This window comes from Capricornis sumatraensis, chromosome X (genome assembly GCF_032405125.1).
Source record: "Capricornis sumatraensis isolate serow.1 chromosome X, serow.2, whole genome shotgun sequence".
Classification (NCBI taxonomy): Eukaryota; Metazoa; Chordata; class Mammalia; order Artiodactyla; family Bovidae; genus Capricornis; species Capricornis sumatraensis.
Window position 1 is genome coordinate 26,027,661 of NC_091092.1, and position 132,728 is coordinate 26,160,388.

Genomic DNA, 132,728 nt, shown 5'->3' on the forward strand with positions numbered 1-132,728 from the left:
TTGCCTCTTCTGGATGTGTGATAAAAAAGATGAATGCAAGATGTGACCTTTTGTGTCTGGCTTCTTTTACTTAGCATAATATTTAGAGATTCATTCAAGTTGTAACTTAGATCAGAACTTCATTCCTTTTTCATGGCTGAATGATATTCCATGGTATGGCTATGCCAAAATTTGTTTGTATGTTTGGGTTGTTTCCACATTTTGGCTCTTACAAACAGAGCTGTTCTAAACAGTTATGAGTAATTTTCTGTGTGGGCATGTTTTCGTTTATCTTGGAGAAATACCTAAGAGGGGAATTGCTGAGTCACAGAGTAATTCTGTTAACTTTTGAGAAACCAGCGAATTGTTATCCCTTTTACCTTCCCACCAGCAGATCTGATTGGTACTTTGTGTTTGAGGCCTCTTCTTAGAACCTAGTGAATGTGAAATGGTGTCACATTGTGGTTTTGCTTTCTATTTCCTTAATGACTCACGATTTTGAACAGCTTTTCATGTCTTTGTTGGCCGTTTTCATATAGTCTCTGGAGAGATATCTTTCAGGTCCTTTGCTCACTTTTAAATTGGGTTGTTTGTCATTGATGTTGAACTATGAGAGTTCCTTATATTTTTTGGATAAGAAAACATCAGATATGTGATTTGCAAACATTTTCTCCTGGTCTGTATGGTGTCTTTTCACATTCGAGATAATGTTCTTTGCAGAGTACATTCCCTTTTCTGGGTGTGTAGAAGAATATATTTTTTGGAAGTGTCTGTGAATTTGTTATAAAAGCATTCCCCACTCAGGCTTTTGCTGTTATTTTTGTGTCTGCGTTTTACTTTCCTCTCCTAAAGTGTTTGCATGATTGTTTATTCGCATCTTTCCACCTTAGGGCTCAAGCAAAGCATTTTGCTTCTTTTTCAGTTACAACAATTCAGACACAAAGAAAAAAGTAGTCAATAACGCAGTGCTTTTAATGTATATGCTGCCATTGAGATATGAATGACATGAAGCATGATATTTAGAATTACAGTGTTATTTGACCATTTTAAGCTCTACCCTCTCACCTAAATTTGTTAAGGCATTTTTTCTGTGACCATGGGCGAAGGGAGTGCGAGTGACCCACCAAAACCATTTTGAAAAGGAAATGGGGTTGCTTTTTTCCCCTTATGCATTTATTGTAGACATTTCATAACTAACCAAAAACTAAAGCTAATTTGTTAAATCTCATATTTTCGGAAACTTAAGTTTATAGAACTCTTCATGGAGCTTACACAAAAATTTTGGAGGTTATGCACGCAAAGAAAAGACTTTTAGGCACCTTCTTCAGAGTTGCCTTTTATGGCCCAGTAAGTATACTGTAGTTCATCAAGTTGCTTTCCTTTTTAAACATTCACCTTTGAATTATTAGGTTACCATAGCAGCAGTTACTGGTTCTAGGGTTCTGTCTGGGTAAAGCACCTGTCCCAACAGCAGGTGTGACACTTTTCTCTTGTAATGTTCACTTTGGTTTCCATATTTAGTCCACGAGGACAGAGCACAGCATATAAGATTTGAACGTTTCCTTCAGTTTCAATTTCAATCAAGCTTCTTAAATGTTTCTTTAATACCTAGTACTGAAAGTTTTCAAATAAAAATCAGGTAAGTATGCAAGAGATGAAAAATCGAGTGTAAAATCCTTCAGGCCAATGACATGCTCATATGACGGTTAGTTTGAACGTTCTCATTTATTTCAGCTACAATATATGCATGTGGCTTTTAGAAGTATTATTTAAAATCTAGCAAATACATTATTTCTGATTACTTAGTAGATGTTCTCTAAATGCTGCATTTGCTCATAATGTTTATAAAGTTATCTATGTTTAATTGTAGAATAGTCTTTTTTGAAGAAGAGGACTGAAAGGAGTACATCTATAAAGAGCCAAAGCTCATCAGCCTCTCAGAGATTTCCCTGAGACTTGTTAAACTTTATGGTGAAAAATTTGGTACAGAGAATGTCAAAATAATTCAGGATTCAGACAAGGTCACTTGCCCTGCATTTTGAAATCATTATTAGTTCCAGATATGGCACATTGTTTCTGACTTTTTCCTTTTTTAGCTGGTGGAGGAGAAGAAGGGGAAATAGAGTCTTTCCAGATCCTAAAAGAAAGGACAGGGGCTTTGGAATCAGAGAGAAGGATTCAGATCTCCATTCTCTGCCACTTACTAGCTGTGTGACCATGGGGAATATACTTAACCTCCCTGGGCCTCATTGTTCTCATTAGTAAAATGAACTGAATAATAGTGCCTTCCTCATAAAGTTGTTGCATGAATTCAGTTCAGTTCAGTCGTGTCCTACTCTTTGCAACCCCATGGACTGCACCATACCAGACTTCCCTGTTCCTCACCAACTCCCAGAGCTTGCTCAAAATCATGTCCATTGAGTCAGTGATGCCATCCAACCATCTCATCCTTTGTCAACCCTTCTGCTCTTGCCTTCAAGCATTCCCAGCATCAGGGCCTTTTCCAATGAGTCAGTTCTTTGCATCAGGTGGCCAAAGTATTGGAGTTTCAGCTTCAGCATCAGTCCTTCCAAAGAATATTCAGGGTTGATTTCCATTAGCATGGACTGGTTCGATCTCCTTCCAGTCCAAGGGACTCTCAAGAGTCTTCTCCAGCACCACAGTTCAAAAGCATCAGCTTTCTTTATAGTCCAACTCTCACATCCATACATGACTACTGGATAAACCGTAGCTTTGACTAGATGGACCTTAGTCGGCAAAGTAATGTCTCTGCTTTTTAATATGCTGTCTAGATTGGTCATAGCTTTTCTTCCAGTGAGCAAGCATCTTTCAATTTCATGGCTGCAGTCACCATCTGCAGTGCTTTTGGAGCCCAGGAAAATAAAGCCTGTCACTGTTTCCATTGTTTTCCCATCAATCTGCCATGAAGTAGTGGGACAGGATGCCATGATCTTCATTATTTGAATATTGAGTTTTAAGCCAACTTTATCACTTTCCTCTTTCACTTTCATCAAGAGCTCTTTAGTTCCTCTTCACTGTCTGTCATAAGGGTGGTGTCCTCTGCATATCTGAGGTTACTGATATTTCTCCTGGCAATCTTCATTCCAGCTTGTGCTTCATCCAGTCTGACATTTTGCATGATGTACTCTGCATATAAGTTAAATAAGCAGGGTGACAGTGTACATCCTTGATAGCTGTAGGGATTAAATTATTCAATGTATGGAAAGTGATTAGAGTTCCTGATATATAGGAAGGCATTTGATACTAACATAGAAACTAGCATGCTCAATAGAAGTTAGCCATTATTGTTAATGTTGTTGTGCCACATGAGTGTCAATTTCATACTTTATGATTAAAATCATCTTAGGTGGGACTTCTCTGGTGGTCCAGTGGGCAAGAGTTTGCCTGCCAATGACGGAGACACAGGTTTGATCTCTGGTCCAGGAGGATTCCACATGCTGTGGGGAACCTAAACCTGTGCGCCAAGCTACTGTGCCTGCGCTCTGGATCCCGGACACCACAACTAGAGAGTACTCCCAGCTCACGACAATGAGAGAAAGCCCACACACCACAGCAAAGAAGATCAAATGCAGCCAAAAATAAAAATAAATAAATGCGATTTTTAAAAGAAATATCATTTTATGACACACCTTTCACTCTTAAGGTAGCCTTAGTTCAGTAGTTATATTTGCAATGATGTAGGTTTAGGAGAGATGCCTTGATCTAAAGATGATCCATCCCACTAGACCCTGCCAAGGCAAGGATGAGAAAGGTTCCAGCAAGAGAGGCTGTTTCTTAGAAACGCATAGTTCCAGATAGACAGAATTGTGGAAGAGCACAATGGGAATGACTGATTGTCCTTAGTCACCATGGGCATGTTCAGGATGAGAGGTGATTTTTAAGGTAGGAAAGACCTTTAATACAGTGCAAGATCTGCAGGCCCCAGAAATACGTACGGAGTGACTGTGATGTGCATGGTGCTCTGCAAAACACTTGCAGCATTGCCAGAGTGAAAAGCCCTTGGCGATGGTAAAGACACTTCATTTTCTACCATGGAAATGATCTCTTCACTTTGTAAATTTAGCTGTGTCTTATGGAGATGATTTTACCTTGAACATATGCCTTGGACGTTTAAAAGTAGGTATACTGACAGGCCCAGAATTCACTAATATTTGGCAAAACCTCTCTGCTTCTTATCAGTTTCCGCCTTCTGTGTTGTTTTATTGAATTAATACCATAGAGAAATTTCTCTTTTGTAGCCAGCAAGTTTTAGGCTTGCTACCACACTACCGATAGTATAAGTGGAAAGTTATTAGAAAGCCAGGCTTGCAGAAAAACATGCAGTTTTGTACATTATGCTGCCTCTGAAAACCTGGCCAACAGGCACTGATGAGAAACCACCATCAGGCAGCTGGACTCCTGACCCTCTTTGTAAACACAATATTTCAGTCACTCTTCATAGGCAACAGAGAAAAGAAGCAGTTGCTACTTTTAAAATCCTTCTTCTTTGTTAATATGTGAAGTTAAAAATTTAAAACACTCTTTTACTTGCCAAAGAACAAAATCTGCTTAAGGGCACAAACAATTTAAACACAGTGGGCAATATTTTCCAGTATTTTAAACGTATGTTTTGTTGGACCCAATAATTTTGCATTTAAGATTTTATCTTGTAAATGTACACAAAGATGTACATTTAAGATGTTTATTGCTATAAAGTTTATATAACAAAAACCTGGAAACAATCTGTGTCCATACTGTTAAGGAAATGGTACTACCCTCACGATGGATATAGGTAAACTACTTAAAAAATGTATAAGTATTGATACGAACCAACCAAGATACATTCTTGAGAGAAAAAGGTAAGATGCAGACATATGGGCAGGATGATTACATTTGTGAAAACTGATATTTACATACACTGACTTGTGTCTGCTTAGAAAATTTCTGGAATGATACAAAGTTGTTTTTTAATTTACTTATTTTAATAGGAGGATAATTACTTTACAATATTGTGGGTTTTTTTTTTGCTATACCTCAGTATAAATCAGCCATAGATGGAATGATACGAAAGTGTTAATAGTTATCCCTAAGGAGATAGACTAGAGTCTTATGGAGAAGAAAAACATTTATTTTTCAAGTGTACCCTCATGTACTGCTTGAATGTTTTACCATATACTTTATTTTTATAAGGTTAAAATCAGTCTTGACCTCTTTTTTATTTCTTTTCTATGTTTTGTCTTAGGCAGATAATTAACTTCAACTATTTCCTTAGGTTTCTCTGGAGAAATCTAGATATTTAATGGGAAAGAAAAGAAAGAATTTTTGAATATAAGCTTTTTGGAGAAGTTTTAAAAGCTGCTAAGACAATTTCTATCCCTTGTCACAAGATTGAATACAGTGTTTGCTATGGGTTTTCCACAGTGGCCCTTGGTCAGATTGTAGTCATTTCCTTGTATTCCTAGTTTGTTGAGTGTTTTCATTATGAAAAGGTGTTAATTTTGTCAAATGCATTTTCTGCATTGTTTGAGATGATCGTGTTTTTCTTTTCCTTCATTCTGTTAATGCAGTGTATTGCTTCTTTTGTTGCAGAGCGTGGGCTCTAGAGTACATGGGTTCAGTAGTTGTGGTACAGGGGCTTTTTTAGTTGTGGTGCCCTGGCTTAGTCGTCCTGCAGCGAGATCTTAGTTCCCCTAGCGGTGATTGAACCCACGTCCCCTGCAATGGATGGAGGATTCTTAACAACTGGACCACCAGGAAAGTTCTGTAGACTAACAATATTTTAATGTAAAGTCTCTTAAATCATGTGGCAATCAAAAAAGAGAAATATGTTGCTATTGTTATGATAATACTAGATTTTATTATTGCCCATGGATTTACCTTTACCAAGACCTTCATACAGGTTTGAATTACTGTCTGATGTTCTTTCATTGTGACCAGCAGGACTCCCTTTGGTGTTTCATATGGGGCAAGCCTAGTGGTGTAAAAGCTGGCTTAAAACTCAACATTCAAAGAATGAAGATCATGGCATCCCATCCCACTATTTCATGGCAAATTGATGGGGAAACATTGGAAACAGTGACAAGCTTTATTTTCTTGGGCTCCAAAATCACTTCAGATGGTGACTGCAGCCATGCAATTCAAAGACGGTTGCTTGTTGGAAGAAAAGCTATGACCAACCTAGACAGCATATTAAAAAGCAGAGACATTACTTTGCTGACAAAGGTCCATCTAGTCAAAGCTATGGTTTTTCCAGTTGTCATGTATGGATGTAAGAGTTGGACTATAAAGAAAACTGAGCACAGAACAATTGATGCTTTTGAACTGTGGTGCTGGGGAAGATGCTTGAGAGTCCCTTGGACTGCAAGGAGATCCAACCAGTCCATCCTAATGGAAATCAACCCTGAATATTCATTGGAAGGACTGATGCTGAAGCTGAAACTCCAATACTTTGGCCACCTAATGTGAAGAACTGACTCGTTGGCAAAGGCCCTGATGCTGGGAAAGATTGAAGGCAGGAGGAGAAGGGATGACAAAGGATGAGATGGTTGGATGGCATCACCGACTCAATGGACATGATTTTGAGCAAGCTCTGGGAGTTGGTGAGGAACAGGGAAGCCTGGCGTGGTGCAGTTCATGGGGTCGCAAAGAGCAGGACTCGATGAGTAACTGAAGTAAACTGAGTGCTAATGACCTCCTTCAGCTTTTCTTTATCTGGGAATGTCTTAATTTCTCCCTCACTATTAAGAACAGTTTTGCAAGATATAGAATTCTTGTTTAATAGATTTGTTTTCTCTTTAAAGTCCACTGCCTTCTGACCTCCAAAGTTTTGATGAGAAATCTGACCCTCTTACTCAGGATCCCTTGTATGTGACAAGTCTTCGTCTCTCGCTTCTTGCAAAGTTCTCTCTTTGCCATAGTAAAGTAATTAGCCTTCAATTAAAAAACATTAATTTTTTTAAAAAGAAAAAATTCTCTCTCTGGCTTTGACTTTTGACATTTGATTTTAATAAGTCTCAGCATGGATCTGTTTGAGTTACCCTGCTTGGAGTTTGTTGAGTTTTGTGTCTTTCATAAGATTTGAGTTTTCACCCATTATTTCTTCAGATAGTCTCCCTGCCCCTTTCTCTCTCTGTTCTCCTTCAAAGACTCCCATAGTGTGCATGTTCACCTGCTGGATGATATTCCTCAGGTTCCATAGCCTCTGTCCCTCTTCAGTTTTTTTCCTTTGTGTTCCTCTGATCCATCATTGACATTGTCTTATCTTCACATTGGCTACACTGCTGAAATGTGTCTTTGAATCCCTCTGGTGATGTTTCATTTCAGTTATTGTATTTTTCAGCTCTGAAAGAAAAAGGTTTTGGTTTCCTTTTCGATTTTCTTAGCTATTTATTGATATCAGCATTTTGTTGATAGATAATTTCCTTGACTTTTCCTACCACTTCTTTTAGTTCTTTGATCATGAATACTGTTGTTTTAATGTCTTTTTCTAGGAGATCAGTGATACTGTCTATTGGTTTATTTTTCTGTTTGAAAGGGCCATACTTTCCTATTTCATTCAATATTTATTACTGCCTGCTGCTGCTGCTGCTGCTGCTAAGTCGCTTCAGTCGTGTCCGACTCTGTGTAACCCTGTAGACGGCAGCCCAGCTGGCTCCCCCTTCACTGGGATTCTCCAGGCAAGAACACTGGAGTGGTTTGCCATTTCCTTCTCCAGTGCATGAAAGTGAAAGTGAAGTCACTCAGTCATGTCTGACTCTTAGCCACCCCATGGACTTCAGCCCACCAGGCTCCTCCATCCATGGGATTTTCCAGGCAAGAGCACTGGAGTAGGGTGCCATCGCCTTCTCCGTATTAACGCCTGGCATGTACGAAAAGATTCTACTAGTTGCTGTCATAGGGGTACAGAACAAATGGTCAGTGAGGTACTTTGTCCCCCAAGTTTTGCATTCTAATTGTGGACATTAAACATAAACATATGAAATAATGGAAAAATATTCTTATGATAAGTCATCAACTCCCTGTCGCCACTCTTACCAACCCAGGGCAGATACTTCATGCCTATAACACTGTACTGGGTACATAGCCCCAAATTAGCTATTTTTGAATAAATGACATTATCTACAGAGATAAACTACTGTGAGCACAACCATAGCTGATATCATATCAAGTAAATGACTAAGCAGGTAGGCTTCCTAGAGGTTATATATTTTGAGCTAGGTTTTGAAAGAGATAAGAAACCAGAAGCAAAGATGGAAAAGAACGGACATTTCAGACTTGGGAGATGGCATTAGAAAAAACACACTGAGAAAATACAGGATTCTAATCTTCCTTCTAGGCAAGCCGTGGTGAAAGTAAATATAAATGATCAGTGAGACTTTTGAGTAATAAGTAACCAACACTTTATTTTTGCTCTTCATCTGCAGGAAGTTCATCCAAGCATGCAGCATTGCACTGGAACTAAATGAGTGGTTAATGAAAGAGGATCAGATTGAATACCATGAAGAGCTCACATCAAATTTCGAAGACATGGTGAAAGAATTGTCTGACGTTATTTATGAACAGGCAAGTATTAGAGTGAATGAAAATGAAAACATGATCTGGGTCCCTAAAGTGTTACTTAGCAAACCTGTTAGTTTGAAATGGTGTTACATTGAAATCAAGTCTGTTCTTTTAGTTTGTTTGTATATTCTTTAACCATTAAATGATGTAATGAAAATTAGAGTTTTTAAATTTATTTATTTTTTATAGAAAGGTAATTGCTTACAGAATTTTGTTGTTTTGTGTCAAACATCAACATGAATCAACCATAGCTATACATAATTCCTCCCTCTTGAACCTCCCTCCCCATCCTGCCCCTGTAGATTGATACAGAGCCCCTTTTTGAGTTTCCTGAGAGATATAGCAAATTTCCTTGGTTATCTATTTTACATATGGTAATGTAAGTTTCCATGTTACTCTCTCCATACATCTTCCCTCTGCTCCCCTCTCCCCTCTCCCCATGTCCATAAGTCTATTCTTTATGTCTGTTTCTCCATTGCTGCCTTGCAAATAAAGTCTTCCATACTAACTTTTAGATTCGGTGTATATGCATCAGTACATGATATTTAACTTTCTCTTTCTGACTTACTTCACTCTGTATAATAGGCTCTAGGTTCATCCACCTCATCAGAACTGACTGAAATGTGTTCCTTTTTATGGCTGTGTATCTGTATGACAACTTCTTTATCCATTCATCTGTCGATGGACATCTAGGTTGCTTCCATGTTCTAGCTATTGTAAACAGTGCTGCAATGAACAATGGGATACATGTGTCTTTTTCAATTTTGGTTTCCTCAGGGTATATGCCTAAGAGTGGGATTGCTGGGTCATATGTTGGTTTTATTCCTAGGTTTTGAAGGAACCTCCATACCATCTTCCATAGTGGCTGTATCAATTGACATTTCCACCAACAGTGCCAGAGCGTTCCCTTTTCTCCACACCCTCTCCCGCATTTATTGTTTGTAGACTTTTTGACAGAGGCCATTCTGAGTGGAGTGAGATGATAGCGCGTTGTAGTTTTGATTTTCATTTCTCTAATAATGAGCGACGTTGAGCTCATTTTCATGTGTTTGTTAGCCATCTGTATGTCTTCTTTGGAGAAATGTCTGTTTAGGTCTTTTTGCCACCTTTTGATTGGATTGTTTGATTTTCCTGGTATTGAGTTGTATGAGCTACTTGTATATTTTGGAAATTAATCCTTTGTCAGTTGTTTCATTTGCTATTGTTTCCTCCCATTCTGAGGGTTGTCTTTTCACCTTGCTTAAAGTATCCTTTGCTGTGATAAAGCTATGAAGTTTAATCAGGTCCCACTTGTTTATGTTTGTTTCTATTTCTGTTGCTCTAGGAGGTGGGTCATAGAAGATGTTGCTTTGATTTATGTCATTGAGTGTTCTGCCTATATTTTCCTCTAAGAGTTTTATAGTTTCTGGTCTTACATTTAGAGATCTTTAAGCCATTTTGAGTTTATCTGTGTATGGTCTTAGGAAGTGTTCTAATTTGATTCTTTTACATGTAGCTGTCCAGTTTTCCCCAGACCATTTATTGAAGAGGCTCTCTTTGCCCCATTGTATATTCTTGCCTCCTTTGTCAAAGCTAAGGTACACACAGGTGCGTGAGTTGATTTCTGGGCTTTCTATCTTGTTCCATAGGTGTATATTTCTGTTTTTGTGCCAGTACCATACTATCTTGATGACTGTAGCTTAGTAGTATAATCTGAAATCAGGAAAGTTGATTCCTCCAGCTCCAGTCTTCTTTCTCAAGACTGCTTTGGCTATTCAAGGTCTTTTGTGTTTCCATATGAGTTGTGAAATTTTTTGTTTTAGTTCTGTGAAAAATGCCATTGGTAATTTGATGGGGATCACATTGAATCTGTAGCTTACATTTGGTAGTATAGTATTGATTACATTTTGTGAAGAGTTTTAATCATAATGGGTGCTGGATTTTGTCAAATGATATTTCTGCACCTATTGAGATTATCATATGGATTTTTATCTTTCCGTTTTTTAATATGGTGTATCGCATTGATTGATTTGTGTATATTGATGAATCCTTGCATCCCTGGAACAAACTCAACTTGATTATGGTGTATGAGCTTTTTAATGTGTTGTTGAATTCTGTTTGCTAAAATTTTGTTGAGGATATTTGCATCTGTGTTCATCAGTGATATTGACCTGTAGTTTTCTTTTTTGTGTTGTCTCTATCTGGTTTTGGTATCAGGGTGATGGTGGTCTCATAGAATGTGTTTGGAAGTTTTTCTTCCTTGAATTTTTCTTAGAGTTTTAGAAGGATAGCCATTAGCTCTTCTCTCAATGTTTGATAGAATTCTCCTGTGAAGCCATCTGGTCCTGGGCTTTTGTTTTTTGGGAGAAATTTGATCACAGCTTCAATTTCAGTGCTTGTAATTGGGTTGTTCATAATTTCTATTCCTTATCCACTCTTTGAAGACTAAACTTTTCTAAGAATCTGTCCATTTCTTCCAGGTTATCCATTTTCTTGCTATATAATTGTTCACAATACTCTCTTATAATCCTTTGTATTTCTGGATTATCTGTTGTAGCCTGTCCTTTTTTATTTCTAGCTTTGTTGATTTGATTCTTCTCTCTTTTTTTCTTGATGAGTCTGCCTAATGGTTTGTCAATTTTATCTTCTCAAAGAACCGCCTTTTCATTTTATTAATCTTTACTATTGTTTCTTTCATTTCTTTTTCATTTATTTCTGCTCAGATCTTGATGATTTCTTTCCTTCTACTAACTGTGGTTTTTCTGTTCTTCTTTTTACATTTTAGGTGTAAAGTTAGGTTGTCTATTCGATGTTTTTCTTGTTTCTTGAGGTAGGTTGTATTACTATAAGCTTTCCTCTTAGAACTGCATTTGCTGCATCCCATAGGTTTTGAGTTGTCGTGTTTTCATTGTCACTTGTTTCTAGGAATTTTCTGATATCCCTTTTTATTTGTTCAATAATCTGTTTGTTATTTTAAAATGTACTATTTAATCTCCTTGTGTTTGTGCTTTTTACATTTTTTTCCTCATAATTGATATCTAGTCTCATAGCATTGTGGTTGGAAAAGATGCTTGATGTGATTTCAATTTTCTTAAATTTACTGAGGCTTCATTTGTGACCCAAGATGTGGTCTATCCTGGAGAATGTTGCAAGGGTACTTGAGAAGAAGGTGTATGCTTCTGCAGGTGGCTGGAATGTCCTGAAGATGTCAATGAGATCCATCTCATCTAATGAATCATTTACGACTAGTGTTTCTTTATTAATTTTCTCTTTTGATGATCTTTCCATTGGTGCGAGTGGGGTGTTAAAGTCACCTACTTATTGTGTTACTGTCAAATTCTCCTTTTTGTCTGTTAGTGCTTGTCTTATGTATTGAGGTGCTCCTATGTTGGGTGCATAGATATTTACAATTGTTACGTCTTCCTCTTGGATTGATCCCTTGATCATTATGTAGAGTCTTTCCTTATCTCTTATAATATTCTTTATTTTAAGGTCTACTTTTTCTGATACGAGGATTGCTACCCCAGCTTTCTTTTGCTTTCCATTTGCATCGAATATACTTTTCCATCCTCTCACTTTGGTCTATATGTATCTTTCGGTCTGAAATGGGTTTCTTGTAGACAGCATATACACGGGTCTTGTTTTTGTATCCATTCAGCCAGTCTGTGTCTTTTGGTTGGAGCAATTAATCCGTTTGCACTTAAAGGAATTATTGATATATGCCTAATGCCATTGTCTTAATTGTTTGGGGTTTGTTTTTGTAGAACTTTTTCTTCTCTTGTATTTCCTGACTATATAGTCCCTGTAACATTTGTTGTAAAGCTGGTTTGGTGGTACTGAATTCTCCTAACTTTTGCTTGTTTGAAAAGTTTTTGATTTCTCCATCAAATTTGAATGAGATCCTTGCTAGGTAATCTTGGTTGTAGATTTTTCCATTTCAGTACTTTAAAAATATCCTGCCAGTCTCTTGTGGCCCCCAGAGTTTCTGCTGAATGATCAGCTCTTAAACATATGGGGTTTCCCTGTATGTTACTTGTTGCTTTTCCCTTGTTGCTTTTAATATTCTTTCTTTCTGTTTAGTCTTTGTTAGTTTGATTAGTATGTGTCTTGGTGTGTTTCTCCTTGGGTTTATGCTGTATGGGACTCTTTGCAACTCTTGGACTTGATTGACCATTTCCTTTTTCATGTTGGGGAAATATTCAAATATAATCTCCAAGAATTTTCTTATACCCTTTCTTATTCTCTTCTTCTAGGGCCACTATAATTCGAATATTGGTGTGTTTAATATTGTCCCAGAGGTCTCTCAGACTTCCTCAGTTCTTTTAATTCTTTTTACTTTATTGTGCTTTCAGCAGTTATTTACACCATTTTATCTTCCAGGTCACTCGTTCATTCTTTTGCTTCAGATATTCTGCTATTGATTCCTTCTAGAGTATTTTTAATTTCAGTAATTGTATTCTTGTCTCTGTATATTTATTCTTTAACTCTTCTAGGTGTTTGTTAATTGACTCTTGCATTTTCTATATTCTGTTTTCAAGGTTTTTGATCATCTTTACTGTCATCATTCTGAATTCTTTTTCAGGTAGTTTGCCTATTTCTTCTTCATTTATTTGGACTTCTGTTAAGATCAAACTAACTAAAGCACAAACTAAAAAACGAAACTAAAGCAATGTGCCATGTGGGGAGTAAAGCAATGAAAACAAAACTAATAAACATGTTGAGAGGAAAGGAAATAAAGAAAAGAAAGAATAGATATGCAAAGTTAAATAAAGGTAGATAAGGAAAGTATATATTCATTAAAGATTAACTGCAAGAGGAAAAGTAAAGTAGGAAATGCAAGCAAATTAATAAATATAGAAAAAATATAATAATGTTTAATTTTTTTAATTAAAATTTTAAAAAGGGATTATAAAAAAGAATGGAAAACTCCACAAAACTGCAGAAGGCCAATGTATAGGTAGAGATTTATAGCAATAATAAAAAGTGTGATTGAAAAAAAAAAAACCTTAAAAACTTAATTGTATTTCATAGAGCTAATAAAATCGACAACTACAGTAGAGGGGGAAAAAAGAAAAAGAAAAATTCCAAAAGAAACTGCAGAACAAGGCAAAATATAAGAAGAGTAAATATTTTTCCTGAGTCACTGCTGTCAGTGTCCTTTCCATCGCTGGGAGTCACAGTCCACCTCGCCCTCCTGGGGTGCCTTCCAACACTGTGCTGGTCTCTGGGCCTGCTGTGGGGGCAACTCAGACTCTAATCTGGTCCTACTTCTGTGTGTTCTTGCCTCCAATGTACACAGCTATAAGAAATAGTGCATTTTTTTTTGGTGGGAGCGCTCAGTGTCCTTTTATATCTCCCATAGACACAGAGTCTGCCTAGTTGATCGTGTGGATTTAATCTGCAGCTTATACAGCTAGTGGGAAGGCTTTGGGTCTTCTTTTTTAGCCACACTGCCCCTGGGTTTCAGTTGTGGTTTATTTCCACCTTTGTACATGGGTCGTCCACTTGGGTTTGTTCCTGAGGCTGTCCTGGAGGTCTTGGGTCTGCCCCAGTGAGGGCCAGCTGTGGAGGTGGCACAGCTGCTTGTGTCACAGGGTTTCTGGCAGCACCGAGTACTCAGGATAGTTGGAAGCTAGGGCAGCAATAAATACAGTGCTCTAGAAGGGTATGGCAACCAATATTTGCCAATACACTCCAATATTCTTGCCTGGAGAACCCCCCTGACAAAGATGCCTGGCAATCCACAGTCCACAGGGTCACAGAGTTGGACACGACTGAAGCAACGCCATGTCAATAGATGCAAAATTTTTTTTTTTTTTTTTTGCCTGTGGCAGCTCTGCCCCAGTGAGGGTTGAGCATGAAGGTGGCGCAGCTACTTGGGTCACAGGAGCCATGGCGGCACCAAGTGTTCAGGGATATGGACTGCCTCCGCTGTAGGAGTTACTGCCCTATCGGAATCTTTTTTGAGCCTCTGGTAGCTGGCGATCAGAAGATCTCTTTGACTTGTGTTTCTCTGTAGCTCCACACATTCAGGCACTTAGCGATCTCCCTTGCCTGGGGTCCTTCACTGTTGTTCAGCGTGTCAGGCACATAGAGAGGCTCCGCTAGCTGGAGGTCCTACTCTGTCTTTCAGCACATCAGTCACTTCGAGGAACACCCTGGATGGGGTCCTGCTCTGTAGTTCAGTGCAGTCAGGGGTTTGATGGGTCAGCCTCTCTATTGTTCAGCTGCCAGTGCTGGGCTGTGGGGAGAGAGAGGCTATGGTGATGGCTCCAGCAGTATCGTCTTGCTTCCATGGCTGCCTGGCTTTCTGCCACAGGCACTTTCCAACACAATTACCTCCCTCACGTCTCCTAGGTCGTTCTTGCCACAGTCAACAGCAGCCCTCACCCTGGAATTGCTCCACAATCCCAGTGCTCCAGCTTCCAGCTGCTGTGCCTTGCAGGGGACCTGCTTCCCTGTCCGGGGTATGTATGGCTGTGGCAAGGACTGTCTGATTCTCACTCCATTTAGGCTGCCACAGATCAGCTGTTTCACTCTCAGCCTCAAATGTTTCTCCTCTGACCCAGACGATTGCCCCAGTGTGGGGACTGGACCCCTGCTTCAGTTCCAGCACCCACCGAGGGCAGGTCCAGTCCTAGTAACACTCCTGCTTTTCCCCCTAGTTTCTTTGTCCTACCGAGTGTTTGCATGGTTCTGTATACTCTTTTCCAGTGGTCGGGTGCTCCCGTCTGCTCTCAGCTGGTGTTCGGCAAGCACTTCTGTGTCTGAATGGGTAGTCCTGATGTATCCATGGAGAGAGATGTACTCCACGTCCACCTACTCCTCTGCCATCTTGTTCTACACCCCAAATCAGGTTTGAAGCAATTACTGACAGTTGCTTTAGCAGTTGTTCAGGTAGTAAACTATTTTGTTCTTTGCACTACTGTGCCATTAGAAGTGAGTAGCTGTGCAAGTCTGAGTTCATCTACTGTGAGCATGGCTGAGAGTCCCTCAAGAAGAGTCCTAGAGAAGTGAAATGATTGGCTCAGTAGCCAGATCCCTAAATGAATATCCCTGTTTTAGCTGTAAGAAACTAGTTACAGTTGCCCTTCCATATTTGCAGCTTCCACATCCAGGGATTCAACCAACTGCAGATTGAAAATATTTGAAAAAAATTTCCAGAAAGTTCCAAAAAAGCAAAACTTGAATTTCCTGCATGTAGGCAGCTATTTACATAACATTTAAATTGTATTAGCTCTTAATACCCATATAGCCTGCAAAACTCTTGTTTCATAATACCTAGCATTCTAATGTTTGACTGACTGTTAATGTCAGTTATAACTAACTAAGTTATATAGTCCACAATGTGAAACATATAGAAGCAAAGATCTGCTCACCACTGACAGCCAAATTCTGTCATAATTAAGTAGTTAAGACTTTTATACATCTATTTACCTTAAAACCAGAGTACTCCTGAATTATCCTGGTAAATGTCATTCCTATATTAGGCTCCTGAAATCTGTGTTTACAACCACTCTGTACATGGATTGTCACTTGACTGTTTTAACATCTTCACCACAGATGTAAAAGTCATGGCCTGATGGTCTGGTCCCTCAGTGCATGAGCCCTATTGAGCTTACCTAATGTCTCTTTGCTTTCCTTAAAAAGGAAAACATCCAATAAGATCAATATTTGCTTCAGAAACTCTTCAGACTCTCAATTTTTTATGAAATTCAGACCCCTTAAAAGAAACAAGGATCACTACAGCCCTTTAGAGACACATTCTTATTGCTGGTTCCAGAAAGCAGAGCCTCCTCTGTCCTGGTATGAGCATTTCACTGCTTGCCTGAAGACACTCCCCTGGGTGAGACCATCACATGGAGGGTGTCCTTACAAATAGACTGACCATGGTTAGTGCCAAAGGACTGCAGTGTAATGGTGGGCAGGGCAGAAGAGAGATTTCAGGGAAAACAAGAGCTAGTTGACTCCAAGCTCTCTTTCTCGTGGTATCTTGTATGCTTTCTGTTAGAAAGGACTATGGGAAATCTACTACAGTTAGTCCAAAGTTGCACTGCGTGACCAGGAGTCCCATTCTCTGACCATGGTCATCTTCTCAGCATGGAGAAGCCAGGCAGCTAGACTCTCATCATCCCATCTTTCAGTGAGTGAGTCATCCCAGTCTCCTCTCCTGTTCTCGTGACAGGGACTCTCACCGGCCTGAGGAGTCTGGACTCCGTGGTCTGTTTCCTCTTTTTGTCATCTTGACTTCTGTTAGCCCAATTAGGCATGAGGGTAAACCGTCCAAGGCATACCTTTGCAGCTCAGTTTTCCGAGTTCTGTTTTTGTCTCCTTGCCAAAGCAGCCCGGTGATCAGGACTAGGCAGGCAGGGAATCATTCCACTTCGTTTATTGTCTGTAGCTCAGGTTCAGCCCCTGAGTCCAGTGGGGACATGCCTCTGTTCACCCTCACTCTTCTGGGGTATGTTAAAGTGTTAGTCATTCAGTCATGTCCGACCCTTTGTGACCCCATGGACTGAACCTCACCAGGCTCTTTTGTCTGTGGAATTCTCCAGGCAAGAATACTGGAGTGGGTTGCCATTTCCTTCTCCAGGGGATCTTCTGAACCCAGGGATCAAACTCAGGTCTCCTGCATTGTAGGTGAATTCCTCACTATCTGAGCCATCTGGGGAGTACTTTAATCAGATAGACGACATAATTTGTTCCTAGAAACTGTCCAGTTTACGGGGTTCTGTTCTCCATTGTCCATAGGAGAAAACAGCAAAACTCCTCCTTTACAAAAATATAAAACAATTACAGCATTTTAAGGCAATATATTTTACAGTTATAGAAATTGCATGCAAGTGTATCACCTAGCCTTGAACTCTAAATTATTCAAATTGAAAGCAAATTATTCAATTTACTGCTATTATGATGATCAAGTTATTTAGAGCTTTCTATACAGTTCTTTTTTCCTTGTTAAAAAACAAAATTCAACTGTGGTTGTTCAGTTGCTCAGTCATGTCCAACTCTTTGGAACCCCATGGACTGCAACACACCAGGCTTCCCTGTCGTTCACCATCTCCTGGAGTTTGCTCAAACACATGTCCACATATTCAGTGATGCTATCCAACCATTTCATCCTCTCTTGTCCCCTTCTCCTCCTGCCTTCACTCTTTCCTAGCATCAGGGCGTTTTCCCAGTGAGTCAGTTCTTTGAGTCCGATGGCCAAAATATTGGAGTTTCAGCTTCAGAATCAGTCCTTCCAGTGAATATTCAGGACTGATTTCCTTTAGGATGGACTGGTTGGATCTCCTTGCAGTCCGAGAGACTCTCAAGAGTCGTCTCCAACACCACAGTTTGAAAGTGTCCATTCTTGGGCACTTAGCCTTCTTTTTGGTCCAAGGCTGGAAAAACCATAGCTTTGACTATATGGACCTTTGTCAGCAAAGTAATATCTCTGCTTTTTATTCAGAGTCAGGTGAGTCAGTTTTAAAGCTTTTGGCTTTATTCAGTGATTCACGAGTCCAGCAGGATCCCATGTAGCAGACTGAAAGGAGCTCTGAGAGCCATAGAAAATGGAAGCCTTGTACAGGTAGAAGGAGTCAGGTCAAGGAAGGTATTCTAAAAGAGACCTGATTGTTTCAGACAAGGTCACCTTCCTCTGGAGCACAGCAAGTGTCTGTCAGTTGGATTACCTCACTAGTGCTGACCAGGAAATTCCAGACTTGAAAATAATATATGTACATTTTTGACTAGTTAAGTTTACCTACCTGAAAAAGGCCAAAACTACAATTAGGCTATATATTATAACTCAGGTGATGTGGGTTTAGCACAAGTGACTCCATTTTGGGCCTCTTATCTCTCTCTCTCTCTTTTTAAAAATGTATTTGGCTGCACCATGTCTTAGCTGTGGCACATGGGATCCAGCTCCCTGAGCAGAGGCTGATCCCACTACTCCCCTGAGCAGAGTCCCATCCTCTGGACCACCAGGGAAGTTCCTTGTCTCTTTTTTAACACCCCAAAACTTGGGTTTTATGAATCTGCTGTCATATGTCCCACCTATCTTTCTCATTTAATTTCTATAAACCATGACTATTATATTTAGTTCTAGAGACCAAATTTTAAACCCTTGGCATTATATATTATACATTATATGTTATGCATTCTTCTATCATATATTATATATAATATATTTATAGCTAACCAAGAAAATCTTGCTTTCTATTGGTTTATATTTATGAAAGCTGTATGGTTGTGCTGCATCATATTTAGGTATACCTTAGTTTAGGCAAATGCTGAGTTTTTAGTGAAGTTTTATAAATCAATATTTCCAAATACATATATATATACAAATATATATATAAAATAATCCAAATATATATATATATAATAACTATTTTTAGTCACAAAATTTGAAATTTATTATTTCTCAAAGGTAAATATAATCATATAAAATAAGATAAAATATAGCTGTGCATTGAAATTTCAATTATCTGTTTAGCTCCATAAATGATGACTTGAGAAAAAGATATGGCCTGGATATTCCTCAGCCCTTTTTAATGTTATCTGTTACACTATATCAAAATACGAAGTCCTTTTAAAACTTCTTCACGCTTTTATAAGAGGAAATTCTTCTATTATGGACTTTATAATAGAGATGTGATTTGTAGCAATACAGATGATATGACCCATTACTGCCACCAGAAGCCGTTTGCAGGCTTCCTACTGAAGTTTCAAAGCTAACTTGAGAACCTAGTCTTGAAAGCTGGGAAGCTGAGTTGGGATTGTTCAGTAAAGAGTTTGGTATGCTATTCTTTCATCTAATCCATGCATGAGATATCTGTTGCCTTTGATCACACAAAACGGATGATTTTTAAAATGTCTATACTATTGTGAATATATGTGTTTCTATGCTTATAGGTTATAAAATTGTTAATACATTTGTGAAGTTCTTCATTAAAAAACTTTTTACATCAATTAATTTACATAATTATGGTGTATATTTGGAAATATTGACTTATTTTCTCTTCACTTAAAATTATTTCCCAAGTCTCCAGGAAAGGGGCATGGGTATCTGCATATTGAATAGCCCCCAAGTGAACTTGAGAACCACTCTTAGAAGATGATCTATAAACTCATATCAAAAAGTTCACTGTTGAGGCTCTTTTCTGACCATCTGTTAAAAAAAAATTTAAACATTTTATTACCTCTCATTTTCTGTTGAATTTTGCATTTTTACAACCTTTCATTTTTCTTAATGAGTAACCAGATCTTTTCTGCTTTTTTGATACGCTGCCTTTGTAATACAGCTTTGAAGACTTGAGTCGGTAATGTTTTTCTTTGCTCTTTCTGCTTTACATCATTTTAAATAGCTAAATGTCACTGATAAATTGGAATATGCCTGTGATTTTGTATACACATACTTTTTTTTGGCCGTGGCTATTTTGCTTTGTGATAAACATGCCATTTCTTTCGTTTTAGATAATACAAGAAGACCCAATGCATTCTCCCTGGGTGAGCAACACATTACGTGTATTTTGTGCAATTAGTGGTACGTCAAGGGACCGAAACTATGGTTCCCCAAGATACACTGCTGAAATATGAGGACGTGCAGATGTCAAGTGACAACAAGACTGAACATCTCAGGAATATTTGGAGCTGTGCAAATGTTTAAAATTTAAAGATTTGTTATACACGGAGTGTTTCCTCCTGACACCAAAACTTTCATGCTTTCATACAGGGTGCTTACATATTTGTAAATATTTAAGCAACTTGAAAGTGCCTGGAAAATTGCACCACTGTGCTTAGTTTGTACTTTTTCAGGTAGATCTATATACTGAGGAGTAGAGCTCAAAAACTTTCATTTGATTTGCTTAATTGTTACTTAAAATATTAATGGCACTGTGTAAAATTGTATAATGGCACTCAATTAAAGTAAAACTTCTTTGTAATTAGAAGTGAAGGAAATAATGCTTTGAACTTAGCATTTTTCTTGACAGGAAGCTAAATTCATTATTATACTAGTCCTGAGGAAAAAAAAAATGAAAAATTTTTTGTGAAACATGGATACTTCCAACTGAGATCATTTGAAACCTTGCCTACCAATGGTCTAGACTGAGCTAAAGGAAACAAAACCATTATGTAAACAAGGAAATTTTCCCAAAGAAAGGACAAATATATACAAATACCAGGCTTCCCAATCCTTCAAGTTTTGATCCGATTATGCTAGGTATTCCAGTCAGTGATCTCTCTAACATACTAGGCAAGGGATTCCTTTCTGGCCTCTGTTTGCCTAGCAAGCAGCATTTGTTGCCGAAGCTTCATCAGTTGAGGCTGTCCATAAAGCTAAACAAACATCTCTGAGATTTGCGGTTACTTCAAAGTTTTAGCAGCAGAATCTGAGGGTAGGGATTTTGTAATAATGATTTCTTCAGTTTACAAGGTTAGTAAGTATTTTGATAGAACTTGATGATCACAGCATTCCTTGGGTCAGTATACAACACGTATTTAGCAGTTTCTGGCTAAGGATTACATCTCTAACTATGAAGAAACTTCAGATTAACTAAATAATTCAGGAGAAACCAAGATGTGAAGGACATTTTTACCTTGAACTATCCATAAAATTTTGGCTGCCTTTCTTGTAAACATTAAGTCCTAGATTTATTGTTCATATGTAGTTTAGCCTATTTTATTGACAAAAAAGGAAAAAACAGACACTGAAATATAAGTGGATTGCATGGAGCTTTGGCTTTTTTAATACTCTGTGATTAAATCTTAGAGCTTATTATGCACCTGGCTTGGCCATTCTTTACATGTCATTTGTAAGCTTTCAGGGGAACATTAAATTACTTATGAAAGGTTAATTTTGTATTTTAATAAGGGATTCAGAAGTTCCAGAGGCAGTTGGTAATTCCTTAATATCTTGGAGTAACGTGAAAAGTTAGTTTCACCTTTAAAACTACTGTATTTGGCACATATGTGTAAAAAATCATCACCCAGAGAGAGTGCTGCCTTCTGAGAATGAGGCGTCTTAGGGAAACGTGAGTGCTCTTTTGTCAATGACCAGTCCCTATCTTATCCCCCAGCATGGCATTGTGCCCTGTGGGTCATTTTAAAAAGTAGAACAAATGGCCCCTGCCCTCAAGGAAGTTGCAGTCTAGTTGAGGAGGCAAGATAGACACAAAAATAAATAATACAAGAATTAACAATATAAGACAAGGTAAGTTGTCTCTGAGGACTGCCAGATGAATGACGCTGTCCAAAACTCATATCACATTCAAGGGGTGAGAAGCTGCTGTGAGTGTTAATGTTCAGGGATGACTTCATGGGGAAAAGAAAGCCTTGAACAGGCTTTCAAAGATGAGAAGCTATTCTAGGCAGGAGGACCGTCACAAGCAAAGGTGCAGAAATAATGTGTCAAAGTTCAGGGGATGGTGAAGAGGCCAGTTTTGTTGAAGGGAGTAATGGATTCTGAATCTAGAAAGAAAATTCACACCTAGATTTTGGAAGGCCTTCAATACCAGGATAATAGCATTTGGCGGAGAAGGCAGTGGCACCCCACTCCAGTACTCTTGCCTGGAAAATCCCATGGACAGAGGAGGCTGCAGTCCATGGGGTCGCTACTAGTCGGACATGACTGAGCGACTTCACTTTCACTTTTCACTTGTATGCATTGGAGAAGGAAATGGCAACCCACTCCAGTGTTCTTGCCTGGAGAATCCCAGGGACGGGGGAGCCTGGTGGGCCGCCGTCTATGGAGTCGCACAGAGTCAGACACGACTGAAGCGACTTAGCATTAGCAGCAGTAGCATTTGGATGTTACTCAATAAACAGAAGGAAACCAGTCAAGGTTTGTGAATGGAGAGATTACTTGACTAAACGTTACTTTTATGAATGTAATCTTTTATACGGCTGCCAGAAGCTTTTGAGTCCAAGAGAGATGGATATATGGAAACCAGTTAGATAGTTATTGTAGTAATCTAATTATGAGTCCATAAGCCCATAGATGTGAACAAGAATGGAGAAGAAAGGACAAGTGCAAGAGATACTATGTGGAAAGATTGGACGTGATTCATTGATGGCCAAGGAGAGAAAAGGAAAAAGTAAAGAGAATTTTGTGTCCTGTGGCCACAGGCCTCCAGGTCATGGCACAATTTCCCTAGGATTTTTTCACCAGCTTCCAAACTGAGGGCAGAAATGTATATAGAGAGAACAAGGTGGGTTAGACTAGAGAAAGCCAGCTAAGTAGGCCTTGAAACACTGTATGTTAGCTATTACTGTTTATAAAGTTTAAAGATTTCATGGCTGGTGCACTGGGATGACCCAGATGGATGGGATGGGCAGGGAGGTGGGAAGAGGGTTCAGGGTGGGGAACACATTGTAAACCCATGGCTGATTCATATCAATGTATGGCAAAAACCACTACAATATTGTAAAGTAAGTAACCTCCAACTAAAATAAATAAATTTTAAAAAAAATAAAGATTTCATGAATTGATTTGGCCTCTACAGATGAATTCATATCAAAGAATACATTTCTGCTATACTGATTATTTTTGCAATTAAGCTTGACTCCAGGTTTCCCTGGAAACTACTGTTTTGATAGTCTTTGAACAGCTTGTAAAATGTGAATAAAGTCACCATTAGTAGTATTAGTTTATCACGACAATGAGAACCCATAGAGAAAGTAAGCAATTCCATGCAGATTTTCTGAGTAACCAATGCACCAATGGCATCAAGTCTATAGCTGCTTTGTTATTGTTACCATATTTATATGAATTGATTGCATATATAAATACTGTACCTTTTAATGGAAATTTCTAGGGAAATCTACTAGACCATTCAGGTATGATCTAAATCAAATCCCTTACAATTATACAGTGGAAGTGCCAGACAGATTCAAGGGATTAGATCTGATAGAGTGCCTGAAGAACTACGGACAGAGGTTTGTGACATTGTACAGGAGGCAGTGGGCAAGACCATCCCCAAGAAAAAGAAATGCAAAAAGGCAAAATGGTCCTCTGAGGAGGCCTCAGAAATAGCTGAGAAAAGAAGAGACGCTGACGGCAAAGGAGAAGCAGAAGATACTAAGGAGAGGTGGCAGAAATATACAGAAGAACTATACAAAAAAGATCTTCATGACCCAGATAACCATGGTGGTGCGATAACTCACCTACAGCAAGACATCTTGGAGTGCAAAGTCAAGTGGGCTTTAGGAAGCATCACTAAGACAAAGCTAGTGGAGGTGATGGAATTCCAGTTGAGCTATTTCAAGTCCTAAAAGAGGATGCTATGAAAGCGCTTCACTCTATATGCCAGCAAATTTGGAAAACTCAGCAGTGGCCACAGGACTGGAAAAGGTCAGTTTTCATTCCAATCCCAAAGACAGGCAATGCCAAAGAAAGTTCAAAGTACCGCACAATTGCACTCCTCTCACATGCTAGCAAAGTAATGAGCAAAATTCTCCAATCCAGGCCTCAACAGCATGTGAACTGTGAACTTCCAGATGTTCATGCTGGATTTAGAAAAGGCAGAGGAACCAGAGATCAAACTGCCAACATCCATTGGATCATAGAAAAAGCAAGAGAATTCCAGGAAAACATACTTCTTTTTATTGATTATGTCAAAGCCTTTGTGTGGATCACAACAAGCTGTGGAAAATTCTTCAAGGGATGGGAATACCAGACCACCTGAATTGCCTCCTGGGAAATCTTTATGCAGGTCAAGAAGCAACAGTTTGAACTGGACATGGAACAACAGACTGGTTCCAAATCGGGAAAGGAGTACGTGAAGGCTATATTGTCACCCTGCTTATTTAACTTATATGTAGAGTACATCATGTGAAACGCCAGACTGGATAGAGCACAATCTGGAATCAAGGTTGCTGGGGAATTATCAATAACCTCAGATATGCAGATGTACCACCTTTTATGGCAGAAATCAAAGAAGAACTAAAGAGCCTCTTGATGAAAGTGAAAGAGGAGACTGAAAATGTTTGCTTAAAAATCAACATTCAGAAAACTAAGATCATGGCATGTGGTCCCATCACTTCATGGCAAATAGATGGGGAAACAATGGAAACTGTGACAGAGTTTATTTTCTTGGGTTCCAAAATCACTGCAGATGGTGACTGCAGCCATGAAATTAAAAGATGCTTGCTCCTTGAAAGAAAAGCTATGACCAACCTAGACAGCATATTCAAAAGCAGAGACATTACTTTGCCATCAAAGGTCTATTTAGTCAAATCTATGGTTTTTCCAGTAGTCGTATATGGATGTGAGAGTTGAACTATAAAGAAAGCTGAGCACCGAAGAATTGATGTTTTTGAACCGTGGTGTTAGAGAAGACTATTGAGAGTCCCTTGGACTGCAAGGAGATCCAACCAGTCCATCCTACAGGAAATGAATATTCATTGGAAAGACTGATTCTGAAGCTGAAACTCCAATAATTTGGCCATCTGATGCGAAGAACTGACTCATTGGAAAAGACCCTGATGCTGAGAAAGACTGAGGGCAGGAGGAGAAGGAGATGACAGAGGGTGACATGGTTGGATGGATCACTGATCTGCTATGGACATGAGTTTGAGCACACTCCGGGAGTTGGTGATGGACAGGGAAGCCTGGCGGGCTGCAATCCATGGGGTCGCAAAGCATTGAACACAAACTGAGTGACTGAACTGAACTGAAACATCTTTTTAAAAATGAAACAAAAAACAGCAGTAGTAGCAACAGCCTTGGAACCATGACCAACATATCCTCGAACTAGAGATGACTCACTGGTTAACAAACTAAATAGGTCAGCATCATAAAGACCTAAGCCTGTGATTATAAATACTAGTTTATCTGTAATGCAGAACCCGAGCAATGTATTGAAATCTTAGGAATTTCCTAACTCTTGAAAATCTTAATAATGAGATACATATTTCAGGCTTCTCATACACACAATGGTGGGCCACCTTCAGTCTTCTACTAACAGTACACTACTTCAGCTATCAAAACACAGGGAGAGGAGTAGAATAAAAGACGATTCGGGGTGGGGATGGGTCTGTACCACAGGCCTATTCCCCTGTCCTGGGAAGTGGCCAGTAAGAGTGCTCTGTTCATCTTGTTCCAGTGACAATGCTTTCTTTCTAGTCCCTAGCCACATAATGGTTCCTCTAAGAAAAGTGTATATGTACATTTATCCAAGTCTGGATTGACGTTGCAACTAAATTCTTCAAAGATTGTGCCTCTATGTATGGCATCTTAAGACTTTTTCCAACATACTTTCTTGTCTTCTCTTTTCCTCTTTGTTAAGCTGTAATTTGTACACCATACTACTCACCCCTTTAAAATGCACAATTCAGTGTGTTTTAGTATATTCACAGTTGTGTGACCATCACCACAATTCATTTTAGAATATTTTCATCACTTCCAAAGACAATCCCATACTCATAAGCAGTGACTCTCTGTTGCCCACCAACCAGCCCTCAGCCCCTCCCAATCAGTAATCAACTTTCTGTATCTATAGATTAGTATTTTAGACATTTCATGCCAGGGTCCAGCCCCAGCACGATCCAGGGGTACCCTCAGGATGGAAGGCGTTGGCGAGGGGGGAGGGGAGAGAAGAAAGAATAAGGGCTAATATTCCTTGGTTTACACAGAAAGCCAATTAAGCCCCAGACAAGAGACTTGTTCTGTTCACGGAGGCCGCAGGCACCCTCTCCCCAGAATGAAGACGCAGAGTGCCTTCTAGCCGGAATGAAGATACAGAGCGCCTTCTGGATCGGTCTTAGAAGCCCAGGCAGGAAAGTGAACACAGAGAGCCTCTGTGCTCCAAGGGATCAGCCTGAAAAAGAGAGGGAGGGAGAGGGAGAAAGGGAGAAAGAGAGAGAAAGAAAGAATGACTGACACGGGGAGACCAAGCTTCAGTAAGCGAGGCCTGTAACTTTATTTTCAAAAGGAACTTTTATACCTTGACTTGTACATAGAGGGAAATGAAAGATGCAAAGTCATGCAGAGTCAGCCCAAACATTACATCTGTTTTGTCTTTATGGAAACCAGGATTTTTTTCTGCATACCTTTCCCATAAACAATGTTGTGTACAGTATCTTCTGGCCCTGGAGGCCTGTGGACATTTTATGACCCTCTTTTGATAAAGGCTGCTCAACCAGAAAACTTATTTTCCCTTGAAATGTTTTTTCTTTATATTTCTAATCTGTGTCAGCCTCAGAAAGTATGAAACAGAGTTACATTCTCACGGAGCAAAGGTGCAGTGAGTTACAACAAAGAAAGAACCAATTAGCTCAAAGGTCTGATGTGGTTAATTCCAAGGCTATTCCTTGTTTTTCTTATATTCCAACTACATTAACTATTGCACTCCCAGGTGCACAGTGGATAAGAGATATGGGAACTTGGCAGCAAGCATTGGCTCAGCAATGAAATCCTACACCAGGACTACTCTAATAGTGTTTAACTCTTCCACAGGCTCTATATTTTTAGAATGTTTTAGGCTTCCCGTGCCTCTCACAGTTGGGAGGCTGTGAATAATCACATGCATAGCTGCAAGAGTCTGGATATATCTGTCAGACAAGCTAGAAAGCCATCAGAGTGGTTTGGTTTAAAATACTCCTTTCATGTCCAGGAGACTTATTAGCTAGAGCCATAAGTTGATTGTCTCCAGAAAAAAGGTGGTCGGGGATAGCCCCCTGTTAATGTCAGAAGAGTTGATGAAAGGCATAAAATAGTAAGACAGACAGATTCTGGTTTTGGGGTAGATGCTCTAGCAGGTCCAGGTGGTCCCACGAGTCCTGATCCACCTTGCTCGTCAGGTCTCTTCCACATGACCTTGTCATGGGTGGGATCTCCTGTGCTGGCTCCCCGCAATTTCATATAAATGGAATCACATACTGTGTGACCTTTTGTGACTAGCTTCTTTCATTTAGCATGTTTTCAAGGTCCATCCATGTTCTAACTTGTATCAGAATTTCACTCCTTCTTATGACTGGATAATAACTCCTTTTGTATGAATATGTCATATTTTGTCTGTTCATCAGTTAATGAACATTTGGGTTATTTTTGTTTTCTGGCCATTGTTGATAATGTTGCTATGAACACTTGCATACAAGTTTTTCTATGGATATGTTTTCATTTGTCTTGGGCATATACCTAGGAGTTGAATGACTGGGTCATATGGTAACGATGTTTAACCTTTTGAAGAACTGCCAGACTGTTTTCCACAGTAATTGCACTATGAAGAGGAGAGTGAAAAAGTTGGCTTAAAGCTCAGCATTCAGAAAACTAAGATCATGGCATCCGGTCCCATCACTTCATGGAAAGTAGACGGGGAAACTGTGGAAACAGTGGCTGACTTTATTTTTTGGGGCTCCAAAATCACTGCAGATGGTGACTGCAGCCATGAATGTAAAAGACGCTTGCTCCTTGGAAGGGAAGTTATGACCAACCTAGGCAGGATATACAAAAGCAGGGACATCACTTTGCCAACAAAGGTCTGTCTACTCAAGGCTATGGTTTTTCCAGTAGTCATGTATGGATGTGAGAGTTGGACTCTAAAGAAAGCTGAGCATTGAAGAATTGATGCTTTGGAACTGTGGTGTTGGAGAAGACTCTTGAGAGTCCCTTGGACAGCAAGGAGATCCAACCAGTCCATCCTAAAGGAAATCAGTCCTGGGTGTTCACTGGAGGGACTGATGTTGAAGCTGAAATTTCAATACTTTGGCCCCCTGAATCAAAGAGCTGGCTCATTGGAAAAGACTCTGATGCTGGGAAAGATTGAGGGCAGGAGGAGAAGGGGACGACAGAGGATAAGATGGTTGGATGGCATCACTGACTCAATGGACATGGGTTTGGGGGGACTCTGGGAGTTGATGATGGACAGGGAGGCCTGGCTTGCTGCGGTTCATGGTGTCGCAAAAGAGTCGGACACGACTGAGCGGCTGAACTGAACTGAACAGTCCCAGCAGCACTAAATAAGCGTTCCAATTTCCCCATATTCTCAACAACACTTGTTATTTCTGCCTCTTTGATTATACCTTCCTAGTAGGTGTGAAGTGGTATCTCATTGGGGTTTTTGTTTGCATTTCTCAAAAGGTTAATGAAGTTGAGCATTGTTTTATGTGTTTGTTGACCATTCTTATCCGTTCTTTGGAAATACGTCTATTCAGATTCTTTACCCATTTTTAAACACTGGTTTGTCTTTTGATCGTTGAGTTAAAAAGTTCTTTATATGTTCTAGGTGCAAGTTTCTTATCAGCTATATGATTTCCATACATTTCTGTGGTTAACTGTTTACTTTTGTAATGGTGTTCATTGAAACAAAAGTTTTTAATTTTGTTGCAGTCTAATTTCTCTATGTTTTCTTGTCATTTGTGCTTTGATGCTATACCTAAGAAGACATTGCCTAATCCAAGGTCATGGAGATTTATACCTAATTTTCTTTGAGTTTAAATTAATTTTGTATTTGACTACCTACCCACACTTTATTTACAAATTGCAAGTCTTATGGTACATAAAAGTTGATCTCAGCTTTGTTCACACTGAAGAGAGTTGTTTCCTATGCTCAGTTGCTGCTGCTGCCACTGATTTGTTTTCTTTCAGGATCAAGATGGGCACTTTCATATATAATCTTATTTTTAATTCCTTCTCTTGCAAGTCTTTCCTGGATTCTTAGCTTTGCATAATTATACCTACAATGGAACCAGCATCCTATGCAGATGTACCACCCTTTATGGCAGAAATCAAAGAAGAACTAAAGAGCCTCTTGATGAAAGTGAAAGAGGAGACTGAAAAAGCTGGCCTAAAAGTCAACATTCAGAAGACTAAGATCATGGCATCTGGTCCCATCACTTCATGGCAAATAGATGCAGAAACAGCACCCGAAAACTTTCTACTCTTCCACTTTTTTACTAAGAAGGTAAGCCCCTTAAAGGTAGAGTCTCTTCTGATTTTTTGTCTCTGTTTCCCTGAAACATAAAAGCACCTGCCAAAGAATAAGCACTTGAGCAGTCTCAAGAAAGCCAGTTTAGATAAGCAGATCCTTCTAGAGCTTTTAGTATGGGCAAGGCAGTGTGAAAAATCCCCCAGCCCACAAAGAGCTTGTGGTTGAGGAAGATAAGACATAGTCACATAAGGAGATAAGAGAAGGTCTGATAATAGCAAATCAGTGGTCATGACAAGTGCTTGAACAGGCAGAGCTTTTTTAGATGTAGAACAAAACAGGCTTCATGAAAGACGACAGCCTTGAGGGATGGGTAACCAGCATGTGTGTGTTAAGGAAGGACCTTAGGCAGGGTAGTTAAAAACTTCATTGTAACTATGAAATGAACACTGACCCTTAGAACCGATCACTATAATAAGAGCCGTGCAAAGGACAAATAATAATAGATAAATAATAAATAATAAAAATAAATGATATGTTACCTGCATATAAAAGCAGGTAACATTATCTTGTTCTTCTGACCTCCTTATCCTTTTGCCTTAGACTCAAACTCAGGAAAGCAGCTTTTTTTTTTTTTTCTGTCAGTACATTTGCACTCTAGTTGCTTGGTCCCCATGTTAGAAAAATTTTGAAGCCAACCTCGGTCAAATTCTGACCAACAAGTCTTGTTCTTTGTGTATTGCAGCATTTTGTATTCTTTGTGTATTGCAGCATTTTGTAAGAATCACTGATTCTGTAGATCACCTAGGGCTGAGAGTCTTACAGGCTCTGGACTCCTCATCCGGCATGCTGAGTGTGTGCCTCTAATAGGAAACGAAGGGAAGCTATCATATGAACTGTTGAGGGCTGTAATCTGGGAATTGTCGACCATCTGTCACCATTTTTTGATCTTCCATTGTAAGCCAGCTATACAGACGATCAAGGCTGTATTCAGCGGGTAGATACACAGGTGCGTGCTAAGTCACTTCAGTGGTGTCCAACTCTGCGACCCCTGAACTGTAGCCTGCTAGGCTCCTGTGTCCATGGGATTCTCCAGGCAAGAAGACTGGAGTGGATTGCCATCCCTTCCTCCAGGGGATCTTCCCACCCCAGGGATCCAACCCAAGACTCTTGTGTCTCCTGCATTGCAGGCAGATTCTTTACCTACTGAGCCACCTGGGATACACAGGTAAGACATTATAATCTAGTAGCTGTTCCAAGGGTGGCCTTTCTCTGTCATTAACTGGACTGGGTCTTCTCGATTCTGTGTCCGTTTGAGAGATGTAAGTAATAGTGGCTAGCACTGTTATATTTGGATGTTTGATACTGAGAAGCAAAAGCAGAGCTAATATAGACGTGGAGTTCTGTTCAGTGCAAAGCTGACCAGGTCCTATAGTGCTCCTGCACTGAATTATTTCATAATTCTTCCTTGCCATAGTCAAGATCTGTGATGCTTCCAGAGGCACTGTGTCATGGAGATAGTACTAGATCTTCCCTCCATAGCCCAAACTAAATCTAAATAGACAAACACACAAAATGAAAGAGGTTGAGTGAAGGGAAAGGGCTGATCTGACAGAATTATCCCTACCAGCACAAGTACAGTGAAAGTGAAAGGCTTCTGGGAGGAAACTAGGCTGCACTTGTTCCACCGGAACCCCAAGTAGGTACAGGGTCAGCTGAATACAATTCAGGTCACATGCAAGAGAAATTATGTTCAAAGAGGTAATCTGGGGTATTTACACAGAATGTTTTGGTTTTGAAAATAAGGTAATCCCACCACCACCACCACCACATCCTCCTTTGTTATGGAAAGTGAAAGTCACTCAGTCATGTCTGACTCTTTGCGACCCGATGGACTGTAGCGTGCCAGGCTCCTCTGTCCATAGGATTTTCAAGGCAAGAAGACTGGAGTGGGTTGCCATGCCCTCCTCCAGGGGACATTCCCTACCCAGGGATCGAATCGGGCTCTCCTGCATTGCAAGCAGATTCTTTACCTATCTGAGCCACCACGGAAGCCACCAGCAAAATATACAAAGCTGCCGGCTGATAGCAATCAACGCTGCCATATTGGCACATGCTGACTGCATACGAACCCTGCCCTGTGTCTGTCTTCCTGAACAGTAGCCAGTTATTGATCTTTGTAGCTTCCACACACATCTGAGCATCGACCATCCGTCCCTTATGCCCCTAAACTCTTGGGCCCCTCGGCTTACCTCCTCTGGCTTCCTTCCACTATCAGAATTACACAGAAGTGGTTTTCGGTTAGTGATTGAACTGATAGGAGTTACTCCCTCGGTATTTCCTCTCTAGAGAGTCTCTAAAGCCATAGCCTCCTTCAGTTGAATTTAATGTATGTTTCTCATTTGGATTTCTTCTATCTACGTTCACAGATCACCAGCTCTCTTAAAATAGATGAAAAAGTTTTCAGTTTCTGTCCCCATTTCTTACCCATTTCTCTGCAGCTATAGAAATCCTGTAGGGGAAAATTTGCCCAGCCAATCTTGTTTAAAGACATTTCGTCCTCACTTTGGGTGATGGGACCTGGAGTGAGGTCTGCAGTCTCTGTGTCTAGCAGGCGAGTGCCGGCCCCTCCCTCCCAGGGCCTCCTGGGTCCTGTCCTCCTCTGCTCAGTCTCTTCTTCTCGCCAAGAGCTCCCCACCCCCCTGTGCTGTGTGCTCTTCTCACACTAGCTGCTCAGTGCTCGCTGTCTGGATGAACCAGTTCCCACACCGTGACCCATAACTCCAGCTCATCTCACTGAAGGGCATTTCAGCAAGTTTCTGCAGCCACTGCAACTTGGGGGAAACTGACATTTAGTTAGTCAGGATCTGAGAAGCCTGCACTAGGGAAATGTCTTGAGATGGAACTGGCTGTAGTTTCTCTCTCTTTACCCCAAATCTGAAATTTATCTCGCAGATGGATACCTCTCTACCCTCAGGCTCCCTCCCGGCCAGGTATTCTGCAGCACGGATTTCTTCCTTTGCATGGCTCTCAGCAAATCAGCCCTGGCCCTGCTCTGCTTCCTCCCCCTGATCCGATGTTGGGACATCCCTAGGAAGTCAGCTACCTCATCATCCCACCCCCTCTTCCAGGAGGGAGCAGAGTGGGGTGGGTATCTTGCACTTCCTCTTTCCAGGAGCCCAGCGAGCCACCACATCTTTGTAATTGTGACAAGGTACACACATGCACCTCCAATGATTCAGGACTTTATTTTTATGTCTTTCAGTAGATAGTCTTCTCCAGCTAATGCTTTTTTCCTTCAGGGCTAATATCTTAGACGTCTTGGGTCTTCTTAGAGGAATGAAACTGCTTTATAGTTGGCAGCAGTGATAGAACTGAAATTGTTTGTCCAAGTGAACAAGTTGGAGGGTCACTAGTAGTGAGAAAGGCTTCACCAGGAAGTGGAAAGGACAGCTACAGGGATGGTGAGGCAGACCTTGAGCATCCTCAGATTCCAAACATAGCCTGCCTGTAGACCAACTGCCAGGTTAGAAATGAGGGTGAGGCTGCCCGCTCCTGCTTGTGGTATGCAGGTATGAGTGTATAGACCCTGAGCTTCCCCACCATCACCTGCTGGCCGACCTCACACATGCTCACTTCTTTGGTTATTCCTTTGTTCCCTGGTCCCTTACATCTTAGAACTGTGGTTCTTAATTGGGATTGATCATTGGGCAGGATCAATGCCAAGACATCTGGCAATGACTGGAGACATTTTGGGAAGTGGGCTAGAGACCTGGGGTGCTGCGCAACACCCTACTGTGCCCAGGCAGCCACCCACAACAAAAATGTATCTGGCCTCTAAGGTCAGGAGTGCAGAGTACCCCTACCACGTGCCTCACTGAACTCCCTGAAAGCTGCCCCACCAGCTGGTTCGTCCTCAAGGACCCTTTTGCTGGTCATCCCATCAGTAAATTCACTGGGAGATCTCTTTCCTACTAGGGACTTTTTTACCCTCAGCCACAACTGTTACCCTCTTGTGTCCTTGCATACCGGGCTTCCCAGGATGGTAGTGGTAAAGAACCTGCCTGCCAATGCAGGATACGTAAGAGTCGCGGCTTCCATTCCTGGGCCGGGAAGATTCCTTGGAGGAGGGCAAGGAATCCATGGCAACCCACTCCAGTTTCCTTGCCTGTACCATCCTGTGGACAGAGGAGCCTGGCAGGCTACAGTCCATAGGTTCACAAAGAGTTAGACACAACTGAAGCGACTTAGCAGGCGCACACATATGTACCTGCATACCACAAGTGGGAGTGGGCCTCCTGACCCTCATTTCTAATCTGGCACTTGGTCTACAGGTGAGCTTTGCATACACGAGCTCATTTTATACTCACTGCAACTTTGTGAGGCAATTACTAATATCACCCACCTCCTTATGACTGGGGAAGCTGAGGCACAGTGAAGCTAGATAAGTTGTTTGAGATCACACCATCGATAAGTAGTCAGCTAGAATCTGAACCCAGGGAATCTAGTGTAGAAATTCACACTCTGAACCACCACATGGAGATGAATCAAGGAAAAAAGAGGACAGAGGCAGGAGAATAAAATGATGAGGAAGCAAGGAAGGAGGAGGAAAGCTTCAGTTCCCTGACATCGGAAGGCAATTGCTAGACGGTACCCAGCCTCTTTTTCCAGGCCCTTGGATCACCCACTTCTGTCTCTGTTACCAAAGCTTCCTAAGTACATCGGACTTAGGCAACAGTTCAAATCAATGAAATAAGTGGTGTCCAGAGGAATCGACATTTTTTTTCATTAAAAATTTTTTTATTGGAGTACAGTTGCTTTATAATGCTTTGTCAATTTCTGGTGTACAGCAAAGTGGATCAGCTATATGTATACATATATGCCTTCTCTTTTGGATTTCCTTCCCATTTAGGTCATCACAGAGCATTGAGTAGAGTTCCCTGTTGCTATACAGTAGGTTCTCATTAGTTATACATATACATATACATAGTAGTCTATACGTGTCAATCCTAATGTTCGAAATGTATCCCTCCCTAACACCAGTTTCCACCCTAGTAACCAGAAATCTGTTTTCTACACCTATGACTCTATTTCTTTTTTTTTACCCTTTTAAAATTATAAATTTATTTATTTTAATCAGAGGCTAATTACTTTACAATATTGTATTGGTTTTGCCATACATCATCATGAATCTGCCACGGGTATACACGTGTTTCCCATCCTGAACCTACCTCCCTCCCCTTACCATCCCTTTGGGTCTTCCCAGTGCACCAGCCTTAAGCACCCTGTATCATGCATCGAACCTGGACTGGTGATTCATTTCACATATGATATTATACATGTTTCAATGCCATTCTCCCAAATCATCCCACCCTTTCCCTGTCCCACAGAGTCCAACAGACTGTTCTATACATCTGTGTCTCTTTTGCTATGTGACTCTATTTCTGTTTTGCAAATGAATTCATTTGTACCATTTTTTTTTAGATTTCACATATAAGCAGTATCATATGATGTTTGTCTTCCTTACTTCACTCAATATGACAATCTCTAAGTCCATTCATGTTCCTGCAAATGGCATTAATTTCTTCTTGTTTATGGCTGAGTAATGGCAACCCACTCCAGTATTCTTGCCTGGAGAATCCCATGGGCGGAGGAGCCTGGTGGGCTACAGTCCACGGGGTCGCAAAGAGTCGGACACGACTGGGTGACTTCACTTTCACTTTCACTAATATTCTAATGTTATTTTTATATAGTAAAAATGCAGTGGTTTTCCGAAGGAATCTGAATTCAGGAATAGAAAAATGCTACATTTTGGTTTGCTTTTCCCCTCTCTGCCAAAGTACAACCTAGGACAACAAACTCAAAAGATCCACCTATGTCCTCCCTCATCATGCAGCTGTAATTTCGACAAGTGTGTGCATGTGTGCTCACCAGGTATCATCAGTCGTGTCAGATACTTTGCGACCCCATGGACTGTAGCCCACCAGGCTCCTCTGTCCATGGGCTTCTCCAGGCAAGAATACTGGAATGGGGTGCCACGCCCTCCTCCAGGAATCAAACCTGAGTCTCTTGTGTCTCCTGCATTGCAGGTCAATTCTTTACCCACCAAGCCATCCAGGAAGCCCACTTTAAACAAGAACAGGCCTTAAAATCCTAGGAAGACTGGAGACTAAACCGAAGATCATTCCAATTCTCAAATAAATTCTCAAAAGCCATCTCACCTTCACCTGCACCTTGCCACATCTTTAGGGTTCTAAAAGAAATGTCAGCTTTATGGCTAAACCAAACACTGGCCCTGAGAACAAACCTGGAACTCTCAGCTCCTTACCCAGAGTGGGAAGAAGACTATGGGGTTTCGCATGTTTACTTCGGTAGGTAGAACCGGAAGGGTGTCAAGATTCCCTGGCTTGGCGTCCAGCTGCAGCCTCTCTCCTAAGCTCTAGAATCTATACCCAGCTGCTTGCTGGGCTTCTCCCCTTGGAGACCCATGGGTACTTCAGGATCACCATGCCCCCACCTGACCTCCTGCTCTTCCCTGAACACCTGCTCTTCTTCCTGTGTTTCCCGTCTCAGTGATGACAATATCTCCCATCCAGTTACCCAGGCCAGGAACCCACGAGTCACCTAGGTCAGTGTACATTTTCCGTATAAAGCCAAATGGGAACTGTTTGGGGCTTGGCCAGCCATACGGCCTCTGTTGCAACTAGTCAGCCCTGCCGTTGCAGAATGAAAGCAGTCATTAGACAGCATGTAGCAAGTGGGTGGGGCTGTGTTCCAATCAATCTTCAATTAGGTGCACTAAAAAGTTTTCACATAATTTTCATAGGTTCCACAATGATAGGTTCCTTTTGATTTTTTCCCAGCTATTGAAAAATGTAAAATCCATTTTTAGGTCGTGGGTCATACAGAAATAAATGGGCTGGATTTGGTTGGTCTAGAATCCTCACGGTCCTTCCTTCCCACGACTAACTGGGCAAGTCCTACAGGACTCACTTCCTGAACGCATCTTGGATCTGTCCCACTTCTTCTTCGATACGTACACCATGTGAGATCTTTGTCCATATTTACACCACTTGACCACGTGGCTTCCTGACATGGACAGTTAAACAAAATTGAAGACTGCAAAGAAAGATCCTCTATGACTATGGTAAGCAGAAGTACATGTCCCTCCCAGGTTACGTTCCTCACAGTGTGAAGGATATGCTAAAGAAGCATTTGCTTCTTCCTACAGCTGGCACTGCAGAAAAAATCTGTTAATGACTGCCAGTGTTTCATGAGGTGGCCTGGGAGGAGAGGGGAAATGATGCTCTGTAATCTAGTGCATGTGAAACGGAATATGAAGCAGAGAATGGGAGAGAGCTCCTGAGTACAAGATGGCTCTGTCTAACCTCAGGGACTGCCTGGCCAAGGTCGGGCCCTTATCTCCAGGGATCTCCAGACTGAGACACTCAGATCTGCCTTGGTTAGGGGCCACGACATCTTCAGGTGGCTCAGTTCAGTTCACTTCAGTCGCTCAGTCGTGTCCGACTCTTTGCGACCCCATGAATCACAGCACGCCAGGCCTCCCTGTCCATCACCAACTCCCGGAGTTCCCTCAGACTCACGTCCATCGAGTCCGTGATGCCATCCAGCCATCTCATCCTCTGTCGTCCTCTTCTTCTCCTGCCCCCAATTCCTCCCAGCATCAGAGTCTTTTCCAATGAGTAAGTTCTTCGCATGAGGTGGCCAAAGTACTGGAGTTTCAGCTTTAGCATCATTTCTTCCAAAGAAATCCCAGAGCTGATCTTCAGAATGGACTGATTGGATCTCCTTGCAGTCCAAGGGACTCTCAAGAGTCTACTCCAGCACCACAGTTCAAAAGCATCAATTCTTCAGCGCTCAGCCTTCTTCACAGTCCAACTCTCACATCCATACATGACTACTGGAAGAAACCATAGCCTTGACTAGATGGACCTTAGTTGGCAAAGTAATGTCTCTGCTTTTGCATATGCTATCTAGGTTGCCCATAACTTTTCTTCCAAGGAGTAAGTGTCTTTTCATTTCATGGCTGCAGTCACCATCTGCAGTGATTTTGGAGCCCCCCAAAAATAAAGTCTGACACTGTTTCCACTGTTTCCCCATCTATTTCCCATGAAGTGATGGGACCAGATGCCATGATCTTCGTTTTCTGAATGTTGAGCTTTAAGCCAAATTTTTCACTCTTCCCTTTCACTTTCATCAAGAGGCTTCTTAGTTCCTCTTCACTTTCTGCTATAAGGGTGGTGTCATCCGCATATTTATATTTCTCCCGACACTCTTGATTCCAGCTTGTGCTTCTTCCAGTCCAGCGCTTCTCATGATGTACTCTGCGTATAAGTTAAATAAGCAGGGTGACAATATACAGCCTTGACGTACTCCTTTTCCTATTTGGACCAGTCTGTTGTTCCATGTCCAGTTCTAACTGTTGCTTCCTGACCTGCATACAGATTTCTCAAGAGGCAGGTCAGGTGGTCTGGTATTCCCATCTCTTTCAAAATTTTTCCACAGTTTATTGTGATTCACACAGAAAAGGCTTTGGCATAGTCAATAAAGCAGAAATAGATGTTTTTCTGGAACTCTCTCTAGAACTCAGGTAATCTGCCCAAGACAGCTGAGGCATTGCTTCTCAGTTTCTAGTCCTCTGTCCTGTCTACAGTTTCAGTGCTTCATTGTACAGCAGCAGCATTCTTCCCTGGAAAGCGGACCAGTGGCCAAACATCCCTGGAGTTCACCCCGTCTGTAGCATGACAGTCACCTTGTCCTGGTGGGAGCAAGAGACATTAGGCAAATCACTCTTTGATGTCATGCCTCCCTTGTAAAGAAAGGGGAAAGCCAATCCCATTTTGATTTTATTCATTTGCTGGAATTTAAGAAGTATTTTAGATTTTTTAAAATATTATTGAAATGTGATTGATTTCCAATGTTGTGTTAATTTCTGCTGTATAGTAAAGTGATTCAGTATACACACACACATATATTTTTTCATATTCTTTACCACACAGTTTATTATGGGATGCTGAAAATGGCTTTTTGTGCTATGCAGTAGGACCTTGTTATGTATTCATGGTATATATAATAGTTTGCATTTGCTAATCCCAAACTCCCAATACTTCCCTCCCCCACCCCACTTCCTCATGGCAACTGGAAACCTGTAAGAAACATTTTTTATTTCTGATTGTTTCTTTTTTCTATGTTGCCAAGGATAGGATGATTAGAAGTAACTACATGTCTTTTAAAATGATCTTTTCCTAGGGAACCTTCTTACAGTGTTGGTGGGAATGCAAACCATTACAGCCACTATGGAGAACAGTGTGGAGATTCTTTAAAAACTGGAAACAGAACTGCCTTATGACCCAGCAATCCCACTGCTGGGCACACACACTGAGGAAACCAGAATTGAAAGAGACATGTGTACCCCAGTGTTCATCGCAGCACTGTTTATAATAGCCAGGACATGGAAGCAACCTAGATGTCCATCAGCAGATGAATGGATAAGAAAGCGGTGGTACATATACACAATGGAGTATTACTCAGCCATTAAAAAGGAAACTTTTGAATCAGTTCTAATGAGGTGGATGAAACTGGATCTGATTATACAGAGTGAAGTAAGCCAGAAAGAAAAATACCAATACAGTATACTAACGCATATATATGGAATTTAGAAAGATGATAACGATAACCCTGTATGCGAGACAGCAAAAGAGACACAGATGTATAGAACAGTCTTTTGGACTCTGTGGGAGAGGGCGAGGGTGGGATGATTTGGGAGAATGGCATTGAAACATGTAAAATATCATATATGAAATGAATCACCAGTCCAGGTTCGATGCATGATACAGGATGCTTGGTGCTGGTGCACTGGGATGACCCAGAAGGATGGTACGGGGTTGGGGGGGAGGAGGGAGGTGATTCAGGATGAGGAACACGTGTACACCCGTGGTGGATTCATGTTGATGTATGACAAAACCAATACAATATTGTAAAGTAATTAGCCTCCAATTAAAATAAATAAATTTAACTAAAACAAATGGGATATTGTCAGCAGAAAGGAGAACAGAAGCGGAACCGCAAGATACAAGGGAACACTAAAGATGAAAGAGTACTCGGACTTCTAATAACAGTTCCCATTTAGGAGGGCTTACTCTGTGTTAGGCACTGGATAAGCATTTCATGTCACTTTGTTCATCTCATTCAATACTGACAACAAACCCTGTGGTATGCATATTTTACAAAAAAATAAAACATGCTCTTGCAATGAAGAGCCCCCCAGCCACACACACAACATTTAAAGAAATCGAAAGAGGAGGTGATAAAAAGAAACAGAAAAAATGGGACGAACAAAAAGCACAAAACCAGATGGTAGAAATAAATTGAAACATACTAGAGCCCCAGCCACACACACAACATTTAAAGAAATCGAAAGAGGAGGTGAGAAAAAGAAACAGAAAAAATGGGACGAACAAAAAGCACAAAACCAGATGGTAGAAATAAGTTGAAACATACTAGAGCTAACCTCTACAGTTAGAAGACAATGATTGCCTATAGGATAGAAAACAAAGTGATTTGCACTCTATGCTGTTTCCAAGAGCACATCTCAAACATAGCAGAGACAGGCGAGTAAGGATGTGTGGAAAGGTACAAGGTACACACTACTAACCAAAAGAAAGCTTATGAAGTTACACTAATATTAGCCAAAACAGAACCTGAGGCCAATAACATTCACAGATTACTGAAACCTACTTCGTAGTGATTAATAACTCGGTTCTCTATGTGCTCAATCCATCAGTCATATCCAGTTGTTTGTGACCCTTTGGACTGTAGCTCACCAGGCTCCTCTGTCCATGGGATTCTCCAGACAAGAATACTGGAGTGAGTTGCCATGCCCTCCTCCAGGGATCTTCCCACCCAGGGGTCGAACCCGTGTCTGCTGCATTGGCAGGCAGATTCTTTATCACTAAGCTATTGGGGAAGCCCTCGATGGTTCACTATGAAGCTATAACAGTTCTAGATTTGCATGCCTCTGATGAAATAGCTTCAAAAATACATCTTTGTAAAGCAAAAAGGAACACAATTGTAAGGAGAGCTTGATAGATCCACCATCAGAGTATCAAAGTGGGAGATTGTAACATGTCTCAGTGACTGTGGGTTCATAAAGAACAGAAAAAACTCAGCAAGTGCATGGATTTGACCAACACAACCCACAAACTTGATATAATGCAAACACACAGAACACTGGCCTCCATAATTGGAGAATTGTTCCTCAAACACTCATGGAACATTTACAACTATCAGCTATGCACTGTGTCATGAAGCAAACCGAATCAAATCTGCAAGGCTTGGTACCATCCTGGGAAGTGAGGATGCAGAGGAGTTAAGTGCTGGCCTTGGCTTCTGTGACTTAGAAGTGGGGAGGCTGGTCCAGAGAGCCCAAGGCCACGGCCCAGCCCCAGGAATGCAACGCACAACGTGGTCTAGCTGCAGTCATGCTGCTTTAAGTAGCAGAGAGTCAGAAAGAGCAATCCAGGTAAGGAGCTGTGGGCGATATGGTGTCATTTCACTGGGGAACTAAATCAAGATAGGTGTTGCTGGTCCCCCACACTTGCCCAAGCCTGGTGCTTTCCACGTGAATAGTGAGACTTCCATTCCTTGCTTGCTGAAGCAAATGTCCAACAGCCTGATAAGCAAAGTGACCTCTAAGTTCAGTTCAGTTCAGTCGCTCCGACTCTTTGCGACCGATGGACTGCAGCATACCAGACTTCCCTGTCCATCACCAACTCCTGGAGCCTACCCAAACTCATGACCATTGAATCAGTGATGCCATATAACCATCTCTTCCTCTCTCGTCCCCTTCTCCTCCCACCTTCAATCATTCCCAGCATCAGGGTCTTTTCAAAAGAGTCAGTTCTTCACATCAGGTGGCCAAAGCACTGGAGTTTCAGATGCAACATCAGTCCTTACAATGAATATTCAGGACTGATTTCCTTTAGGTTGGACTGGTTGGATCTCCTTGCAGTTCAAGGGACTCTCAAGAGTCTTCTCCAACACCACAGGTCAAAGGCATCAATTCTTAGGCACCCAGCTTTCTTTATAGTCCACTTCTCACACCCATACATGACTACTGGAAAAACTGAAGCTTTGACTAGAAGTACCTTTGTTGGCGAAGCAATGTCACTGCTTTTTAATATGCTGTCTAGCCCTGGACTAACAATGAGGCACAGCTGCTGCTGCTGCTAAGTCGCTTCAGTTGTGTCCAACTCTGTGCGACCCCATAGATGGCAGCCCACCAGGCTCCCCTTTCCCTGGGATTCTCCAGGCAAGAGTACTGGAGTGGGTTGCCACTGCCGTCTCCGATCAATGAGGCACAGAATCCCTGAGAAAAGGAGAGAAAAGCTGAGAGAAGAATAGCCGAGAAAAGAAGAGAAGCTAAAGGCAAAGGAGAAAAGGAAAGATTTGCCCATTTAAATGCAGACTTCCAAAGAATAGCAAGGGGTCTGATCCCTGGGTCAGGAAGATCCCCTGGAGAAGAAAATGGGAACCCTCTCCAGTATTCTTGCCTGGAAAATTCCATAGATAGAGGAGTCTGGCTGGCTGGATACAGTCCAAGAGGTCACAGACTTGAATACAACTAAGCACCTAGCACACAATGACAAAATAATCCCCTCCCAATGGTTCCATGACCTTATCCCAGACAACTGTGCATATGTTTGTTACCTTCTATGGCAAAAGTGACTTTGCAGGTATGATTATATCAATGATTTTCAAAAACTAACTTTTATTGACATATAGGTGATTTACAATGTTGTTTTAGTTTCTACTGTACAGCAAAGTGAGTCAGTTATACATATACGTATATCCACCCTTTTTAAGAGTCTATTCCCATATAGGTCACTACAGAGTATTGAGTAGAGTTTCCTGTGCTATACAGTAGCTTTATATTAATAGAAATCAACAATTTTGAGATAGGAAGATGATCACGGATTATCTAGTAGGTCCTATATATTTTTTCCCTTTTACACTAAAAACATTTTGTACACAAATTTTAAAAGATTACACTCCATTTACAGTTCTTACAAAATGTTGGCTATATTCCTTGTGTTGTAGAATACCTCCTTGCCACCTACCTAACACCCAGGAGTTTGTACCTGCCATTCCCCTACCCCAACCGCTAGCTTCTCCATAGCTGCTGGGTCCAATCAAATCACAAGGATTCCTACAAATGAAAAAGGAAGGCAGGAGGGTCAGAGTCAGAGAAAGAGATGTGACAAGGGAAGCAGAGGTCTGAGTGGTGCAGGAACCAGTCAAGGCATGTAGCAGAAAGGCAGGGAAATGGACTCACCCTCAAAACCTCCAGAAGGGAACACAGGTCTGCCTACAGCTTGATTTTAGTCCAGTGAGACTTCTGACCTACAGAATTCTAATATGAATAAAGTAAAATGGGTGGTTTAAAGCCACTAAATTTGTGATAATTTGTTACAGCAGCCACAGGAAAACTAAAGTGTTCTTCCTCCATCCTCATCATCCTTAATCCTCACAATCACCCACTTTCAACGTATTCAGTGCCTACATTTCCAGCTCACCTTCCATCTCCCAATAGGTATCTATGGAAAAGAAGTGTGTAGAAAGTTGGCTGTGAGTTTGGAAAAATCCAAGGACATAGTACGGTACTCTGTTGAGCTCAGAGGCTCTGTCCTGCCTGACTCTTTGCGACCCCATGAATTGTAGCCCGCCAGGCTTCTCTGTCCATGGGAGTGTCCAGGCAAGCATACAGGAGTGGGTTGCATGCCCTCCTCCAGAGGATCTTCCCACCCAGGGATGGAACCTGGGCCTCCTGCATTCCAGAGGGATTCTTACCAACTGAGCCACCAGGGAAGCCCAGTATGGCACTGTCTCTCGTATTTAAAATGTAGCTTTTTTCTTTCTTTCTATGTTCAACTTAGCATTATGTATCACCAGCTTTCAAATATACCTTCCGTCGCGTTCACAAAGCAAGCTCCCACTAAGTGCCCTCTTTGGTCTTCCAAGTGCACCTTGTGAAGTCAGGCCTGGGATTTCTAACCCTGGAGTCAGAGTTTTAGGAAACAAGGGCCCAGAGGCCAGCGACTGCAAGCTCAGACTCCAGAAGGCCAGCTCAAGGCTTCTTCCTGGAGGCCGCCCGGCCCTGCTCCGGTGCTCGGCAGGGCATGTCCACGGTTCCTCGCGGCTGCACACCGTTCGCACCGAGCCCGGCGGCGCCGGGGTCGGGGCTGCTCTGCCTGGGCGGCGATCGAACTCCCGGGGCGCGACGGAGGCTCGGCTGCCGCGGGGCCAGGTGTCGCCCCTCGGAAGCCCCTGCTGGAGCCGCGGGCGCCCGGAACCTCCGCCGGCGCTGGCCCCGGGGTTACCTGCGGCCGGTGGGCGGGACGGCCCTTCCCGTCTGCGCCGGCCCCCACGCCAGCCTCCAGGGCGGCGGAGCCGGGAAGTGGGAGAGGGAGCGAAAGAGGCGGAGACTGCGGCGGCTGCAGCCCGGCCGGGCTCCGAGCGAGGGCTACATGGAGCGGCCGGCGCGGCTCTGCGGGCTGTGGGCGCTGCTGCTCTACGCCGGCCGCGGCGGCGTGGCTGCGCCCGCGGGTGAGTTCGGTCCCGCGGCCGGGGCAGCGGGAATCGCGGCCGAGAGGCCCGCCGGGGCGCCTGGGGCCGAGGGTCGCGGCGGGAGTCGGGGTCGAGGGCCCTCTTCGGGACATCCCGCGGCCGCGACGGCAGGCGCCTCCCGCGCCCGGCTCGAGCTTGGGGGACCCGGGGCGACCGGGCTTTCCGGGATCCCGAGCGGCCGGGGCGGCGGGGCGGCGGGGCCGGAGGACGACGACTTGTCGCCGCACTTCCCTTGGCCGTCGGGCAGCGCCGAGGAGCCTGGCGCCACGGCCTGGGGCCCGAAAGGAGTTCGCGGGGTCGGGGGCGGGAGTGTCGCCCGTGGCCCGGAGAGGGGATGAGGGGCCGGGAGCCCGCGGGGACGGCGACCAAGGTCCGGGAGTGCGGGTGACGCGCCCAGGCTCCTTGCGCGGCGGGTCCCGCGAGGTGGCGGCAGTCGAAGGGAACCTCTGAAGCGCCTAGTCCCTCCCTGTAGCAAAGGACGGGTCTCCTCTGGCGTACAAGAAATCCATGGCAAATCCGGAGCACCATCCGCGTGGATGCCTTTTTCTCTAGTAACCTTTATATTTTGGAATAACTTTCGATTTACAGAAAAGTTGCAAAGAGGCGAGTTCCCATATACTCCTCACCTGGTGCAACCATTTAAATTAATCAACCAGCATTACTGTGAAAACTTGGGGGGCGGGGCACTAATGAATTCCTGAGGGACAGATTTTGGCCTGAGCGACCTTCTGGACGTTTTCTTGGATGATAGTAGCTCCAAAGTTGATAGGTTTTAGTGTCCCGTTGACACAGACACCCACAATTTGTTTATTGCTTTTTCAGCCAATGCTTTGGGCTTTGAAAGCCAAGTTGAAAGGTTGATTAGGAAACTCGGATACCCTCTATTGATTCAGTCAACAAAACCTATGCCCACTCTGCGTGCCCTGTGCCAGGCAGTGTTCTAGGGGCAGAGAATACAGTGGTGAGCAAAACAGATCAAGTGCTTGCCCTTTGGAGCTGGCATGCTATTGCTAGAGTCAGAGTAAGGGGGGGCGGGGTAGTAAAGTATGAGGTATGTTAGAGGGCAGTAAGCACTATGGAGAGAAACCAAGCAGTCCAGGGGGTTGCCATTGTAAATAGGGTGGACTAGGTAGACTGCCACTGAAAAGGCAGCGTTTGAGTAGAGACTTGAGGGAAGTTTGTAGTTTGTCAGTCATTCATTCAAGTGCCTGCCTTCTTCAGTACTGAGCCAGGTCTTGTGCATTGGCTTAGAGCTTTAGAGTATATTGTGTAATCGTTGTGCCCCCCATGCTCCTAGTTCACTTGGGGGGATCTGATTTCCATAATCATGGGGCAGCTAGAGTCCAGAGAAGGGAGGGGGTCACCCATCCCCTTGGTTGTTGTCATTTAGTGACTCAGTCGCGTCCGACTCTTCTTCGACCCCATGGACTGTAGCCCTCCAGGCCCCTCTGACCATGGGATTTCCCAGGCAAGAATATTGGGGTGGGTTGCCATATCCTTCTCCAGGGGATCTTCCTGACCCAGGGATCAAACCGGCATCTCCTGCATTGCATTGTATTGCAGGTGGGTTCTTTACCGCTGAGCCAGCAGGGAAGCCACCCATCTCCTTAGTCCCCTGATTTTCACAGTGCCAGTCCAGCCCCCTCCGTCCTCCAGACTCCCTCTCCCACACACCTCACCCCTGGAACAACAAACAGCTGACCCTAGCTAATACTGGCAATCCCCAACTCACCAGGTTTGTCACAGAGGTTCATTGGTGACTTGGTTACTTAGAAATACAGACACTTTTTCCCTTTGGAAATGTTGATACAATTGCATTAAGATATTTGGGGGGAAAAATGCAAAACAAAACAGGGGACCTGACTCTTATAATGGTCTGAGCTTACCCAGCTGTGGGACTTCAGGACTGGTCATTTCCCTTCCGTGTGCAACAGTGTTCTCTGTGAGAGGAGACTGAACCCCATGAGTTTCAAGGGCTCCTCCAGCTCTAATGTTTTGAGTGTTTAGAAAAATGATTAGGTTACCAGCTTAGGTTTAGTCTGTTTAGGTTGGTAAGCCCACACTGTGGCATTCTTAATAACAACTAGCACTTCTATAGTGTTTACTCTATTTCGGGCAGTGTTCTAAGTTTTCCACTTGACCTATTTCATCTTTCCACAGAACCTCTCCTGTTGGTGCTGTTACCATTCTTGTTTTGTACAGGAGGAAACTGAGGCACGGCAAGGCCCAGAGTCTCGTTGGTGGTAGACTGCAGGAGGGAACTAGGCTGCTGGCCCCAGCAGTCGCTTCCAGAGACCATGCCCCTAACCACTGCATTCATTGCCTCTCCCTGCAGAAAGGAGGGGAGTCCTTGGCTGAGAGGGGAGCTGGGCGTCTCCCAGAGCAGCAGGGCAGGACTGGTGGGCATTCACCCAAGTATGTACAGGCCATTGGTAAAAAGCAAATGATCATGTATTGGAGACTTGCTTTATAACTGCCCACTGTGTAGTCCAAACAATAAGTACCATAGGCATTCAGAAGAGGGGAAACTGAGGGCTGGGAATTCTGAGGAAGAACTGAAATTTGAGCTAGACTTTTAGGGTGGGTGACATTTGAGTTGGTGGAGGAGAAGTTATTCCCATTTTGGGAGGCGAGCAGGAGCAGAGGCCCAGAAGTAATGGTGGTGGTGCCCCTGTGGGCTCAGGGAGGAGTCCGGTTTGGCAGGAGGGTGCATTGGCCAAAGCAGTCAAGGCAGAAGGGCTTCATTTGCCCTTGAAGCTGAGTTGGGGTGCAGAGGGAGGGAAATGACACTGGAGGAGAAGTCAACAGGGAGACCTGGCTGGAGGGAGGGGGGACTCACCAGAGTGCAAAGCTCCACAGGAATCTAGAATTGGAGGTGGCCCCTAGAAAGATGGGTCATGCACGCCTTCTGTCCAGGCTCGGGCCTAACTGCTGTATGTCTGCCTGCCTCACGAGACCCAGCAGAGCACCTGAGCATGATCAGGATAATTAAGAGAGGTGTTGCAAGGAAAGCACTGAAAGAGGTTGATGATTAAGATGTAAAGGAAGGAGATGGATGGCTCACATATGACTCGTGATTTCCTTGACTCTTCCCGACATATGCATGCTTCTGCCAGCTCCTGTGACTGAACGAGAGAGAGCACAAGCTTTTGAATTAAGCCTGATTATTAGAGACAGCATTGATCGTAATCATTCGAAATTAGAATGGGATCTTGCGCTAGAAGTGTGAAGACGTAGAGGTCAATGGGTTTTAGGACGTTGATGGAGACTCACCCAGAACCTTGCTACTCTGCCTTAGGTTAAATTCAGAGGATCCCATCACAGGCCTCTTGTGTAAACAGCACTACCTTGAGTGCACCCCCACAAGATTTCTAGAAGAAAAGCACTTGCTGAAGAGCAAAGAACCTATGAGTCAATTAAACCCAGACTGATCAGGCTACATCCATCTGTATATTCTCTGTGGTGCCACATGGTGTATTCCCTCCAGACATCACAAATAAACCCAGAAGCCCCTGGTTGTTGTCCCTTCCACTCAGATTGCTGGCCCTAAGCTCCTTCTAGGTGGAAATCCTGGAATCACCCTGAACCATCTCTGGCCTAGAGAAACCTGAATCCAGTGGGAGAAATGGACATGCCCACAAACCTCTTTTATTATTTGCTACAGTAGAGGAAATGGGTCAAGTGCTATGGGTACCCAAGGGCTTTCCAGATGTCGCTAGTGGTAAAGAACCTGCCTGCCAGAGCAAGAGACGCAGGAGAAGAGGGTTCAATCCCTGGGTCAGAAAGATCCCCTGAAGGAGTGTGTGCCAACCCACTCCAATACCCTCACCTGACAATCCACATGGACAGAGAAGCCTGGTGGGCTGTAATCCAGTGGGTTGCAGAGTCAGACAGGACTGAAGCGAGTTAGCACACAGCACACGGGCACAGACGTGACCTCTAAGAGCGAGGCGATAAGGACCTGAACAGAACACTGCAGGTGAGGATGGGGGAAGAGTAGATCTGAGAGGTGGTTTCCCAACTAAGTGTTGTTGTTCATTCGCTCAGTTGTGTCTGACTCCTTGCCACCCAAGGGACTGCAGCACGCCAGGCTTCCCTGTCAATCATCATCTCCTGGAGCTTGCTCACGCTCATGTCCATTGATTCGGTGATGCCATCCAACCACCTCATCCTCTGACGTCCCCTTCTCCTCCTGCCTTCAACCTTGCCCAGCATCAGGGGCTTTTCCAATGAGTCAGTTCTTTGCATTAGATGGCCAGAGTACTGGAGTTTGAGCTTTAGCGTCAGTCCTTCCAGTGACTATTCCTGATTGAGTTCCTTTATGATTGACTGCATCTAAGTGACTGCATGGCTAATCGGTGGAGTGGGCAAACTACGTAGGCTAGATCTGGGAAGGGAGGGGTCAAGGATTGAAGTTTTAGCATTCCTCTCTCGCTGATTTTTGTTGGGCATGGGGATAGTAGCTGGTAGACTTTGACCTTAGAATGTTCCTATATTTTAACTTAAATTTATTTCCAGCATACAGATTTGAGCCTTTGAAATAATTTTATTTAAAAATTAGTTTCTGGCAATGCCTCGGTTGGCCTCAGATAGCCAGTCCCCGACCATCCCTACCATGGGGCCACTGCCTAGGTCCTTTGGCACATGGCGTGGCACGCCCCTCTGCGTGTTGGGACCGGGTCCAGTACAGAGAACTCTTCATCCTGGAACACGAGCACGACCAGAAAGGCAGCAGCCCCCTCGCCCAACACTGCACCACTCAATTGTGGGGAACCTGGGGGAACCTGGTACTAAACTATTCATAGATGACCTGCTTCTGGGTTGGGGTTTTGCATGTAGCAGAGCAGCTCTCTCGCTCCGATCAGTTGAACATCAGTCCTCGACACAAGGGTTTGTAAAAAGAAAGAAGGTTATCAAAATTTCTCTTTATTAACAGGACTTTTTTAAAAGACAAAAAAATTAGTTTCTAAAGTCAGGCAATACTTTCAGAAGTGCTAAAATATTTTTTCATAGCAGGGCACAGAATACATTAAATGACCAAGGTAAACAGAAGAAAATAACAATATCCAAAAGTCATATTTAACATTGTAGGTTTTATTTGACCCAGGATTTACGCAAAGCAAACAAAAAGACAGGAAGGGTTCTTTGAGAGTAAGGAATGCTGTTGCTGTCTTCACAGGACCATTATACAGTTTTGTATGGTGTCAGGTTCTTTTCCAGACTCTGTTCTCTTTACCTTGATGTATAATCATATTATTTACAATTTACCATTTCCTCTTTACTATATATGATAGAATACAAGCAAAGGGTTTTCATAAACTGTATGTCCTCTGGAAGTACAATCAGAAGGTTAACTCATTCCCAGTACCACACTTGTTTACATAATCCTTTCTTTTTTCTACTTTTGCAAAAAAAAAAAAAAAAAGCAACACACAAACACACACACACACACACACACACACACACACACACACACACACCCCGCCGGGAAAACAAAACAAACAAGCAAAATCCCTGGGAACTTCCCTGTGGCTAAGACTCTGCACTGGCAATGCAGAGGTCCTGGGTTCAGTCTCTGGACAGGGAAACAGATCCCACATGCTGCATCTAAGACCCCCATGAAGCTAAATAATAAATAAATACTTAAAGAAAAGCAAACAGCATGAAGAACATGAAAGCACCTGGGTTTTGATCAGCATAAAACAGTAGGTAAATTTTACTTATTTTCTATTTAGTTTTTAGTAAATAGTAAACTTTTTTTCTAATAATGCAGGATATAAAAACATAAAATAAGTTGACAGTTATCTTGCTAGAGATTGAAACACATCAAATGTTAGATATGAATAACTAATTCTAAAGTACATTAATAAAAGTTTTAAATAGAATTAAGTACATAGAATGTATGATTTACAGTAAAAGTCAAATAATACAGTAAATTTTACTTCTTTTCCATTTTGTTTTTAGTACATATTATTTTAAATATTTTTGTAATAATGCAGGATGTAAAAACATAAAATAAGTTGATAGTTAACTTGCCAGAGAGATTGAAACACATGAAAACTAGATATGAATTCTAAAGTACATTAATAAAACAGTTTTCAATAACTACAACCTTCAACTACTTAGAATGTATTATTTAGAGTAAAAGTCAAAGATTATTGATACTAGGTTTTAAGCTTCCATGTTTTGGGAAAGAAATATGTAAAGGGAGATAATATTCAACCCTGGTGGTATTTCACTCCAAGAGATATTGAATCAAATTAACAACCACAACCACAGTGGACTGTTTTGTCTCCCCACAAAGCTAAAAGGTGGGAATGCAGAAAGTGACAGCTCTTATTATGTATGGGCTTTTTTAAAGGGTGATGAAAATATTCTAAAACTGTGGTGATGGTTTTACAAGGTTTAAAATATACCATATAAACTACTGTGTTGTACTCCATTTTAAAGGGTGAGTTTTATGGCACATGGATTCACTCAATAACTTTGTTTTTTCTACATGCCCAAGGACACATGGGGAAAAAAAAAAACTGTAAAGAAAAAAGGAGTTGAATACCACCACGGCCCAGGGAAAGTAAGGAGGGTGGTAGGGGGAGGACAGAAGAGAGGAAGAAGAGGGACATGCATTGCTGACTAGTTCTCCCCTCCTCCATTCAGTATACATGTGTACACACTTGCACACATATGCACACATACACACTGTGATAACCAGTGACAAGCAACTGGCTGCATTTTGTCACGGAAAAAACCATAACTGCTCCGTTTCTTGAAAAGGTCTCCTGCTCTTGTAAATGTTGCCCTCGCTTGCTAAATAGTTAGTCTTTGTTAATGAGGTTTTTCCTTCTGCTCTCGCTTTTTGATTTTTAAAAGCAAATTTTAATAACTAGCATACAGTCTGTGTCACATCTTCTCTTTTCTAATTTAAGTCATGCTCTGTGGTATCTGTAAAGTCATATTCATTTTATTCTGAAAAATAGCTGCTTCTGAATTTTTCTCAAGTGTTGTAGTTACCTTTTCAAGTCAAGTATTTCACAAGTATTACAGGGTTGAACTCTTACAGTCCAGGCCTTTTAGGTGTTCCCTTGGCTTTCTTTTTCTTAAGCCTTCTTATTGATTCCAAGTGGCACTAGTAATAAAGAACTCGCTTGCCAATGCAAGAGTCTAAGAGACTCTATGGATGGGAAGATCCCCAGGAGAGGGCATGAGAACGCACTGCCATATTCTTCTAGAGAATCCCACAGACAGAGGAGCCTGGCAGGCTACAGTCCATAGTGTTGCAAAAACTAGGACACAAGTAAACCAACTCAGCATGGCACACACTGACTCACAGACACTAGCAGCTTAATTTCACCAAAAAGATGATAGACCTCTACACTTTTATATAGAAGTAGAGGGAGAAGGATTCTGAAAACTAAGTTTCTTTCTAGCTGAATTTTATTAACTGGCAATAAGTCACTGTTTCAAAGTCTTAGTCATTTGCCCAAGTTTTTATTGTCTGTATATTATATTCTGGGAAGTAGAATCAAAGTCAGGAATTATCAGTGACGTAGTCTGAAGACAAATGTTAAATAGTCTGAATTGACAGGAAGACTGTCCTCTTGGAAAGGCAAAGCAGTCTCCCTAAGAGAGAGATGGAGCAATAGCTACTTCCCCCCTTTTTCTAACTGTAACTTGACTTTTCTCTTTATTGAAGATCCGAAGTGCAGGCCTGAGTCTCACCTTGTTTCTTATCAGCATCATGGGCTGCAGCTGTAGCTCCATTTGTATTCTTGCTTGCTGTGGACTGTTCACTGCAAGGTGTCTGGCCATTGCTCTCTCTCATTGAAACGGGAAAAACACCCAATGATGGTCTTTTCACATTAGCACTTGAAGTAGAGTCTAAAGGAAATAGATGTAAAGTGGTGTTTTCATCTCTCTGTGTAGGAGAAAGTATGCTTTTGGTATAATCAATCATACTTTCCTCTGAAGTTTCAGATAATATTTCAGTAGGTAGCTCTTCTCCTGGAGAAATAATGGAAAGGCTCCAAGAGAAATCAATCTCAGTTCCATGCTTTGGTGTGGAGATCCTCTGTGGGGAGGTCCTCTGTGTGAAAATGGATTTGCTTTGTGGATGGCCAAGCCTGGCATCGGGAAGGCTGGAGTCATCTTGAAATTCATCCACTGTTTGAGGGCCGAGTGTAGGCGCTGAAGGAACAGTGCTAGACGACTTCTGACTGCCACTGCTTATTGTGATCGTCTTACTGCTGTTAGAGGAAATCTTCTCCTGAGGGCTCTCTGGCACCTCAAAGACGTCCTGACTGTAAAATGGAACCTGAAGCTCAGAACTGTGTGGCTGTTTCTTTTTCCCTCTAGATTTCATCTGTTTGGTATTCATTTGCGTTATCAGTTTGACTGCCACATACCTCTCAGGTCCGGGCGGAGGGTCCCTGATCGAAATAACTGACTCGCTCTCTTGAGACTGAAGCTCAGAACTGTGTGGCTGTTTCTTTTTCCCTCTAGATTTCATCTGTTTGGTATTCATTTGCGTTATCAGTTTGACAGCCACATACCTCTCAGGTCCGGGCGGAGGGTCCCTGATCGAAATAACTGACTCGCTCTCTTGAGACCCAGGGACGAAATCATCATCACTATCAGAAAAAGAACGACGAAACTGTGGCTTTTTCTTCTTGAGCCTAGCCGAAAACTGCTTGTTTTCTTGTCTTCGTTTATTCCTTTCTGCTGTGAGCTCACTGGTTAATTTCAGATTTTGTTGTTGGATACCATAAGATTCTTGCTGTAGCGTATTTCTGTCCGTTTCGTTTAATGTAGTGCGATCACATACTTCCGCGTTTAATTGACCTCTCAGGTCATGGATAGGGTCATTCAGGGCTCTCCGCTGCTCCCTAAACTCTTTAATTCTGGATATGGAGCCTGTCCACCTCCCGTCTGACAATCGCTCTTTCCTCAAACTGGTTCCTTTCCCCTGCAGTCCGCGTGGCTCTCTGTCATGGAGCTCTTTTAGTGTTTGCCAGGTTTTTTTAAAATCTTCAGAAGACACATCACAGAGGCTAATCTGTATTTTACCTCCTTCGGAAGAGTTCTGCCCACTTTCCCTGTCTTCTTCACCCACGTCCCCTGCCTTCATCTTGATTCCCTGACTGGGGTTGGGAAACAGTGGAGACAGGCACCACCAAAAAATGGCGGAAGGGCCCCAGACGGGATGACAGTTTAAACTCTCGTACAGACCTGTGAAGCGGCCTCAGGGCACTGAGTGGGCGATCGGCGGAAAAGCGGATGGATCGAAGACGGCTCGGGGTGGACAGGAGGGTGCAGTTGGGGGGTTGGAAGGAGACACCAGCCTCCTTTTGCGGAGAAGAGCGAAGGCACATGGAAGGGAAGATGGCGCCTTCAAGGCACCCTGTGCCGGACCGGAGATTCGAGAGACCGGAAACGCAATGACTTCTGGGAAAGCCCCACGGAGCTGAAGTGCGTCCCAAAAGGCGGGGGTGGGGGTTGGCGTGTTGAAACTTACCCCTTGGTTTATTTTTGAAACAAATTTAATTTGACCCAATTTTAGCATCTTTCTTCCTGACAGTCAGTATTTTATAATCATGGAAAAGCACAAATACCCATGGTCCTTAGAAAGTTGGACGTAAAGTCAAAAGCCATGCACTCTTTCCTCCCTGTCACCCCTCCGTCTAGGCAACATTGCTTAGTCGCCCATTCCAAAACTGGCAATTCTGTAACTGATTAGTGTTGCCACTCATGCTAGAGCTTTGCTGGTGGCTCAGTAGGTAATGCGGGAGAGCCAGGTTCAAACTCTGGATCGGGAAGATCCCCTGGAGAAGGAAATGCAACCCACTCCAGTATTCCTGCCTGGAGAATTCCAGGGATAGAAGAGCCTAACACATGAATTTTCAAATATTATTTGGTAAAATGCAAAGTATGGTAATATAGGACTAAGATGCTACTGTTGTTCTTCCTAGAGTGTGTTTGGTTCACTTTAGAAACATGGGGCAAAGAATCATAGCAAGGTAATTCCCATAGCACTGCAATTTCCTCTTGTTTTCTTCTCTTCCAACAGAGGGCAGTCTTAATCATGCCATGCAAAACCTAGATGCTTCCTTTTGAGTTAGCCTTAAGATACCCATGATTTATTGAATGCTTCTCAACTCAAAGTTGAAATTAACCTGATGGGAAGTGATACATTTTTAAAAGTTTTCCAGAAGGTCATGGTTAGACTGATGTGCACAGTTTCCGGTTTAATCCTAGAACAGTTGCTTGTCTCTACTGAAGCTCGTGAGAAAGGGCTAGATCCAGGGGAAGGCAGGAAATCATCAAGTGAAGACAACTGTCAGGTCTGTACTTTTGTTACCCACTCCAGTGTTCTTGCCTGGAGAATCCCAGGGACGGGGGAGCCTGGCGGGCTGCCGTCTATGGGGTCGCAGAGAGTCGGACACGACTGAAGCTACGCAGCAGCAGCAGTATTTATGTTTACAACCTATCAATACTCACTTCAGTTACTAATGTAAACAGAAGTCCCCAACAGCAATTGAGACATATGCTATATATTATTTCTTTCTTCTTTTTGCTGTGTAAGTCTTAGTGGAATAAATACTTAAGGAAACGTTTGTGCGACCCTAAGGAAAAGATTACGTGCTTATTTCGAATAGATATGTTTCAGAGGTAGAGTTAGTCATTAAAGGAAGTTAAATAGATTTGTTTTCTCTTTTAAAATGACTTTCATAGCACTTGGAAAAACTAAAGAGGTAGTTTGGATGGGGTTTATTGCTGAGTCTCTGGGACATCCTAATAATTCAGATGACAATTTCTAGTGTCTCCCCAGCACTGGGAACTGGTTGGGAACTGCTATGGTAACTACCACCATCAATCTTAATCACTGAGATTCTGCTGACCTGCCCTCTGTGTTTAGTAGAGGACGGACAAAGGCTTTTTCCTCAGTGCTTGTATTACCCAGTTGTTAATTTTTTAATGAAACCCTAAAATTCTATGAGAACAAAATAAAAATGTGGGAATAAACATGTTTATCGAGTAAAAACGTTCTGATCCAAGTTTAACTCCAGCCCAGAGACAGATTGGATAGGCCTCATTCTTAAACAGCTAACTTCAGGAAACCACCCCCCACCCCTGCATGCAACCTGTGTCTCTGAGTGTCCCTCTCACTGTTTTCTCTGACTCTTGCCTTTCCTTATCTCCTGAGAAAAAGACGGAAAATTATTGGAGTATTGTCCACTCTACTCTGATATTTTTGAGGAGAGGAAGGAAAGTAAGAAATTTCTCTAAATTCCTTACTTGTATTCTTATAATATAAGCTATTTTAAATACATAGTAAGCATCATACAGTTTCCAGTGATGTCTCATTTACGCTGAGTAATAGTTGGTAGGATATTGAGTGTAGCACAGTGTTTATGTGGAAATCTAGTCATTTATTAATTAATCTAACATTGAGATACAGTATTAAAGAACTTCATTTCGTAACTTTAACCTTTATTTTAGGGTGCATAATGCCTGGCTGTCAAAACACTTCGGAGTAACCTGAAAATGGCAAATCATGCCAGCTCTGTGAAACAGAGCAGGAATAATGCAGGCCAGGCTTCAGCATCTTAATAGCCTGGAAAGTTTATTTACACTTCATCACAGTCAGTGCAAAATGTAGGTAGGGTACTCATTTGAAACAGACATTAATACTATTTAACCTAAATCACCAGTACAGCTGGAGATCATTTTACATACATCGATACATTTGCATATCTGTTTCTGTAGTCATTTCATCATATGTGAATATAAGATCAAATATGCATGGATTATTCTGGCAATTTTAGTTAATAGTGAGTTCTTAGTTTAATATGAAGGAGATTAATATTCTCATAGAACTATTACAATTATGTGATTTTACATTCAGTATCCTTTATCTGTACTTCAATGAAAATAATGAATCTGAATAAAACAGTATATATAATATTTGTTTAGAATGACTATTTTTCATTTAGTGATTTTTTTCAGGGGTTACCCATGCTGAGCTGTCTGCAGAGGTAAATGCTATTTTGACAAAGCCATATTTCACACAGGTTGAAATATTAACAAGTTCAATAGGAAGCTAGAGGGTTATATAAATGAAAGCTATTCTCTGAAAGCAAATCTTAATAAAAAGTCAGAGTGAGAGAATGTTCATTACCAGACAGTCCTTTAGAGGTTGTGTAAGAGGAAGCAAGCAGAACTGGCTTTGCGATATGGACTTATAATAAACACAAATGTCTTGAGCAGATGGATGCTGAGCTACTAGATTCAGGACCTTTCAAAAAAACATGGGAGGGCTACAGCCTTCAGCTTTGCTCTTTGTCTCTTGTAACAATGTATGAAACCTGTGTCTTTCAGTTGGCCCAGATGCTTTGTTTTCCTTCTGATTTAGAAACAAGTCTCACACCACTGGCATCGTTGAAAACATCAGGCCATAGGGAACCCCTGTACATAACATAGCTGCTTTTCTATGATTTCTCATTTTTGCACATATAATGAGCAGCACAGCCTAAAATGCCTCCCACGTTATTTCTTAAGTACATACCTAGATCATCACTCACATCTTGTCTACAAAGAAGTAGGCACCTATTTATTTGCTACAGAGCTGTTGATCCAGAGCTGAAGTAAACAATAGCAGAATTGATTAACCCAGATCGTATTTGATTAAGGAGTAAATACAGCGAAACTCGTTAAGTCTGCAGGTACTGAGAGCCTGGTGTCTTTTTGCTTGTCTCTCTCTCTGAGTCTTTGGGAGAGAAAGTCATTCCAAACTGTTACGTGAATCCCTGTGTCATACAGTTTTAATTTCCTTTTTAAAAAAATCTCAGGTTCTACAACTGAAGCAAACATTTTCCACTTCTTGAAGGAAATACTGCTACCGAAGTTTCCCTAACAGTGTTATATACCATACCATTTTTCACTCAGTGTTTCAAGGTAAAAATGAAAAGGTAGAATTCAGTCAGTATCATTGCAAAGAAAATACACAAAAGATAACTAGGCAGATGAAGCTTAGTACAGTAGAAAAGCCCCCAGTGAGCAGTCAGGAAACTTGGGTGAAAGACCTAGTATGACCTCAGGAAATCACAGAGACTCAGCCTTAAAATGAGAGAGTTGGACTGTTAATAATTTGTTCCTTATTCTCCTTCTCTGTTATTTTTGTGTTTAAAAACAGGGTTTTTTCATACTTTTATGAAAATATCCAGTCATTTTTAGCCCAAATTATGATTGAGTCTGTTTATCCAAATACCCATTGAAATGAGGTGTCTTGTGAAGCCAGAAGATGTCCAGGCAGGCTGGCTGGCTGGCTTCCGTTGTCAGGTGCTTGTTGGTTTTACTCAGATGCTTGCCTGTCAGTACAAAGCATCATTGCTAGGATTAAAAAAATAGAGGAAGAAGAAATTGAAAGCAGTTATCTTGCAGGGTTGTTGAAGGTGTAAAATGAGATAATGGATGTTAGAGAGCTTTGAAGAAACACTATATAACTATGTGCTTTGCTGAGTTGCTCCGTCGTGTCTGACTCTCTGGGACCGCATGGACTGTAGTCCAAGGGGCTCCTCTGTCCCTGGGATTCTCCAGGCAAGAATGCTGGAGTGGGTTGTCATTTGCTCCTCCAGGGGATCTTCCCAGCTGAGAGACTGAACCCAGGTTTCCCGCATTGCAGGAGGATTCTTTACCTGCTGAGCTACCAGGGGAGCCCATATAACCATGATGTGAGGTAACAGTAGTGGGAGAAGTCACAAGTGAAAACTCTTGCTGGCTTTTCATCTGAGTTACACAGATGTTTTTTCTTTCCCCTTCTCAAAGTGATTCAGTTAATTGCTCAAGCCTCCAGATTTACTATGGAAACCAGGCCTGTGCTTTTCAAAGAGGCTTATAAGGGAAAACTAAATTAGATACTAATTAGAAATAAAGTGCAGTATCTTTATATGAAGAATTAAGTTTGTTCTGGTTAAAATGCAACCCAAATTCATTTTTTATTATGCCAGTAAATAAGACATTTGGTTTCATGGTTTGCATTGTATTTCTTCCTCCTGTTCAGACATTTCTTATTGATGTAATAGACATCTCTTGGTAGATGACAGGTACTCTCCTAAGTGATTTAGAAATATTAGCTCATTTTTTATTGTGGGACTGGAGGTAGAAAAGGGGACTGCAGATGGGCACCATGGATCATTTTGAAATGATGGGAGTGAGTAGATTGTAATATATGGACAACTCTGTAAATTTACTAAAAATCATTGAATGATAAATTTAAAATAGGTAAATTTTGTTGTATGTAAATTAAACCTCAATCAAAGTAAAAGTACAAATGAGAACTGACCTGTAATTCTCACACTAGCTTTGTGATGTAGATGCTGTTATTTTTCCCATTAATTTTTTTTTTCCTTGTTTAGCTCCATGGGTCTTAGTTGCAGCACTCAGGACCTTTGATGTTCTCGGGATGCAGGATCTTTTCATTGTGGCATGCAGACTCTTAGGTGCAGCGTGTGGGATCTAGTTCCTTGACTGGGCCCCTTTGAACCTAGGCCCCTCACGTTGCCAGTGCGGAGTCTTAACCAACGGACCACCAGGGAAGTCTCTATGTTTCCCATTTTCAAGTGAGAGAAGTGAAGCTCACAGGGAACTTAATGTCACACAGCTAGTTGGTAGCAGATCCGGATTCTGATCTTGGCAATTTAATGAGTCCATGCTTCTAAACACTACCCCATTCCTTTAAAAAAGTAGACTAAGGAAATAGCCAGAAAGGAGCACCATCCCGGGATTCTATCATCGTTACCAATAAATCTGTTACAAGTTGCATATTGTTTTGGCTTTTTTTTTTTAGATCTCATTCTAATGTTTTTTTTTTTACTTAAAGCATAATTGCTTTACAGATGGAGAAGGCAATGGCACCCCACTCCAATACTCTTGCCTGGAAGATCCCATGGGCGGAGGAGCCTGGTAGGCTGCAGTCCATGGGGTTGCTAAGAGTTGGACACGACTGAGCGACTTCATTTTCAGTTTTCACTTTCATGCATTGGAGGAGGAAATGGCAACCCACTCCAGTGTTCTTGCCTGGAGAATCCCAGGGACAGGGGAGCCGGGTGGGCTGCCGTCCCTGGGGTCGCACAGAGTTGGACAGGATTGAAGCGACTTAGCAGTAGCAGCAGCAGCAGTAGCAGTAATTTTTTTTAGTACATATGTGCTTTTAAAGTGGAGAACAAGATTAAGTATCAAAAGAAGGCCTTGTTTGAGGCTTCTTTTCCCTACATCACTGGTATGCCTGTGAAATTGCCAGAAAACCAAATACTGAAATTACAGACCTGCAGTTAAAAATAAACTAACAAATATGAAAGCCCTCATTGGAAAAGACTCTGATGCTGGGAGGGATTGGGGGCAGGAGGAGAAGGGGACGACAGAGGATGAGATGGCTGGATGGCATCACTGACTCGATGGACGCGAGTCTGAGTGAACTCCGGGAGTTGGTGGTGGACAGGGAGGCCTGGCGTGCTGCGATTCATGGGGTCGCAAAGAGTAGGACACGACTGAGTGACTGAACTGAACTGAACTGAAACACAACTAATTAAGGTTTTAGGTGTGTCTTTCAGATATATTAGCTGAATATTATCTCATCTTTTCAATTAGTAGAAATTTGAAATAAGAGTTTTATGTCTACTAAGTAGAAACCTACACCCATTAGATACTGAAGATAGTTAACTATATTAAAGTATTTCCTTAGAATATTTTCAGAGGGGCAAAAACCTTAAAACTAAGCAAAAATCAAGAACTATTTGTCTCCATTATCAGTTCTTAAGCTTTAGAATTATAACTCTAGGATTGGAGAAAATAGGAACTGAAATATACAAATTTGCTGTGAATTTTTTTAGACATTAGCTTGAGGCAGCCAGCCTGAATAGCGAACAATGTGACATGTTTCAAGAAGTGGAAACAGTGCTTTTAACCGATCGTTGAAATACTGATTTTACAAAACCTTCAAGGGTTGTTGTTTTTTTGTTGTTGTTTCTGAATTTATCCTTCGTAGAAATCAAAGAGCCCTTCTCTGTGTAGGAAAAAAGGATGTTTTGCATTTTAACAAAAGTAATGTTAAATCTAGGAGAAGTTTACATATTTATTTATAGGTACCATCTATTTTTAAGCCTGGAAAATTCTACTCACTTAAACTAGAAAATCTTATTCTGAAATTGTTGCAGTAGTAAATCCTTAGGGTTTCTCTCCCTTAGCCTCTTTGATTCCAATGATCCGAAACACCTGATTTTGTAAATTTTGTGATTAAAGTATCATAGTCATGCCAATGTAACCACTAGTGTTAAAACACAAGTTAAAATCTTAATCTGTTAACCTGTCTTCCAGTCTGAGAAATCCATAACCTAGGTAAGACCTGGATATTCAGAGTAAATAAAAGTACATTTGAGTCCAGGACTGACAGAAAAAATTCCATTTACACTTAAGACAAACTTATTTATCAAAAATAATAGAGCAATTGTAGAACCCTTTGCTGTCTATCAAATATCTTTTATGATTAAAACAAAATCTCTGACATATCAATTGCCAAAATTTTTCAGTTTTCTCAAATTCTATGCCATCTCTGTTGAAGTCATCATAAAGCTTTCTTTTTGATCAGGATGGAATGAAACACTACAGCTGACGCATTGGAGACAGATGTTCGCCTATTTAGAGTGTTTAAGGGAAAAACTAGTTTGTGCCATTGGGTGGTGGGCTGAGTGAGCCAAGACCTGGTCCCCGGGCATCCCGAGGGGACCGCAGAACAGCAGAACGCGGCCATTTCTGGATCCTGCTTCTCAGGCTTTAGGCGCTGAACTGAAAGGCAAGGTAGGGAGAGAGGTGCAGCGCGCCCTGCCTCACCTCCACCCGCAGACTTCTTTCAGCCAGAGTTCTGGCTCTTTGTACCAGAGATCTCAGGGATCACATTTTCTTCCCTTTTCCTAAGTTACCTCTAAGCGGTGATAGGAGGTGTTAGTTACTCCCAGTCCCCAAAATACGTGATCAAAAAACGGATCTAAATTTCCTTACTTCTACTTTGTCTGCAAACCTCAACATGTTCGAGGTGTCATTCTCTGGAGATTAGCCTCCTGTACCTCTTCCTCTTGTCTTCCTGAGACAGTGCACAGCTGTTTCCTCCAGGGTAGACAAGAATCAAGTGTGCATTCTCCCACCACCACACAGCATCCGAGATTCAGCAAAGCTTCAGGCCTCTAGAGCTCCCCCATCACTGCAAGAAAAGGAATCTCCTTTCCCATAGAGTCTGTTCTTGTCATGCCTTATAGGGTAACGTTGGTCCTTTTCCCAAGTCTCTACACCCGGGATCTGACAGCTTCTGTTCTGCGTAGCGTTTCCTTTCCTCAGTTCCTTCCCAGTTACAGCCTTTCCCCTTTAGCCCTCCACCTGGGGCTCTTATGCGCTAATCCTCTTCTAACTAGCAGTCTCATTTTAGCAAGGGTAGCTTTCCCACCCTCCCAACTCTCCTCCACTTTGTTCACGGGACCATTCGTGCTCAAGGTAGTGGTCTAGTTGGACACTTTGCATCTTGCTCGCCCGAGGATAACATCAGGAAAACAGAAGCCACAGCTCTGAAGGGCAGAATCAGGAATCCAGGTCACATTCCAGAAAGATTTAAAGCAGACCCTTTAAGACCATGTGACATAATGGTCCATAGGGCTGGAGAAGAGCCCTCACACACATTTACACTGGCCTAAATTTAGTAACTTGTTTCCTCTGAAACAAGACTAAAGGGAATCAAAGTTTTCCCCAAGCATTTTGAAGACCCACAAAAAAGAGTCCTCTTATCATTGGATAGTTTGGTGGGTGTTGATAACTTAAACAAGGACATATATATTTATATATATGCATATGTGTGTGTTCGTGTATATATATGTGCTTGTCTATTTGGAGATGTATCATCAGGCATAGGAATCAACATGATGCATTTAGCAAGAAGAGTGGACTCTGAAGCTGAAAAAATCCTTTAGAGTACACCAGATGATGTAGACCAGAGAGTCCAAAAGTAGCTCTCAACCTGTTTGTTTCTGGCAGGAACCATAGTTTACCCTCCCTCTACTTGAGATACACCTTGAAAGACCCTTTCCTGAGATGCTTTGGCCCCTTTTTATCCTCTCCTGAATCCTGGCCTTTTCTGGAAACCCTGGATGTGGGAATCATTTCAAATAATAATATCCTCAGAGTAGACAGAATTTTTCCCCCAGTCATGGATGTAGCTGCCTGAGCCCTTCAGGGGGTTGACTCTTTTCTTTGTTAAGGACGACATTCTTTACCTGTTCTCGAGTTTGGGGGCCCTCTTCCTTAACTGCCTAACTAACGTTTCACTTCATGAATCAAGTGGGATGTTTTCTACTAAATTTCAAAAAGTTCTCGCGATGCACTGCTACTCAACGAGTGTCCCATAGACCAAGCCATGTGACCCTTTTCCCATCAGAATGCTGAAGAATCTCAGTATGAGGTTTGGCTTTCTTAAAGCTTCCTTCTTCCTTCTCCAGCCTCTAACACCAGGAAGCTTACCAAATATTTAGTCGTGAGAACATCATCATTTCTAAGCATCACTATTGGATTGTAGAACAGTAGATGGCAAAAGCTGTTTGTCCCCTTTGCGACCAGTGATTTTCTACTAACTGGCAGCTTCTGTTATAAGGAGACTGAATTTTCCTTGAAAGTGACAACCCACTAATATAGGGGTAAATGCAAGCACAGCAAGATTGTTTGGACATGTTCCTAAGTGCAAAATCTGTAGGGCAACCATGTGGCCTTCTATCCCCAGACTCTTGTTTGATGGTAACAGTTTGGTCCACAATCCTACAGCAATAGTTTTCAGCTGGGGCTCACTACTTAACCTCCCAGTCGTCCAACTGCAGTCACTATACCAACTGCTAGCAATTATTTAATTTTATCTTCAGAAACCTAGTTTACTTATTGGTAGCTTTGGTAAAACAAATTTATTAAACACTTGTTGTATGTTAGGTACTGCTCCAAACACTTTACATTTCATTGAGTTCTTATAAGTAGTTCTTATAAGTCATCTGTTTTCCAGATACAGTCCTAGAGAGAGAAACATGTCTAAAATCACACAGTTAATGATAAAATTGGGTCTGTCTAAGTTCAAAAGCTCTGGTTGTTCCAGTGCCCCATCCTGTTCTCTGAGGATCCCTTATCCCTGGCATCTATTTTATTTCCTGTCTCTCTTTACAAGCCCTAGGGCACTTTTCCAATTCTCCAGTAAAACTAGGAACTAGAGATGATTACAAAAGCTCATTCAATGTTTACCTGAAAAGTACACGCCCTCTTTGTTTAGGTGACAGAAGATAAACATACACAGGATCAAAGTGTTAACAATTTTTAGACTATATTCAGTTCAGTTCAGTCGCTCAGTCGTGTCCGACTCTTTGCGACCCCATGAACCGCAACCCACCAGGCCTCCCTGTCCATCACCAACTCCTGGAGTTACCCAAACTCATGTCCATTGAGTCGGTGATGCCATCTAACCATCTCATCCTCTGTTGTCCCCTTCTTCTGCCTTCAGTCTTTTGCAACATCAGGTTCTTTTCAAATGAGTCAGCTCTTCGCATCAGGTGGCCAGAGTATTGGAGTTTCCAGGTTCAACATCAGTCCTTCCAATGAACACCCAGGACTGATCTCCTCTAGGATGGACTGGTTGGATCTCCTTGCAGTCCAGGGGACTCTCAAGAGTCTTCTCTAACACCCAGTTGAAAAGCATCAATTCTCTGCACTCAGCTTTCTTTATAGTCCAACTCTCACATCCATACATGACTACTGGACAAACCATAGCATTGATGAGATGGACCTTTGTTGACAAAGTAATGTCTCTGCTTTTTAATATGGTGTCTAGGTTGGTCATAACTCTCCTTCCAAGGAGTAAGCATCTTTTAATTTCATGGCTGCAATCACCATCTGCAGTGATTTTGGAGTCCCCCAAAATAAAGTCAGCCACTGTTTCCCATCTATTTGCCACGAGGTGATGGGACCAGGTGCCATCCCAGCAATCTTGCTTCCAGCCTGTGCTTCCTCCAGTCCAGAGTTTCTCATGATGTCAGCCGGGTGACAATATACAGTCTTGACGTACTCCTTTTCTTATTTGGAACTAGTCTGTTGTTCCACGTCCAGTTCTAACTGTTGCTTCCTGACTTGCATACAGGTTTCTCAAGAGGCAGGTCAGGTGGTCTGGTATTCCCATCTCTTGAAGAATTTTCCACAGTTTATTGTGATCCACACAGTCAAAGGCTTTGGCATACTCAATAAATAGATCATGTCAGGAAACTTGTACTATACCAAGCATTGCAGATGAGGGATAGTCAGAGAATGAAACTTATTTGTAAGTACCTTGAGCTCATCATTTGGGGAAAAGATTGGTAGGATATTAGTAGATAGATATAATTGGTTTAAAAAAAATTTTTTTTAATAACAGAAAATTGCACTTATGACTTTGTTCCTTCCCAAAAGTATGTGTTTATTTTCTAAGGATAGGTAATCCATGTAAGTCTGTCTTTCATTTACAAAACACTTTTAAAAAGTAAATTTGCTTCACTGCTTTTTATTTACACAGAATTATTCCCTAATGGATGTTCAGCCTTCAAGAAAATTACTCCCAACATAGATGAAGAAGGAGCAATGAAGGAGGATGCTGGAATGATGGATGTCCATTATAGTGAAGTAAGACTCCAGGGCCTGCATTGTCAGTTAGATAAATGTAACTTCTTTAAAATATTTACATTAAGAAATTATTACAGCTCACTTAATTTGAAAGGTAACTAAGGGTTGATGGGACTTCCTTGGTGGCTCACACGATAAAGTGTCTGTCTACAACGCAGGAGACCAGGGTTCGATCCCTGAGTTGGGAAGATCCCCTGGAGAAGGAAATGGCAATTCACTCCAGTACTATTGCCTGGAAAATCCCATGGACAGAGGAGCCTGGAGGGCTACAGTCCATGGGGTCGCAAACCATCGGACACGACTGAGCGACTTTGCCAAACTTTGCCAAGGGTTGACGAACTATAAGGATTAAAACTACCCAGGGATCAGATGTCCGTTTTTGAAATGTGGAGCCCTATCTCTGCAACGGTTCTTTCTGTCTGGTTTTAGAAATGTACCATGTATCATCATCCAATCACCTTCCCAGTAACCAGATCACAGGTACATACTTTGAAGACATCTCCATAAAAAATGGAGTTCACAATGAAACAGCTGAAGAGAGGAGGCTTCCAGGTGTTTTAAAGATTGAAAATTTCTGCTTTGAGCTTCATATGGATAGTAAACACCTGAAGTTGTCACTCGCTCAGTAAGGCTTTGGACTTGGTGATCGAAGAGGTATAGAATAATTAGATATGGCTGATCTCTGACCTCCAGAGTCTACCTAAAGAGACAACCCACCTACACAAAATGGAGAAAAGCAAGACAGTGCCATTTGAATAATACAGACAACATGCAGAGTCAAAGGTGAGAGGTAGCTTTGGGCTGAGGAGAGTTAGGACTAGAGAGAGGTTTAAAGAACGAGGATATCCTGAAGTCGTTTCAGCAGCAGCGGAGAATAGCTGGGATAAAAGGGAAGAGGTGGGAAAGGGTAAGGCGAGTTTTAGGGGGCAGAGTAAATGGATCATTTTGGCTAAGCCATTGGGTTCTCATAGGAAAGAGCAGTAGAGGAGGTCTGAATTGGAGAAACTTTGAATGTCTGGACTTTATTGATTAGAATGTTGAATTGCTGTCAAAGGTTTTTGAGCAGAATAATAATAAGATGAAATGAAGCAGGAGGAAAGGTTGAATTGGTGGTAATGTGGGAAATGTATTGGAGGTCGATGGATGGTGGCTGGGGGCAGAGGCTGGAATGTGGGCTGCCCTAAGTGTCCAGTTGTGAAGCAGCCAGGCCTAAACCCAGCTTGTGACAGGTTCAGGGACCACTGAGGAAAAGAGGAAGACTTGCTGGCTGTGTAGAAGAGTCAAATGTAACACTGAGATTTCAGGTTTGGATATTTATAGAGAAATGATGGATGGATGATTTTACAGGGAAGGTGATGAAGTTCATGTTTTGATGAGTGTTGAATTTGAAGCATCAGTAGAAGGTTATTGAAATGGAAACAACATCAGGTCATTAGACATTAAGAACTGAATCTAAACAGAGAGATCAGGGTTGCGGAGCTACATCTGGAAGTCATAGCTGTGTGAGAAGCAAAGCACACTGATAATGGGAGATAATATAGCAAGTGAAGCCCAGAGAACCAAGAACTGAATCACAGTGACGTTCACATTTAAGGAATGTGAAGACCAAACAGAGAAACAACAAAAGGAGGGAGACTGAAGTGCTTGCAGGCCCAGAGAAATGAATTTTTTTAAGGTAGTATTAAGAAACATAAAAAGCAGCAGTTTAAAGTGATAGAGACACACTTTGTACTCTATGAAGTGTATTTTTTAAATAAAAGCTATTTCAAGCTAGGTCTGGTTCATTTCGCTAAAATGATCTATGCCTAGAAGCTTTACCTCCTACCCCTTTTTTTTCTGCCTACTGCTTCTCTATGACTCTCTCCTCAGCAGTATAACTAGAGGCACAGATGTAGAGAGCGGACTTGTGGACACAGTCGGGGGACAGAGAGGGTGGGATGAATTGAGAGAGTAGCATTAAAACATATACCTGACCATATGTAAAACAGATAGCTAGCGGGAAGTTGCTGTATACACAGGGAGCTCTACCCGGTGCTCCGTGATGACCTAGAGGGCTAGGAGCTGGGAGTGGGAGGCAGGCTCAAGAGAGAAGGTATACACACACACACACACACACACACACACACTTAATGACTGACTCATGTTGTGTGACAGAAATGAACACAACATTGTAAAGCAATTATCCTCCAATTAAACAGAAAAAAGATTCATAAGAGTAGGAGCCCGTCTAGCCTCAAAAATGCTGGAGTGGGTTGCCATTTCCTTCTCCAGGGCCTCTTCCCGACCCAGGGATCAAAACTGGGTCTCCTGCATTGTAGGCAGATTCTTTAGCGTCTGCACCACCAGGGAAGCCCCAAATGATTAGCACATAGTATGAAATCAGTAAATATTTCTTTAGTGAAAAATAATAAAATAAAGATAATAATACTATCCTGGTCACTTCACAGTAAACATGAAGGTTCTTTATAAGTGATTAGGTGCTACGTAAATGTCAGGCTTTATGACTGACCAACTGGATAGTAAAGTTGGCTTTTACTCCCAGAACTTAAAAGACTTGATGTTTAAAACGTGTTTGCTGGATCAATTAATCATAACCGAGAATCAGATCCTTGAATTTTAATCCCAGTTCATTGCTTGACTGTGAAGCCTGGCGTAAATTAATTCATTTTGGGGGTTTTAGTTAGACTTAGATGATTTTCGTGTAAGATCTCCAGTTTGTGTGGGCTCAGAGCAGGAAGATTCCAGGGCGTTCACGGGAGATAAATGGATTAGCACAACTGCAGTTATGTCCTTTTTTCCAAACAGCAGCTTCAGCTTCGTCATCGAAGTGGCCTTAAGCCTGACCCTTTTTTTGTACTCCAAGGGAAAGTAGTAATATGTCTCATTAGTCAAGAACTATAATCAGTTTCCTATGTAAACACATTTGTTGGAACTCTTTTGTGTTCTACAGTAATAATTTATATGTGCTTTTCACATATAAATATGTGAAATATGATAGAATCATATTCTCCATAGTGCCATTTTATGTTTCAGTTTATATAATAGGGCTTTTTCCTCGTGCCCTAGCCAGTGGAAAATAACTGCCACTGATTTACAAGTTTTATTGAAGTGAAAGATACAAACTAGTGTTCATTTAGTGGCTTCTTTAAGTAGGTGAATTAAGCCATTAGTAATTTAGTTTGTTTTTAAGACTGCATTTCTGACTTTTGAGTTGAAATAGTTTTAAAGATAAATTAGTATACAGTAAAAGGCACACATATTAGGTGGACAACTTGATGGATTTTGACAGTTGTCTACACCCATATAATACCGTGGTAACACATTGTCACGAGAAACCAAAAAGTAGAACATGTGCATTAGCCCAGAAAGTTCCATTGCGCCCATTTCCCGTCAGTCTGCCCGGCCCCAATATCTGATGTAGATTACTTTTAACAGTATTTGGTGTCATAAAAATGAAATCATTCAGTATCTACCTTTTATATCTGCCTCTTTTGGTTGGCAGAAATTTTTTGAGATACATCCATGTTGTGGAGTAAATCATAAGTTCTTCATGGCTAGATATTCTATTTTCTCGATACAACATTTTAAAACCCATTCTCCAGTGGAAGGATTTTGGATTGCTTCCAGTTTGGGACTGTTATGAATAAGGCTGCTTTAAACATTCTTATCTGTGACCTTTTATGGGCATATGCTTTACTTTTTCTTGAGTAAATACCCTGCTGGTTCCTCGGGAAGTTTCATATGTAACTTTATATGAAACTGTCAGTTTTTAAAAGAGGTTGGGCCATTTTATATCCCAACAATGGATGAGAGTTCCAGCTGCTTCACTTCCTCACCACCATTAGCTGTTGCGAATCTTTTCGTATTTTTGCCATCCTAGTAGACAGGAAGTGGTATCTCACTGTGTTTTCATTTGTATTTCTCTAATGCCTAATGGTGTTGAGCATTTTTCACACGGTCTTTGTCTTTCATTTACCTTTTGTGGAATGTTTGTTCAGTTCTTTTGCCCATTTTAGAAATTACATTATTCTTGTTGTTGTTGTTGATTTATGGGGGTTATTTCTATATTCTGGATATAAGTCCATCGTCAGATATATGTGCTGCAGATTATTTACCAGTGTTGGATTCGTTTATGTATTTTCTTCACTAAGTCTTTTATTGAGCGGAAAGTTTTGGTTTTGATAGAGTCCAATTTACTTTTTTTTAATGGTTTCTTTGTGTGTGGGGGTGGGCTGGGGTGGGGGTGTATATTTGGTCTGAGAAATCCTTCCTTACCTCGAGACTGTGAAGATATTGCCTGATATGTTCTGCTATGAACTTTGTTCCTGAGTTTTATGTTTTGGTCTATAGTCTCTTTAGAATTCATTTTTGAGCATATAATGAGATAGAAGTCAAGATTCATTTTTCGTAGACAGGTATTTTACATAGGCCACACCATTTGGGGAGAAATAAATCTTCTTTCACCCCTGGTGAATTGCTTTGGCACCTTAGTTAAATTTCAGTTCTTTATATGTTTGTGATCTATTTCTAGACTCTGTTTCGTGCCACTGATCTATTTGACCATGTTGATAGCAATATCACACTGTCTTGATTGCTGCAAGTTTGTCAGTTATGGAATAATATAGTGTTAGTCCTTCAACTTTGTTCTTTTTCAAAGTCACTTTGGCTATTCTGCATCCTTTGATTTCCATATAGAATTTCAGATTATCTTTTCTCTTTCCTCAAAATAGCCTGCTGGAAGCTTTGTCGAGCTTTTGTTACATTTATATATCACTACGTGGAGAATGGACAGCTTGAACAATACTGAGTCTTTCAATCAAGTCTTGTTTAGGTTTTTAATTCCACCCAGCAATATTTTGTGCTTTTTCAGAGTAGAAGTCCTTTTCTGGATATTTTGTTAGATAGTGGATGTTCTGATGCTACTGGAAATAGTATTGTTTGGGTTTTTAATCTTATTTTTCAATTTGTTGTTGCTAGTATCCATAAAATGGAGAAGGCAATGGCAACCCACTCCAGTACTCTTGCCTGGAGAATCCCATGGACGGAGGACCCCGGTAGGCTGTGGTCCATGGGGTCGCTGAGAGTGAGGACACGACTGAGCGACTTCACTTTAACTTTTCACTTTCATGCGTTGGAGAAGGAAATGGCAACCCACTCCAGTATTCTTGCCTGGAGAATCCCAGGGACAGAGGAGTCTGTTGGGCTGCCGTCTATGGGGTCACACAGAGTCAGACACGACTGACGCGAGTTAGCAGCAGCAGCAGCAGCAGCAGGAGCGTACATAAATACAGTGATTCTATATGTTGATCTTATGATCTGCAACCTTGCTAAATCCTCTTACTTGTTTTAGTAGTTTGTATATTCCTTAGGATTTTCTACATACACCATCATGTCATCTGCACAGAAAGATAGTTTCATATTTCCTGATCTCTTTCCCTTCTCTCTTTCTTTCTCTCTTGCCTTCTTACACTGGTTAGCACCTTCAGCACAATAATGAATAAAAATGATAAGAGCAGAAAGTTTGTCTTGTTCCCAAATTGAGGAAAAGAGTGTTCAGCCTGCAGGTTTTTAATAAATGTTCTCTATCAGATTGAGAACAATCTCTTCAGTTCCCTGTTCTGGGTGGATTCTTTTTTAATATTGCATTGGGATATTGAATTTTTGCAAATTCTTTTTCTGCAACTATTGGTAGACATCACGTGTTTTCTCTTTTATTCTGTTTACGTGGCTCTTTCTATTTACAATGGATTTTTTCCTTATTGTAAACCAACTTTACATTCCTGGGACAAACATTACTAGTTTTTAATAGATTCTTTTTTTATTTCCCCAGAGTTCCTCCTTTCTACTATTGATAGAAAATTTAACTATTAAATGTTAATATATAGATTATTCAAGTAGCAACATTTAATGAACATCTATTTACTACCACCCTGCTAGTGACTGAAAAATACAATATAATCAATATGTTGTCCCTACACTTAAAGAGTCACAGCCTACTTGTAAAGTCAGATACGTATATAACGGGCAAGTATAGTGATAAATATCCACCCAATGTAGTATCATAGTAAGAAAAATAGGCCTCTTGTGTCGCTACTCTGTGTTAATCAAGAGAAGGATCCTGGAAGAGGTGAAATCTAACTTTTCTTACAGGGTTAACTAAGTGAAAGGGATTAAAGGACACGAGGGTACAGAATGGACAAAGGCACAAAGTTAAGACAACACCATGGTGCTTCCGAGAAACTAATAGTAGTTCATCACTGCTGGACTTAAAGTACAAGGCTAGCTTGAGGAGTGATGATTTCATAAACTTTCAGCCAGATCGCTGCAAACCTTATGTGTCAAATGAAGGAATTTGTCCTTAGTTCTGCAAATGATGGGGAGCCGTGAGATTACAAGGGAAGAGGGATGTAGTCTGGTTTGGATTTTAATCAAAACCCTCTGACAGATGTGTAGAGGATAGATTTGAAAGTGCCAAGGCTGGAGGCAGGAGGATCTGTTAGAAAACAATAATGACATCTTGAACCTTAGCAATGAGTGTAGAAATGGAAAGGAAAGGTCAGATTTGAGAAATATTTAGGAAGTGAAAGTGGCAGAACTTGACGATGAACTGATTAGAGGATGAGTCAAGACTGAGAGTGTATTAGTTTCCTAGAGTTGCCATAACAATGTACACAAACTGGGTGATTTAAAATAATAGAACTTTATTGTCTCACAGTTCTAGAGTCCAGAGGTTGGAAATCCAGGTGTCAGCAGGGCCCTGTTCCCTCGGAGACTCTGGGTAGCAGCCTTCCTTGCCTCCTCCTAGCTCTGATGGTAGCTGTTGGTCTTGGATTTCCTTGGCTCGTAGCGACATTACTCCAGTCACTGCCTCTGTAGTCACATGGTGCTCTCCCTGTTTGTCTCTGTCCTTTTGGAGTAAGGCTCACCCAGTAAATCACTGCTGCAAGTAAGTCACTCCAGTATGACATCAACTTCACTCATCATTATCACCAGTGACCCTGTTTCCAAATAAGGTTACATTTGGAGGCAGTGAAAGTTAGGGCTTCAGCGTATCTTTGTGAGGGACACAGTTCAACCTATAACCAAGAGTAAAGTCAGAAGTGCTTGTAGTTTTCTAGTTCAGAGTCTATAGGATATGACCCCTGGCTAGGTAGGAAGTGCAAGGGAAAGAGCTAGTTTAGAAAAAAGATGAATTCAGAATTGACTACAGGACATACTTTAAGAGCCATTGTAGCAGTCACTTCTATAGGTCTGAAATTCATCTCTTTAAGATAGAAACAAACTGTTCAGACTTATGAATAGTATGAGTAATTGGCATCACGCTTTCATTGTTGGGAACATGAGATGATGGTTGTTTTATAGAAGCTGTTATTATGGCAAAGAGATCTCTATCTTGAGGTATTATATTATCATTCTCACTAGTTTTAGAACCAACAGTTAGGAAGGAAGCATTGTTGACCAAAATCACATCATTTAATGAACACTGATGCAGCAGCTTGAAAATTGTGAAATTCCCTTAAGACTCTATTAACTGTGTGTAAACGTAATTTTAGTAGGAAGCAAAAATCATGGACATTTATATGCTTAGTGGAATTTACCCTGTTAGACATTTAATATCTTCAGTTTGGAAAATACTTCTCAACATGTTACCATGTGTAACTATGATTAACATCTTGATTATATGCAAAACCAAGCAAATAGTAGTTTACTATTGTCAATATTCATTTCATGCTTTCAAGAATGTGGTTTCAATACCAAATACTTTGAGTATGTCTTTTAGAAAATATGGTCACAGAACAATACTCCTTCTGTACATTTCCTTAAATGTAGTACATTCTGTTTTTTATTCCTTTGAAATAGTTCAAATTACATTTGCCCAGAGCTCTAAAAGTATCTCTAATTCCTCATTACATTTTTTTCTCAATGCAGGAAGTTTTTCTGGAGTTGCTGCAACATTGTGTGGATGGCTTATGGAAAGCAGAGCATTACGAAGTAATTTCTGAAATTTCCAAGTTGATCATTCCAATTTATGAGAATCGTCGAGAGTTTGAGGTAAGTAACTGATATGTTTGCATCATTTACCTATATATTTTATTTTGGTCTTAAGTTGCTATCTTTAAAAAACACTGAAATGCACTAAAATTAAAGTCCTTCCTTATATTCATTTAAATTTTCCAAATGAAATTAAGGATGCAATGTTTAAAATATGTATTAGAATTAACATTATGCCAGTTGTTCCTACAGCATTTTTACTAGCAATCTCCCCTTCTCCACTCATGGCAGAGAATAATCCATGTTGTCCTCACTAAAAGCAAAAAGTTACTGGATTTCCATGATGTCTGGGAAGAGATATAGGTGTAATTCTATGCTTTCCAATTTAATGGTGAGACTAAAGTTGCTAGCAGATGACAGTAGCGGAGATAATAAGTTACTAGGAATTACCCTTTTATTTCATGCAAAGATGGGCTCGATAAAGGACAGAAATGGTATGGACCTAACAAAAGCAGAAGATATTAGAAGAGCTGGCAAGAATACATGGAAGAATTGTACAAAAAAGATCTTCACGACCCAGATAATCATAATGATGTGATCACTCATCTAGAGCCAGACATCTTGGAATGTGAAGTCAAGTGGGCCTTAGAAAGCATCACTACAAACAAAGCTAGTGGAGGTGATGGAATTCCAGTGGAGCTATTTCAAATCCTGAAAGATGATACTGTGAAAGTGCTGCACTCAATATGCCAGCAAATTTGGAAAACTCAGCAGTGGCCACAGGACTGGAAAAGGTCAGTTTTCAGTCCAATCCCAAAGAAAGGCAATGCCAAAGAATGCTCAAACTACTGCACAATTGCACTCATCTCACATGCTAGTAAAGTAATGCTCAAAATTCTCCAAGGCAGACTTCAGCAATACGTGAACCGCGAACTCCCTGATGTTCAAGCTGGTTTTAGGAAAGGCAGAGGAACCAGAGATCAAATTGCCAACATCCGCTGGATCATGGAAAAAGCAAGAGAGTTCCAGAAAAACATCTATTTCTGCTTTATTGACTATGCCAAAGCCTTTGACTGTGTGGATCACAATAAACTGTGGAAAATTCTGAGAGGGATGGGAATACCAGAACACCTAACCTGCCTCTTGAGCAACTTGTATGCAGGTCAGGAAGCAACAGTTAGAACTGGACATGGAACAACAGACTGGTTCCAAATAGGAAAAGGAGTACGTCAAGGCTGTATATTGTCACTCTGCTGATTTAACTTCCATGCCGAGTACATCATGAGAAACGCTGGACTGGAAGAAACACAAGCCGGAATCAAGATTGCCGGGAGAAATATCAATCACCTCAGATATGCAGATGACACCACCCTTAAGGCAGAAAGTGAAGAGGAGCTTTTTAAAAAGCCTCTTGATGAAAGTGAAAGAGGAGAGCGGAAAAGTTGACTTAAAGCTCAACATTCAGAAAACGAAGATCATGGCATCCGGTCCCATCACTTCATGGGAAATAGATGGGGAAACAGTGGAAACATGTCTGACTTTATTTTTGGGGGCTCCAAAATCACTGCAGATGGTGACTGCAGCCATGAAATTAAAAGACGCTTACTCCTTGGAAGAAAAGTTATGACCAACTTATAGTATATTAAAAAGCAGAGACATTACTTTGCCAACTAAGGTCCATCTAGTCAAGGCTATGGTTTCTCCTCTGGTCATGTATGGATGTGAGAGTTGGACTGTGAAGAAGGCTGAGCGCTGAAGAATTGATGCTTTCGAACTGTGGTGTTGGAGAAGACTCTTGAGAGTCCCTTGGACTGCAAGGAGATCCAACCAGTCCATTCTGAAGGAGATCAGCCCTGGGATTTCTTTGGAAGGAATGATGCTAAAGCTGAAACTCCAGTACTTTGGCCACCTCATGAGAAGTGTTGACTCATTGGAAAGGACTCTGATGCTGGGAGGGATTAGGGGCAGGAGGAGAAGGGGACGACCGAGGATGAGATGGCTGGATGGCATTACGGACTTGATGGATGTGAGTCTGAGTGAACTCCGGGAGGAGGTGATGAACAGTGATGCCTGGCATGCTGCGATTCATGGGGTCACAAAGAGTCGGACATGACTGAGCGACTGAACTGAACTGAAATGAACTGAGGAGCTTTTCCAGTTTTGTCTGCCACATAAATCTTTGATCAAGGGGAATTACTAAAGAACAGTAGTACGGCTGTTACCACCAGCACGCAACAGAACTTTTTATATTCAAAAATCTGAGTCTGTATCATAATTTTTTACCCCTGCTATGCTGGAAAGGGGTGCTTTAAGACTTAGCCATTTTTAAAAGCAAAGCAATTTATCCTTAAACATATGTAGCAAGTAGTCTTTCATTGTTTAAGGGTCCAAGAGTGAAAAAATACATTTAATGTTATCTGTGTAGTGTTCTAATCTCTTCTCCACATTGGCTCTTATCAAACTCACTTTTTCTTCCTGGGTTCTGGGTCTTCCTACTCTTTGCCCTGCTTTTGCTGTATATGGGGACATGCCTTAAAAGTCATAGTGGATTTCAAGTGATTATATTAAAAAGTGAGTTAAGTAATGAAATCTATGTCCTGCTGATGACAAACAATAGCTTATGAGACAAGACAAGAATTGGCATTGCTCTTTCTGTCAAAGCATTGCCTCCTAAGAACCTTTGTAAAAGTTCCAAAGTACCTACTCTCTTACTCTTAGGTTGAAGACCAAGTTATTAGAAACCCAGAGAACATTTTGCTACTCACTTGACTAATAGGGATAAAAGAAAAATATATATTCCCTACACATTAAAGGAAACAATAGATTCTATTGGGGAGCTATTCCTATTTCCTTGTAGAGAGGCAAGGGTCTGAATAGATTCCGAACCATCCTGCATGGGATGAAGTAATTTTTCAGTGTTCCTTATAGGGTGGGCTGAAGAGTCTCAGCCACAGCAGCCATTAAGGAAGGAAAGCTTCCCTCAAATTGACTTCAGCTGCAGAAGACAGTATGGAAAGAATGTGAAAGAAAGAACATCTGCTTCTGGGCTCCCCTTTTAGCATTGAAATGAAATTCACCAGCATACAGTGAACCGTTTTCTAGTTTGCAGTTCAGTGGCATTTAGTGCAGTCTTAATATTATGCTCCAACCACCTGTCTCTAGTTTCAAAACATTTTCATCATCCGATGTAAAACTCAATCTCCTTCCAGGAATCACTCTTCACCCCCTCCCTCACCCCACCGGTGACCACTAATCCGCTTTCCGTCTATGGATTTGCCTGTTCTGGACGTGTCATAAAAAAGATGAATGCAAGATGTGACCTTTTGTGTCTGGCTTCTTTTACTTAGCATAATATTTCGAGGTTCATTCAAGTTGTAACCTATATCAGAACTTGATTCCTTTTTCATGGCTGAATGATATTCCATGGTATGGCTACATCAAAATTTGTTTGTATGTTTGGGTTTTTCCGCATTTGGGCTGTTAGAAACAGTGCTGTTCTAAACAGTTATTATAAGTTTCTGTGTGGGCATGTTTTTGTTTATCTTGGAAAAATACCTAAGAGGGGAATTGCTGAGTCACAGAGTAATTCTATTAACTTTTGAGAAACCACCTAATTGTTGTCCCTTTTATCTTCCTACCAGCAGATCTGATTGGCAGTTGTGTTTGGGGGTTCTTTTTAGAACCTAGTGAATGTGGCATCCTAGTGAATGTGAAATGGTGTAACATTGTGGTTTTGCTTTCTATTTCCTTAATGATTAATGATTTTGAACAGCTTTTCATGTCTTTGTTGGCCATTTTTATATAGTCTCTGGAGACATGTCTATTCAGGTCCTTTCTTCACTTTTTTTTTTATATATATATTTTTTTTCACTTCAATACTGTATTGGTTTTGCCATACATAGACATGAATCCACCACAGGTGTACATGTGTTCCCAACCCTGAAACTCCCTCCCACCACCCACCCCATATCATCTCTCTGGGTCATCCCAATCTTTGCTCACGTTTAAATTGGGTTGTTTGTCATCGTGTTGTTGAACTATGAGAGTTCCTTATATTTTTTGGATAAGAAAACATCAGATATGTGATTTGCTAACATTTTCTCCTGGTCTGTATGGTGTCTTTTCACATTCTAGATAATGTTTTTTACATAGTACATTCCCTTTTCTGAGTGTGTAGAAGAATATATTTTTTGGAAGTGTCTGTGAACTTGTTATAAAAGCATTCCTCACTCAGGCTTTTACTGGTTTTTTTGTGTCTGCATTTTACTTTCCGTTTCTAAAGTGTTTGCATGATCGTTTATTCCCATCTTTCCACTTTAGGGCTCAAGCACACCATTTTGCTTCTTTTTCAGCTACAATAATTCAGACATGAAGATAAAAGTAGTCAATAACACAGTACTTTTAATGTATATACTACCATTGAGATATGAATGACATGAAGCATGATATTTAGAATTATAGTGTTATTTGACCATTTTAAGCTCTACCCTCTCACCTAAACTTGTTGAGGCATTTTTTCTGTGACCATGGGAGAAGGGACTGCAAATGACCCCACCAAAACCATTTTGAAAAGGAAATGGTGTTGCTTTTTTCCCCTTATGCATTTATTGTAGACATTTCATAACTAACCAAAAGATAAAGCTAATTTGTTAATTCTCATATTTTCGGAAACTTACTCAAGTTTATAGAACTCTTCATGGAGCTTACACAAAAATTTTGGAAGTTACGCACACAAAGAAAAGACTTTTAGGCACCTTCTTCAGAGTTGCCTTTTATGGCCAAGTAAGTATACTTTAGTTCAAAAGTTGCTTGCCTTTTTAAACATTCACCTTGAATTATTAGGTTACCATAGCAGCAGTTACTGGTTCTAGGGTTCTGTCTGGGTAAAGCACCTGTCCCAACAGCAGGTGTGACACTTTTCTGAGTGTAATGTTCACTTTGGTTTCCATATTTAGTCCACGAGGGCAGAGGATAGCATATAAGATTTGAACATTTCCTTCAGTTTCATTTTCAGTCAGGCTTCTTAAATGTTTCTTTAATACCTAGTACTGAAAGTTTTCAAATAAAAATCAGGTAAGTAGGCAAGTGATGAAAAATTGAGTGTAAAAACCTTCAGGCAAATGATAAGCTCATATGACTGTGAGTTTGAACGTTCTCATTTATTTCAGGTACAATATATGTACGTGGCTTCTAGAACTATTATGTAAAATTTAGCAAATACATTATTTCAGATTACTTAGTAGATGTTCTCTACATGCTGCATTTGCTCATAATGCTTATAAAGTATTCTATGTTTAACTTTATAATAGTCTTTTTTGAAGAAGAGGATGGAAAGGAGTACATCTATAAAGAGCCAAATCTCACCGGCCTCTCAGAGATTTCCCTGAGACTTGTTAAACTTTATGGTGAAAAATTTGGTACAGAGAATGTCAAAATAATTCAGGATTCAGACAAGGTAACATGCCCTGCATTTTGAAATCATTATTTATTAGTTCCAGATGTGGCACATTGCTTCTGACTTTTTCCTTTTTTAGCTGGTGGAGGAGAAGAAGGGGAAATAGAGTCTTTCCAGATCCTAAAAGAAAGGACAGGGGCTTTGGAATCAGAGAGAAGGATTCAGATCTCCATTCTCTGCCACTTACTAGCTGTGTGACCATGGGGAATATACTTAACCTCTCTGGGCCTCATTGTTCTCATTAGTAAAATGAACTGAATAATAGTGCCTTCCTCATAGAGTGTTGCATGAATTCAGTTCAGTTCAGTCGTGTCCTACTCTTTGCAACCCCATGGACTGCACCATGCCAGGCTTCCCTGTCCTTCACCAACTCCCGGAGCTTGCTCAAAATCATGTGCATTGAGTCGGTGATGCCATCCAACCATCTCATCGTTTGTCATCCCCTTCTGCTCCTGCCTTCAATCTTTCCCAGCATCAGGGCCTTTGCCAATGAGTCAGTTCTTTGCATCAGGTGGCCAAAGTATTGGAGTTTCAGCCTCAGCATCAGTCCTTCCAAAGAATATTCAGGGTTGATTTGCATTAGTATGGACTGGTTGGATCTCCTTGCAGTCCAAGGGACTCTCAAGAGTCTTCTCCAGCACCACAGTTCAAAAGCATCAGCTTTCCTTATAGTCCAACTCTCACATCCATACATGACTACTGGATAAACCGTAGCTTTCACTAGATGGACCTTTGTCAGCAAAGTAATGTCTCTGCTTTTTAATATGCTGTCTAGGTTGGTCATAGCTTTTCTTCCAGTGAGCAAGCATCTTTTAATTTCATGGCGGCAGTCACCATCTGCAGTGATTTTGGAGCCCAAGAAAATAAAGCCTGTCACTGTTTCCATTGTTTTCCCATCAATTTGCCATGAAGTAGTGGGACAGGATGCCATGATCTTCATTTTTTGAATATTGGGTTTTAAGCCAACTTTATCACTTTCCTCTTTCACTTTCATCACGAGCTCTTTTGTTCCTCTTCACTGTCTGTCATTAAGGGTGGTGTCCTCTGCATATCTGAGGTTACTGATATTTCTCCTGGCAATCTTCATCCAGCTTGTGCTTCATCCTGTCTGAAATTTTGCATGGTGTACTCTGCATATATGTTAAATAAGCAGGGTGACAATATACATCCTTGATAGTTGTAGGGATTAAATTACTCAATGTATGGAAAGTGATTAGAGTTCCTGATATATAAGAAAGCATTTGATACTAACAGAAACTAGCATGCTCAATAGAAGTTAGCCATTATTGTTAATGTTGTTGTGCCGCATGAGTGTCAATTTCATACTTTATGATTAAAATCATCTTAGGTGGGACTTCTCTGGTGGTCCAGTGGGCAAGAGTTTGCCTGCCAATGACGGAGACACAGGTTTGATCCCTGGTCCAGGAGGATTCCACATCTGTGGGGAACCTAAACCTGTGCGCCAAGCTACTGTGCCTGTGCTCTGGATCCTGGACACCACAACTAGAGAGTACTCCCAGCTCACTACAACGAGAGAGAGCCCACACAGTGCAGCAAAGAAGATCAAATGCAGCCAAAAATAAAAATAAATAAATGCGATTTTTAAAAGAAAAATCATCTTATGACACACCTTTCACTCTTAAGATAGCCTTAGTTCAGTAGTTATATTGGCAGTGATGTAGGTTTAGGAGAGATACCTTGATCTAAAGATGATCATACCCACTGGACCCTGCCAAGGCAAGGATGAGAAAGGTTCCAGCAATGAGGCTGTTTCTTAGAAACACATAGTTCCAGATAGACAGAATTGCGGAAGAGCACAATGGGAATGACTGATTGTCCTTAGTCACCATGGGCATGTTCAGGATGAGAGCTGATTTTTAAGGTAGGAAAGACCTTTAATACAGTGCAAGATCTGCAGGCCCCAGAAATACGTACGGAGTGACTGTGATGTGCATGGTGCTCTGCAAAACACTTGCAGCATTGCCAGAGTGAAAAGCCCTTGGTGATGGTAAAGACACTTCATTTTCTACCATGGAAATGATCTCTTCACTTTGTAAATTTAGCTACAACTTATGGAGATGATTTTACCTTGAACATATGCCTTGGACGTTTAAAAGTAGGTATACTGACAGGCCCAGAATTTATGAATATTTGGCAAAACCGCTCTGCTGCTTATCAGTTTCCGTCTTCTGTGTTGTTTTATTGAATTAAGACCATAGAGAAATTTCTTTTGTAGCCAGCAAGTTTTAGGCTTGCTACCACACTACTGATACTACAAATGGAAAGTTATTAGAAAGCCAGGCTTGCAGAAGAATATGCAGTTTTCTACATTATGCTGCCTCTGAAAACCTGGCCAACAGGCACTGATGAGAAACCACCATCAGGCAGCTGGACTCCTGACCCTCTTTGTAAACACAATATTTCAGTCACTCTTCATAGGTAACAGAGAAAAGAAGCAGTTGCTACTTTTAAAATCCTTCTTCTTTCTTAGTGTGTGAAGTTAAAATTTCAAACAGTCTTTCCCTTGCCAAAGAACTAAATCTGCTTAAGGGCACAAACAGGTTAAAGAACAGTGGGCAATATTTTCCAGTATTTTAAATGTATGTTTTATTGGATCCAATAATTTTGCATTCAAGATTTTATCTTGTAGATGTACACAAAGATGTACGTTTAGGATGTTTATTGCTATAAGGTTTATATAACAAAAACCTGGAAACAATCTGTGTCCATACTGTTAATGAAATGGTACTACCCTCACAATGGATATAGGTAAACTACCTAAAAAATGTATAAGTATTGATACGAACCAACCAAGATACATTCTTGAGAGAAAAAGGTGAGATGCCGACATTATGGGCAGGATGATTACATTTGTGAAAACTGATGTTTACATACACTCACTTGTGTCTGCTTAGGAAATTTCTGGAATGATGCAAAGTTGCTTTTTAATTTACTTATTTTAATAGGAGGATAATTACTTTACAATATTGTGGGGTTTTTTTGCTGTACCTCAGTATGAATCAGCCATAGATGGAATGATACAAAAGTGTTAATAGTTATCCCTAAGGAGATAGACTAGAGTCTTACAGAGAAGAAAAACATTTATTTTTCAAGGGTAGCCTCATGTACTACTTGAATGTTTTACCATATACTTTATTTTTTATAAGGTTAAAATCAGTCTTGACCTCTTTTTATTTCTTTTCTATGTTTTGTCTTAGGCAGATAATTAACTTCAACTATTTCCTTAGGTTTCTCTGGAGAAATCTAGATATTTAATGGGAAAGAAAAGAAAGAATTTTTGAATTTAGGCTTTTTGGAGAAGTTTTAAAAGCTACTAAGAAAATTTCTATCCCTGTCACATGATTGAATACAGTGTTTGCTATGGGTTTTCCACAGTGGCCCTTGGTCAGATTGTAGTCATTGCTTGTATTCCTAGTTTGTTGAGTGTTGTCATTATGAAAAAGTGTTAATTTTGTCAAATGCATTTTCTGCATTGTTTGAGATGATCGTGATTTTCTTTTCCTTCATTCTGTTAATGCAGTGTATTGCTTCTTTTGTTGCAGAGCGTGGGCTCTAGAGTACATGGGTTCAGTAGTTGTGGTACAGGGGCTTTTTTAGTTGTGGTGCCCTGGCTTAGTTGTCTTGCAGTGAGATCTTAGTTCCCCTACTGGTGATTGAACCCACGTCCCCTGCAATGGATGGAGGATTCTTAACAACTGGACCACCAGGAAAGTCCTATAGACTAATAATATTTTAATGTAAAGTCTCTCAAATCATGTGGCAATCAAAAAAGAGAAATATGTTGCTATTGTTATGATAATACTAGATTTTATAATTACCCATGGATTTACCTTTACCAAGACCTTCATACAGTTTTGAATTACTGTCTGATGTTCTTTCATTGTGATCAGCAGGACTCCCTCTGGTGTTTCATATGGGGCAAGCCTAGTGGTGTAAAAGCTGGCTTAAAACTCAACATTCAAAGAATGAAGATCATGGCATCGCGTTCCACTACTTCATGGCAAATTGATGGGGAAACATTGGAAAAAGTGACAAGCTTTATTTTCTTGGGCTCCAAAATCACTGCAGATGCTGACTGTAGCCATGAAATTAAAAGACACTTGCTTGTTGGAAGAAAAGCTATGACAAAAAAAAAAAAAAAAGCTATGACTCACCTAGACAGCATATTAAAAAGCAGAGACATTACTTTGCTGACAAAGGTCCATCTAGTCAAACTATGGTTTTTCCAATATTAATGTATGGATGTGAGAGTTGGACTATAAAGAAAGCTGAGCACAGAACAGTTGATGCTTTTAAACTGTGGTGCTGGAGAAGGCTCTTGAGAGTCCCTTGGACTGCCAGGAGATCCAACCAGTCCATCCTAATGGAAATCAACCCTGAATATTCTTTGGAAGGACTGATGCTGAGGCTGAAACTCCAATACTTTGGCCACCTGATGCAAAGAACTGATTCATTGGAAAAGCCAGGAGCAGAAGGGGATGACAAAGGATGAGATGGTTGGATGGCATCACCAACTCAATGGACATGATTTTGAGCAAGCTCCGGGAGTTGGTGAGGAACAGGGAAGCCTGGCATGGTGCAGTCCATGGGGTGGCAAAGAGTAGGATACGACTGAGTAACTGAAGTGAACTGAGTGGTAATGAACTCCTTCAGCTCTTCTTTATCTGGGAATGTCTTAATTTCTCCCTCACAATTAAGGACAGTTTTGCAAGATATTGAATTCTTGATTAATAGATTTGTTTTTTTCTTTAAAGTCCACTGCCTTCTGACCTCCAAGGTTTTGATGAGAAATCTGACCCTCTTACTCAGGATTTCTTGTATGTGACAAGTCTGTCTCTCACTTCTTGCAAAATTCTCTTTGCGATAGTAAAGTAATTATCCTTCAATTAAAAAACATTGATTTTTTAAAAAAGAAAAAATTCTCTCTTTGGCTTTGACTTTTGACATTTGATTTTCATATGTCTCAGCATGGATCTGTTTGAGTTACCCTGCTTGGAGTTTGTTGAGTTTTGTGTCTTTCATAAGATTTGAGTTTTCACCCATTATTTCTTCAGATAGCCTCCCTGCCCCTTTCTCTCTCTGTTCTCCTTCAAAGACTCCCATAGTGTGCATGTTCACCTGCTGGATGATATTTCTCAGGTTCCATAGCCTCTGTCCTCTTCAATTTTTTTCCTTTGTGTTCCTCTGATCCATCTTTGACATTGTCTTATCTTTACATTGGCTATACCTGCTGAAATGTGTCCTTGAATCCCTCTGGTGATGTTTTATTTCCGTTATTGTAATTTTCAGCTCTGAAAAAAAAGGTTTTGGTTTCCTTTTCGATTTTCTTAGCTATTTATTGATACCGGCATTTTGTTGATACATAATTTCCTTGACTTTTCCCACCACTTCTTTTAGTTCTTTGATCATGAATACTGTTGTTTTAATCTCTTTTTCTAGGGGCTCTCCTATCACTTTTTTTCAGTGACAATGTCTATTGGTTTATTTTTCTGTTTTGAAAGGGCCATACTTTCCTATTTCTTTGTATGCCTTGCAATTTTTTTGTTGTTGAAAACTGGACATTTGAATTTAATATTGTGATCTTTCTGGAAATCAGATTCTGTCCCTGTCCCAGAGTTTCCTGGGTTTTGTTTTTGTTTTTAATTGTTGTAAGCTGTGTCTGTCCCAAGAATCAGCCTGAGGTATAAATTTGGGGTCTTCTCTAATCTTTTCTGAGCCTGTGCCTTCCCCTGAGCATGTGCAGTGACTTTCTAGTCACCCTCATTTATGCAGTTACCTTTGAACAGTCTAGTGTTGGATGTCCAGCTCCTAAGAGGGGATGGAGAGGAAAATGAAGAGGAGAGGAGAGGAAAGGTGCTGGTCTGTTAAATCCCCTGAAAGTCATTTTAGGCAGAGTGGGAGGGCATTGCAACAAAGGGAAGAGGTGGTATAAAAATGGCCACAGCCCCCTTGACTGTCCCCCTGTGATCAGAAGCAGCAATCAGCAGTCATAGCACAGATTCACAATATTTGGAAGACAGGGTCTTTGTTCATCCTGGCTCCTACAAGCTGTTATAAGAATATGCACACAGCTATCTGCCGTAGTATTTCAGGGATGAGGTATGGGTTGCTGCCATTATGCCCAGAGTTAAAACTGAACAAAATCAAAATTAAGGTCATTTTCTGTCCAAGTCTTCCCCTGGAAGTTGCAAGTCTTCAACAGACTCCAGAGTTCCAAAATTGTTCCATCAGATAGGTAATGATGGTGTAACTATTGTCTCTGTAAGGAGATAGATGTCTGGTGCTCTGCCATCTTCTGAGAATCCTCTCTGTAATAGGTATTTTTTGAGGTGGAATTCAAATGTTCAGTTAGCCATTTTAATATATGGGGAACACATGTACAACCGTGGTGGATTCAAGTCAATGTATGGCAAAATCAGTGCAGTATTATAAAGAATTAACCTCCAATTAAAATAAATAAATTGATATTTAAAAAATTAAAAAATAAATATACATAAAGATTTAAAAAAAGAAATTGAATGTAACATAAAAGGAAGTAAAAGTAAATTTTTTAAAAAGGAAATGCTCAGCATGATCTCTGGTTTGTCAATAAATATATATGCGTAGAAAAAAAGATTACAAGGAAATATATGAGAATGTAAATGATGGTCATTGCTGAGTGGTAGCATTGCAGTTTTTTCTGTCTACATTTCTATAATCTCCAAATAGGCTTCTGTAACTTCTTAATAATCAGAAGGAGACAATCCTTGAAGAAAGAGCAAAGACCTCTTCCAAGTGTGTATTCATCTCACAGTGTATTCAATGACACTGTTCCTCAGTTGATCTCAGAGGTGTTAGTAGCTTACATGTACCCCGTTTTCCCTTCTGTTTTAAATAAAAAACAAAACTTTCTTAGTTTCCAGGTAAATGTCAAAGAGCTTGATCCCAAATATGCTCATATCCAAGTCACTTATGTGAAGCCCTACTTTAATGATAAAGAACTCACAGAAAGAAAAACTGAGTTTGAAAGAAACCATAATATCAACAGATTTGTTTTAGAGGCTCCTTATACATTGTCAGGCAAAAAGCAAGGTTGTATAGAAGAACAGTGCAAAGGCCGTACAATCTTGACTAGTAAGTAGGACTTGGCATAACTTCTTTGTTTGACATGATCTTTTTTGATACATACCGGCAGCAGCTGGTCAGCAGGAAAATGTAATTGAAGTTTTAATGGTTTATTGTTCCGCTGTTCAGTCACTCACTTGCACAAACATGCTATGTTATAAACCATTCCTTTCCCATATATAATTATGTAATTCATGCTTAGTCTGAGTCGTCTCAGAGAGAATTTCTCCTTCAGTCCTGAAGTAATACGGCACCTATTTGGTTTCTAAGGGATTTTCCAGAGAAAATATGGGGAGAATTAAGCACAGTAGATTTTTGTTTTAATTTGGCTGTTTGATTTGCTATCTTAAAAACTCATTTGTCAATCTTAATCTTTCATAGCTTCAAACTCATTTTCATATGTGAAGAAGAGGATCGCTATAAACTATGAACAGCAGATTCATTTAAAGCCAATTGATGTTGCCACTGATGAAATAAAAGATAAAACTGCAGAGCTGCAAAAGCTTTGCTCTTCTGCTGACGTGGACATGATTCAGCTCCAACTTAAATTGCAGGGCTGTGTTTCAGTGCAGGTATGTTGGTTGCTAAGCATGTATTAAACGTTTCTTGTTGTACGTCTTGCTTTCATAAGGGAAAAGCACTAATTGTAATTGTCTTATACTCTGACTGGGTGCAAAAACCTCTACATTTTTTATTAATTCAATAAAGACATTATGTTCAGTTTCTATAAATTTTGTGTTATGTCAGAGAGCTTTAACGTAAATCCCTCTGACTAGAGCCAAGTCCTATATTTAGATAGCAGAAAGTGTTAACTACCTTGCTAGAGTATAATTTTGGCAGATGATTTGCTTTAGTTAATCTTTTTCAAATAAATTTATAATAAGACAGTAAATATGTTTCTCTGGTATGGATCTTTAACATAGTATTCTTTTTAAAAAGAGAAATGCAAAAATTACTTTTTAAATTATATTCTGACAACTCTCATTTTCTCCTTTTGTAATTTAGGTAAATGAAGGCCATTAGCATAAGCGAGGGCTGTCTTAAATGACAGTCAAGCTAGAAAGTATCCACCCAAAAAAGTAAATGCGTTGAAAGACATATTTAGGTAAGTGCTTTGTAGTTTTCAGATCAGACCACTATTTTTTTTTTTTACTCCATTGTCTTCTTAAGTAGAACCAAAATATTCACCAAATAATGTGCCTCGAAAAAAATTCTCGGTTCCCTTTTATAACGTTTAAGTTACCTTCTAATGGTATTTTAGGTAGTGAGGAAATGTGTGATCTCTGTATTGCTGCATGACTGTAACAATCTCCTATTGACCCAAGGCATTAAATATGGCAACCACTTCACTGCTCTGGATATTCTGACACAAACGGAAGCCTCCATTCGTTACGTGATTTCCTCCTTTGCCTGGTTGACCTCATGTCACAGCTTTTCCAGATCGTTTAGTGTAGGAAGGGTTGGATAGGCTTACTTCTATCCTGTATCCTTAGTTCGACTTGGATTCTGCCAGTCTAGGGCATACGACATCATCTCTGGACTGAGAGTCCCTCTAAGCCAAGGCATGTTTGAATGGTCACACAGTAGAAAAAGTCTGTTTTGTGTATAAAAGAGTTTACATTCAGAATAAGAGAGAGAGATGAGTAAAGCAGAGTGAGTAGAAAGATAACTTCCACTCATTTGCTCCCAACTTACTTCATTTATTTTTCCTATCTCTGTATTATCAGCTATCTCAGGTTATAGAGCAACCAGTAGTCATTCATTCAATATTTATTAATGCCTGCTGCTGCTGCTACTGCTGAGTCACTTCAGTTGTGTCTGACTCTGTGCGACCCCGTAGATGGCAGCCCACCAGGCTCCCCCATCCCTGGGATTCTCCAGGCAAGAATACTGGAGTGGGTTGCCGTTTCCTTCTCCAGTGCATGAAAGTGAAAAGTGAAAGTGAAGTCCAACTCTTAGCAACCCCATGGACTGCAGCCTACCAGGCAAGAACACTGGAGTGGTGTGCCATTGCCTTCTCTGTATTAATGCCTGGTATGTACAAAAAGATTCTAGTTGCTATGATAGGGATACAGAACAAATGGTCAGTGAGGTACTTTGTCCCCTAAGTTTTGCATTCTCATTATGGACATTAAACATATGAAACACACAAAATAATGGAAACATATTCTTATAAGTCATCAACTCCCTGTTGCCACTCCTACCAACCCAGGGCAGATACTTCATGCCTATAACACCCAGCACTGTACTGGGTACATAGCCCCAAATTAGCTATTTTTGAATAAATGACATTATCTACAGAGATAAACTACTGTGAGCACAACCATAGCTGATATCATATCAAGTAAGTGACTGAGCAGGTAGGCTTCCTAGAGGGTATATATTTTGACCTAGGTTTTGAAAGAGATAAGAAACCAGAAGCAAAGGTGGAAAAGAAAAGAGATTTCAGACTTAGGAGATGACATTAGCAGAAACACAGTGAGAAAATATGGGATTCTAATCTTCCTTCTAGGCAAGCCGTGGTTAAAGTAAATATTAAATGATCAGTGAGACTTTTGAGTAATAAGTAACAAACACTTTATCTTTGCTCTTCATCTACAGGAAGTTCATCCAAGCATGCAGCATTGCACTGGAACTAAATGAGTGGTTAATGAAGGAGGATCAGATTGAATACCATGAAGGGCTCACATCAAATTTCAGAGACATGGTGAAAGAATTGTCTGACATTATTCATGAACAGGCAAGTATTAGAGTGAATGAAAATGAAAACATGATCTCGGGTCCCTAAAGTGTTACTTAGCAAACCTGTTAGTTTGAAATGGTGTTACATTGAAATCAAGTCTGTTCTTTTAAAATTTGTATATTTTTTAACCATTAAATGATGTAATGAAAATTAGAGTTTTAAAAATTCATCTAGTTTTTAACTGAAAGATAATTGCTTTACAGAATTTTGTTGCTTTCTGTCGAACATCAACATGAATCAACCATAACTATACATAGATTCCTCCCTCTTGAACCTCCCTCCCATCTCTCTCCCCTTCCTGCCCCTCTAGATTGATACAGAGCCCCTGTTTGAGTTTCCTGAGAGATATAGCAAATTTCCTTGGCTATCTATTTTACATATGGTGATGTAAGTTTCCATGTTACTCTCTCCATACATCTCCCCTCTCCTCCCCTCTCCCCATGTCCATAAGTCTATTCTTTATGTCTGTTTCTCCATTGCTGCCTGGAAAATAAATCCTTCAGTACCAACTTTTAGATTCGGTATATATTCATCAGTATTCGATATTTAACTTTCTCTTTCTGACTTACTTCACTCTGTATAATAGGCTCTAGGTTCATCCACCTCATCAGAACTGACTCAAATGTGTTCCTTTTTATGGCTGTGTATCTGTATGACAACTTCTTTATCCATTCATCTGTCGATGGACATCTAGGTTGCTTCCATGTTCTAGCTATTGTAAACAGTGCTGCAATGAACAATGGGATACATGTGTCTTTTTCAATTTTGGTTTCCTCAGGGTATATGCCTAAGAGTGGGATTGCTGGGTCATATGTTGGTTTTATTCCTAGGTTTTGAAGGAACCTCCATACCATCTTCCATAGTGGCTGTATCAATTGACATTTCCACCAACAGTGCCAGAGCGTTCCCTTTTCTCCACACCCTCTCCAGCATTTATTGTTTGTAGACTTTTTGACAATGGCCATTCTGAGTGGAGTGAGATGATAGCGCGTTGTAGTTTTGATTTTCATTTCTCTAATAATGAGCGACGTTGAGCTCATTTTCATGTGTTTGTTAGCCATCTGTATGTCTTCTTTGGAGAAATGTCTGTTTAGGTCTTTTTGCCACCTTTTGATTGGATTGTTTGATTTTCCTGGTATTGAGTTGTATGAGCTACTTGTATATATTGGAAATTAATCCTTTGTCCGTTGTTTCATTTGCTATTGTTTCCTCCCATTCTAAGGGTTGTCTTTTCACCTTGCTTACAGTGTCCTTTGCTGTGATAAAGCTATGAAGTTTAATCAGGTCCCACTTGTTTATGTTTGTTTCTATTTCTGTTGCTCTAGGAGGTGGGTCATAGAAGATGTTGCTTTGATTTATGTCATTGAGTGTTTTGCCTATATTTTCCTCTAAGAGTTTTATAGTTTCTGGTCTTACATTTAGACTTTTAGGCCATTTTGAATTTATCTGTGTATGGTCTTAGGAAGTGTTCTAATTTGATTCTTTTACATGTAGCTGTCCAGTTTTCCCCGGACCATTTATTGAAGAGGCTCTCTTTGCCCCATTGTATATTCTTGGCTCCTTTGTCAAAACTAAGGTACCCATAGGTGCGTGAGTTGATTTCTGGGCTTTCTATCTTGTTCCATAGGTGTATATTTCTGTTTTTGTGCCAGTACCATACTCTCTTGATGACTGTAGCTTTGTAGTATAATCTGAAATCAGGAAAGTTGATTCCTCCAGCTCCAGTCTTCTTTCTCAAGACTGCTTTGGCTATTCAAGGTCTTTTTGTGTTTCCATATGAATTGTGAAAGTTTTTGTTTTAGTTCTGTGAAAAATGCCATTGGTCATTTGATAGGGATCACATTGAATCTGTAGCTTACATTTGGTAGTATAGTATTGATTACATTTTGTGAAGAGTTTTAAGCATAATGGGTGCTGGATTTTGTCAAATGATATTTCTGCACCTATTGAGATTATCATATGGTTTTTTATCTTTCCGTTTTTTAATATGGTGTATCGCATCGATTGATTTGTGTATATTGATGAATCCTTGCATCCCTGGAACAAACTCAACTTGATTATGGTGTATGAGCTTTTTAATGTGTTGTTGGATTCTGTTTGCTAAAATTTTGTTGAGGATATTTGCATCTGTGTTCATCAGTGATATTGACCTGTAGTTTTCTTTTTTGTGTTGTCTCTATCTGGTTTTGGTATCAGGGTGATGGTGGTCTCAGAATGTGTTTGGAAGTTTTTCTTCCTCTGCAGTTTTTTGAAAGAGTTTTAGAAGGATAGCCATTAGCTCTTCTCTCAATGTTTGATAGAATTCTCCTGTGAAGCCATCTGGTCCTGGGCTTTTGTTTTTTGGGAGAAATTTGATCACAGCTTCAATTTCAGTGCTTGTAATTGGGTTATTCATAATTTCTATTTCTTCCTTATCCACTCTTTGAAGACTAAACTTTTCTAAGAATCTGTCCATTTCTTCCAGGTTATCCATTTTCTTGCTATATACTTGTTCACAATACTCTCTTATAATCCTTTGTATTTCTGCATTGTCTGTTGTAACCTGTCCTTTTTTATTTCTAGCTTTAATTTGATTTGATTCTTCTCTCTTTTTTTCTTGATGAGTCTGCCTAATGGTTTGTCAATTTTATCTTCTCAAAGAACCGCCTTTTCATTTTATTAACCTTTACTATTGTTTCTTTCATTTCTTTTTCATTTATTTCTGCTCAGATCTTGATGATTTCTTTCCTTCTACTAACTGTGGTTTTTCTGTTCTTCTTTTTACATTTTAGGTGTAAAGTTAGGTTGTCTCTTTAATGTTTTTCTTGTTTCTTGAGGTAGGTTGTATTACTATAAGCTTACGTCTTAGAACTGCATTTGCTGCATCCCATAGGTTTTGAGTTGCCGTGTTTTCATTGTCACTTGTTTCTAGGAATTTTTTGATATCCATTTTGATTTCTTCAGTAATCTCTTTGTTATTTTAAAATGTACTGTTTAATCTCCATATGTTTGTGCTTTCTACATTTTTTTCCTCATAATTGATATCTAGTCTCATAGCATTGTGGTTGGAAAAGATGCTTGATGTGATTTCAATTTTCTTAAATTTACTGAGGCTTCATTTGTGACCCAAGATGTGGTCTATCCTGGAGAATGTTGCAAGGGTACTTGAGAAGAAGGTGTATGCTTCTGCAGGTGGCTGGAATGTCCTGAAGATGTCAATGAGATCCATCTCATCTAATGAATCATTTAAGACTTGTATTTCATTATTAATTTTCTGTTTTGATGATCTTTGCATTGGTGCGAGTGGGGTGTCAAAGTCACCTACTTATTGTGTTACTGTCAAATTCTCCTTTTTGTCTGTTAGTGCTTATCTTATGTATTGAGGTGCTCCTATGTTGGGTGCATAGATATTTACAATTGTTACGTCTTCCTCTTGGATTGATCCCTTGATCATTATGTAGAGTCTTTCCTTATCTCTTATAATATTCTTTATTTTAAGGTCTACTTTTTCTGATATGAGGATTGCTACCCCAGCTTTCTTTTGCTTTCCATTTGCATCGAATATACTTTTCCATCCTCTCACTTTGGTCTATATGTGTCTTTAGATCTGAAGTGGTTTCTTGTAGACAGCATATACATGGGTCTTGTTTTTGTATCCATTCAGCCAGTCTGTGTCTTTTGGTTGGAGCAATTAATTCATTTGCACTTAAAGTAATTATTGATATGTTCCTAATGCCATTGTCTTAATTGTTAGGGGTTTGTTTTCATAGAACTTTTTCTTCTCTTGTATTTCCTGACTATATAGTCCCCCCTTAACATTTGTTGTAAAGCTGGTTTGGTGGTACTGAATTCTCTTAACTTTTGCTTGTTTGAAAAGTTTTTGATTTCTCCATCAAATATGAATGAGATCCTTGCCAGGTAGAGTAGTCTTGGTTGTAGATTTTTCCATTTCAGTACTTTAAATATATCCTGCCATTCTCTTCTGGCCCTGAGTTTCTGCTGAAAGATCAGTTCTTAAACATATGGGGTTTCCCTATATGTTACTTGTTGCTTTTCCCTTGTTGCTTTTCATATTCTTTCTTTGTGTTTAGTCTTTGTTAATTTGATTAGTATGTGTCTTGGTGTGTTTCTCCTTGGGTTTATGCTGTGTGGGACTCTTTGCAACTCTTGGACTTGATTGAACATTTCCTTTTCCGTGTTGGGGAAATACTCAAATATAATCTCTTCAAAAATTTTCTTATACCCTTTCTTTTTCTCTTCTTCTAGGGCCCCTATAATTCGAATATTGCTGTGTTTAATATTGTCCCAGAGGTCTCTGAGACTATCCTCAGTTCTTTTCATTCTTTTTACTTTATTGTGCTTTCAGCAGTTATTTACACCATTTTATTTTCCAGCTCACTCATCCATTCTTCTGCTTCAGATATCCTGCTATTGATTCCTTCTAGAGTATTTTTAATTTCAGTAATTTTATTGTTTGTATATTTATTGTTTAATTCTTTTAGGTCTTTGTTACTTGATTCTTGGGTTTTCTCCATTCTGTTTTCAAGGTTTTTGATCATCTTTACTACCATCATTCTGAATTCTTTTTCAGGTAGTTTGCCTATTTCTTCTTCATTTATTTGGACTTCTGTGTTTCCAGTTTGTTCCTTCATTTGTGTAGTATTTCTCTGCCTTTTCATTATTTTTTAAAGTTATTGTGTTTGAGGTCTCCTTTTCCCAGGCTTCAAGGTTGAACTCTTTCTTCCTTTTGGTTTCTGCCCTCCTAAGATTGGTCCAGTGGATTGTGTAAGCTTCCTGTAGGGTGAGATTTATGCTGAGTTTTTTTTTTTCCTCTGTTGGGCATGGCTGAGTGAGGTGGTAATCCTGTCTGTTGATGATTGGGTTTGTATTTTTGTCTTTGTTGTTTGGATGAGGCATCTTGCATTGGTACTACTGGTGGTTGGGTGATGCTGGGTCTTGTATTCAAGTGGTTTCTTTTGTGAGAGTTCTCTCTATTTGATACTCTCTAGTGTTAGGAATTCTCTGGTAATCTAGGGTCTTGGAGTCAGTGCTCCCATTCCAAAGGCTCAGGGCTTGATCTCTGGCCAGGAACAAAGATTCCACAGGTGGTTTGTTATGGCATTAAGTGAGATTAAAATAAATACCCAAACAGGAGAAACCAGAGATGAACCCCAGACAAATGGCAGTTTCAAAATCAGACAAATAATAATTAAACTAATGGAATATACACATACACATAGAAGAAGAAGAAGAAGAAGTGAAGTTGCTCAGTCTTCTCCGAGTGTTTGCGACCCCATGGACTGTAGCCCACCAGGCTCCTCCATCCATGGGATTCTCCAGGCAAGAATACCTGAGTGGGTTGCCATTTCCTTCTCCAGGGGATCTTCCCAACCCAGGGATCGAATCCAGATCTCCCACATTGTGGGCAGATGCTTTATCCTCTGAGCTAGCAGGGAAGCCCAGACACATAGACATATACACCTATAAACAAAATCAAAACAGTCCAACAAAAATAAAGTACAATAGATTGACCTAGTGAACAAAGGAAACCGAAAATGATATCTACCAGTTAAGATCAAACTAACTAAAGCACAAACTAAAAAAATGAAACTAAAGGAATGTGCCATGTGGGAAGTAAAGCAGTGAAAACAACTAATAAACATGTTGAGAGGAAAGGAAATAAAGAAAAGGAAGAATAGATATGCAAAGTTAAATAAAGGCAGATAAGGAAAGTTTATATTCATTAAAGATTAACTGCAAGAGGAAAAGAAAAGTAGGTTGCCGGGAGGCAGCATGGGAGATTCCACCCATGCCAAAGGTCATGAGGAAGAGGCCTGACAGGCAAAGGTGAGTCAGGACTTGAGGGACCCCCTGGACCTGCTCGAGCATCTACCCCAAAACCAGAATTTGCCTGTCCTGCTATTTTTCACTGACTCCTCTGTTACCAATGTGGGGCTGTCCCCGACCACCTTTCTCTGAAGAAAATTAACTTAGAGCTCTAGTTATTAAGTCTCCTGGACGTAATTGGAGTGTTTCAATTCAAACCCCTCTGATAGCTTTCTAACTTGCCTGACAGGTTTATCCAGACTTTTACAACTACCCATGATTGTTTACAGCTTTCCAGCCGTGAGAGAGAGACACATTCTAGGAATGTAGAGCCTTTCGAGGAGTTAAATATCATTAGAATAGAGCTGGTTAAGTGTTTCATTGTTGAGCCGATACTTGCTGCCAAGTTTTCATATCTTTTATTTGTTGATATAGTTAGTATAGAGAAAAACCAGGTAGTAGCCCTGGCATTAGCAGGTTAGATCTTTGAGTTAAGTACTTTCTTTGTTATAACCCACTGCACGTTTATTCTATAGGAATGTAACTTTATTTAGTACTTTGAGGGTGATGCAGATTAAACAAAAAACACTTCAAGGAAAATGAGTTTTCTGGTTGATTAACATTTATCGAGGGGACCTGCTTCCCTGTCCGGGGTATGTATGGCTGTGGCAAGGACTGTCTGATTCTCACTCCATTTAGGCTGCCACAGATCAGCTGTTTCACTCTCAGCCTCAAATGTTTCTCCTCTGACCCAGACGATTGCCCCAATGTGGGGACTGGACCCCTGCTTCAGTTCCAGCACCCACCGAGGGCAAGTCCAGTCCTAGTAACACTCCTGCTTTTCCCCCTAGTTTCTTTGTCCTACCGAGTGTTTGCATGGTTCTGTATACTCTTTTCCAGTGGTCGGGTGCTCCCGTCTGCTCTCAGCTGGTGTTCGGAAGCACTTCTGTGTCTGAATGGGTAGTCCTGATGTATCCATGGAGAGAGATGTACTCCACGTCCACCTACTCCTCTGCCATCTTGTTCTACGCTGCAAATCAGGTTTGAAGCAATTACTGACAGTTGCTTTAGCAGTTGTTCAGGTAGTAAACTATTTTGATCTTTGCACAACCGTGCCATTAGAAGGGAGTAGCTGTGCAAGACTGAGTTGATCTACTGTGAGCATGGCTAAGAGTCTCTCAAGAAGAGTCCTAGAGAAGTGAAATGATTGGCTCAGTAGCCAGATCCCTAAATGAATATCCCTGTTTTAGCTGTAAGAAACTAGTTACAGTTGCCCTTCCATATTTGCAGCTTCCACATCCAGGGATTCAACCAACTGCAGATTGAAAATATTTGAAAAAATTTTCCAGAAATTTCCAAAAAAGCAAAACTTGAATTTCCTGCATGTAGGCAGCTATTTACATAACATTTACATTGTATTAGCTATTCTACATTAGCTAGAGATGATTTTAAAGTACAGGGGAGGATATGCAAAAGTTATATGCAAATACTGTGTGATTTTATATAAGGAACTTGAGCATCTTCAGAGTTTAATATCCATGGGGGAAGGGGCACAGTGGTCCTGGAACTAATCCTCTGGGGATACTGAGGGACAACTGTATGATCATTTAGGAGAGATCCTGAGCGGATTCCAAAACTCAGGAATTGTCTTAATACCCATACAGCCTGCAAAACTCTTGTTTCATAATACTTGGCATTCTAATGTTTGACTGTTAATGTCATTTATAACTAACTTAGTTATATAGTCCACAATGCGAAACATATAGAAGCAAAGATCTACTCACCACTGACAGCCAAATTATGTCGTAATTAAGTAGTTAAGACTTTTATAGATCTACTTACCTTAAGTTCCCTGGTAGCACAGATGGTAAAGCGTCTGCCTACAATGCGGGAGACCTGGGTTCGATCCCTAGGTTGGGAAGATCCCCTGGAGAAGGAAATGGCAACCCACTCCAGTGTTCATGCCTGGAAAATCCCATGGACCAAGGAGCCTGGTGGGCTACAGTCCATGGGGTTGCAAAGAGTCGGACATGACTGAGCAACTTCATCATCATCATACTTACTTTAAAACCAGAGTACTCCTGAATTATCCAGGTAAATGTCATTCCTATATTAGGCTCCTGAAATCTGTGTTTACAACCACTCTGTACATGGATTGTCACTCGACTATTTTAACATCTTCACCACAGATGTAAAAGTCATGGCCTGATGGTCTGGTCCCTCAGTGCCTGAGCCCTATTGAGCTTACCTAATGTCTCTTTGCTTTCCTTAAAAAGGAAAACATCCAATAAGATCAATATTTGCTTCAGAAACTGTTCAGACTCTCAATTTTTAATGAAATTCAGACCCCTTAAAAGAAACAAGGATCACTACAGCCCTTTAGAGAACACATTCTTATTGCTGGTTCCAGAAAGGAGAGCCTCCTCTGTCCTGGTATGAGCATTTCACTGCTTGCCTGAAGACACTCCCCTGGGTGAGACCATCACATGGAGGGTGTCCTTACAAATAGACTGACCATGGTTAGTGCCAAAGGACTGCAGTGTAATGGTGGGCGGGGCAGAAGAGAGATTTCAGGGAAAACAAGAGCTAGTTGACTCCAAGCTCTCTTTCTCGTGGTATCTTGTATGCTTTCTGTTAGAAAGGACTATGGGAAATCTACTACAGTTAGTCCAAAGTTGCACTGCGTGACCAGGAGTCCCATTCTCTGACCATGGTCATCTTCTCAGCATGGAGAAGCCAGGCAGCTAGACTCTCATCATCCCATCTTTCAGTGAGTCATCCCAGTCTCCTCTCCTGTTTCGTGACACAGACTCTCGCTGGCCTGAGGAGTCTGGACTCCGTGGTCTGTTTCCTCTTTTTGTCATCTTGACTTCTGTTAGCCCAATTAGGCATGAGGGTAAACCGTCCAAGGCATACCTTTGCAGCTCAGTTTTCCGAGGTCTGTTTTTGTCTCCTTGCCAAAGCAGTCCGGTGATCAGGACTAGGCAGGCAGGGAATCATTCCGCTTCCTTTATTGTCTGTAGCTCAGGTTCAGCCCCTGAGTCCAGTGGGGACATGCCTCTCTTCACCCTCACGCTTCTGGGGTATGTTGAAGTGTTAGTCATTCAGTCATGTCCGACCCTTTGTGACCCCATGGACTGAACCTCACCAGGCTCTTTTGTCTGTGGAATTCTCCAGGCAAGAATACTGGAGTGGGTTGCCATTTCCTTCTCCAGGGGATCTTCTGAACCCAGGGATCAAACTCAGGTCTCCTGCATTGTAGGTGAATTCCTCACTATCTGAGCCATCTGGGGAGTACTTTAATCAGATAGACTACATAATTTGTTCCTAGAAACTGTCCAGATTACGGGGTTCTGTTCTCCATTGTCCATAGGAGAAAACAGCAAAACTCCTCCTTTACAAAAATATAAAACAATTACAGCATTTTAAGGCAATATATTTTACAGTTATAGAAATTGCATGCAAGTGTATCACCTAGCCTTGAACTCTAAATTATTCAAATTGAAAGCAAATTATTCAATTTACTGCTATTATGATGATCAAGTTATTTAGAGCTTTCTATACAGTTCTTTTTTCCTTGTTAAAAAACAAAATTCAACTGTGGTTGTTCAGTTGCTCAGTCATGTCCAACTCTTTGCAACCCCATGGACTGCAACACACCAGGCTTCCCTGTCGTTCACCATCTCCTGGAGTTTGCTCAAACACATGTCCACATATTCAGTGATGCTATCCAACCATTTCATCCTCTCTTGTCCCCTTCTCCTCCTGCCTTCAATCTTTCCTAGCATCAGGGCGTTTTCCCAGTGAGTCAGTTCTTTGAGTCCGATGGCCAAAATATTGGAGTTTCAGCTTCAGAATCAGTCCTTCCAGTGAATATTCAGGACTGATTTCCTTTAGGATGGACTGGTTGGATCTCCTTGCAGTCCGAGAGACTCTCAAGAGTCGTCTCCAACACCACAGTTTGAAAGTGTCCGTTCTTGGGCACTTAGCCTTCTTTTTGGTCCAAGGCTGGAAAAACCATAGCTTTGACTATATGGACCTTTGTCAGCAAAGTAATGTCTCTGCTTTTTATTCAGAGTCAGGTGAGTCAGTTTTAAAGCTTTTGGCTTTATTCAGTGATTCACGAGTCCAGCAGGATCCCATGTAGCAGACTGAAAGGAGCTCTGAGAGCCATAGAAAATGGAAGCCTTGTACAGGTAGAAGGAGTCAGGTCAAGGAAGTTATTCTAAAAGAGACCTGATTGTTTCAGACAAGGTCACCTTCCTCTGGAGCACAGCAAGTGTCTGTCAGTTGGATTACCTCACTAGTGCTGACCAGGAAATTCCAGACTTGAAAATAATATATGTACATTTTTGACTAGTTAAGTTTACCTACCTGAAAAAGGCCAAAACTACAATTAGGCTATATATTATAACTCAGGTGATGTGGGTTTAGCACAAGTGACTCCATTTTGGGCCTCTTATCTCTCTCTCTCTCTTTTTAAAAATGTATTTGGCTGCACCATGTCTTAGCTGTGGCACATGGGATCCAGCTCCCTGAGCAGAGGCTGATCCCACTACTCCCCTGAGCAGAGTCCCATCCTCTGGACCACCAGGGAAGTTCCTTGTCTCTTTTTTAACACCCCAAAACTTGGGTTTTATGAATCTGCTGTCATATTTCCCACCTATCTTTCTCATTTAATTTCTATAAACCATGACTATTATATTTAGTTCTAGAGACCAAATTTTAAACCCTTGGCATTATATATTATACATTATATGTTATGCATTCTTCTATCATATATTATATATAATATATTTATAGCTAACCAAGAAAATCTTGCTTTCTATTGGTTTATATTTATGAAAGCTGTATGGTCGTGCTGCATCATATTTAGGTGTACCTTAGTTTAGGCAAATGTTGAGTTTTTAGTGAAGTTTTATAAATCAATATTTCCAAATACATATATATATACAAATATATATAAAAAATAATCCAAATATATATATATATATATAATAACTATTTTTAGTCACAAAATTTGAAATTTATTATTTCCCAAAGGTAAATATAATCATATAAAATAAGATAAAATATAGCTGTGCATTGAAATTTCAATTATCTGTTTAGCTCCATAAATGATGACTTGAGAAAAAGATATGGCCTGGATATTCCTCAGCCCTTTTTAGTGTTATCTGTTACACTATATCAAAATATGAAGTCCTTTTAAAACTTCTTCACGCTTTTATAAGAGGAAATTCTTCTATTATGGACTTTATAATAGAGATGTGATTTGTAGCAATACAGATGATATGACCCATTACTGCCACCAGAAGCCGTTTGCAGGCTTCCTACTGAAGTTTCAAAGCTAACTTGAGAACCTAGTCTTGAAAGCTGGAAAGCTAAGTTGGGATTGTTCAGTAAAGAGTTTGGTATGCTATTCTTTCATCTAATCCATGCATGAGATATCTGTTGCCTTTGATCACACAAAACGGATGATTTTTAAAATGTCTATACTATTGTGAATATATGTGTTTCTATGCTTATAGGTTAAAAATTGTTAATACATTTGTGAAGTTCTTCATTAAAAAACTTTTTACATCAATTAATTTACATAATTATGGTGTATATTTGGAAATATTGACTTATTTTCTCTTCACTTAAAATTATTTCCCAAGTCTCCAGGAAAGGGGCATGGGTATCTGCATATTGAATAGCCCCCAAGGGAACTTGAGAACCACTCTTAGAAGATGATCTATAAACTCATATCAAAAAGTTCACTGTTGAGGCTCTTTTCTGACCATCTATTAAAAAAAATTTTAAACATTTTATTACCTCTCATTTTCTGTTGAATTTTGCATTTTACAACCTTTCATTTTTCTTAATGAGTAACCAGATCTTTTCTGCTTTTTTGATACGCTGCCTTTGTTATACAGCTTTGAAGACTTGAGTCGGTAATGTTTTTCTTTGCTCTTTCTGCTTTACATCATTTTAAATAGCTAAATGTCACTGATAAATTGGAATATGCCTGTGATTTTGTATACACATACTTTTTTTTGGCCGTGGCTATTTTGCTTTGTGATAAACATGCCATTTCTTTCGTTTTAGATAATACAAGAAGACCCAGTGCATTCTCCCTGGATGAGCAACACATTACGTGTATTTTGTGCAATTAGTGGTACGTCAAGGGACCGAAACTATGGTTCCCCAAGATACACTGCTGAAATATGAGGACATGCAGATGTCAAGTGACAACAAGACTGAACATCTCAGGAATATTTGGAGCTGTGCAAATGTTTAAAATTTAAAGATTTGTTATACACGGAGTGTTTCCTCCTGACACCAAAACTTTCATGCTTTCATACAGGGTGCTTACATATTTGTAAATATTTAAGCAACTTGAAAGTGCCTGGAAAATTGCACCACTGTGCTTAGTTTGTACTTTTTCAGGTAGATCTATATACTGAGGAGTAGAGCTCAAAAACTTTCATTTGATTTGCTTAATTGTTACTTAAAATATTAATGGCACTGTGTAAAATTGTATAATGGCACTCAATTAAAGTAAAACTTCTTTGTAATTAGAAGTGAAGGAAATAATGCTTTGAACTTAGCATTTTTCTTGACAGGAAGCTAAATTCATTATTATACTAGTCCTGAGGAAAAAAAAAATGAAAAATTTTTCATGAAACATGGATACTTCCAACTGAGATCATTTGAAACCTTGCCTACCAATGGTCTAGACTGAGCTAAAGGAAACAAAACCATTATGTAAACAAGGAAATTTTCCCAAAGAAAGGACAAATATATACAAATACCAGGCTTCCCAATCCTTCAAGTTTTGATCCGATTATGCTAGGTATTCCAGTCAGTGATCTCTCTAACATACTAGGCAAGGGATTCCTTTCTGGCCTCTGTTTGCCTAGCAAGCAGCATTTGTTGCCGAAGCTTCATCAGTTGAGGCTGTCCATAAAGCTAAACAAACATCTCTGAGATTTGCGGTTACTTCAAAGTTTTAGCAGCAGAATCTGAGGGTAGGGATTTTGTAATAATGATTTCTTCAGTTTACAAGGTTAGTAAGTATTTTGATAGAACTTGATGATCACAGCATTCCTTGGGTCAGTATACAACACGTATTTAGCAGTTTCTGGCTAAGGATTACATCTCTAACTATGAAGAAACTTCAGATTAACTAAATAATTCAGGAGAAACCAAGATGTGAAGGACATTTTTACCTTGAACTATCCATAAAATTTTGGCTGCCTTTCTTGTAAACATTAAGTCCTAGATTTATTGTTCATATGTAGTTTAGCCTATTTTATTGACAAAAAAGGAAAAAACAGACACTGAAATATAAGTGGATTGCATGGAGCTTTGGCTTTTTTAATACTCTGTGATTAAATCTTAGAGCTTATTATGCACCTGGCTTGGCCATTCTTTACATGTCATTTGTAAGCTTTCAGGGGAACATTAAATTACTTATGAAAGGTTAATTTTGTATTTTAATAAGGGATTCAGAAGTTCCAGAGGCAGTTGGTAATTCCTTAATATCTTGGAGTAACGTGAAAAGTTAGTTTCACCTTTAAAACTACTGTATTTGGCACATATGTGTAAAAAATCATCACCCAGAGAGAGTGCTGCCTTCTGAGAATGAGGCGTCTTAGGGAAACGTGAGTGCTCTTTTGTCAATGACCAGTCCCTATCTTATCCCCCAGCATGGCATTGTGCCCTGTGGGTCATTTTAAAAAGTAGAACAAATGGCCCCTGCCCTCAAGGAAGTTGCAGTCTAGTTGAGGAGGCAAGATAGACACAAAAATAAATAATACAAGAATTAACAATATAAGACAAGATAAGTTGTCTCTGAGGACTGCCAGATGAATGACGCTGTCCAAAACTCATATCACATTCAAGGGGTGAGAAGCTGCTGTGAGTGTTAATGTTCAGGGATGACTTCATGGGGAAAAGAAAGCCTTGAACAGGCTTTCAAAGATGAGAAGCTATTCTAGGCAGGAGGACCGTCACAAGCAAAGGTGCAGAAATAATGTGTCAAAGTTCAGGGGATGGTGAAGAGGCCAGTTTTGTTGAAGGGAGTAATGGATTCTGAATCTAGAAAGAAAATTCACACCTAGATTTTGGAAGGCCTTCAATACCAGGATAATAGCATTTGGCGGAGAAGGCAGTGGCACCCCACTCCAGTACTCTTGCCTGGAAAATCCCATGGACAGAGGAGGCTGCAGTCCATGGGGTCGCTACTAGTCGGACATGACTGAGCGACTTCACTTTCACTTTTCACTTGTATGCATTGGAGAAGGAAATGGCAACCCACTCCAGTGTTCTTGCCTGGAGAATCCCAGGGACAGGGGAGCCTGGTGGGCCGCCGTCTATGGAGTCGCACAGAGTCAGACACGACTGAAGCGACTTAGCATTAGCAGCAGTAGCATTTGGACGTTACTCAATAAACAGAAGGAAACCAGTCAAGGTTTGTGAATGGAGAGATTACTTGACTAAACGTTACTTTTATGAATGTAATCTTTTATACGGCTACCAGAAGCTTTTGAGTCCAAGAGAGATGGATATATGGAAACCAGTTAGATAGTTATTGTAGTAATCTAATTATGAGTCCATAAGCCCATAGATGTGAACAAGAATGGAGAAGAAAGGACAAGTGCAAGAGATACTATGTGGAAAGATTGGACATGATTCATTGATGGCCAAGGAGAGAAAAGGAAAAAGTAAAGAGAATTTTGTGTCCTGTGGCCACAGGCCTCCAGGTCATGGCACAATTTCCCTAGGATTTTTTCACCAGCTTCCAAACTGAGGGCAGAAATGTATATAGAGAGAACAAGGTGGGTTAGACTAGAGAAAGCCAGCTAAGTAGGCCTTGAAACACTGTATGTTAGCTATTACTGTTTATAAAGTTTAAAGATTTCATGGCTGGTGCACTGGGATGACCCAGATGGATGGGATGGGCAGGGAGGTGGGAAGAGGGTTCAGGGTGGGGAACACATTGTAAACCCATGGCTGATTCATATCAATGTATGGCAAAAACCACTACAATATTGTAAAGTAAGTAACCTCCAACTAAAATAAATAAATTAAAAAAAAATAAAGATTTCGTGAATTGATTTGGCCTCTACAGATGAATTCATATCAAAGAATACATTTCTGCTATACTGATTATTTTTGCAATTAAGCTTGACTCCAGGTTTCCCTGGAAACTACTGTTTGGATAGTCTTTGAACAGCTTGTAAAATGTGAATAAAGTCACCATTAGTAGTATTAGTTTATCACGACAATGAGAACCCATAGAGAAAGTAAGCAATTCCATGCAGATTTTCTGAGTAACCAATGCACCAATGGCATCAAGTCTATAGCTGCTTTGTTATTGTTACCATATTTATATGAATTGATTGCATATATAAATACTGTACCTTTTAATGGAAATTTCTAGGGAAATCTACTAGACCATTCAGGTATGATCTAAATCAAATCCCTTACAATTATACAGTGGAAGTGCCAGACAGATTCAAGGGATTAGATCTGATAGAGTGCCTGAAGAACTACGGACAGAGGTTTGTGACATTGTACAGGAGGCAGTGGGCAAGACCATCCCCAAGAAAAAGAAATGCAAAAAGGCAAAATGGTCCTCTGAGGAGGCCTCAGAAATAGCTGAGAAAAGAAGAGACGCTGACGGCAAAGGAGAAGCAGAAGATACTAAGGAGAGGTGGCAGAAATATACAGAAGAACTATACAAAAAAGATCTTCATGACCCAGATAACCATGGTGGTGCGATAACTCACCTACAGCAAGACATCTTGGAGTGCAAAGTCAAGTGGGCTTTAGGAAGCATCACTAAGACAAAGCTAGTGGAGGTGATGGAATTCCAGTTGAGCTATTTCAAGTCCTAAAAGAGGATGCTATGAAAGCACTTCACTCTATATGCCAGCAAATTTGGAAAACTCAGCAGTGGCCACAGGACTGGAAAAGGTCAGTTTTCATTCCAATCCCAAAGACAGGCAATGCCAAAGAAAGTTCAAAGTACCGCACAATTGCACTCCTCTCACATGCTAGCAAAGTAATGAGCAAAATTCTCCAATCCAGGCCTCAACAGCATGTGAACTGTGAACTTCCAGATGTTCATGCTGGATTTAGAAAAGGCAGAGGAACCAGAGATCAAACTGCCAACATCCATTGGATCATAGAAAAAGCAAGAGAATTCCAGGAAAACATACTTCTTTTTATTGATTATGTCAAAGCCTTTGTGTGGATCACAACAAGCTGTGGAAAATTCTTCAAGGGATGGGAATACCAGACCACCTGAATTGCCTCCTGGGAAATCTTTATGCAGGTCAAGAAGCAACAGTTTGAACTGGACATGGAACAACATACTGGTTCCAAATCGGGAAAGGAGTACGTGAAGGCTATATTGTCACCCTGCTTATTTAACTTATATGTAGAGTACATCATGTGAAACGCCAGACTGGATAGAGCACAATCTGGAATCAAGGTTGCTGGGGAATTATCAATAACCTCAGATATGCAGATGTACCACCTTTTATGGCAGAAATCAAAGAAGAACTAAAGAGCCTCTTGATGAAAGTGAAAGAGGAGACTGAAAATGTTTGCTTAAAAATCAACATTCAGAAAACTAAGATCATGGCATGTGGTCCCATCACTTCATGGCAAATAGATGGGGAAACAATGGAAACTGTGACAGAGTTTATTTTCTTGGGTTCCAAAATCACTGCAGATGGTGACTGCAGCCATGAAATTAAAAGATGCTTGCTCCTTGAAAGAAAAGCTATGACCAACCTAGACAGCATATTCAAAAGCAGAGACATTACTTTGCCATCAAAGGTCTATTTAGTCAAATCTGTGGTTTTTCCAGTAGTCGTATATGGATGTGAGAGTTGAACTATAAAGAAAGCTGAGCACCGAAGAATTGATGTTTTTGAACCGTGGTGTTAGAGAAGACTATTGAGAGTCCCTTGGACTGCAAGGAGATCCAACCAGTCCATCCTACAGGAAATGAATATTCATTGGAAAGACTGATTCTGAAGCTGAAACTCCAATAATTTGGCCATCTGATGCGAAGAACTGACTCATTGGAAAAGACCCTGATGCTGAGAAAGACTGAGGGCAGGAGGAGAAGGAGATGACAGAGGGTGACATGGTTGGATGGATCACTGATCTGCTATGGACATGAGTTTGAGCACACTCCGGGAGTTGGTGATGGACAGGGAAGCCTGGCGGGCTGCAATCCATGGGGTCGCAAAGCATTGAACACAAACTGAGTGACTGAACTGAACTGAAACATCTTTTTAAAAATGAAACAAAAAACAGCAGTAGTAGCAACAGCCTTGGAACCATGACCAACATATCCTCGAACTAGAGATGACTCACTGGTTAACAAACTAAATAGGTCAGCATCATAAAGACCTAAGCCTGTGATTATAAATACTAGTTTATCTGTAATGCAGAACCCGAGCAATGTATTGAAATCTTAGGAATTTCCTAACTCTTGAAAATCTTAATAATGAGATACATATTTCAGGCTTCTCATACACACAATGGTGGGCCACCTTCAGTCTTCTACTAACAGTACACTACTTCAGCTATCAAAACACAGGGAGAGGAGTAGAATAAAAGACGATTCGGGGTGGGGATGGGTCTGTACCACAGGCCTATTCCCCTGTCCTGGGAAGTGGCCAGTAAGAGTGCTCTGTTCATCTTGTTCCAGTGACAATGCTTTCTTTCTAGTCCCTAGCCACATAATGGTTCCTCTAAGAAAAGTGTATATGTACATTTATCCAAGTCTGGATTGACGTTGCAACTAAATTCTTCAAAGATTGTGCCTCTATGTATGGCATCTTAAGACTTTTTCCAACATACTTTCTTGTCTTCTCTTTTCCTCTTTGTTAAGCTGTAATTTGTACACCATACTACTCACCCCTTTAAAATGCACAATTCAGTGTGTTTTAGTATATTCACAGTTGTGTGACCATCACCACAATTCATTTTAGAATATTTTCATCACTTCCAAAGACAATCCCATACTCATAAGCAGTGACTCTCTGTTGCCCACCAACCAGCCCTCAGCCCCTCCCAATCAGTAATCAACTTTCTGTATCTATAGATTAGTATTTTAGACATTTCATGCCAGGGTCCAGCCCCAGCACGATCCAGGGGTACCCTCAGGATGGAAGGCGTTGGCGAGGGGGGAGGGGAGAGAAGAAAGAATAGGGGCTAATATTCCTTGGTTTACACAGAAAGCCAATTAAGCCCCAGACAAGAGACTTGTTCTGTTCACGGAGGCCGCAGGCACCCTCTCCCCAGAATGAAGACGCAGAGTGCCTTCTAGCCGGAATGAAGATACAGAGCGCCTTCTGGATCGGTCTTAGAAGCCCAGGCAGGAAAGTGAACACAGAGAGCCTCTGTGCTCCAAGGGATCAGCCTGAAAAAGAGAGGGAGGGAGAGGGAGAAAGGGAGAAAGAGAGAGAAAGAAAGAATGACTGACACGGGGAGACCAAGCTTCAGTAAGCGAGGCCTGTAACTTTATTTTCAAAAGGAACTTTTATACCTTGACTTGTACATAGAGGGAAATGAAAGATGCAAAGTCATGCAGAGTCAGCCCAAACATTACATCTGTTTTGTCTTTATGGAAACCAGGATTTTTTTCTGCATACGTTTCCCATAAACAATGTTGTGTACAGTATCTTCTGGCCCTGGAGGCCTGTGGACATTTTATGACCCTCTTTTGATAAAGGCTGCTCAACCAGAAAACTTATTTTCCCTTGAAATGTTTTTTCTTTATATTTCTAATCTGTGTCAGCCTCAGAAAGTATGAAACAGAGTTACATTCTCACGGAGCAAAGGTGCAGTGAGTTACAACAAAGAAAGAACCAATTAGCTCAAAGGTCTGATGTGGTTAATTCCAAGGCTATTCCTTGTTTTTCTTATATTCCAACTACATTAACTATTGCACTCCCAGGTGCACAGTGGATAAGAGATATGGGAACTTGGCAGCAAGCATTGGCTCAGCAATGAAATCCTACACCAGGACTACTCTAATAGTGTTTAACTCTTCCACAGGCTCTATATTTTTAGAATGTTTTAGGCTTCCCGTGCCTCTCACAGTTGGGAGGCTGTGAATAATCACATGCATAGCTGCAAGAGTCTGGATATATCTGTCAGACAAGCTAGAAAGCCATCAGAGTGGTTTGGTTTAAAATACTCCTTTCATGTCCAGGAGACTTATTAGCTAGAGCCATAAGTTGATTGTCTCCAGAAAAAAGGTGGTCGGGGATAGCCCCCTGTTAATGTCAGAAGAGTTGATGAAAGGCATAAAATAGTAAGACAGACAGATTCTGGTTTTGGGGTAGATGCTCTAGCAGGTCCAGGTGGTCCCACGAGTCCTGATCCACCTTGCTCGTCAGGTCTCTTCCACATGACCTTGTCATGGGTGGGATCTCCTGTGCTGGCTCCCCGCAATTTCATATAAATGGAATCACATACTGTGTGACCTTTTGTGACTAGCTTCTTTCATTTAGCATGTTTTCAAGGTCCATCCATGTTCTAACTTGTATCAGAATTTCACTCCTTCTTATGACTGGATAATAACTCCTTTTGTATGAATATGTCATATTTTGTCTGTTCATCAGTTAATGAACATTTGGGTTATTTTTGTTTTCTGGCCATTGTTGATAATGTTGCTATGAACACTTGCGTACAAGTTTTTCTATGGATATGTTTTCATTTGTCTTGGGCATATACCTAGGAGTTGAATGACTGGGTCATATGGTAACGATGTTTAACCTTTTGAAGAACTGCCAGACTGTTTTCCACAGTAATTGCACTATGAAGAGGAGAGTGAAAAAGTTGGCTTAAAGCTCAGCATTCAGAAAACTAAGATCATGGCATCCGGTCCCATCACTTCATGGAAAGTAGACGGGGAAACTGTGGAAACAGTGGCTGACTTTATTTTTTGGGGCTCCAAAATCACTGCAGATGGTGACTGCAGCCATGAATGTAAAAGACGCTTGCTCCTTGGAAGGGAAGTTATGACCAACCTAGGCAGGATATAGAAAAGCAGGGACATCACTTTGCCAACAAAGGTCTGTCTACTCAAGGCTATGGTTTTTCCAGTAGTCATGTATGGATGTGAGAGTTGGACTCTAAAGAAAGCTGAGCATTGAAGAATTGATGCTTTGGAACTGTGGTGTTGGAGAAGACTCTTGAGAGTCCCTTGGACAGCAAGGAGATCCAACCAGTCCATCCTAAAGGAAATCAGTCCTGGGTGTTCACTGGAGGGACTGATGTTGAAGCTGAAATTTCAATACTTTGGCCCCCTGAATCAAAGAGCTGGCTCATTGGAAAAGACTCTGATGCTGGGAAAGATTGAGGGCAGGAGGAGAAGGGGACGACAGAGGATAAGATGGTTGGATGGCATCACTGACTCAATGGACATGGGTTTGGGGGGACTCTGGGAGTTGATGATGGACAGGGAGGCCTGGCTTGCTGCGGTTCATGGTGTCGCAAAAGAGTCGGACACGACTGAGCGGCTGAACTGAACTGAACAGTCCCAGCAGCACTAAATAAGCGTTCCAATTTCCCCATATTCTCAACAACACTTGTTATTTCTGCCTCTTTGATTATACCTTCCTAGTAGGTGTGAAGTGGTATCTCATTGGGGTTTTTGTTTGCATTTCTCAAAAGGTTAATGAAGTTGAGCATTGTTTTATGTGTTTGTTGACCATTCTTATCCGTTCTTTGGAAATACGTCTATTCAGATTCTTTACCCATTTTTAAACACTGGTTTGTCTTTTGATCGTTGAGTTAAAAAGTTCTTTATATGTTCTAGGTGCAAGTTTCTTATCAGCTATATGATTTCCATACATTTCTGTGGTTAACTGTTTACTTTTGTAATGGTGTTCATTGAAACAAAAGTTTATAATTTTGTTGCAGTCTAATTTCTCTATGTTTTCTTGTCATTTGTGCTTTGATGCTATACCTAAGAAGACATTGCCTAATCCAAGGCCATGGAGATTTATACCTAATTTTCTTTGAGTTTAAATTAATTTTGTATTTGACTACCTACCCACACTTTATTTACAAATTGCAAGTCTTATGGTACATAAAAGTTGATCTCAGCTTTGTTCACACTGAAGAGAGTTGTTTCCTATGCTCAGTTGCTGCTGCTGCCACTGATTTGTTTTCTTTCAGGATCAAGATGGGCACTTTCATATATAATCTTATTTTTAATTCCTTCTCTTGCAAGTCTTTCCTGGATTCTTAGCTTTGCATAATTATACCTACAATGGAACCAGCATCCTATGCAGATGTACCACCCTTTATGGCAGAAATCAAAGAAGAACTAAAGAGCCTCTTGATGAAAGTGAAAGAGGAGACTGAAAAAGCTAGCCTAAAAGTCAACATTCAGAAGACTAAGATCATGGCATCTGGTCCCATCACTTCATGGCAAATAGATGCAGAAACAGCACCCGAAAACTTTCTACTCTTCCACTTTTTTACTAAGAAGGTAAGCCCCTTAAAGGTAGAGTCTCTTCTGATTTTTTGTCTCTGTTTCCCTGAAACATAAAAGCACCTGCCAAAGAATAAGCACTTGAGCAGTCTCAAGAAAGCCAGTTTAGATAAGCAGATCCTTCTAGAGCTTTTAGTATGGGCAAGGCAGTGTGAAAAATCCCCCAGCCCACAAAGAGCTTGTGGTTGAGGAAGATAAGACATAGTCACATAAGGAGATAAGAGAAGGTCTGATAATAGCAAATCAGTGGTCATGACAAGTGCTTGAACAGGCAGAGCTTTTTTAGATGTAGAACAAAACAGGCTTCATGAAAGACGACAGCCTTGAGGGATGGGTAACCAGCATGTGTGTGTTAAGGAAGGACCTTAGGCAGGGTAGTTAAAAACTTCATTGTAACTATGAAATGAACACTGACCCTTAGAACCGATCACTATAATAAGAGCCATGCAAAGGAAAAATAATAATAGATAAATAATAAATAAATAATAAAAATAATAATATGTTGCCTGCGTATAAAAGCAGGTAACATTATCTTGTTCTTCTGACCTCCTTATCCTTTTGCCTTAGACTCAAACTCAGGAAAGCAGCGTTGTTGTTGTTTTTTTTTTCTGTCAGAAGATTTGCACTCTAGTTGCTTGGTCCCCATGTTAGAAAAATTTTGAAGCCAACCTCGGTCAAATTCTGACCAACAAGTCTTGTTCTTTGTGTATTGCCGCATTTTGTAATAATCACTGATTCTGTAGATCGCCTAGGGCTGAGAGTCTTACAGGCTCTGGACTCCTCATCTGGCATGCTGAGTGTGTGCCTCTAATAGGAAACCAAGGGAAGCTATCATATGAACTGTTGAGGGCTGTAATCTGGGAATTGTCGACCATCTATCACAATTTTTTGATCTTCCATTGTAAGCCAGCTATACAGACGATCGAGGCTGTATTCAGCGGGTAGATACACAGGTGCGTGCTAAGTCACTTCAGTGGTGTCCAACTCTGCGACCCCTGAACTGTAGCCTGCTAGGCTCCTGTGTCCATGGGATTCTCCAGGCAAGAAGACTGGAGTGGATTGCCATCCCTACCTCCAGGGGATCTTCCCACCCCAGGGATCCAACCCAAGACTCTTGTGTCTCCTGCATTGCAGGCAGATTCTTTACCTACTGAGCCACCTGGGATACACAGGTAAGACATTATAATCTAGTAGCTGTTCCAAGGGTGGCCTTTCTCTGTCATTAACTGGACTGGGTCTTCTCGATTCTGTGTCCGTTTGAGAGATGTAAGTAATAGTGGCTAGCACTGTTATATTTGGATGTTTGATACTGAGAAGCAAAAGCAGAGCTAATATAGACGTGGAGTTCTGTTCAGTGCAAAGCTGACCAGGTCCTATAGTGCTCCTGCACTGAATTATTTCATAATTCTTCCTTGCCATAGTCAAGATCTGCGATGCTTCCAGAGGCACTGTATCATGGAGATAGTACTAGATCTTCCCTCCATAGCTGAAACTAAATCTAAATAGACAAACACACAAAATGAAAGAGGTTGAGTGAAGGGAAAGGGCTGATCTGACAGAATTATCCCTACCAGAACAAGTACAGTGAAAGTGAAAGGCTTCTGGGAGGAAACTAGGCTGCACTTGTTCCACCAGAACCCCAAGTAGGTACAGGGTCAGCTGAATACAATTCAGGTCACATGCAAGAGAAATTATGTTCAAAGAGGTAATCTGGGGTATTTACACAGAATGTTTTGGTTTTGAAAATAAGGTAATCCCACCACCACCACCACCACATCCTCCTTTGTTATGGAAAGTGAAAGTCACTCAGTCATGTCTGACTCTTTGCGACCCGATGGACTGTAGCGTGCCAGGCTCCTCTGTCCATAGGATTTTCAAGGCAAGAAGACTGGAGTGGGTTGCCATGCCCTCCTCCAGGGGACATTCCCTACCCAGGGATCGAATCGGGCTCTCCTGCATTGCAAGCAGATTCTTTACCTATCTGAGCCACCACGGAAGCCACCGACAAAACATACAAAGCTGCCGGCTGATAGCAATCAATGCTGCCATACTGGCACATGCTGACTGCATACGAACCCTGCCCTGTGTCTGTCTTCCTGTACAGTAGCCAGTTATTGATCTTTGTAGCTTCCACACACATCTGAGCATCGACCATCCGTCCCTTATGCCCCTAAACTCTTGGGCCCCTCGGCTTACCTCCTCTGGCTTCCTTCCACTATCAGAATTACACAGAAGTGGTTTTCGGTTAATGATTGAACTGATAGGAGTTACTCCCTCGGTATTTCCTCTCTAGAGAGTCTCTAAAGCCATAGCCTCCTTCAGTTGAATTTAATGTATGTTTCTCATTTGGATTTCTTCTATCTACGTTCACAGATCACCAGCTCTCTTAAAATAGATGAAAAAGTTTTCAGTTTCTGTCCCCATTTCTTACCCATTTCTCTGCAGCTATAGAAATCCTGTAGGGGAAAATTTGCCCAGCCAATCTTGTTTAAAGACATTTCGTCCTCACTTTGGGTGATGGGACCTGGAGTGAGGTCTGCAGTCTCTGTGTCTAGCAGGCGAGTGCCGGCCCCTCCCTCCCAGGGCCTCCTGGGTCCTGTCCTCCTCTGCTCAGTCTCTTCTTCTCGCCAAGAGCTCCCCACCCCCCTGTGCTGTGTGCTCTTCTCACACTAGCTGCTCAGTGCTCGCTGTCTGGATGAACCAGTTCCTGCACCGTGACCCATAACTCCAGCTCATCTCACTGAAGGGCATTTCAGCAAGTTTCTGCAGCCACTGCAACTTGGGGGAAACTGACATTTAGTTAGTCAGGATCTGAGAAGCCTGCACTAGGGAAATGTCTTGAGATGGAACTGGCTGTAGTTTCTCTCTCTTTACCCCAAATCTGAAATTTATCTCGCAGATGGATACCTCTCTACCCTCAGGCTCCCTCCTGGCCAGGTATTCTGCAGCACGGATTTCTTCCTTTGCATGGCTCTCAGTAAATCAGCCCTGGCCCTGCTCTGCTTCCTCCCCCTGATCCGATGTTGGGACATCCCTAGGAAGTCAGCTACCTCATCATCCCACCCCCTCTTCCAGGAGGGAGCAGAGTGGAGTGGGTATCTTGCACTTCCTCTTTCCAGGAGCCCAGCAAGCCACCACATCTTTGTAATTGTGACAAGGTACACACATGCACCTCCAATGATTCAGGACTTTATTTTTATGTCTTTCAGTAGATAGTCTTCTCCAGCTAATGCTTTTTTCCTTCAGGGCTAATATCTTAGACGTCTTGGGTCTTCTTAGAGGAATTAAACTGCTTTATAGTTGGCAGCAGTGATAGAACTGAAATTGTTTGTCCAAGTTAACAAGTTGGAGGGTCACTAGTAGTGAGAAAGGCTTCACCAGGAAGTGGAAAGGACAGCTACAGGGATGGTGAGGCAGACCTTGAGCATCCTCAGATTCCAAACATAGCCTGCCTGTAGACCAACTGCCAGGTTAGAAATGAGGGTGAGGCTGCCCGCTCCTGCTTGTGGTATGCAGGTATGAGTGTATAGACCCTGAGCTTCCCCACCATCACCTGCTGGCCGACCTCACACATGCTCACTTCTTTGGTTATTCCTTTGTTCCCTGGTCCCTTACATCTTAGAACTGTGGTTCTTAATTGGGATTGATCATTGGGCAGGATCAATGCCAAGACATCTGGCAATGACTGGAGACATTTTGGGAAGTGGGCTAGAGACCTGGGGTGCTGCGCAACACCCTACTGTGCCCAGGCAGCCACCCACAACAAAAATGTATCTGGCCTCTAAGGTCAGGAGTGCAGAGTACCTCTACCACGTGCCTCACTGAACTCCCTGAAAGCTGCCCCACCAGCTGGTTCGTCCTCAAGGACCCTTTTGCTGGTCATCCCATCAGTAAATTCACTGGGAGATCTCTTTCCTACTAGGGACTTTTTTACCCTCAGCCACAACTGTTACCCTGTTGTGTCCTTGCATACCGGGCTTCCCAGGATGGTAGTGGTAAAGAACCTGCCTGCCAATGCAGGATACGTAAGAGTCGCGGCTTCCATTCCTGGGCCGGGAAGATTCCTTGGAGGAGGGCAAGGAGTCCATGGCAACCCACTCCAGTTTCCTTGCCTGTACAATCCTGTGGACAGAGGAGCCTGGCAGGCTACAGTCCATAGGTTCACAAAGAGTTAGACACAACTGAAGCGACTTAGCAGGCGCACACATATGTACCTGCATACCACAAGTGGGAGTGGGCCTCCTGACCCTCATTTCTAATCTGGCACTTGGTCTACAGGTGAGCTTTGCACACACGAGCTCATTTTATACTCACTGCAACTTTGTGAGGCAATTACTAATATCACCCACCTCCTTATGACTGGGGAAGCTGAGGCACAGTGAAGCTAGATAAGTTGTTTGAGATCACACCATCGATAAGTAGTCAGCTAGAATCTGAACCCAGGGAATCTAGTGTAGAAATTCACACTCTGAACCACCACATGGAGATGAATCAAGGAAAAAAGAGGACAGAGGCAGGAGAATAAAATGATGAGGAAGCAAGGAAGGAGGAGGAAAGCTTCAGTTCCCTGACATCGGAAGGCAATTGCTAGACGGTACCCAGCCTCTTTTTCCAGGCCCTTGGATCACCCACTTCTGTCTCTGTTACCAAAGCTTCCTAAGTACATCGGACTTAGGCAACAGTTCAAATCAATGAAATAAGTGGTGTCCAGAGGAATCGACATTTTTTTTCATTAAAAATTTTTTTATTGGAGTACAGTTGCTTTATAATGCTTTGTCAATTTCTGGTGTACAGCAAAGTGGATCAGCTATATGTATACATATATGCCTTCTCTTTTGGATTTCCTTCCCATTTAGGTCATCACAGAGCATTGAGTAGAGTTCCCTGTTGCTATACAGTAGGTTCTCATTAGTTATACATATACATATACATAGTAGTCTATACGTGTCAATCCTAATGTTCGAAATTTATCCCTCCCTAACACCAGTTTCCACCCTAGTAACCAGAAATCTGTTTTCTACACCTATGACTCTATTTCTTTTTTTTTACCCTTTTAAAAATATAAATTTATTTATTTTAATCAGAGGCTAATTACTTTACAATATTGTATTGGTTTTGCCATACATCATCATGAATCTGCCACGGGTATACATGTGTTTCCCATCCTGAACCTACCTCCCTCCCCTTACCATCCCTTTGGGTCTTCCCAGTGCACCAGCCTTAAGCACCCTGTATCATGCATCGAACCTGGACTGGTGATTCATTTCACATATGATATTATACATGTTTCAATGCCATTCTCCCAAATCATCCCACCCTTTCCCTGTCCCACAGAGTCCAACAGACTGTTCTATACATCTGTGTCTCTTTTGCTTTGTGACTCTATTTCTGTTTTGCAAATGAATTCATTTGTACCATTTTTTTTTTAGATTTCACATATAAGCAGTATCATATGATGTTTGTCTTCCTTACTTCACTCAATATGACAATCTCTAAGTCCATTCATGTTCCTGCAAATGGCATTAATTTCTTCTTGTTTATGGCTGAGTAATGGCAACCCACTCCAGTATTCTTGCCTGGAGAATCCCATGGGCGGAGGAGCCTGGTGGGCTACAGTCCACGGGGTCGCAAAGAGTCGGACACGACTGGGTGACTTCACTTTCACTTTCACTAATATTCTAATGTTATTTTTATATAGTAAAAATGCAGTGGTTTTCCGAAGGAATCTGAATTCAGGAATAGAAAAATGCTACATTTTGGTTTGCTTTTCCCCTCTCTGCCAAAGTACAACCTAGGACAACAAACTCAAAAGATCCACCTATGTCCTCCCTCATCATGCAGCTGTAATTTCGACAAGTGTGTGCATGTGTGCTCACCAGGTATCATCAGTCGTGTCAGATACTTTGCGACCCCATGGACTGTAGCCCACCAGGCTCCTCTGTCCATGGGCTTCTCCAGGCAAGAATACTGGAATGGGGTGCCACGCCCTCCTCCAGGAATCAAACCTGAGTCTCCTGCATTGCAGGTCAATTCTTTACCCACCAAGCCATCCGGGAAGCCCACTTTAAACAAGAACAGGCCTTAAAATCCTAGGAAGACTGGAGACTAAACCGAAGATCATTCCAATTCTCAAATAAATTCTCAAAAGCCATCTCACCTTCACCTGCACCTTGCCACATCTTTAGGGTTCTAAAAGAAATGTCAGCTTTATGGCTAAACCAAACACTGGCCCTGAGAACAAACCTGGAACTCTCAGCTCCTTACCCAGAGTGGGAAGAAGACTATGGGGTTTCGCATGTTTACTTCGGTAGGTAGAACCGGAAGGGTGTCAAGATTCCCTGGCTTGGCGTCCAGCTGCAGCCTCTCTCCTAAGTTCTAGAATCTATACCCAGCTGCTTGCTGGGCTTCTCCCCTTGGAGACCCATGGGTACTTCAGGATCACCATGCCCCCACCTGACCTCCTGCTCTTCCCTGAACACCTGCTCTTCTTCCTGTGTTTCCCGTCTCAGTGATGACAATATCTCCCATCCAGTTACCCAGGCCAGGAACCCACGAGTCACCTAGGTCAGTGTACATTTTCCGTATAAAGCCAAATGGGAACTGTTTGGGGCTTGGCCAGCCATACGGCCTCTGTCGCAACTAGTCAGCCCTGCCGTTGCAGAATGAAAGCAGTCATTAGACAGCATGTAGCAAGTGGGTGGGGCTGTGTTCCAATCAATCTTCAATTAGGTGCACTAAAAAGTTTTCACATAATTTTCATAGGTTCCACAATGATAGGTTCCTTTTGATTTTTTCCCAGCTATTGAAAAATGTAAAATCCATTCTTAGGTCGTGGGTCATACAGAAATAAATGGGCTGGATTTGGTTGGTCTAGAATCCTCACGGTCCTTCCTTCCCACGACTAACTGGGCAAGTCCTACAGGACTCAATTCCTGAACGCATCTTGGATCTGTCCCACTTCTTCTTCGATACGTACACCATGTGAGATCTTTGTCCATATTTACACCACTTGACCATGTGGCTTCCTGACATGGACAGTTAAACAAAATTGAAGACTGCAAAGAAAGATCCTCTATGACTATGGTAAGCAGAAGTACATGTCCCTCCCAGGTTACGTTCCTCACAGTGTGAAGGATATGCTAAAGAAGCATTTGCTTCTTCCTACAGCTGGCACTGCAGAAAAAATCTGTTAATGACTGCCAGTGTTTCATGAGGTGGCCTGGGAGGAGAGGGGAAATGATGCTCTGTAATCTAGTGCATGTGAAACGGAATATGAAGCAGAGAATGGGAGAGAGTTCCTGAGTACAAGATGGCTCTGTCTAACCTCAGGGACTGCCTGGCCAAGGTCGGGCCCTTATCTCCAGGGATCTCCAGACTGAGACACTCAGATCTGCCTTGGTTAGGGGCCACGACATCTTCAGGTGGCTCAGTTCAGTTCACTTCAGTCGCTCAGTCGTGTCCGACTCTTTGCGACCCCATGAATCACAGCACGCCAGGCCTCCCTGTCCATCACCAACTCCCGGAGTTCCCTCAGACTCACGTCCATCGAGTCCGTGATGCCATCCAGCCATCTCATCCTCTGTCGTCCTCTTCTTCTCCTGCCCCCAATTCCTCCCAGCATCAGAGTCTTTTCCAATGAGTAAGTTCTTCGCATGAGGTGGCCAAAGTACTGGAGTTTCAGCTTTAGCATCATTTCTTCCAAAGAAATCCCAGAGCTGATCTTCAGAATGGACTGACTGGATCTCCTTGCAGTCCAAGGGACTCTCAAGAGTCTACTCCAGCACCACAGTTCAAAAGCATCAATTCTTCAGTGCTCAGCCTTCTTCACAGTCCAACTCTCACATCCATACATGACTACTGGAAGAAACCATAGCCTTGACTAGATGGACCTTAGTTGGCAAAGTAATGTCTCTGCTTTTGCATATGCTATCTAGGTTGCTCGTAACTTTTCTTCCAAGGAGTAAGTGTCTTTTCATTTCATGGCTGCAGTCACCATCCGCAGTGATTTTGGAGCCCCCCAAAAATAAAGTCTGACACTGTTTCCACTGTTTCCCCATCTATTTCCCATGAAGTGATGGGACCAGATGCCATGATCTTCGTTTTCTGAATGTTGAGCTTTAAGCCAAATTTTTCACTCTTCCCTTTCACTTTCATCAAGAGGCTTCTTAGTTCCTCTTCACTTTCTGCTATAAGGGTGGTGTCATCCGCATATCTGAGGTTATTTATATTTCTCCCGACACTCTTGATTCCAGCTTGTGCTTCTTCCAGTCCAGCGCTTCTCATGATGTACTCTGCGTATAAGTTAAATAAGCAGGGTGACAATATACAGCCTTGACGTACTCCTTTTCCTATTTGGACCAGTCTGTTGTTCCATGTCCAGTTCTAACTGTTGCTTCCTGACCTGCATACAGATTTCTCAAGAGGCAGGTCAGGTGGTCTGGTACTCCCATCTCTTTCAAAATTTTTCCACAGTTTATTGTGATTCACACAGAAAAGACTTTGGCATAGTCAATAAAGCAGAAATAGATGTTTTTCTGGAACTCTCTCTAGAACTCAGGTAATCTGCCCAAGACAGCTGAGGCATTGCTTCTCAGTTTCTAGTCCTCTGTCCTGTCTACAGTTTCAGTGCTTCATTGTACAGCAGCAGCATTCTTCCCTGGAAAGCGGACCAGTGGCCAAACATCCCTGGAGTTCACCCCGTCTGTAGCATGACAGTCACCTTGTCCTGGTGGGAGCAAGAGACATTAGGCAAATCACTCTTTGATGTCATGCCTCCCTTGTAAAGAAAGGGGAAAGCCAATCCCATTTTGATTTTATTCATTTGCTGGAATTTAAGAAGTATTTTAGATTTTTTAAAATATTATTGAAATGTGATTGATTTCCAATGTTGTGTTAATTTCTGCTGTATAGTAAAGTGATTCAGTATACACACACACATATATTTTTTCATATTCTTTACCACACAGTTTATTATGGGATGCTGAAAATGGCTTTTTGTGCTATGCAGTAGGACCTTGTTATGTATTCATGGTATATATAATAGTTTGCATTTGCTAATCCCAAACTCCCAATACTTCCCTCCCCCACCCCACTTCCTCATGGCAACTGGAAACCTGTAAGAAACATTTTTTATTTCTGATTGTTTCTTTTTTCTATGTTGCCAAGGATAGGATGATTAGAAGTAACTACATGTCTTTTAAAATGATCTTTTCCTAGGGAACCTTCTTACAGTGTTGGTGGGAATGCAAACTATTACAGCCACTATGGAGAACAGTGTGGAGATTCTTTAAAAACTGGAAACAGAACTGCCTTATGACCCAGCAATCCCACTGCTGGGCACACACACTGAGGAAACCAGAATTGAAAGAGACATGTGTACCCCAGTGTTCATCGCAGCACTGTTTATAATAGCCAGGACATGGAAGCAACCTAGATGTCCATCAGCAGATGAATGGATAAGAAAGCGGTGGTACATATACACAATGGAGTATTACTCAGCCATTAAAAAGGAAACTTTTGAATCAGTTCTAATGAGGTGGATGAAATTGGATCTGATTATACAGAGTGAAGTAAGTCAGAAAGAAAAATACCAATACAGTATACTAACGCATATATATGGAATTTAGAAAGATGATAACGATAACCCTGTATGCGAGACAGCAAAAGAGACACAGATGTATAGAACAGTCTTTTGGACTCTGTGGGAGAGGGCGAGGGTGGGATGATTTGGGAGAATGGCATTGACACATGTAAAATATCATATATGAAATGAATCACCAGGCCAGGTTCGATGCATGATACAGGATGCTTGGTGCTGGTGCACTGGGATGACCCAGAAAGATGGTACGGGGTGGGGGGGGGGAGGAAGGAGGTGATTCAGGATGAGGAACACGTGTACACCCGTGGTGGATTCATGTTGATGTATGACAAAACCAATACAATATTGTAAAGTAATTAGCCTCCAATTAAAATAAATAAATTTAACTTAAACAAATGGGATATTGTCAGCAGAAAGGAGAACAGAAGCGGAACTGCAAGATACAAGGGAACACTAAAGATGAAAGAGTACTCGGACTTCTAATAATAGTTCCCATTTAGGAGGGCTTACTCTGTGTTAGGCACTGGATAAGCATTTCATGTCACTTTGTTCATCTCATTCAATACTGACAACAAACCCTGTGGTATGCATATTTTACAAAAAAATAAAACATGCTCTTGCAATGAAGAGCCCCCAGCCACACACACAACATTTAAAGAAATCGAAAGAGGAGGTGATAAAAAGAAACAGAAAAAATGGGACGAACAAAAAGCACAAAACCAGATGGTAGAAATAAGTTGAAACATACTAGAGCCCCAGCCACACACACAACATTTAAAGAAATCGAAAGAGGAGGTGAGAAAAAGAAACAGAAAAAATGGGACGAACAAAAAGCACAAAACCAGATGGTAGAAATAAGTTGAAACATACAAGAGCTAACCTCTACAGTTAGAAGACAATGATTGCCTATAGGATAGAAAACAAAGTGATTTGCACTCTATGCTGTTTCCAAGAGCACATCTCAAACATAGCAGAGACAGGCGAGTAAGGATGTGTGGAAAGGTACAAGGTACACACTACTAACCAAAAGAAAGCTTATGAAGTTACACTAATATTAGCCAAAACAGAACCTGAGGCCAATAACATTCACAGATTACTGAAACCTACTTCGTAGTGATTAATAACTCGGTTCTCTATGTGCTCAATCCATCAGTCATATCCAGTTGTTTGTGACCCTTTGGACTGTAGCTCACCAGGCTCCTCTGTCCATGGGATTCTCCAGACAAGAATACTGGAGTGAGTTGCCATGCCCTCCTCCAGGGATCTTCCCACCCAGGGGTCGAACCCGTGTCTGCTGCATTGGCAGGCAGATTCTTTATCACTAAGCTATTGGGGAAGCCCTTGATGGTTCACTATGAAGCTATAACAGTTCTAGATTTGCATGCCTCTGATGAAATAGCTTCAAAAATACATCTTTGTAAAGCAAAAAGGAACACAATTGTAAGGAGAGCTTGATAGATCCACCATCAGAGTATCATAGTGGGAGATTGTAACATGTCTCAGTGACTGTGGGTTCATAAAGAACAGAAAAAACTCAGCAAGTGCATGGATTTGACCAACACAACCCACAAACTTGATATAATGCAAACACACAACACTGGCCTCCATAATTGGAGAATTGTTCCTCAAACACTCATGGAACATTTACAACTATCAGCTATGCACTGTGTCATGAAGCAAACCGAATCAAATCTGCAAGGCTTGGTACCATCCTGGGAAGTGAGGATGCAGAGGAGTTAAGTGCTGGCCTTGGCTTCTGTGACTTAGAAGTGGGGAGGCTGGTCCAGAGAGCCCAAGGCCACGGCCCAGCCCCAGGAATGCAACGCACAACGTGGTCTAGCTGCAGTCATGCTGCTTTAAGTAGCAGAGAGTCAGAAAGAGCAATCCAGGTAAGGAGCTGTGGGCGATATGGTGTCATTTCACTGGGGAACTAAATCAAGATAGGTGTTGCTGGTCCCCCACACTTGCCCAAGCCTGGTGCTTTCCACGTGAATAGTGAGACTTCCATTCCTTGCTTGCTGAAGCAAATGTCCAACAGCCTGATAAGCAAAGTGACCTCTAAGTTCAGTTCAGTTCAGTCACTCCGACTCTTTGCGACCGATGGACTGCAGCATACCAGACTTCCCTGTCCATCACCAACTCCTGGAGCCTACCCAAACTCATGACCATTGAATCAGTGATGCCATATAACCATCTCTTCCTCTCTCGTCCCCTTCTCCTCCCACCTTCAATCATTCCCAGCATCAGGGTCTTTTCAAAAGAGTCAGTTCTTCACATCAGGTGGCCAAAGCACTGGAGTTTCAGATGCAACATCAGTCCTTACAATGAATATTCAGGACTGATTTCCTTTAGGTTGGACTGGTTGGATCTCCTTGCAGTTCAAGGGACTCTCAAGAGTCTTCTCCAACACCACAGGTCAAAGGCATCAATGCTTAGGCACCCAGCTTTCTTTATAGTCCACTTCTCACACCCATACATGACTACTGGAAAAACTGAAGCTTTGACTAGAAGTACCTTTGTTGGCGAAGCAATGTCACTGCTTTTTAATATGCTGTCTAGCCCTGGACTAACAATGAGGCACAGCTGCTGCTGCTGCTAAGTCGCTTCAGTTGTGTCCAACTCTGTGCGACCCCATAGATGGCAGCCCACCAGGCTCCCCTTTCCCTGGGATTCTCCAGGCAAGAGTACTGGAGTGGGTTGCCACTGCCGTCTCCGATCAATGAGGCACAGAATCCCTGAGAAAAGGAGAGAAAAGCTGAGAGAAGAATAGCTGAGAAAAGAAGAGAAGCTAAAGGCAAAGGAGAAAAGGAAAGATTTGCCCATTTAAATGCAGACTTCCAAAGAATAGCAAGGGGTCTGATCCCTGGGTCAGGAAGATCCCCTGGAGAAGAAAATGGGAACCCTCTCCAGTATTCTTGCCTGGAAAATTCCATAGATAGAGGAGTCTGGCTGGCTGGATACAGTCCAAGAGGTCACAGACTTGAATACAACTAAGCACCTATCACACAATGACAAAATAATCCCCTCCCAATGGTTCCATGACCTTATCCCAGACAACTGTGCATATGTTTGTTACCTTATGTGGCAAAAGTGACTTTGCAGGTGTGATTATATCAATGATTTTCAAAAACTAATTTTTATTGACATATAGGTGATTTACAATGTTGTTTTAGTTTCTACTGTACAGCAAAGTGAGTCAGTTATACATATACGTATATCCACCCTTTTTAAGAGTCTATTCCCATATAGGTCACTACAGAGTATTGAGTAGAGTTTCCTGTGCTATACAGTAGCTTTATATTAATAGAAATCAACAATTTTGAGATAGGAAGATGATCAAGGATTATCTAGTAGGTCCTATATATTTTTTCCCTTTTACACTAAAAACATTTTGTACACAAATTTTAAAAGATTACACTCCATTTACAGTTCTTACAAAATGTTGGCTATATTCCTTGTGTTGTAGAATACCTCCTTGCCACCTACCTAACACCCAGGAGTTTGTACCTGGCATTCCCCTACCCCAACCGCTAGCTTCTCCATAGCTGCTGGGTCCAATCAAATCACAAGGATTCCTACAAATGAAAAAGGAAGGCAGGAGGGTCAGAGTCAGAGAAAGAGATGTGACAAGGGAAGCAGAGGTCTGAGTGGTGCAGGAACCAGTCAAGGCATGTAGCGGTCTCTAGAAGCCGGGAAAGGCAGGGAAATGGACTCACCCTCAAAACCTCCAGAAGGGAACACAGGTCTGCCTACAGCTTGATTTTAGTCCAGTGAGACTTCTGACCTACAGAATTCTAATATGAATAAAGTAAAATGGGTGGTTTAAAGCCACTAAATTTGTGATAATTTGTTACAGCAGCCACAGGGAAACTAAAGTGTTCTTCCTCCATCCTCATCATCCTTAATCCTCACAATCACCCACTTTCAACGTATTCAGTGCCTACATTTCCAGCTCACCTTCCATCTCCCAATAGGTATCTATGGAAAAGAAGTGTGTAGAAAGTTGGCTGTGAGTTTGGAAAAATCCAAGGACATAGTACGGTACTCTGTTGTGCTCAGAGGCTCTGTCCTGCCTGACCCTTTGCGACCCCATGAATTGTAGCCCGCCAGGCTTCTCTGTCCATGGGAGTGTCCAGGCAAGCATACAGGAGTGGGTTGCATGCCCTCCTCCAGAGGATCTTCCCACCCAGGGATGGAACCTGGGCCTCCTGCATTCCAGAGGGATTCTTACCAACTGAGCCACCAGGGAAGCCCAGTATGGCACTGTCTCTCGTATTTAAAACGTAGCTTTTTTCTTTCTTTCTATGTTCAACTTAGCATTATGTATCACCAGCTTTCAAATATACCTTCCGTCGCGTTCACAAAGCAAGCTCCCACTAAGTGCCCTCTTTGGTCTTCCAAGTGCACCTTGTGAAGTCAGGCCTGGGATTTCTAACCCTGGAGTCAGAGTTTTAGGAAACAAGGGCTCAGAGGCCAGCGACTGCAAGCTCAGACTCCAGAAGGCCAGCTCAAGGCTCCTTCCTGGAGGCCGCCCTGCCCTGCTCGGGTGCTCGGCTGGGCATGTCCACGGTTCCTCGCGGCTGCACACCGTTCGCACCGAGCCCGGCGGCGCCGGGGTCGGGGCCGCTCTGCCTGGGCGGCGATCGAACTGCCAGGGCGCGACAGAGGCTCGGCTGCCACGGGGTCAGGTGTCGCCCCTCGGAAGCCCCTGCTGGAGCCGCGGGCGCCCGGAACCTCCGCCGGCGCTGGCCCCGGGGTTACCTGCGGCCGGTGGGCGGGACGGCCCTTCCCGTCTGCGCCGGCCCCCACGCCAGCCTCCAGGGCGGCGGAGCCGGGAAGTGGGAGAGGGAGCGAAAGAGGCGGAGACTGCGGCGGCTGCAGCCCGGCCGGGCTCCGAGCGAGGGCTACATGGAGCGGCCGGCGCGGCTCTGCGGGCTGTGGGCGCTGCTGCTCTACGCCGGCCGCGGCGGCGTGGCTGCGCCCGCGGGTGAGTTCGGTCCCGCGGCCGGGGCAGCGGGAATCGCGGCCGAGAGGCCCGCCGGGGCGCCTGGGGCCGAGGGCCGCGGCGGGAGTCGGGGTCGAGGGCCCTCTTCGGGACATCCCGCGGCCGCGGCGGCAGGCGCCTCCCGCGCCCGGCTCGAGCTTGGGGGACCCGGGGCGACCGGGCTTTCCGGGATCCCGAGCGGCCGGGGCGGCGGGGCGGCGGGGCCGGAGGACGACGACTTGTCGCCGCACTTCCCTTGGCCGTCGGGCAGCGCCGAGGAGCCTGGCGCCACGGCCTGGGGCCCGAAAGGAGTTCGCGGGGTCGGGGGCGGGAGTGTCGCCCGTGGCCCGGAGAGGGGATGAGGGGCCGGGGAGCCCGCGGGGACGGCGACCAAGGTCCGGGAGTGCGGGTGACGCGCCGAGGCTCCTTGCGCGGCGGGTCCCGCGAGGTGGCGGCAGTCGAAGGGAACCTCTGAAGCGCCTAGTCCCTCCCTGTAGCAAAGGACGGGTCTCCTCTGGCGTACAAGAAATCCATGGCAAATCCGGAGCACCATCCGCGTGGATGCCTTTTTCTCTAGTAACCTTTATATTTTGGAATAACTTTCGATTTACAGAAAAGTTGCAAAGAGGCGAGTTCCCATTTACTCCTCACCTGGTGCAGCCATTTAAATTAATCAACCAGCATTACTGTGAAAACTTGGGGGGAGGGGCACTAATGAATTCCTGAGGGACAGATTTTGGCCTGAGCGACCTTCTGGACGTTTTCTTGGATGATAGTAGTTCCAAAGTTGATAGGTTTTAGTGTCACGTTGACACAGACACCCACAATTTGTTTATTGCTTTTTCAGCCAATGCTTTGGGCTTTGAAAGCCAAGTTGAAAGGTTGATTAGGAAACTCGGATACCCTCTATTGATTCAGTCAACAAAACCTATGCCCACTCTGCGTGCCCTGTGCCAGGCAGTGTTCTAGGGGCAGAGAATACAGTGGTGAGCAAAACAGATCAAGTCCTTGCCCTTTGGAGCTGGCATGCTATTGCTAGAGTCAGAGTAAGGGGGGGCGGGGTAGTAAAGTATGAGGTATGTTAGAGGGCAGTAAGCACTATGGAGAAAAACAAAGCAGTCCAGGGGGTTGCCATTGTAAATAGGGTGGACTAGGTAGACTGCCACTGAAAAGGCAGCGTTTGAGTAGAGACTTGAGGGAAGTTTGTAGTTTGTCAGTCATTCATTCAAGTGCCTGCCTTCTTCAGTACTGAGCCAGGTCTTGTGCATTGGCTTAGAGCCTTAGAGTACATTGTGTAATCGTTGTGCCCCCCATGCTCCTAGTTCACTTGGGGGGATCTGATTTCCATAATCATGGGGCAGCTAGAGTCCAGAGAAGGGAGGGGGTCACCCATCCCCTTGGTTGCTGTCATTTAGTGACTCAGTCGCGTCCGACTCTTCTTCGACCCCATGGACTGTAGCCCTCCGGGCCCCTCTGACCATGGGATTTCCCAGGCAAGAATATTGGGGTGGGTTGCCATATCCTTCTCCAGGGGATCTTCCTGACCCAGGGATCAAACCCGCATCTCCTGCATTGCATTGTATTGCAGGTGGGTTCTTTACCGCTGAGCCAGCAGGGAAGCCACCCATCTCCTTAGTCCCCTGATTTTCACAGTGCCAGTCCAGCCCCCTCCGTCCTCCAGACTCCCTCTCCCACACACCTCACCCTGGAACAACAAACAGCTGACCCTAGCTAATACTGGCAATCCCCAACTCACCAGGTGTGTCACAGAGGTTCATTGGTGACTTGGTTACTTAGAAATACAGACACTTTTTCCCTTTGGAAATGTTGATACAATTGCATTAAGATATTTGGGGGGAAAAATGCAAAACAAAACAGGGGACCTGACTCTTATAATGGTCTGAGCTTACCCAGCTGTGGGACTTCAGGACTGGTCATTTCCCTCCTGTGTGCAACAGTGTTCTCTGTGAGAGGAGACTGAACCCCATGAGTTTCAAGGGCTCCTCCAGCTCTAATGTTTTGAGTGTTTAGAAAAATGATTAGGTTACCAGCTTAGGTTTAGTCTGTTTAGGTTGGTAAGCCCACACTGTGGCATTCTTAATAACAACTAGCACTTCTATAGTGTTTACTCTATGCCGGGCAGCGTTCTAAGTTTTCCACTTGACCTATTTCATCTTTCCACAGAACCTCTCCTGTTGGTGCTGTTACCATTCTTGTTTTGTACAGGAGGAAACTGAGGCACGGCAAGGCCCAGAGTCTTGTAGGTGGTAGACTGCAGGAGGGAACTAGGCTGCTGGCCCCAGCAGTCGCTTCCAGAGACCATGCCCCTAACCACTGCATTCATTGCCTCTCCCTGCAGAAAGGAGGGGAGTCCTTGGCTGAGAGGGGAGCTGGGCGTCTCCCAGAGCAGCAGGGCAGGACTGGTGGGCATTCACCCAAGTATGTACAGGCCATTGGTAAAAAGCGAATGATCATGTATTGGAGACTTGCTTTATAACTGCCCACTGTGTAGTCCAAACAATAAGTACCATAGGCATTCAGAAGAGGGGAAACTGAGGGCTGGGAATTCTGAGGAAGAACTGAAATTTGAGCTAGACTTTTAGGGTGGGTGACATTTGAGTTGGTGGAGGAGAAGTTATTCCCATTTTGGGAGGCGAGCAGGAGCAGAGGCCCAGAAGTAATGGTGGTGGTGCCCCTGTGGGCTCAGTGAGGAGTCCGGTTTGGCAGGAGGGTGCATTGGCCAAAGCAGTCAAGGCAGAAGGGCTTCATTTGCCCTTGAAGCTGAGTTGGGGTGCAGAGGGAGGGAAATGACACTGGAGGAGAAGTCAACAGGGAGACCTGGCTGGAGGGAGGGGGGACTCACCAGAGTGCAAAGCTCCACAGGAATCTAGAATTGGAGGTGGCCCCTAGAAAGATGGGTCATGCACGCCTTCTGTCCAGGCTCGGGCCTAACTGCTGTATGTCTGCCTGCCTCACGAGACCCAGCAGAGCACCTGAGCATGATCAGGATAATTAAGAGAGGTGTTGCAAGGAAAGCACTGAAAGAGGTTGATGATTAAGATGTAAAGGAAGGAGATGGATGGCTCACATATGACTCGTGATTTCCTTGACTCTTCCCGACATATGCATGCTTCTGCCAGCTCCTGTGACTGAACGAGAGAGAGCACAAGCTTTTGAGTTAAGCCTGATTATTAGAGACAGCATTGATCGTAATCATTCGAAATTAGAATGGGATCTTGCGCTAGAAGTGTGAAGACGTAGAGGTCAATGGGTTTTAGGACGTTGATGGAGACTCACCCAGAACCTTGCTACTCTGCCTTAGGTTAAATTCAGAGGATCCCATCACAGGCCTCTTGTGTAAACAGCACTACCTTGAGTGCACCCCCACAAGATTTCTAGAAGAAAAGCACTTGCTGAAGAGCAAAGAACCTATGAGTCAATTAAACCCAGACTGATCAGGCTACATCCATCTGTATATTCTCTGTGGTGCCACATGGTGTATTCCCTCCAGACATCACAAATAAACCCAGAAGCCCCTGGTTGTTGTCCCTTCCACTCAGATTGCTGGCCCTAAGCTCCTTCTAGGTGGAAATCCTGGAATCACCCTGAACCATCTCTGGCCTAGAGAAACCTGAATCCAGTGGGAGAAATGGACATGCCCACAAACCTCTTTTATTATTTGCTACAGTAGAGGAAATGGGTCAAGTGCTATGGGTACCCAAGGGCTTTCCAGATGTCGCTAGTGGTAAAGAACCTGCCTGCCAGAGCAAGAGACGCAGGAGAAGAGGGTTCAATCCCTGGGTCAGAAAGATCCCCTGAAGGAGTGTGTGCAAACCCACTCCAATACCCTCGCCTGACAATCCACATGGACAGAGAAGCCTGGTGGGCTGTAATCCAGTGGGTTGCAGAGTCAGACAGGACTGAAGCGAGTTAGCACACAGCACACGGGCACAGACGTGACCTCTAAGAGCGAGGCGATAAGGACCTGAACAGAACACTGCAGGTGAGGATGGGGGAAGAGTAGATCTGAGCGGTGGTTTCCCAACTAAGTGTTGTTGTTCATTCGCTCAGTTGTGTCTGACTCCTTGCCACCCAAGGGACTGCAGCACGCCAGGCTTCCCTGTCAATCATCATCTCCTGGAGCTTGCTCACGCTCATGTCCATTGAGTCGGTGATGCCATCCAACCACCTCATCCTCTGACGTCCCCTTCTCCTCCTGCCTTCAACCTTGCCCAGCATCAGGGGCTTTTCCAATGAGTCAGTTCTTTGCATTAGATGGCCAGAGTACTGGAGTTTGAGCTTTAGCATCAGTCCTTCCAGTGACTATTCCTGATTGAGTTCCTTTATGATTGACTGCATCTAAGTGACTGAATGGCTAATCGGTGGAGTGGGCAAACTACGTAGGCTAGATCCGGGAAGGGAGGGGTCAAGGATTGAAGTTTTAGCATTCCTCTCTCGCTGATTTTTGTTGGGCATGGGGATAGTAGCTGGTAGACTTTGACCTTAGAATGTTCCTATATTTTAACTTAAATTTATTTCCAGCATACAGATTTGAGCCTTTGAAATAATTTTATTTAAAAATTAGTTTCTGGCAATGCCTCGGTTGGCCTCAGATAGCCAGTCCCCGACCGTCCCTACCATGGGGCCACTGCCTAGGTCCTTTGGCACATGGCGTGGCACGCCCCTCTGCGTGTTGGGACCGGGTCCAGTACAGAGAACTCTTCATCCTGGAACACGAGCACGACCAGAAAGGCAGCAGCCCCCTCGCCCAACACTGCACCACTCAATTGTGGGGAACCTGGGGGAACCTGGTACTAAACTATTCATAGATGACCTGCTTCTGGGTTGGGGTTTTGCATGTAGCAGAGCAGCTCTCTCGCTCCGATCAGTTGAACGTCAGTCCTCGACACAAGGGTTTGTAAAAAGAAAGAAGGTTATCAAAATTTCTCTTTATTAACAGGACTTTTTTAAAAGACAAAAAAATTAGTTTCTAAAGTCAGGCAATAGTTTCAGAAGTGCTAAAATATTTTTTCATAGCAGGGCACAGAATACATTAAATGACCAAGGTAAACAGAAGAAAATAACAATATCCAAAAGTCATATTTAACATTGTAGGTTTTATTTGACCCAGGATTTACGCAAAGCAAACAAAAAGACAGGAAGGGTTCTTTGAGAGTAAGGAATGCTGTTGCTGTCTTCACAGGACCATTATACAGTTTTGTATGGTGTCAGGTTCTTTTCCAGACTCTGTTCTCTTTACTTTGATGTATAATTATATTATTTACAATTTACCATTTCCTCTTTACTATATATGATAGAATACAAGCAAAGGGTTTTCATAAACTGTATGTCCTCTGGAAGTACAATCAGAAGGTTAACTCATTCCCAGTACCACACTTGTTTACATAATCCTTTCTTTTTTCTACTTTTGCAAAAAAAAAAAAAAAAAAAAGCAACACACAAACACACACACACACACACACACACACACACACACACACACCCCCGCCGGGAAAACAAACCAAACAAGCAAAATCCCTGGGAACTTCCCTGTGGCTAAGACTCTGCACTGGCAATGCAGAGGTCCTGGGTTCAGTCTCTGGACAGGGAAACAGATCCCACATGCTGCATCTAAGACCCCCATGAAGCTAAATAATAAATAAATACTTAAAGAAAAGCAAACAGCATGAAGAACATGAAAGCACCTGGGTTTTGATCAGCATAAAACAGTAGGTAAATTTTACTTATTTTCTATTTAGTTTTTAGTAAATAGTAAACTTTTTTTCTAATAATGCAGGATATAAAAACATAAAATAAGTTGACAGTTATCTTGCTAGAGATTGAAACACATCAAATGTTAGATATGAATAACTAATTCTAAAGTACATTAATAAAAGTTTTAAATAGAATTAAGTACATAGAATGTATGATTTACAGTAAAAGTCAAATAATACAGTAAATTTTACTTCTTTTCCATTTTGTTTTTAGTACATATTATTTTAAATATTTTTGTAATAATGCAGGATGTAAAAACATAAAATAAGTTGATAGTTAACTTGCCAGAGAGATTGAAACACATGAAAACTAGATATGAATTCTAAAGTACATTAATAAAACAGTTTTCAATAACTACAACCTTCAACTACTTAGAATGTATGATTTAGAGTAAAAGTCAAAGATTATTGATACTATGTTTTAAGCTTCCATGTTTTGGGAAAGAAAGAAATATGTAAAGGGAGATAATATTCAACCCTGGTGGTATTTCACTCCAAGAGATATTGAATCAAATTAACAACCACAACCACAGTGGACTGTTTTGTCTCCCCACAAAGCTAAAAGGTGGGAATGCAGAAAGTGACAGCTCTTATTATGTATGGGCTTTTTTAAAGGGTGATGAAAATATTCTAAAACTGTGGTGATGGTTTTACAAGGTTTAAAATATACCATATAAACTACTGTGTTGTACTCCATTTTAAAGGGTGAGTTTTATGGCACATGGATTCACTCAATAACTTTGTTTTTTCTACATGCCCAAGGACACATGGGGAAAAAAAAAAACTGTAAAGAAAAAAGGAGTTGAATACCACCACAGCCCAGGGAAAGTAAGGAGGGTGGTAGGGGGAGGACAGAAGAGAGGAAGAAGAGGGACATGCATTGCTGACTAGTTCTCCCCTCCTCCATTCAGTATACATGTGTACACACTTGCACACATATGCACACATACACACTGTGATAACCAGTGACAAGCAACTGGCTGCATTTTGTCACAGAAAAAACCATAACTGCTCCGTTTCTTGAAAAGGTCTCCTGCTCTTGTAAATGATGCCCTCGCTTGCTAAATAGTTAGTCTTTGTTAATGAGGTTTTTCCTTCTGCTCTCGCTTTTTGATTTTTAAAAGCAAATTTTAATAACTAGCATACAGTCTGTGTCACATCTTCTCTTTTCTAATTTAAGTCATGCTCTGTGGTATCTGTAAAGTCATATTCATTTTATTCTGAAAAATAGCTGCTTCTGAATTTTTCTCAGTGTAAGTGTTGTAGTTACCTTGTCAAGTCAAGTAAGTATTTCACAAGTATTACAGGGTTGAACTCCTACAGTCCAGGCCTTTTAGGTGTTCCCTTGGCTTTCTTTTTCTTAAGCCTTCTTATTGACTCATAAGGGCTTCCCAAGTGGCACTAGTAATAAAGAACTCGCTTGCCAATGCAAGAGTCTAAGAGACTCTATGGATGGGAAGATCCCCAGGAGAGGGCATGAGAACACACTGCCATATTCTTCTAGAGAATCCCACAGACAGAGGAGCCTGGCAGGCTACAGTCCATAGTGTTGCAAAAACTAGGACACAAGTAAACCAACTCAGCATGGCACACACTGACTCACAGACACTAGCAGCTTAATTTCACCAAAAAGATGATAGACCTCTACACTTTTATATAGAAGTAGAGGGAGAAGGATTCTGAAAACTAAGTTTCTTTCTAGCTGAATTTTATTAACTGGCAATAAGTCACTGTTTCAAAGTCTTAGTCATTTGCCCAAGTTTTTATTGTCTGTATATTATATTCTGGGAAGTAGAATCAAAGTCAGGAATTATCAGTGACGTAGTCTGAAGACAAATGTTAAATAGTCTGAATTGACAGGAAGACTGTCCTCTTGGAAAGGCAAAGCAGTCTCCCTAAGAGAGAGATGGAGCAATAGCTACTTCCCCCCTTTTTCTAACTGTAACTTGACTTTTCTCTTTATTGAAGATCCGAAGTGCAGGCCTGAGTCTCACCTTGTTTCTTATCAGCATCATGGGCTGCAGCTGTAGCTCCATTTGTATTCTTGCTTGCTGTGGACTGTTCACTGCAAGGTGTCTGGCCATTGCTCTCTCTCATTGAAACGGGAAAAACACCCAATGATGGTCTTTTCACATTAGCACTTGAAGTAGAGTCTAAAGGAAATAGATGTGAAGTGGTGTTTTCGTCTCTCTGTGTAGGAGAAAATATGCTTTTGGTATAATCAATCATACTTTCCTCTGAAGTTTCAGATAATATTTCAGTAGGTAGCTCTTCTCCTGGAGAAATAATGGAAAGGCTCCAAGAGAAATCAATCTCAGTTCCATGCTTTGGTGTGGAGATCCTCTGTGGGGAGGTCCTCTGTGTGAAAATGGATTTGCTTTGTGGATGGCCAAGCCTGGCATCGGGAAGGCTGGAGTCATCTTGAAATTCATCCACTGTTTGAGGGCCGAGTGTAGGCGCTGAAGGAACAGTGCTAGACGACTTCTGACTGCCACTGCTTATTGTGATCGTCTTACTGCTGTTAGAGGAAATCTTCTCCTGAGGGCTCTCTGGCACCTCAAAGACGTCCTGACTGTAAAATGGAACCTGAAGCTCAGAACTGTGTGGCTGTTTCTTTTTCCCTCTAGATTTCATCTGTTTGGTATTCATTTGCGTTATCAGTTTGACAGCCACATACCTCTCAGGTCCGGGCGGAGGGTCCCTGATCGAAATAACTGACTCGCTCTCTTGAGACTGAAGCTCAGAACTGTGTGGCTGTTTCTTTTTCCCTCTAGATTTCATCTGTTTGGTATTCATTTGCGTTATCAGTTTGACAGCCACATACCTCTCAGGTCCGGGCGGAGGGTCCCTGATCGAAATAACTGACTCGCTCTCTTGAGACCCAGGGACGAAATCATCATCACTATCAGAAAAAGAACGACGAAACTGTGGCTTTTTCTTCTTGAGCCTAGCCGAAAACTGCTTGTTTTCTTGTCTTCGCTTATTCCTTTCTGCTGTGAGCT

At 41.6% G+C, this 132,728-nt stretch overlaps 1 protein-coding gene and 1 long non-coding RNA gene across 2 annotated transcripts; both read left to right on the forward strand.

Annotated features, from left to right (window-relative positions):
- Positions 1-1,875: 1,875 nt before the first annotated feature.
- Positions 1,876-20,104, forward strand: LOC138071265 (uncharacterized). The gene is made up of 3 exons (XR_011144188.1): positions 1,876-2,000; positions 8,403-8,541; positions 19,981-20,104. It is a non-coding gene; the product is annotated as an uncharacterized lncRNA (long non-coding RNA).
- Positions 20,105-53,396: 33,292 nt separating this feature from the next.
- Positions 53,397-94,900, forward strand: LOC138071583 (dedicator of cytokinesis protein 11-like). The gene is given in 12 exon segments (XM_068963098.1): positions 53,397-53,449; positions 61,322-61,380; positions 64,627-64,733; positions 72,663-72,785; positions 75,666-75,678; positions 77,407-77,511; positions 78,035-78,180; positions 85,104-85,314; positions 85,687-85,885; positions 86,321-86,410; positions 87,907-88,045; positions 94,754-94,900. Coding segments are annotated over 12 exon segments (1,392 nt in total).
- The last annotated feature ends 37,828 nt before the right edge of the window (positions 94,901-132,728 follow it).